This window comes from Arctopsyche grandis, chromosome 5, assembly GCF_051622035.1.
Source record: "Arctopsyche grandis isolate Sample6627 chromosome 5, ASM5162203v2, whole genome shotgun sequence".
NCBI classification, from domain to species: Eukaryota; Metazoa; Arthropoda; class Insecta; order Trichoptera; family Hydropsychidae; genus Arctopsyche; species Arctopsyche grandis.
In genome coordinates, this window is record NC_135359.1 from 9,744,697 (window position 1) to 9,888,875 (window position 144,179).

Consider the following 144,179-nt stretch of genomic DNA (forward strand, 5'->3'; position numbering starts at 1 on the left):
CTGAACTGATTCCAATATTTCTTATCTTATACAAACCTTATTTTGTCTGCAAATTTAGATTTAGAATTACAGTTAGTCTTCGACTAACGACGATTCCCACTTAAGACCGAAAAAAATCAACGATTTTCAGAAAATTATTTTTTGAACATTAAATCATGGGCTGCTGTTACGCCACTGCCCTTTGGAAGAAGTTAAATGGCGCATATTTTCGTGAAATTTTATGAAGTGAATAAAATTGATGAATTTTCTTAATATTTTGACGTTTTGTATGAAAAATTCAACTTGCGACCGAGGTTCAAGAACCCATCTCTATCGTAAATCGGGGAATACCTGTATAATTCATTAAATAAAATTGAAATGAATAAATAAAAAATAAAATAATATTTTTTACAATTAATTTTTTATTTCATATTATCAGTATCGAATACAGGACATTCCACACCTTAAAAGCTCTTTTATATAAAAATACAATTACTACGTGTTGTAGCGAATAAGGAAAATATTAACAAGCAAATAAAATATTTCAATAAAGTGGCAATATTTTTGATCAATAGGCGATGTAATAATAATAATATATATATATTTAATTTGTGCAGTAAATAAATCAACCTACATAATACTAGGTACATAAGTTGGGAAACAATAACAAATCAATTTCTGATTAGTTGCAATTTTAACATCATATAAAGAAAAAATATAACAAAATAGCATAGCAGGAAAAAAAAATGTTATATTTATAAAATCAAGGTAGTATAACATTTGTGTGACTAACACAAATTAGCACCATGTTTCGGACAAAAAATAATAATCATCAGAAATGATATTTAGGCACAAATGGAATTTCGCGAGGATCGGGAGAAATCCCCGCTCGAAATTCTTTTTATGTTGTGTATGTAAAACATAATTATTGTCAACCACATGGGAGAGGAAAACGTGGTTACAATGTTTGCATCGGCTGCTGTCACCTTCGACGGAGAGCTATCTACGGTCGACAGCAGTCCTACTGACGTCAGACCGAAACCATAAAAAGCAGATGTTCCACTCTCTGCTTTCCACGTCTCGATCCAAGAGCTGAATCCAAAGCTCGTCTCAGTTTTTTTTTCTTTCTCTTTTACATCTCTTATCGTAACTGCAATGAGATCTTTACAATCCATTCACTTCACAACTGATTGCTCCGAGTTATAAAATATATTGAGTATTTCAAATATATTACAACATAGTGTTGTCATTTACAAACTTTATCGCAAGCTTAATGCTAATTTTTAATCCTAAGTACAAATTCATGGTACAATTCATTGACATGTCAAATGTGTAATAACAATCTCATACATAGATCAAATGCATGCCATATTCGTTTGATATATATATTTTTTTTTTGCACAATGCTCTTTATAAATGCACAAACATAATATCACCATTTTAACATAACAATAACAATTTAAATACAACAATTAATAATATTATATTTCTTTTACACAATAATAACAAATATCTCAAACACGCCAAAAATACATTCACAAATATAATTGAGAAAAATATAATTTTTTTTTAAATACATATTGAACAATCACAGATGTGACATAGGAAACGAAATACTCTGTATTCTATTAAAAACAAAACTTACTAGTTAATAACTATAATATAAATGGCGATCGATTGATGTGTTGAAAATAACGAGAGCATTGTGCATGTTTTTTTTATTTATTATTATCATATATTATTTAAATTCAAAATGATTAATCACAGAGTAAAACTAGATTGGGGGTGGTCCGTTGGGGTAACGCAGCATGGGTTCGAGACTATGAGCGAAGTTGTTGGTCAACGCACACAAGTCTTCACGGTGCGTTGGAGCTAGAGCTGCTGCTCCCAACAGTAGAAGCAACAAAGCTTGGAATGGCAATGATGCACGCACCACTCGGCCGAGGAAACGATAACTACGCCGCAACACTCCCGTATCTACATCATCTTCTCTGTAAACGATTAAACAAACATTTTATTATTCTGCTTGTAATGTCCTACAATTTCATATTTATGATTTTAAAAAAAGTAAATATGTATTTTTTAAAGATTAAATTTCAAATTTCAAATTAAAAATAAAATCGAATTTTTTTATAAAGCACGGTGCATTTTTCAGTGCAAAATATTCATCAGAAATAGATGTCAAGTGATTGATACAAAGTAAAATAATCATAAAATACGTCACGTTTCATAAAATTAGGTACACACTAAGGATTCCAAAAATACCGACATTTGTCACTATCGGTATTCTCACGGTAGTACCGGTATTGATTTATTATCTTAATTAATTGTCAGTTAATCAGTAATTATTCTTTCAAGCGTGCTCCTTGTTTTGAAGAAGTTTTGTATAGACGGGATAGTTTATATGTGTATGTATGTATAAGTACGACATTTTCGGCATACTTTTATCTTTGATTTAAAATTTATGATACACTAAGTGGCTCCTTTGAATAGCAGGTCAAAAAGGATGTTGAGTGTTGACTTATTTTTCGAATAATCCATACAAACAACGATACGTTTTCTTCTAAACTTTAAAAAATTCAATTAACATAAAATTGAAATTGTAAAATTTCGGTACTACCGGTAGTACCGAAGTCAGAATTTTGGTATAACCGGTTTCAGTAGTATCGGTATTGGGATCCCTAGTATATACAATATTATAGTTCAATAAGTCACGACTACTCATTGTATGAGTACCGAACTTAATATTACTATATACTTTTTGTAATTCAATTCGCACTTTTTATGTAAAAGCAAACAATTACAAGCCACCATTGTATAAAAATTTACCATGAATCAAAAAAAATGAACTAAAATAAAATAAAATAAAAACAAATTATTTACGTTTGCTGTTCGGATTGACTTGGGAGAGTCGATGGTAAGCTGCTGGCTCCAGTTTGTTCCAGTAACTAAAGAAAATAAAATCACAAAAACGGTGCCATTAACTATAATAGTTCTAAATTTGCATTGTAAAATAATCTACAGGTCTACCTTCTACACCAATCTAATATAATGTGTTGATATGCCAAGATAATATAATAAATACAAAATTTACTCGCGAGGCTTGATAGAACTCTTTTTTTATATAATACTTTAATTGTATTGCACAGGATAAATTCTATCAAACCTCATACAAAATAAAACCATGTAAACCAAAAAATATATCATATATTATAAATATGTATAATACAAAAGCAGAAAAATTCATAATAAATCAATTTTGACTTTAAAACTTACGTCGCGCGAAAGGGCAGATAGGGTGCTGTCTTGATCTGGAGTGAAGTCTGGTGGTCCTCGACCAAGAACCGCTCCCAATTTGAGCACGTAGACTCCGGTGAGACGACGCAGCGACTGCAGCCTCAGTCGTAGTTCCGTCAGCCTACACACCAGGCTGCGTGTTAACGATTTAATGTACATGATGAATAATGAAAAGCAAGCCCCAATGAAACGCAATGAACCACACAAAATATAATAAAAATAAATAAATAATAAACCAGCAATAGTTCATCATCAGAGAAATACATTAAAATGTATTACATAGAAAAAACTATCACTGATAATATTATGGATAAATATATAATATAATATGTATATGAAATGACACTCGAATAGCAAATTAAATTAGCAAATTAAAATAATCAATGGTGTATGGCTTAACACCACACGCTTACTTTTTACAAATAGAAGATGAGCCTTCTGGAGCGTCTTCAACTTTCAACAGTTGATCGGCGGCTTCTTGCAGACTGACCACTCTTGGTTCACACCGCTCCAACTCGCCTCGCAAATCTGCAAATTTCCTGTACTTGGCCAGGATTACTGGTCTGTCCGCCGTCAGATCGACCGGCTCGGACGATCGGATGATGTTTTCGGTGGACTCCAGCCAAGCGCACAGCTCGTCAATCGTATTGTGAAATTCGCGATTGCTCATGAGCGCCGTTTGCAATTTAGTCTGCCATTTGGCCGCGTTCTTGCATACCGAGTCCCATCTCACGTTATCGTTCTCCAGGCGAGCTCTCAAGTTGTTGGCTCGCTCCACGTCCTCTGTGTGGTCGGCCAAGTGCACCCCGACTATGTTCAACGACACAATAATGCTCTTGTGACTGTCTAGATTCAACAAAAACTCTCTGTGATCTTGAATTACGTCTTCGAGTAGTTCTATATTGGCGGGGAGAGCGCCCTGTGCGCTCTGAGTTCCCTCGGCGAATTGCAACCATTGCTCGAGACGCCACAAGTCGTTGTCGAGCTGGTTCCAATTCCGTTGGGAACAAAGTGGACAGGTAAGTCTACCAGCCTCACTGAAAATGAAATTCACAATTGAAAATATAAATATATTTGATCACATTTTAAAATAATAACATTTAAAAAACAAGCATTAGTTTTTAGTATGAAAGATTCAAGTAGAAGATATAGACTTTGTTAGTAAACTTACTGTTCACAGCTAAAGGAATAAGCATCAATGTAGGCAGACCTAAATAAGAAAGTTAAAAGCACATAAATAAGTCATGCAGTATTATCACATAAACCACGTTATTTTTTTTTTAAGTGATCAATCAAAATGGAAAAGTATCAAATAAACGATAAGTAACAGTTTATTTAATCGAAAATTATTAAATGGATGATAAGTAGGGTAAAACTGTCAAAGATTAGAGAGCAAGTGTTGTTTGAATCGCTCTTGTGATTGCAATTATCTTGAAGTTTTGGATATAAAAATAATAAAATACAATTTTAAAAATGTTCTTCAGTTTAAAGTTTCACCTAAAATGTATAAAAGACATTATCAGGGAAGGAAATACAAAAGCTGTTAAAGTTGCCATTTAAATTGACCACTCATATATGTACATATGTACATATGTAGTAAAAAGAAGTTCATAGAAACATAAGAAAACAGTGCATACGTTCCAACACCACAATAGCATTTAAAACAAGAGTTATTTACAATTATTTCAAAGGGGTTAAAAAGGGGGTTGAAAATCTTACCTCAAATTTCTAATATGTTGTTCCCGCTTGCGTGCGAGCGCAAGCAGTCTTTCGTAACGTTCAACTAACGATTCGATCTCTATACATCTGGCTTCGTCTTCAGTGCATTCGCATTCGGTGATGAGCAAGTTGCTCAGATGTTTGATGAGTTCGACACTCGATTGGCAATTGGCAGTCAGCTTGGATATCGTGCTTGCCATGCTGGTGAGCTCGGGGGAGGCTTGTTTGGGCTCCTGCGACGAGACTGCGTTCTCCAGAGAGTCGAGGTGTTGGACGCACTCCGAGATCGCCATCGTCAATTCGAACATGTATGCGTCTTTCGATGTTATAGACGTCATCGTGGACAGAGGAGATAGTGTGTCCACTTGTACCGCAGAGTCTTGTTCGAATTTGAGCGTCTCGACTTGTATGCTCTCGTCCACCTCCTTCTTGCTTCCGCTCATCTGTTGCTGCAGCTCCGTCCTCAGCTGTGTTATTCTGAATTGTATGTCTTTCCACAGCAGTTGGTATTCGTCGATCATCTCTTGGATGTCCTTCTGCTCGTCTTTGGTGCAACGTTGCATCAAGACCAGCCCGAGCTCGTCGGCGTTTTGAAGAAGTTCATTGTAAGATTGAAGTTCATTCTCAACTTTCTGTAAATATGTAAGAAGAATTAGATGAATTCTAAAAATGAACTATGATACGGATGTACATATGTAATAAGTTAAAGGATCGTACCTGTAATTGTTGATTCTTGTGTTTCAAATTGTTAGATCGGCTAGGCAGGTGTTGTACTTGTGTAAGTTGAACATCCACTTGAGTCAGTCCTACAACTGCTTTTCCATGAGCATCAACAAATTGCCTGTGTAACGCCGTGTCCTGTTTCAACAGACCGAGAAGTTTCAGCGCACCAGGAGTCAAATTACGCCAACGCATAATCATCCTCCTAACTTCTGATACTATTTTTTGTAAATTTTCAGGTTCCAATCCGCTTGTTTTGACAATCTTCGAATAGCCCTGTTCTAAAATTTGAAGTGACGGTTCTCTAGCATTCACATGATCGATTAAATTTTGAATAGCTTCTATAGTTTGTGGTACTCGCTCGTTGGGAAGGTTTTCTATGGATTTTTCAATATTATCGATTGTATTCTCTTGGGTCTGTAACCATTTCTCTTCCTCTTTGCTATGTTTTAGAAGCTCTTGCAAAAGCGTCCACAGAGAAGTAATTCTCCTCTTCCTTTCGGTCGATTGTTCACAGACTGATTTCCATCTACGCTCCACGTTTTCAGCGGATAGTTTTAAGTTTTGAGTATCAAAATTAGCATTCCATGTATCAATGTCACTCAATAACAGTTCGCACAAATTCAATACATCGCCAATCTCTTCGCTCTCTTTTTCTATTTTCAATTGTAAATCATCGTGTTCTTTTAATTTCTTATTGAGGACTTTTTTAGTAAAATTGTCTATTTGCAATGGTTTCGAAAGATCGCACTCAGTTTCAGTGAGCCATTGTCGAATTTCAGATAATCTAGCTTCTAATTGCAAAATGGTCTGTAGTAGTTCTCTAATTTTCTTTGTTCTCACATTTCCGATTTGTTGAAGATGATTCCATTTATCGTTGACCGTTTTCACCTTTTGTTGCAATTGTATTTGTTGATCTTTCTCGTCACTGCCGTACGAACTGATGAGGTCATTGCCCGTTTTCGTGAGCCATTCGATCTCCGTTTTCTTCAAGATCAATTCAGATTTGAGATCACTTTCCAACTTATGTAATAAATCTTCAGGTCTCAATCCTCTACTCATGCCGACCTTACTATCTCTTTCCAAGCGAGTTTCTAAATCAGATATCCAGACTAAGAACCTCGTATGCCTAGAGTCAAACAGTAAATTCAATTCTAAGTTTTCTTCTAGTTGATGAATCAAAACAGATAGCTGGTGATCTAAATCAGCTTGTTGTTGTTTGAATATCCAAATCCTCTGACTGATAGATTTATTGTCTTGAGGACTAATGCAGTCTTTCAACTGTTCCTGGATTACACCCAAGTCGTCAAGTTCTTTCGTGAGACTAGCCATCGTCTTACGATTCTCCCTAAGTGTGTCTAGCAGAGATTTCGTTTCAGATCTAGACTTTAACGGCAGTTCTAAATATTGGGGAGTACTTTTCTGCGTATCAGATATAATCGATTGAACCTGTGTTGACAATTTTTCATAATCGGCTATCAACACAATGATCTTCTTGATGTAGTCCCTCCAAGTTTCAAGGCCAGCTTGTAAATTTTCGATCCGCTTCACGATGCCGTTGTATTCGATTCTGATGGAGGCAGCGAGCGCTTCGTCGCAAAAACCGAGAATATTATTCTGTTGTTGAAGGAGATCATTCGACTGAGCGTGTCCATTCGGAACCTTGTCCAACATGGATTGCAATTTGTGCAAAATCTTCGGCACTCGCCTGATGTGAATATATCTCAATTGAAGTTTCTCCTTCTCTCGTTCCATATCTTTGAGCCATTGCAAAATTTTAGATTGATCGCTCATATATTTCTCCCATGTTGTAATTCTATCGCTGATTTCATCGTGCCTGTCAATTATTTTAGATAACGTCTCGTTGTGGAGATTTGTCAATGAGCTGAATTGTTCCATTACAGCGTCGTCGAAAGCGTTACCGTCAAAGTTTGCATCTTTGAGATTGTCTTCGTTTCTAGATATGAGGATGGACTTCTGGGTAGCGAGCAGATTTTGATGAATTTGACACAATCGCTGGTGCTCCTTAAGATTCATGTAGTCTTCGGGTATCGAGCCTGATAAGAACGACTGTACGTGGTACAAGTACTCCTGCCAGAGCTTCAGAGCCGCCATTCCATCTTGACTCCTAACGAGTTGCGTCGACAGTTTATGGTACTGTTGGAACGTTTCCCGGAACACGGTCTGCCATAGCTCCAATATTTCTAGAATAGACGTTTCCGTCGTCTTTCCGACGGGTCGGAGGTCGAACGCCTTATCTTTGGCATCTTGGATTTGCCCTTCGGACTTGCCCAAAGCGAGCAAATGGTTCCGCAGCACAACCAACTGGGCCTCTGTGTTGTTGGCGTCCGCTTCGTCCACAATGGATAGGCTCTGAAAACGAAATTTCAGCAAATTAGTCGATTAACAATTCAATTTAATCTCGAAAGCTTTCTCGACACCGTCAAGGTCACGAGTGGGGCTAATCGCTCCACTCGCCCTAGGCTTCGGAAGCCTAATGGCACCAGGTCACGAACTCGCACCAATTCGACGTAACAAAACAATTAGACAGACCCACCCGGACCAAGCGACCCCCAAACAATCGAAGACAGCTAAACACTCTCAGGACCCTGTTATCTAACTTTTACAACAAAAATCTACCAATTTAAAGAATTCTTTAGAAGCACTTGGGATAATTACCTGTGTGAGGTCTGTAAGTGCCTTAGCAGCTCTTCGAAGGTCTGCTCTTCTGGCATGTCGTCCTTCAGCGGCGTGCGCTAGGGTGGTGAGAGTAGATCGAACGTCTTCAAGGCGACGGCCCAGGGCGTCCAGCTCCCCTCGAAGAGGTTCAGCTGCTTCTAGGCCTACATCAGCAGCGATGCGCGATACCAACGCTCTCAATTCACCAACGCGTTCTCGATGTGCCGCCAATGTTTCCTCGCACACCTAAAATAACAAAAAAAAATTAGCACATTGATATTCCGATACTTTTTCAGACAAGTCATTCTCGATTCGTCATCTTCGATTCGTTCGAATGAACCTCTCCTGCTAGAACGAATCGTTCGAAATATTTTATGCATAACTGAGTCGTTGATTTTCTATCAAATCATCGAATTCTGACCAATTTGACCAAATCCAATGAAGATAAAGTCAATGCGAGAAGACATATGAATCACCGTTTAAAATTGAAGTCGAACATACTGAATGTTTTATACATTAAAGGCGAAATAAAATTGAATTGAACAGCTGTTTTAATGATTCTGAAATGCTCGGTCACATCTCGTTGACTTGCTAATAATACGTTCGATGCTATAACGTTTGCTTACAAATTAACATTTTTGCTTAACCGACTAAATTATTCAAAAAAAAAGAATAACAACAATATACTGTTAATGGAAAATCGTTGATTTAATAAAATCAAATTAAAACACGACCGTAAAAATTTAAATACGTAGGCTTACGTAAAAATACTATAAATTCACATGTCATAGACACAAAATATTTACATTAAACATAATAACGACCGTTCGCATAAATAAATAAATACAAATATTCACGTGCCGGAACTGGTTAAAATTATCATTTTTTCACAAGAGAAAAAAATCATGTGTAATTTTAATTTTAGCGTATTGTCACAATCGCATTTGAAAACATATACATATTACATATGTAGATACATAGATCGAACACATGTGTGTACATATACACACTCAAAATTCATAAAATTGTAAACAATAGTTACTTTGAAACTATGAAACAAACATACTATGTATTACAGTATTACACAACATATCAAAAGTAATAGATAATGCATACCAAAGTATTAACACGCTATCATCGGGTTGAGGTCAGTTATTAGCACGAAAAAAAAAATTAATAAATAAAAAAATGAACAATAGCTCTTATCGTTCGTTCAAATATGTAAATATGTAAAACGCCAATTAGATTCAATAAAAAAATGACGAACATCACTAAGCGACAGCTACGCATAGAGGACGACTATAATTATCTTCGTATGCACAACGAGGACATCCTGAAACTGGGACGATCACATTCGAAAGCAGGATATGACTGGATTTTTAATAAATTTACACTTTCATACATAGTTTGCACAAGCGAACAGCACACGTGGTGTTTGAAGTGAACGTACGAACACTTTGCACAAGTATAGGCACAGTTTTTCAGCAACGAAAGACTGAAAGTTTCGGTAAGCGTTTCGTGTTGTATAGTTGCGTGTCGATTTCAATATAGCAGACGAGTCGAAAAGGACTGCGTACTACATAACCGTAGTACATACAACATAATATAAACATTTCGTAAAGTTTACTTCGCACGTTTTAACACCGTGTAAATTAAATCGGATTACAAAAAAAAACTGAACGATTCTCTCGTGGGGTGTGCGGGAGGGGTACCTGGGGGCCCCCATCTTCGTACGAGGACATTTGGGGGGGGCGGAGCGGCTGTTGCGGCGACTGACGAAGCGCCACTGGCCTGTTGGGGGCCCCTCTTGGCCCTCCCCCCCTCCTCGACCCACCCACTCCCCCCCCACCGTATCAACGCTTCTTATCAGCGGACGACCTCAGAGCCGTTGGCGCATTACCACACCGCACCCCCATGACGAGGAAACCGAAGAGGGATGAAAAACGAATATCACCACTCGAATCGGCGATGGAAAACGCGAACGAGTTCATTCATAATTCATGTGATTTTAAATTAAATATTAACTTCGAATTTATTATTTTAAATTAAATATTGCACTTGCCGTATCTGCGTATAATCGCATAATATATAAAAAAAAACTGTTGATGTAGTTGCATACATATATACATATATATGTACATATACATATCGTGAACATGTATTTGAATGTTATATTATATTTTTTTATCTCTGAAATAAATCATTTTCTTTGGAAAAATTGGACTATGATTGCGATTATCGCAAATATCGATAAAAATAATCACATATTTTTCATTTGAAATATATGTATATTATAAAAACCATATCAATTTACAATAATAATGTATATAAAAACAGACGCGATGTTTGTTTGTGGGTATGTGGCGGACGCGTCGACCAGTAAGTACAAAAAAACAAATTTTAAAATGCCAGGAGTATATGTCGTGCCTAGAGATTTTTAATAAAATAAATAAACGCGAACGAGGCGCAACTAATCACCGTGAAGTGGTCCACGTCCCCAAAAGTTTGACCAATTAGAGCAAAGACGATACATTCTGACCAATGGGTGCATTTTAAGCATCCGCTATAGGGATGTGGCGTGACGACCGATCGTGGAGCGTCTGACATCATGCTCCTGATATTGAGCGAATTGAAACGGGCGGCGTCAGGGTCAGATGCGCTGCGCGGGAGCGTACACACATACACACATCTACAAAGACAAACACGCACACACTTCATTCATCATTTCGAACGGGTGAACGGGTCGGATCGGCGAGCGTGTAATGCGCGCACTCAACATTTTAACTATTAATACGTGCGCGTGCCTATAAATTACCTTACATTTTATTTATGTATATATCACATATAACTTTATTTTAATTCGTGTATATTCCTTTCCGAAACCACCCGTTGAAATCAACGGGCACAACATACGATAGTGTATGTATATTATAAAAATCATATCATTTTACAAAATATGTATGTATAATAGTATAAGCGCGACTATTTTTTAATCTTATTCATATCCAAGGTTATGTTAAATATTGTTGATATTGAAATTGTTTATAACGCGTGCAAATCTCATTGAATAAAATATCGATAAAAATAAAAATATTCATAATATCACGTACATACATACATACATATATACACATGTAGACATTCAAAATACACAAATGCGCAATCGTCCACAATATAAATATATAAATCGGCAATTTCGAGATACGACTAAAAGATACGACTATCAACGCGTTTAAAAATGATTAAAAATAGCTATCGATAATTTGCAAGTGTGTATTAAGCTGAAAAATAAACTAATCAATAAACGGATTATCCAACAGCGGAAGCCGCGATAGCCGAAGGCAAATACTCATACATAAATAGGAATTAAATAACTTCGTAACAAAATATTATCAATGGTTATAAAATTATCGTGCAAAATTCCGCATTGACTAACGAAACCGACGCTGAAAACTTTCACGCTCACGAAACTTGTATAATTAAAATTGTACCCATTATGTATGTATATACAAACTGTAACACATTAAAAAAAAACTCACAAAACTGTATGCACAAACAAATTACACTAAATGCACTACACGAAGTAGCGGTAAAATTAATACACCTTTCCTGATTGAACAAACATTGTGAAACTATAGAAAATTTTTGCAAAGGTAGACAGTTTTATTTAAGGCACAGATAAGAGCGACTTCTCGACATTCACAGAAATCATTTCTGTTCAAACAATCAGGCCAAAAATAGATTAAATAAAAAGAAAGTATAGTAGACACATATATCGTGTAAAATTAGAGCGTTTCCTTAAAAGACAAGGCTAACTTTCCAATAGAATCGATACACAGTTTAACACTCCAATAATACCATACAAACAATTAGGTTAAAAGAATAACTGTACAATTTAACGTTTCACAATATGTGTATGACTTCAAATTGAATCATAGATAAAACACACGCACTCTGTTAAATTTGACGATGTTGTCACACATAATGGCGCTGGAAGATTAGGTTGCGGAATGAGGGTTGACGACGAACTTTTCCTTGACATGGTTGTTAGCGGAAATGTGAGAAGGGGCGATTCCTCGCGTTGAGAACTGCTGAACGAGCGACGTAAGGGCATAATCACGACGCGAACTAGAAATTTGTCTTTGAAAGTTATAACTATGTAAATAGAAGATAATTGCGAGAATGTCGAGCATTTTCAGCTACATGTGTGTATGCATTATTATACACGTGTGAGTATCCTGCCAGTCGTTCGATCGGTGATGTTCGGAAAACGTTCACCGGTCTGTGTATGTAAATTAATGATGTCATTGGGCGAACGAAAGGTCAACATATGAGACCAAACTTATGCCATATTTAAACGATAACGAGTTTTTTTCTATTTTATTTTTTTTTTGAAGAAAAGTTATTATAAATTTAAAATATGTATGTGTAAAAATCTTTTTTATATGATTAAAAAATCTTACATCAGTAGAAATGTTAGCACCTATGTAATTTAAGATATAAATTCAATTGAATTATTATTCCGATGTACATACATATGTAAGTGTATTCCATATAATATGTATATACATAATTCAGGAAAATGTCTGGAGGACACTGCAAGAGCAAATCTTGTATGTATGTATGTTAAAAACCTGTATATTATACAGGATATATGTACATAGTTTTAAATTCAAAGACGATTACGTCACTATCGATTGACTCAACGAGGCTAAGAAAGGCATGAAAAATACTTCAAATATATTTTATATATTATGTACACAGTTTTCATACATAACACATTCTAAATATTCTATTTATAAGAATAAAATGATGTAATATTAAGATTATTATATTATGATTAACATATATATACATATTAAAATTTGTTTCAATACCTATGTATGTATATATGAAGTGGAAACATTTTTTTTACACATTTATTTATTAAACTTTTAATAGCAATTGTTAAGTCCATTGCTATCAATAAGATTCTATATACCAATTGAGTAGTCTAAAATTTACTTGCCTTGACTTGGTGTACGGCTTCTTCAGGTGGAAGATCTACAACACTGCCGAGCTGTTGGTCGGCCCACGCTCTCACCGCCTCACTTGCTTCACGATATTGCCTCCATAGTCTTACAGCATCTTGATACCTAAAAAGTGCCAATTAAATTAAATTAAAACAACTCAATGAAAAAAAAAACAATTCATAACAAAGAAAACAGTGTGATAGAAAACTCACTTATCACACAATTGTTTCAGATTACTGCAGGTATCATTGTAGGCAGTGACAGCTTCAGATACAGCGAATTCAATACGCTGGGTGACTTCTGGGTCACACGATCCTACCAACGGTTCTGCTGCTAGTCTCAAATCTTCAATGAGTATTTCACGATCTCCCATGTCACCAGATAAACCCTAGAAAGTAAAAACCAATCAGTCATCGATTCCTTTACAGTGTGATGAAAAAATTTAAACACTGATATTTATCTTACTTCTAATCTTTCCGTTGCTTTCAATAGTCGGTCATAATCGACCTGTCCTTGAACTGTGAGAAGTTCGATCATGAAATCGGCTTCTTGTACGGACTGCTGTACCATTTCCAACTGTCTTTCGAATCTTCTCCAGATACCCAGTCGGTTTCTCAGCAGAGCTGATAAGTTTCCACACCTTGACTCCAGTTGGGAATGATTATCTTGAAGGTGGGATATTTCACGTTCTACTTTGACAGGTGATACCGAAGCTCTCAATCTGACCGGAAGTGTGTGCAAAAGTTGACGCAAAGCCATCAGATCTTGCCAGTAAGTCACGAGATCTTCAGCAGTGCACTGGCAAGTTATAAGAGCTTGTTCGACAACGTCGCTGCCCATTTTTTCGTTGGCCTCACATTCGTCCAAAGTCTGCTCCACTCTTTGATGGTTCTTTCTCATTTTGGATAAGCCGACTTGGATGGCGGCCAATTTCTCTTTGAGCAAAAGCCCACCTTCCAATTCTTCCGATATGAGTATTTCTAAACGATGAGCTTGCGACAGCAGACTTCCAACCCTTTCGGATTCCAACGCCGGTAACATTCCCAGGCGTCCAAGTTCATTTTGGATCGTGTCAATTCTACTGCCTAGAACTTGCAATCGTTCAATATAAATATTTAATTCATCATCATTTTTGATAACACCTTGCAACTCGCTCAGAGATAGTTTCAATTCCCTAAGTTCTTCTTCCAATATGATCAACTTCTCATCCACTGGAGCGTCCGGAGCAGATATGCTTTGAATGGCGACTGTGTGTATTTTATCGATTTTGGCTGACAAGTTCTTCCACTTTTCTTCGATCTTAGAGAAGAATTGCCTCTGCACCATCTCATCAGCAACAGGTATTATTTCCATAGCATGTTCAAACTGAATAGCAGCGTTGTTTCTGATACTATTGTGAACTTCGTGTTGAGCTTTCAATTCCCAAAATTGTCTCATGTTTCCAGGTGGACTGACATCAGGGAAAGTTGTGACAAGAGCTATATCCTTTTCGGCGACTTTCATCCAATTCTCCAAACGATCAGTCAACAAGTCATATTCGGTCCAATTTTCTTTGAAAGCAATCAATCTGCGCAAATGGCCGTTGACATCATCTTGCAGTTTCATCACAGCCTCTAACGGTTCATTATATTTTCCATGCAAGCTATTACAATTAACCAATTTTTGTAGACCATCAGCTATGCTCAATAGTTGTAGCAGTTTTGCATGATGATGATTTATGTCCAAGAGTAAGGATTGATACATGTTTATATATTGGTCATAATCGGCAGATGTTACATTGGACAAATCTGGAACGCGTTGATGAGCAACTTGTAGCCACTGTCGCTCTTCTCTCATTCCTTGTTCTAGAAGTGTCCAGCGAGATGCAGCTAAAGCCATTTGCTGGGCTCTTCCGGCTGCTTTATCCAAAATAACGGTCGCTTTGTCGTGCAACGACTGGTGCAAAGCAGAATGCAAAGCCCTCGTTTCGTTGTCCAAATTTCCTTCAAGAGATTCTAGAATTGCCCTGCAATGACTTAGATTGACGAAGAATTTCCTATGTTTTTGTATTTCATCCTGAAGATGTTCCAAACTTATGACGGTGAGTCGGCTGTCCACTAATGCATCTGCAACATCAGTTATTTGCTCGAACTCGCGCAGAGTCTGCTCATACTCATCGGCCAATGTCAACAATTGAAGTAATCTCTCTCTTTCTTGGGAAATAGTATTTTCCATTTGTTTGGAAGTATCGTGTGTTGTAAATATACAATAAGGTATTTCCTTGCTCGGAAAATCTCTAGCCAAACCTCTGGCAGTTTGAAGCAAGTGTGCTGATTTTAGCATGTGGCAGTTATTGCTGTTATCTATTTTGTCCAGCTCATCTAATTTTATTTTATTTGGAATATCTGACACAAGCAACTCATCGAGCTGATGTTTGACATCATAAATGAGACTCTGGATGTTTTTGGCCCCATTCAAGAATTCTTCCCAACGAGAATTGTCCGTGTTGGCCTGATTGCCAGTCTCCTGAGTGAAAATCTCCACAGCTTTGACTTGGTCCTTCAAGGAATCAAGACAGTCGTTTATTTTATCTCTATCCATGCCTGAATGTTTTAGGCTATGTAAAACGCTCTTCAAATTCTTGACATTGACATCTATGTTACCTAATTCGTCTTGGAGTCCCTCAATTTCTTGAACAACTTCTTTATTAGGACCTTCGTTCATCTGTTGACGCTTTTGATATATCTTATATTCAATTTTTTCAAGCCAAATGATGATAGTTTCGACTGTAGTTATGATAGTTGTTTCAATCACAAGCGTGTTATTACTTTGAACTGCCGTTTTCAAATCATCAAAATGATTTTTCATCATGCTACTGTATTGTTCGGCTGGGATGTCTACATTTCCATCATCGATCCTGGCTAAATTCAATGCGTTGGCAAAATTTTTAGCTTTTCTATTTTGATTCATGTTTTTAATTTTATCTTCAATTGTATTATGAGTCCTATTTAGCAATACTTTCATATCTGGAATGTTTTCGCCTTTCTCTTTCATAATAAACGCCTCACTTCTATCAAAAACATTTGGTTTTGGAGTAAACGACATCAAACCCTTTTCAGAATTCAGCCCGCTGTCAGCAAACTTCGGTAAATTTGGTTTTTGAACAAGCATCATATCTTCCCGCTGTGCAGATATCAATTCTGGAGTTAATTTCAGTTGCAAATCTCCCAAATGTATATACTTGTCCGGGTACTTGGCTTCTTCTGAAACTTTCTGAACAAAATCACCCATCTTTTCAGGTGTAGGCGATTTAGACCTCTTAGTAATTTCAGAATAAGTGAGTTTGCTAGGAATGTGAGATAAATCTTTACTTAATGGTATGATCGGGTCTTCAATTCTAGATTCAAATGGTGCAACAGGCGTTTGACTCCAATGTGGTGAAATTCCTTCATCAATTGAAACATCTCTATTAGTCGTTGAAACACCTCGATCGTTGCTGGATAAAGTTAATGACAATGATAAATCAGACGTCACGGGATCTGAAAGAGTTTCAGCATCATTTTTATCGTCCATTTCGGCAATAGGCTTTCGCTTATTACGTTTCCTTTTCTTAACTCTTTTATTTTTATCCATAATGATATCTTCTTCGAGTAACATACTGTCATCGTCATCAGGTTGAGTTTCAATCGGTCTGGGTCGTTCAAAGTCTTCAATTCTAGTAGATTCTTGCAGCAAAAATTCTTGTGTTATATTTACACTATCAAGTTTTTGATTAGGTATAGTGATTTGAGCATGGAAATGTACTTCGTACGGTTCATCTTTTGATATTGAGCTTGACGATATTGTATCATCAGATTTTTCAGATAATTCTGCAACTTTTCTAGGTGACGTTTGTGTTGAAAATTCAATGGTTTCGATTTGAACAGGCTCAAGGGCAGGTTGAACTTCGCTTTCTTTGGGAGAAGTTTGTACAGATATTTCGTTTGTTGGAATTATCGTTTCGAGTTTGATTTCAGTTTCTCCTTTGCATATTTCTGGAACCGGTTCAAACTCTTCAGACTGAATGGCCATGTCTATCATCTCGATAACAGCGTGAGGAGATGTCTGTTGTGTTTGCTCAAGCGTTTCAATGACAGGTGTTTGAATAGACATTTCCAATGTTTCAACAATTTCTTTCGAAACTGGAGTATCTAATGGAGATGTTTGCACTACTTGTTCTGCCACATCTGGAGATACCGTTTGCACATCGATGTGTGTTACTTCTGTTAAGATAGGTGATGAAGTCTGCGAAAACTTCTCTTCGGGTAAAACGATATCATATACAGACACCTGTGTGTCAATATCGCTTTGGGGATTTTCAGGTACGGGTGACGTCTGTTGACTATGCTCTAAAACTACAGCAGGCTCACACAAGGAAGTTTGTGCTGACGTGTCACTCACTTCTTCTTTCAATTCTGGTGAAGTTTGCATTGACATTTCAGCCTTTTCTACTTCGATGAAGCTTTGAGATACTTCGATTGGTGTTTCATCATGTGTTTGGACGTCTTGCTCTGTTGTATGGATACTTTCCAGAATATTCACAGGATAAACGACTTCCTTTGGAATTTCTGGTAAATCAGGCGAACTGGCTTCTGTTGGTACGGCTTCTTCTACAATTTTTACGGCAGGTTCATCAGATTTTTCACTAATGGTTTTATATGAGTCATCTTCTGGTAATTCTTCACATTTTTCTTCTAAGATTACAGGTTCCGAAACCTTTTCAATTTCAACAGTTGTTTCTACAGCGACATCGGGAACCGTATCGGGGACTACATCAGCATGTTTTTTGGATTTTTTCTTTCTTTTTTGTTGCTTTTCTGTAGGCTCGAGCGGTAATATTTTAATGCCATCATCATCGCTATAAACATTGTCATCTTCGGTAATAGATTTCGGAATTTCTGATGCTTCTTCTGGAGCATTTTTGATCTTCTGTCTGCGTTTAGACATGTGTTTAGATTTTACATTAGGTTTTTCTATTAATTCACTACCATCATCAGCAGTTGTGATTTCATCGGGTTCATAACCAGCTTCGTTAATATTTTCATCAACTCTAGGACTCAACGAATCTAAAGTTTCAATTACAGTCGACTCGCATACGACTAGAGGTTCTTTCAAAGACACTTCAGGCATGTCAATTTCCATAGATTCAACCAAAGAACTATGAATGGAAATAGAATCATTTGGTTCGTTCCCATCTCCATCCGGAGAAATAAGAGATGGCAATTTTTCCACCTCTTCTGGGACGATAATTTCTTCTTGAGGGGATGTTTCATCTTTCATTTTGTGTTTTTTCCTCTTTCGATTCCGTTTCCCACCAATTTCGATACCATTTCGGGGAGACATGTCGTCAAATTCAGATTTGGAGAGATCACTTTCTGGCGACACTTCGATGTGACTCTTTTGTGTCATTTCTGAAGTTGTCGTTTTGAGTATGTACGGTAATTCAGCATTTATTTCTTTAATTACAGGATGCTTGTCAACATCATTCTCATTCTTTTGTTCTACCGATAAGCTAAGTTTTGGGTTGTATTCAACGGTTTTGAGCCCTTTCATAGGTTTCTCCTGTATTGACAAGTCAAAATCAATAGTTTGAATCTTATCCTTCAAAACAACAGTTTTCTGGTAAGTATTTGGATCAACAGCTTTTTGTAATTCCTGGCAAGGTTCTACTTCGTCATCTTCAACACGAATATCCTTATTATCCGGATATGATTTATCCTTATTATCCGGAACATCTTGAGACTTCACATCTAAAACGATTTCCTTTATTTCAGGCTTAGTCTCTTCCACCGAAATTTGTTCATCTGTTATTTCTACGGGACACACTGCAATGTTGCTAACTTGCGATTCTATTTCAGTAACTATATCATTTGCCAATTGTAGAATAGTTGGATCTTCAATCTCCTCCGTAGGTTGTCTTTGCGCACCTTTATCTTCAGAATCGACAGTTTCATGAATTTCAAGAGATTCAATTGGTAATGGAATATCACGTTGAATATTTGAAATTTCAAATGTAACTTTTGGTGACAATTTAATTGATTCAGAGGGAATTTCTTCTTTTTCTAATTCAGAGTTTTGTTCCAGAATTTGTTCTTGGACATTGAGTGGTTCTACGGGACTTTGAATATTTGTTCGTATATCATCAGGAACTGGAGATACTTTTTGAGAGATACTAACTGGTGACTGTTCAACATCAGATTTGGGTTTCTGTTTTTCCAATTTTACTTCCATTGGTTTGAAAGTATTTGATCTTTCTGCTGCTAAAAATGCGTCCATACCTTCATGAATGGGCACACTACAAACAATATTTTCTTTTGGCAATACTTCCAAAATGTGTTGTCCTTTCATTTCTTCAGTTATGACATCAGCTTTCAATTCCAGTTTTGGTTCTTGAATATCAATAGATAAATCTTCAATCACTTCTTCAATGGGTGATGCAATTGTTGGTTCAACTCGTGATGGTTCTACATTCTTGTCATCTTCGTTCAATTTGTTAAATTCATCTACTCTATCTACGTGCTCAAAATTTAAAGTGTCATTTACATTTGATTTTACATCGTTCGCATTGGATGGTTTATTATTATCTACATATTCTAAAGCTTGCATCTCACCAGGGTCTGGAGGATGGAATTCTCCAGTATTTACAATTTGACCGTTGATGGTTCGAGTGACATTTATTGTAACCCGAGGTACCTCTGATTCAGTGATATCAATTTCTTCAGGCTCTTCAACAACTTCTTCGGTGACATGTTCTTTGCCATCGATTATAGTAATTCGTTTAATAATTCTTCGAGTTCTTCTTATAATCCTCCGTGTCACTTGTTGCACCACTGCTTTAACACTAGCTGAAGATGTGTGAATTTCTGGCTCATCTGCACTTGTTATTTTAACAGTTTCGATGTTTTCTAAAGGAGGATCAAAACCACTACATCTGAAACCTTGTTCCAGTAGCTCAGTGGGAGTTGCACCTTCAGCGAATGTTATGGCGCAATCAGGTCTAGATGTAAATTCTTGGATTATAACTTCTCCATCTGGCATTCCAGATGCTATTTGACCTCCATAGTTCTGAGTGTGAATGGTAGTCTGGGTTCCATCTGGTTCAATTGAGACCAACGAAGATTTCTCACCCTGGAGTGTGATTTTCGAAAATGCCTCTGTTGGAGGAAGACTTCTTCCAGCCGTCACAAGTGGCTCATTTTGAATTTGTTGATGTGTGATGGTTTGTTGACGAGAAATAAGAGTCTTGCGCACCTTCCTTACAATTATCCTCTTAGTTCCATCAGCGTCAACGATAACCTCGGTTGTAGTCTCATCGGGTTCGATAAGAACAGTTTCAAAACCTTGCGGATTTGTATGTCTAATGTTTAGAATGGTGTTCTTAGTATTATCCATTTCGTTGCCTTGATAATTTGCTTCTATTAACAAATTATCTTCATCATCGTCCGGTTCTTCGATAATAGGTTGACTAGCTATTTCTATAGTTTCGTGTCCTTCCGAAGTGACTTGAGTTATTTTAAGTTTTTCCGGAGCGTTGAAAACCTTCTGAACCTTTTCTTCGGTTTGAACTTCAACGTCGTTTGGAGGAACGCAAAGTATAGATGCGTCCTTCTTTTCCGGTTCCGGAGATCTTAAGCTCTTCCCTGTTTGCGTCTCTATCGAAGCGTAAGTTTGGGGCAATTTTTCAATTTTCTTTTCAATCAATTCTTCTTCTGGCATGGGACTCGAATCCAAAGTATTGTCAGTGAGCGAAGCATGTTCACTAACCGGCTGTTCATTAGCTTTATTCAACTGTTCATGAAGACTGATTAATTTTACACCCAACGCTTCATCAGTGTCTTTCAAAACTATAAATATATTTTGCAACTGGCCGAGCAGCGTTTTCGACAACGACTCAACGTCCGGATGCTGAGACAACACCTCACACGAATCTTTCAACTGCTTTAATTTATCAGTTTGCGAGTTTAATTCCCTTTTATAGTCGTCGAATTGATTAATAGTTTCGTTAATCTCGTCCGGACTCAAAGTTTGTACCTCCTGTTGGATGGAAGACTTAACTGTAATCAGCCAGTATTCAATATCCGACAATAACTTCTGGTAAATGGTTATTTGTTCAGCACGTTGCTTCTGCTCCTCTTGGGCGGCCTGAAAATATAAATCAAAAGCATATTATAAATCCAAACAAACTTTTAAATAAATATAATTTTTTGATTTTATTTTAATAAAAAATAAACATTACCTGCAATGCTGATATTGCCTTGTCAGCGTGTGCCGTCAAAGTGAGCAAACGTGCACTCAGAGCAGCGAGATGTGCAGCTAACGGCGCAGCATCAGGCGTAGATCCAAGAGCTGCAGCAGCTCGTTCCAATCGCTCAGCTTCAGCTTGTTGTGCCAATAACTCGGTGCGGGCACCCTATAATACCCATCGTTAAAAATATGAATCAATACCCAATTTTAGACCAACACTCCAAGTATGTATAAGAACAATATAGAAATGTGTAGGTATGAAATTTTTATCAGTTTTCAAAGTACATGGCTAAAAATATACGCATTTACTTTTTCCATATATTCCAGCAACAATATCAAACGATTTACTTTTACCGAATCAAATGCATATTAAACTTCCGCTTGAATTTATTTTTAGTGTACAGATTTAATACTCCATAAATGATGTTTGGCAAACACTGCAGAACGCAAGCGCGTAAAAATAATTCGATCTTTTCCGTGAATAAAATAAAAAAGTAAAAATAAGTAACATTAAAAAATAATCATAGGACTAATAAAAAGTCCACGGTTACTAGTAATCTCTCAAATATATCCTCAAAACACGAGTTTAAAGTTTTCACTTTATAATTTATATAAAAAGACGCAGTTCAAATCATCCTCGGACACGTTTCAAAAATATCTTCATTGTAATATAAATATATATATATATATATATATATATATATATATATATATATATACATATATATTACATAAACGAGACGAATCACCGCTGAAAAAACCGCTGAAAAACAAGGCCACCACTATTCACTTATTATAAATAATTATTATACGCCGGCAGAATTTTTGCCCTCGGTAGCAGACTCACTCGAATCCAACGGCCGTTGAGAGAGATTTAGAGAAGGGAGAAGAGATTCAGAGAAGAAGACCCGCTTCGACGGAGAGTCGAGCAGGTCTGGTGGCCTCAGAAGCCCCAGAGGTCTCGCCTGAAGGAAAGATGACCTCATACGGCAGACGGACCGAAAACTGGCCATCAGCTGCTCCCCATACACGCCACCTCTATAAATAAACGCCGATTCTGGTGGCCGACTCGGAAATATCGATGCATCGATTTTCCCGCGAATTTTCCACCCATTTTCCGAGCGGCGAGCTTGAATGGACGCTGCGATGCAATTCGGCGAGAGCGAGCATCAGATAACGCGTATCGATCCAAATTGTGCAATAATAAAACGGCAGGTTAAATATAGCCGCTCGCCTAAACGCGAAAGAATTCGAACGCAAAAACACGTATGCGTGTATATAACCGTAAATATTTTATTTTCTTTTTTTTTTTTTCTTTTTTTTTAAAATATACCAGGAAGGCCTTACAGGAAAATCCCAATGCGCCTTCCTGGCCAATTACAAATACAAATGCAGCATTTTTTATTATAATTCGTTGAATTGCGAGACACTGAAAAAACTCGCAAATTAACGAGACATCTATGAATTGTACATAAATTCTTATTGTACATCCATCAAATTTCAAATAGTGGTGACATAGTAGGTAGGAAGGATTTTTAGCCAATTTTTTTTTTCCGGGAACCGTTTCAACAATGAAATCAGAGAAAATTGGCAAACTCTGATAGGAAACGATCAACCTGGAGTCACAAATCCAGGTCTGACCAACAGCATACTCTGAAAAATTCATTTTCATTCAGGGATAGAACCCGGCACCTTCTTGACGGTAAGCAGAAGCTTAACGTCCGAGCTATGCTGCTGGCTAATATAAATAATATAAATATAAATATTACGCATTACGAAATTACGTCATTACAGAAACACGTAGCCGCTTGTCCTAGTTTAGTTTTGGTGAAAAAATCGATTTCACGGTCAAGGACGTTGCGTAATGGAGTCTAAGCGGGTCGCAATGATAACGCGAATTTATTTTGTATTTCGACGCACATACATAAAGCCGAATGAGAAAATTTGTCCAAATATTGTATATTTATCTTAATGCTTATATCTGTGAATGTAAAAATAAGAATAAACGTGATGTAATCGATGGCAGTCATCGTCCGTAATAGAGAAGTGACGTTATGTTTACGTTAGCTCAAACTACATACATAGTTAGCGCCACTCGAAAACATAATATATAATTATGTATTTAATTTAAAAAAATAAATAATAATATGCGTAATTTAATCATAATCATTTTTTGACGCTACGTAAAGTGAAACGTTATATTCTTAAGATATTTCTAGTTTTGTTGCATCCTCGGCTGTTTTATTACTATTGTTTTATGTACACTATGAAATGCGATGAATTGTTAATCACTATATAATTAAATTCAAACGTGATATTTACATTAGGGATATATTATCAAATATAAATTATTTAAAGTATGTATACCATTTATCAAATTTTAATCAAATATAATATTTCCCTTTAATTACAACGATGAAATGATTTTGTTTTAATTTATTTATTTTTATCAAAATTAATTATTCAACTATTCGAGTGCTGAATTTATTCTCGAAAAAAAAAAAACTGACGTAATTTTAAATGAAAGTTGCAAGTTGCAATTCGCCTTTGGCGAAAAGTATCGGCACTGTAATAGTTAAATTGAAAAAAAAAATGCATATTATATATGTATATTTTAAATATGTACAATTGTCGACTTGAGTCGTTTATACTCACAAGTATTCCGTTCAGCATGGCCTGAAGGCTCTCGTCTGGAAGATTGCCCAATCCTACTTCGCACTTTTCGATAGATCGCTGAAGATCGTCAATGTTGCAAGATAGCGAATCCTGAGAATGCCACCAACACACGCAACGATTAGTAAATGTTTTACGTGAACGGATTAAGAGAGTTAAAACACATTGAACACATGCAAAAACGAAAAGATATATTTTTTAATTGAGCCATTTTGTTTTTGACAGCATCTCCTTTCAGCGACGACAAATGCAACTATGTACATATGTATGTAAAAAAATGACAAAACTCTACAAACATAGAAGCTGTCTTGTTATTGCACGCACTGAGAAAAATCAAAAACGCATTCCATGCTAAACAGAAGACAGACTGTTGATTCCATTTTCCTAAAAATAAAGCATTATAAAAAATATTTACTTCACAACTGAAACTTACATATATAAAAAAATAATTCCGAAAATTTTACCGCATTAAATAAATACTCAAATTTTTGAGTAAATGAAAAAGCCATATCCAAAAACTTCAAAGTAATGAACAAATGAGTTATATATGATATATAAAATTGTTAAAATTTCCAACTACTACGATATTATTCGACTATAAACGAGTGATATTATTAAATACATACTAATGAAATCATACATGCAAATCTACATATGTATATAAAATTTTATATTGTATATTTATATAATCATTGCCAGATTGACGGTGGAGCAATGGTGCAGATGCTCTGCGGCCACGAAATCAAGGGGCCTTGAGTTCGAGAATAGAAAGAATGAAATAAATTTTTAGCACATAGCTACGAATATACTAAAAAAAAACTTGTTTCCGATTATTATTATTTTTTACTTATATTTAATTTACTCGAACATAATAATTGTCAATCCAACAACGAAAGATAAATAACTTGGCACATCTTAAAAACATACATACATATACATAAATACGTACGTGGAAGGAATGTGTGTGCATAATATATTTATTATACATTTTAAAAAATTATTCAAAAGCAATTAATCACACAGACACATTAAAACCATACAAACATACATACATATATGAATGGCATTGAATTTGGAAAATATTTTTTTTTAATTTTAAACCGTCAGTGTAAAACTTCTACATCACACAACTTTGTAAATAAACATTTGACTTCGCCAGTAGGTAAATTCTAAATTTTGGTCGGAGAATTTTATTTAAATCGTATATGAAAAATTCGACCATGATTTGTACATTTACATTCTACCGCCAGGCAAAATCAAATGAAATGATTAATTGTGTGACACACATGAGAAGCTTTTCAATGACAGGTGAAAAAAAAAGGAGCAGGCACTGGAAGTCGTCTCAATCTGAAAAAATGCGTCTAAATCCAAAAACTTTCATGCTTTGGTAGTTTGTTATGGAAAAAAACACTGAAAAAAAAAGCATTAAACTCATTATTTGCTGAGAATCACCTTGGAGTCGTCAGACTTGGGTTGTCCTCTGGGTCTGCGCTGGCCGCCGGCTGCTACTGGAGTGCCTGTTGCGGGTGCGGGGAGGGTTGGGCCTGTGGATTCGGGTACTTGTTCAGGTTCGGGTTCTGGTTCGGGTTTGGGTTCGGGTTTGACTACGGTATCCTCAATAGGCTCGCCGGCCAGGTAGGTGCTCTGGTCTCGCCAGCCGGCCACGCCACCTGGCAAGTCGACGTAAGAGAATTCGCTGCTGAAGCCCCTGAAGGAAGACCTCTTGGGATCGAGGTCTTCGGGGTCGAATGGGGGCGAACGGGGTGGGGTGGAGTCCCCGTCGTCGTCGGGACCACCGCCGGGTTCGTCTTTCGTCGCCGGCGAGTCCGAGGCGTTTTTAGCATTTTTCATCATGCGTGCCAAAACTATTTGCCAATCTCTCTCCGCGTCGTGGTACCGGCTTTTCTCCGGCCAAAAGCCGTCGTCCATTTTGTAACAATTGTGCAAGGTTTCGACGGGATCCTCGTGGGATTCGACAAGTTGGTTTTCTGTTAGTTCGGGAGTTAGTACTTGGACGGTGGTGTCTTTCGGAATTGGGATGACTGCGTTTTGAGTTGCGGTCAGTAGCGAATCGCTTTCGACATTAATCGATGATGGTTCCGATTTCGAAAGTGTTAACGAGGGACACAAAGTAGAATCTTCTACGATAGAAGATAATTCCACGTCCGAATAGCTTCCGAGTGAAACGTCTGGTTCTTCATTATTTGCTTCTGAATTTTGTTTGGTGATATTTTTAGTTACGATAACAGTTGATACAATTTCTTTTGAGATTATGACAAGAGTCATTTCTGAATTCGATTTTTCCATGTCGATGAACATTTTTGACGAGTCTTTGCTTTCAGCGACCGGAACCTTTCTCTTTGACTTTTTGGTTTTAACGAAACTGAAGTCGCCGAGTTCCGGTTGCGTAAAGTTTGTATCGAAATCGTCACTTTTTATGACATTGGAAGGAGTGTGATCATCTTTTTTGGGTGTGTCTTCCAAAACTGTCGTTATCTCCACGTGTTCTATATTTTCCGTTGGTAACTTTTCTTCGACCGAATCCATTTTCTTGGTTTTCTTCTTTTTGGACTTTTTCGAGGCCGTTTTAGTTTCTGGATGCTGTTCAACGCTCTCGTCTATTTTTGGTTCCATAACACTGATTTCAACATTCGCATCGCAGGGTTCACTTGAAATAATTGGTGGTTGCTGTATTTCTTCAGAAGTTTCTTTGACTTCTTCCGTAGATACAGGCGTTGTTGAAACAAACACGTTTTCGATCAATTCAGATTTTATGACCATATTATCATCTAATGGTGAAGTAATTAATGAAATTTCTTTGACTACATTTTCGATAACTGGTGTAGATTCAATTTTAATGGTATCGTCGAGTTCTACGCGTGAAATTTCTTCCATGGGTTCATTTGATTCCGATTGACGCTTTTCCTTACGATCAGCCTTGCCAGATCTCTTCTTCTTTGATTTTTTAGAAGTAATTTCCGTTGTTTCTATTACTTCGATGCCAGTTTTCAAATCAGTTTCTACTTCTGTTACGCTTTCAGATATCGATACTGAAACTTTCGGTTCTTCTGAAACCTCACTCGATACTAACTGTGACAATTCAGTTGGAATTTCACCTGAATGTTTGGGTTTCTTTTTAGATTTTTTAGACTTTTTAATTATTCCACCAATGATTTCATCCCCAATAACAGCGTCTTCAAACTTATTTTCGTGCGTTGGAGTTGCAACTTCCGCAGATTCCGAAATCGTTATCTCATCTACCTTCGGAGTATCGTGAACCTCAGATTGGGTCTCGGGAATATTTTCAAGAATTGGTTGCGCGTCAGAAATTTTAATCAAAGTTATTGGTTCGAAGATTTCGGTTTTTCTTGTAATTTCAGTCGAAGTTATTGGTTCGAAGATTTCGGTTTTCCTTGTAATTTCAAATGTAATTACAGAATCTGTAACAGGCGCGCTTTGGATTGAATCTTTAATAAGAAGTTCGGGCGAAATTTTGCTTTCTTCACGTATTAACGAAACGGTATCGATCACCTCTTGCGTAGTTACGAGTTCGTCTGGTTTTGATACAATAGTTTCCGGTTTTATCTGAACAGCATCAAGTTCTGTTTTGACGAGTGATTTTTGTGGAGTTTTGTCTCCAGTTGAAACGGATGCAATTTCTGTTTTATCAACTGGAACTACTTTGTCTTCTGAAACAGTTTCACCATCTTCGACGTCACCTTTAATAAATCCAATTAGTTTATCGACAAACGTTCGCTTTTTCGGTTTCTTTTTCTTCTGCTTACTTTCAGCGACGATGGGCTCTTCTTCTTTATCCGCTGGAATTTCGATAATTTCGGTTTTGATTTGTTCAATTGCAGGCAAAGCTTCTGTAGTAACAGTGTTTGCAGTTGATGGATGTTCTTTTATTTCGGATATTACATTAGTCTCGATAATTTGAACAGTAGACTCAGCCTCAATGAAACTTTCATTGATTGCTTTGCATGGAGACACATGAGCATCAGGCTTATCTTCAATATTACCAATATTCTTGAACTTTGGCTCGAAAACGTTGAAACTAGGTCTTTCTTGAAATTTGGTTTGTTTAATTGTTTCAGTAATGGGTTTGTCGCCTTTGGATTTCTTCTTTTGTTTTTTATTGGGAGTTTCTTCGGATTTGATTGGTTCTTCTTGCGAGCACAAATCTACTTTTTCTTTGATGATAGTATCGATCGGTTGAACAATTTTTTCGACAGTGACAGAATCTGTCAAAGATGTTAATTCGTCAGGAATATCTTTAACTGCTGGTTCTGTAACGAATTTATCATTCTTAGTCTTTTTCTTATGTTTTTTGATGGAAACTTCAGTTTCTTGTAAAATTTTATCAATAGATTGAGCTAGGTTTTCTTCGATAGTAGGATCTACTAGCGGTGCAAGTTCTTCGGTAATATATTTAGTAGTTATGAGTGAAATAGTTTCAGTAATATTTGTTGACTCATTTTGCTGATTGGAAATCGTTTCATCAATTCTTGATGGCTCTTCGACTACTTTTAAAATGGTATCAATTGATTGATCAGGTTTTTCGTCAACAATGGACTCTTTCAACAACGTAGGTTTTTCGGATATATCTTGCGGGTGAAGTGAAACCAATTCAGGCTCACATTTTTCATTTTTCGTTTTTATCTCGCCTACCGTGATTGATTCTGTATTCATACATGTGTCTACGAATTCTTTTTCGGTGGTGTCAACGGGTTGTTCAATCTTTTCATCGACAAAGGATCCTTCAACCAAAGATGTAGCTTGATCGGAAATATTTGCAGGAATAACATCGGTTGTTTCCGACACGGATTTTCCACTCTTACGTTTCTTGTGCTTTTTATGAGCCGTACCTTCGATTTGAATTACTTCTTCATTTGTTTGTACTTCTGCAAAATCTATAGGGTGCACATCATTACGTTCAGGTAATTTTTCATCATTAATGATATCTTTCAACGATTCAGTTTCTTCAGAAACATCTTTGGGAGATTTTTCCTGTGTTGGTTTGACACCTTTATTCTTTTTACTTTGCTTTTTAGGCAATACATCTGCAATTTTAGTCGGTTCCTCTATCACTTGTACGTCTACCGATTCTATTACCGAAGTATTGACAATAGTTTTAGATTCAATCTCTTGAGCAACATCGGAAGGAATCATTTTAGAGGAAATTTCCGGTAATAATTCTTCATCTTTGATCTTCTTTAGCATTTTATCGGCTTCTTCATTTTCAATAAGATCTTCTTTTACCTTCATTTCCACCAATTCTATCACAGAATTGTCAATTTGTTCAGATTGCTGTTTATTTGTAGGAGCGTCCAAAGTTAGTTTGTCACCTTTGGACTTCTTATGCTTTTTAGACACTATAGGTACATCATCGATTTTGTCCGGTTTCTCTATCGTTTCATGTGTCAGATGTTGTGCATCAATATTTTCAAGTGATGCGTTATCGATATTATAATTAACGGGGCTTGTTTTCTCTATAGTAATCACATCTTCAATTTTAACCGGATCAACTTGTATTTGTTGTATGTGGACAACGTCGTGTATTTCTCTTACAATCGTTTCCAAATTTTCAGGTATTTTTTCATCAATATCAACATCATTCAACTTCGTCTGTTGACAAATATCTGTAGGAATAACTTCTGTGACCATTTCCGGTATTGATTTATCACCTTTGGTTTTCTTTTGTTTTTTATGAACCACTTTTTCATCAATTTTCATAGGTTCTTCAGTCGGTTGAACTTCTATAGATTCCATTACAGAAGAATCGGAAATATTTTCAGGCAATTTTTCACACGTGGTAATATCTTTCGATAAATCTATTTCCAGAGAAACAACCGTCGGAATTTCATGAACAATATCTGACGATGTCTTGTGAGTTTTAGTCTTCTTTTTATGTTTTTTGTCTACTTTGATAGGTTTTTCTTCCACTTTTACTCCCGCAAATTTTAATGGTGAAGTATCAGCATGTTCTAATGGTTTTTCATCTACAGCAATATCGGGCAATAATTCGATCGGTGGAGAAATAATCTTTTCTAATGTTGGTTTGTCACCTTTGGTTTTCTTTTTTTGCTTCTTGGATAATGTGTCGTCTATTTTGACAGATTCCTCTTTCAGTTCTGGTTCTGGAGACGTTACAATTTCAAAACCGATTTTACTTTCTTTGGTAGTAAAACTATCCATAGGATTGATATCATTTTCTGGAATTTCTTTGCGACCTTTCGTTTTCTTCTTTTGCTTTTTGGTGATGGTTACATCTTCAACATGAGTCGGTATTTCTTCGATTTGTATATCTACCGATTCTGTTACAATGGTATCAATATTTTCAGAAGGCTTTACTTCAACGATAAAATCTGTCGATAATTCAGTGTCCCAAGAAACATCTTCAGGTGAAATTTCAGATGTTATTTTCGGTGTTGGTTTGTCACCTATAACCTTCTTAGTTTCATCTTTTATCGTAACATTATCTTCAATTTCTATCGGCTGTTCTTTTACTTGTATTTCTGATATTTCTGTTTCAGAAGTTTCAGGAAGTTTTTCATCAGTAGCAATATATTTCAATGGTACAATTTGTTGAGAAAGATCTGCAGTAGTCACTGTGGAAATAATGTCGGTAGTTGGTTTTTCAGCTTTCGTCTTCTTTTTTTGTTTTTTAGAAGGTGCTTTTTCCGTTGCAATTGGTTCCTTTTCCGAACATACTTCTAATTTTTCTTCAATTACAATTTCAGCCGGTTGATCGATAACGGAATCTTTGATTAATACAGGTTCGTCTATACTTTCAGAAATATGTTTATCACCTTTCGATTTCTTCTTATGTTTCTTGTTTATAGTCTGTTCCGCTTTAATTGATTCTTCCTCAATTTTAATCGGTTCTTCTACTGTGGAGGTTTCGATTTTTTGTTGTATTTCAATATCAGATTGTGGTACAGTTTCAGAAACAAAATCTTTCATAGTTGTATTCTCTTCGACGTTTAATACAGAAGACGTTTCTGTAATCGGCTTATCACCTTTCGATTTCTTCTTATGTTTCTTGATTATAGCTGGTTCCGCTTTAATTGATTCTTCCACAATTTTTGTCGGTTCTTCTACTGTGGAGATTTCGATTTTTTGTTGTATTTCAATTTCAGGTTGTGGTACAGTTTCAGAAACAAAATCTTTCATAGTTGTAATCTCTTCAACGTTTAATGCAGGAGACGTTTCTGTAATCGGCTTATCACCTTTCGATTTCTTCTTATGTTTTTTGGATACAGTCTTCTCAACTTGAATTGGTTTTTTTTCAATAATTTCTTGTTGTTCTATCGAAACGACGGTGGTAATTATAGTTTCATCACACTTTTGAGCCTCGGGTTCTTGTGGTAAAGAAGACTCTCTAACAATATCGATTTTATTTGATTTCTTTGATCGCTTCTTTTTACTTTTCTTAATATCATCAGAAGTGTTTTCAAGAGTCTCCTTATTTTCAATTTCAGGTTCTGTGTCAACGTGAGCTACTGTTATAACTTCCTCGGTAACATCAATTGTATCAACAGGTTTCTTTCCCTTCTTTTTCTTCTTCGATTTTGATTTCAATCCATCATCTACCAATTTTTCATCAACGTCACTGGTTGTTTTATCGTCGGGTTTTGTCACATCTTCTTTGATAACGTCTTCTGGTGATTGGTCTTTTGGAACTTCACTCAGTAAAATCTCCTTATCAACGGATTCACCATCGTGGTATTCTTTCGAAACGTCAATCTTAGTCGGCTTTTCTTTTTTCTGTTTCTTTCCTTTAGATTGCGGTTTCTTTTGAGTGACATCAATTATTTTTTCATCAATTACAGATGTATCCGTTGTTACGTCTGAAATTTGAGGAACTTCTTCTTGGTCACGTTTAGAAGACTTTGACCGAGATCGTGATCGTCTGCTTTTACTTGGTACTGCCATAAATCCTTCTTCGTCAAATTGAGGTATGTGTGGCTGGACGATTTCTTCAGCTGTATCTACCACTATCATTGGATGATACTCGTCAACCCTCGACTTTCTTTCAGAAACTTTAGTTTCTTCGATCGGTTCACCGCTGACAACTTTATGATGACTAACAACGCTAGCCCAAGATATCGTTTCTCTTTGAGGTTCACGTTCTACTTCCAATTGCGAAGTTACGCTAACGGAAGTCGATTCATCTTCTTCGGGAACATAAATTTGTTCGTCGTTCAGAATTTTTGGGATGGGTGGGCTATCTTCAATTACAATATGTTCTATAACAGGTGCGTCCACTACTTGTGTTACTGGCGGTGGAGATGGTGTGTTGTCAATTTCATCGTGTTGTTGTGACTCTATCGATTGTCTAAATTCTGATATTGGTTTTTCGTCCAAAAGTCCCTCGGCGACAACTTCTGCGTAAGTTTTACCTTCGGATAACATCTTCTGCCAAATGTTGACGTTCACCATTTCAGGATTGTTCGCTGTTGTTAGACTTGGGATCGGTGTTATGGATATAGATTGGGACACATTAATCGCGGAATCGTATTTACGATTTATTTCGTCAATGGGAATTACGTCATCGGTGGGATTAGTATTAATTTTGGTTTTTGTTTCGACCACTATTGTCGATTTTATGTCATCTTTGGGTTTCGATTTTTTTGGTTTTTCTTTACGGCTCTTAGTTTTTATATCACGTTCTTCTTTAACGACCGATTGCGCATTTGAATCAATTTCGCGCGGAATACTTTCGATATCTTTTGGAAGCTCTATCACTGTATCTACGACTTTAACGCTTTCAATCTGTTTAGCGGAAGTATGGGGCAAAACTATCGGACTATCTACCGTTTTAGCAGGTGTCATTGTTTTAATTGTGTCCGTTGGATCCTCCCGTACGTGTTCTAAAGTTTCAATTGTTTGTTCAATACCAAATGGCGTTTCCGCAAACTGATCTTCAATTTCCGGCAGAAAGACATATTTTTTAGACGGTTTAAACTCTGGAGCGTCGGCTGAGAGATTCGAAAAGAATTTAGTTTCAGCTGGAACGAATTCTGGTATGGATTCAATTTCAGGCAAAAGATCTCTCAAATCATGTATACCGGGTTTGTTTCGTTTAGAATCGTCGACTTTATAACTAGTTTGTTGTTCATTAGAAGGAATCGATACGTTATTTTTGTCATATTGGCCACTAACCCAAATGAGTGAATGATCTATGGTTTGTCCATCGGACTTCTTATTGTTTTGAGTATCTGGTGTGCCGAGCATGCCCGACCACTGAGTGTAATTAGAGAAATTATCTTTTGACGTCATATCACCGACCGTATCCGTTGGATAAATCACATTCTTCCAAACGTTCTCAGGGTTCCAAGGTTCGATATTACTTTGAGGTGACTTATCGTAATTCTCCATCGTTTTTTCGAGCACATCCATCCAAACGTTCGACGTATCGTGTCTCAAATGCGTAGTATTAAATGTAGAATCTATAACATCTTTCGGATCTTCCACTATTTGTACCGTTTCGGTTTTTTCTGGTACATCGTCGTCAGATATACTGAAGGGTTCGTCCAAGACCTCCATCCACGCATCTGTTGAAGAATCGACAGGTAAACCTGCGTATGATTTCGGCACTTCTTTTGCTGGTTCAACGACGTCTTTAATTTTAACTGTATCAACTGAATTATCGACAACTTCAGAAGGAACGACACTTTCGACTTCTGGTTGCTTTTGTGTTTTTTTTATTTGATCTTCATCGTCAGACATACTAAACGGTTCATCCATAACATCCATCCACGCGTCGGTAGATGAATCGATCGGTAAACCGGCATACGTTTTTGGTGTTTCTTTAACCGGTTCCGGAATAGGTGCTACGACAACTTGAGGTACAACTTCTTCTTCAGGTTGTTTTGGGGTTTCTTTAGTTTCTGTTTCTTCGTCAGACATACTAAACGGTTCATCCATAACATCCATCCACGCGTCGGTAGATGAATCGATCGGTAAACCGGCATACGTTTTAGGTGTTTCTTTAACCGGTTCCGGAATAGGTGCTACGACAACTTGAGGTACAACTTCTTCTTCAGGTTGTTTTGGGGTTTCTTTAGTGTCTGTTTCTTCGTCAGACATACTAAAAGGTTCATCCATGACATTCATCCACGCGTCTGTAGATGAATCGATCGGTAAACCGGCATACGTTTTAGGTGTTTCTTTAACCGGTTCCGGAATAGGTGCTACGAAAACTTGAGGTACAACTTCTTCTTCAGGTTGTTTTAGGGTTTCTTTAGTTTCTGTTTCTTCGTCAGACATACTAAAAGGTTCATCCATGACATTCATCCACGCGTCTGTAGATGAATCGATCGGTAAACCGGCATACGTTTTAGGTGTTTCTTTAACCGGTTCCGGAATAGGTGCTACGACTACTTGAGGTACAACTTCTTCTTCAGGTTGTTTTGGGGTTTCTTTAGTTTCTGTTTCTTCGTCGGACATACTGAATGGTTCATCCAAAACGTTCATCCACGCGTCTGTGGATGAATCGATCGGTAAACCGGCATACGTTTTAGGTGCTTCCTTTACCGGTTCCAAAATAGGTGCTACGATAACTTTGGGCACCACTTCTTCTTTAGGTTGTTTCGGAGTTTCTTTGGTTTCTGTTTCTTCGTCGGACATACTAAACGGTTCATCCATAACATCCATCCACGCGTCTGTAGATGAATCAATCGGTAAACCGGCATACGATTTCGGTGTTTCTTTAATCGGTTCTGGAATAAGTGGTACGGCGATTTGAGGTACAACTTCTTCTTCACGTTGTTTCGGAATTTCTTTAGTTTCTGCTTCGTCGTCGGACATACTGAACGGTTCATCCAAAACGTTCATCCACGCGTCTGTAGATGAATCAATCGGTAAACCGGCATACGTTTTAGGCGCCTCCTTTACAGGTTCCGGTTGAACGGAAGTTTGAGCTTCAGTTTTAACAACTTCTACGACGGTTTTAACACTCTCCGTCGGAGACTGTAACATGTTTTCGGAAACTACATTTTCAATAGGTGATTTTTCAATTGTTTTCGATGTTGTTGTTGTTGTTGTTGATACCACTGTTGAAATAACTGTCAAAGAATGAGTGTCTTCTAAAATTTTCGATTTAGTGGCAGTTGTAGTTTCATCGTTATCGGCAAGCGAAAAATTATCTTCCGTAACTTTCATCCAATCGTCCGTTGATGTATCAACCCGTAATCCAGCATATTGCTTGATAACAGTTTCAGATACTGGAACTGAAGGAATAACCTCGGTGACGATATTTGATTCGATAACAGTCGTGACAGCTGGTTCATTTTGAATCGTTTTTGATTTTTTATCTTCGTCATCTTCATCTGAAAGAACCATCTGTTCGTCGAGAACATTCATCCAGTCGTCCGTTGTCGAATCGATAGGTAATCCTGCATACGACGGTTGTACTGGTTTTTGAGGAAGTACATCGTTATCAGTTACTTTAATGTCAGTCTTATCTGTTGGTTTATTTATCTGCTCTTGCGATACGTGAACCCGTGGGTCGACTGAATTATTCGGTGGTATTTGAATTTGTTTATTTTCCACAGTTTCAACGCAAACGAGACCTTGACCTTTCTCAATGGGTTCTTCGTCATCAGATAAGACCATAGGTTCGTCGAGAGCACTCATCCAGTCAACTGCGTCACTGTCGACTGGCAATCCCGCGTAAACTTTTGTAACTGCTACGGGAATTTGTACTACAGGAACAATTTCCTCTACTGGAACAATTTTCTCTACTGGAGCAATTTTCTCTGCTGGAATAGTCTTCTCAATTGAAACAATTTTCTCTACTGGAACAATTTTTTCTTCAAGTTCTTCGACGTCTTTAATGATCGCAACGCTTTCGTCGGGTATTTTCTGATTAATTGTTTCGTAATATTTACATTCTAGTTCGTTTATTTTAACCATATCGTACTTGGGAATATCGTAAATAGGCATCGACAAATCGGGTTGCGGTGATGATTTAATTTCTTCGACTGTTTTTGTAGACATTGAATCGACGACTGGTTCTTCAACTGTGGGCATTAGAGTAAGTTCTTTTGCTATTGTCTCGTAATACCTCTTTTCAGCATCGACCAATTTATAATATTCATAATTACGATACCACTCATTTGAAATAAACTCCAATTCGTTATTCACGAGCGGAGTGGGAGCGATTGGTACTTCCGATACCTTTGTTTCTTCTTTTGGTGTTATTTCTACCGACGGTTTCGTTTCTTCATAAATTTCTTTGATATCCGTTTTAGGCTCGATCGGAACGGTATTGATTTCAGTTTGAATTATTGACGATGTTTCAATTGTTTGATTAATGACGTTAATGTTTTCGACATTTTTCGTTATAATGATTTCAGATATAACGGTTTCCTTGACATCTACAGGCTCACTTAATTTTTTATTAGAAGGTTCTTCCGTTGTATCAAGTTGTACTTTTTCAATAGGTTCCTTTAATAATTCTTCGACCGGTTCTTCTAACGATTTTTCGATCGTCTCCGTTACTATTTTGGTCACGTCTGAAATTTTTTCCGAAACAACGACTATCGGTTTAACTTCGTCTCTAGAAGCTTCGACAATTGTATCCGGTATTTTATCAAAAGTCAAATTTTCAATAACAAGTTCTTTATCGTTATTGTCAACATTTTGCGATAGTACAATATTTTCCCTTTTTATTTCTACTTCAGGTTCTGTAGGTGGTTGTGACAATTTTAATGCTTCGTTTTCCTGTTTCGCCTTATTTTTCTTCTTCTTTTTGGCTTCCTTCATTCGCAGATACAATTGCAGATCTTCGCCCGTTAATTCTGGCGGTGGTTTCTTGTGTTTCTTAGATTTTTTCGATTTATCTTGATCGTCTTTATGTCCTCGGTCTTGTACCGAACCGAAAATTGCCTGAGTAATATCGTCCCTTATGGACTCTTCGACAACTTCTGGTACGGGTTCTTTAACTGATTCTTCGCGAACATCAATCGTAACAGGTACAACTTCAGTTTCTGATGAAATTTCTTTAACAATTTCCTCCAATACATTTTCTTTCAAAACGATTACATTATCAACAACTTCAATTGGTAGAACAGATTCTTTAACTTCTATTACGTCTACGTGTTGTAACAGATCGTCGTTAGATTTTTTAGATTTTCCTTTCTTAGATTTTTTCGGAACAATTTCACTTTCAACTAAACCTGTTTCTACGCTTGGTATCGCACGCTCTAGCGGCTGTTCAACGATTGCTGGTTCCTCAATTATTTGTGTTTCTACGCTCAACATAGGCGTTTCAGGTTCATCCAAAATCGAAACAATTGTTTTAATTAATTCGGAAGATGTGTCTTCTATTGGTAAGTCAGTCTTTTCAATATTTTCAATATTTTCAATAATCGATTTTTCTACAGTCTGATCTTCATTAATCGGCGAAATCGGTTCTTCTGAAATTGTAATAGATGTTTGAATCGATTCTTCTTCTTTTGGCATATCGATTCTTTCAACTTCGATTCGCTGAGAAGTTTCGCTCGTGATTATTTCTGAGACTATATTTACGGAAGACGTTATTGTTACATCTGAACTGGATTCAACCGTTGTTTCGATTTCGGGAATCAATTTTTTTTCGGGTTCGGGTTCTTTATTTTCCTGTTTTTTAACTTCAGAAGATTTTTCAGGTTTTTGCTTTTTTGATTTTTTCGTGCCAGCGACGTCCTTTATATCAATAGATTTCGGAACTGGTTCTTGCGGTTCCTCGGTAATATTCGTTGGGGTAATTGTTTCACAAACAACCTCCGAAGAAAGATCTACGGGTATTATTTGATCTAAACTGGACTCAACCTTCGTTTTAACTTCGGGGATTATCGGTGTTTCAAGAATCGGTTCCTTATTTTCTACTTTTTGCACGTCAACAGGCTTTTTAGGTTTTCGCTTTTTTGACTTCTTAGTACCCGATTCTTCGTTAATACTGTCTTTTTCCTTTTCGATTATTTCAATCGATTTCTTAACTGGCTGTTCTAATTCCTCTATAATTTTGGTCGTAGTAATAGTTTCACAAGTAGTCGTCAATTGTTCCGAATAACGATCTACGGATGATGTTATCGTCTCATTTGAGATAGTTTCAACCTTTGTTTCGACTACAGGAATTACTTCTGCTTCGGGAATCGATTCCTTTTTTTCAATTTTTGATACATCCACGGGTTTTTTAGATTTCCGTTTCTTCGATTTCTTCGTGCCCGATTCTTCGCCAGTAACTTCTTTTTCCGATTCAATTACTTCAATCGATGTATGAATGGATTCTTGCGGTTGTTGAACAATTTTCGTTGTAGTAATTGTTTCAAAAATAGTAGTCAATCGTTCCGAATGATGATCTACGGGCAAAGTAATTGTTTCTTCAGATACACTCGAAATTGGGATATCTTGCGTTAATTTAATTTCTTCTACTTTGGGTGATACGCTTTCTGATATTTCAACAACTTGAACAGTGGAACTTAACTTATCGTCTGATATGACATCATTTTTGTTTTGATCTTCGAGCGGTATGCGCTTCTCGTCGTTTACTGTTTTCGGTACGGAAGTTTTAGACACGTGCATTTTGACTTGATAAACAGGTTTCATTTTCACTTCTTCGTGAGTGACTAATACTATTTTTTGCGTAGGTCGTGTAGTGGTTTGTAATTCCTTCATTTCAATTTTCGCATGAGGAGTAACGGATGTATTTTCTTCTATGCGTTCTTCTTTCGTTACGAGTTCTCGCGTTGCATTTTCGTCCGGTTTTTCCGGAGATTTTTCTTCGCTTCTTTCTACATTAATTTCAGTCTGCGTAGCATCGACGGATGCAACAATTTGAGTTGAAGTTTCGACATGTTCAATTGTGTGCGATTCGACCGCAGCTTTGGGATCTTTTTTACTTCGTTTCTTCTTGTGTTTTTTCTTGGAATCGCTAGAATTATCGTGCGGTTCGACATTCGAAGGAACCGCCGCTACTACTTTGGGTTCAATAATAACAGTCTTCTGTTCCGAATCTTCCGGGACGTGTTCTACGGTCGATTCTATTTTACTCTCCGTGATAATAATAGTCGTCTGTTGTTTCGATGAATCGTTAGTTTTGTGGTGTTTCTTCTTACTTTTACTACTGCTGGTCTTCGTTTGAATTTTTTCTTCGACGACTTCGACGACAGGTGTAATAATTTCTTCGACGATTTTTTTGTCGACGTCGTTTTCTTTCCTTTTGGTATGATGGGTCCTATCGAAGGTTTCGATTTCCTTCAAGGCTCTTTCAAGGTCGTCGACGGCGTCCTTTTTGTGTTTTTTCGGTTTGGTCTTCTTTTTGAGGGTCACGTCCTGCGAGAGTTCCTCTGTGGGCGGAGGCGAGGGCGCCGTCGGGGGCGCTGGAGCCTCCACCCTGAGGGGGCAGACAGTGGGGGTGGGGGTGAGGGTGGGGGTGGGGGTTGGGGGCGATGGGGAGGGAACGCGCGCCGGTCTGTCGACGGCGACCACGTGTTCGGTCGGCTCTCCCGATTCGACGACGGCCGATCCCTCCTCGTCGATAAATTCAGTTTCAGTTCTAATCGGTTTGTTTCGTTTTCTACCTATCTTTTTGGACGAATCTGCACCGACGGAATCCTTCGACTTCGTCGGCGGATTTTGCTGTCGTTCCTGATTCTTTCTACTAGCGTTTCTACTTTTGATAGGTTGCTTGTCGTCTTCACTTCCAGTGACTCTCTCGTCACGAGAATGAGACTTTTCGTTTATTTTTTCCGCGATTTCAACGTTCCTGGTCGCGCTCGGCGGCAGAATACTGGATGGCTGGACGGGTTTATTGGTCAATCCTTGCGTTAAGATCTGCGCGTACGAAAAGCCGTACGCGTTTTCCTGTTCGGGTTCTTTCGCTTCGACAGGGCATTCCTCCGCCGGATAGGAGATGACATTTTCCGTTCCGGTGATGATACCGGCCATGGAGGGCGGCATGGGCTGCGGCAGGTGAAAGCCCTGTGCGGCGAAATGTTCCGCGGTGTAAGTCAACGCAGGAATAACGTAGTCTTGGCACGTTTGCGTCTGGTAAGGATGTGTCGAATAAACCGCAGTTTCGCTGACAGTGTTGGGAACTTCGACGCCATTGTCGGCGATGTCGTCCGGTGAAAAATCGCGTAACACACCGTGGAACGATGGCGTATCACTCGACTCTCGACCGTATCGATTCTCGACGACATCGTCCTTCACGCACTCGTCTTTTACTAACTCATCACACTTTTCGATTTCACTCACTGGGAGGGCGCGCGACGGTTTAACTTTGGTCTGTAGTCTTTCACTCTGTAATCTTTCACTGGAGAGGAACTCGGACGCTTCCTGTCTCTTCTTGTCCTCGAGTCCTTTGAGTATGTCTGCATAGGTGGTGGATCCGGGGATCCAGAGAGGGCTCTTGGAGCGACTTCTGTCGACGCTGGGAGCGAGCAGCTGCGATTGTTGGTGTTGCTGTTGCAGTTGCAGTTGGGGTTGCGGTTGCGGTTGCGGTTGCTGTTGCTGAGGCTGCGTCTTCTGTTGATGCAGCGAATTGTGGTGGCGGTTTCGGCGCGACTGTCTGGCCGTCTCCGCCGAGCTGATCATGGCGGCCAGCTCCAGCTCCTGCTCCCGCTCCGGCTCCGGCTCCGGCTCCGGCTCCGGTGGCGGAGAGGCGTTCCGGTGTGGGCGACGGCTGGCGGGCGACTGCGGCCGCGGCTCGGGGCGCCCCCCTGGGCTGCGCCCCACACCCGCCCCCGCCCCCGCCCCCGTCCCCGTCCCCGACACCACACTGTAGTACGGATCGACGGAGTGGATGAGCTCCACCAGCACCTGGATACGCCGCTGCCACTCCTCCGTCGACAGATGGAGTGCCTGAACCCCAATTATAATATTTCGTCTCTCAATTATACATACTCATCAAATTTTATTTTATATTTTATTTTTCATTTTACATTTATAATTTAAAGAATTAAGGTTTCCGCTTTTTTTTTTTTGAAATTAATACTAGATATCGGCAAGTGGCTGCGATTTGTTCAAATGCGCTGTATATATTAGATCAGATTAGATTATACAAGTTAGTGTGGTGTGTGCACATCGAACGTGAATGTGCGCCCCCGGGACGCCGCCGCAGCGCCCGGGGGTGACTACGTGTCGAGCAGGGGCTCCGAGTCGGGGGTGCCCCGCTGCAGCAGCAGCTTTATGCGCTCGTTACGAGCTTGGATTTTACTTTGCAGTGATTTTATCTTTTCGCGACACGCCTTATTGAGGATAATGATGATTTCAAATCAAAATGTTAAACCAAAGAGGACGTAAAGGGAGCGGGCGGAAAAGGATGCAGCAAAAGAAAAGAAATGCAGTGTGAAAAAAAAGAATAAACAAAACATAAAACAAAACCAGGGACGTAAACAAAATATGATCGATAGTAAAAAGTAATCAAAACATAAATAAATAAATAAACAATGAACAAACAAATCACGTTTTGATCACACATCCCTTGTTTTTTTTTTTCATTTTACAGACAGATAAAGTACCTTTGTCGATCCATAAGAATGCAGACAGCCAACTGTGAAAAAGCAGTGAAACAAAGCGAATAACCTCCACCATGTCGTTTTTACTTTTTTTTTTTTTTTGAACAAGCAGACCAAAATGTGATAAGTGATGGATGCAATATATAAATAGACTAGCGCACCGGAACCAAGCATTGCTAATTAAATAATAAATTTGAGTGAAAAATGATAATTGCGAATCCCGCCCGGCTGCATGGGGAAGGTGTCGAGGTGTCAAAAGATCGAAAATCTTTATCGATCATTAATATAATTAATAATGTATGTACAATACAAAAATTACCGCTGTCGAAGGGTACAAAACTAGAATATCGACAAATTCATTGATTGTGTCTCGTTGCTGCTACTACATACTTCGCTAGCCACATGTCAAATATATATATATATATATACATATATATATACTGTTTTGCAAATTTTATCAAATTGAAAATCGGACTATCTACATACAATACTTTGTGTGCATGTATCGACACTATTGATAACAAATAAAAAGGGGAGGGGGGGGTGGTATCACGTGTGAGTGTATGTGAAAGGGGTGTTGTCGTGTTTACCTGTTGTTCGTGCGCCGCCGCTTCAGGATCTCTGGCGTGATGAGTCGGCGCCAGTGCCGTACGCAATCGCTGTTCAGCCTCCAGCACCAGGGCGCGCAGCCTTTGCAGTTCAGCGGCGTGCGCTTCCACCTGTGCGTTTGCGGCTTCCAATTGGGCGGCTTGCGTTTTGGCCTCGGTGCCGACAATGTCAAGCTCGGAACAGAGTGCTGCAGCTGCCACTTCCACGCATTCGTCTCCGCCGATTCCGGCCCGGAAGTGGATCTAAACAGAAATACGATACCGTTGAACCTTAGGGAAGTCGCAACCGATTCGAGCGCCCACTCGCCGGACCACTTACGTTCAATTTGTCGACAGACATTGAAATTTTGGTTTTCTGGATCGAAATGTCGCCGAGGATCTTTTCACGCAACGTCAATTGATCGCGCAGTGGCTTCTTCTTGTTTTGGGGCGAATCCAACGCCTGTTTCGTTTTATCGATCCAATGACGCACATCTTTCATCTTCTTCTCGCATTGTTCCCATTCCTCTGATGTCTCTTGCAAAAGAGCGTTCTATGCATATAAACAAATCATTAAAACAGAGTTACACAACTTTTTTTTTTTTTTGGTACAAATAAAATTTACCCTCTCGACCAACGTAGCTTCTACTTCAGCCTTGGAAGACTCGGTAGCTTCTAGTATTCTGGGAAGTTCTCCGACGCTCGCGACCTGTCCGATATTTTCAATTTCCTTGGACATTTCGCTCAAATTCTTCGTTTGTGTTTTACAACCCTTCAGAACTCCCTATATAAATAAAAAAATAAATAAAATAAAGGTAAGTTGATCTAAAATCGAACGCGATTACGACGACGTGTTGCCGATGTGTGAACGTACCGAGTACTCGTTGAGCTTCTGGCGCGTCTGTTGCAAAGTGGTCAGATGCAGTGATTGAGCCAAAAACTCCCTCTGCGTCTCCACCCACTGACGCACCGTTTCGTTGAGGGCTAAGAATCTCGCCCATGCGTCCAAACAGTCGGCTACTTTCTGTTTCTTATCTTCCAACAAGCTCTTGACTTGCGACATGTGATCGGTCAGGTTGTCGATGGTCGACTTGATCAAGTCCTTTTCGCTATCGTCTTGGCTGTTTTCGATCATGGTCCTGCCGTTCTTGGTCAACCTCTCCAGTTTGTCCCCGATGGGTCCGATTTCGGACTGCAGTTGCTGCAGCCGCTCCTTGAGCGCCACAGGTTCCAAAGTTCTGTCTTGTATTTGAAGTTCCGCCTTTTGCAACCAAGTTTGCACTTCGTCGACGTCCGCGCTGTAGTCGTACCTGACGGTCCTCGCCCGCTTGAACTCGCGATCCTTCTCCTCCATGGCGTTGTTCAGAGTCTCGGCGAGCAGTTCCAAAGCGGACAGCTCCTGCGAAAGATCAGACGGCACCGACTGTTGAGCACCCCCGTACTTCTTTTCGGTGTCGCCTATTAGCGCCTTGCAATCTTTCGTGGCCTTCGAGGTGCGCTTTTTGAGGTCCTCCAAAGCGTTGTCGAGGTCGGTCTGATTCTCACCGAACACTTTGAAAGTCCTCACGTCCTTCAGCGTCCGGTCGATTACTTCCTTGAGTGCTGCGATGCGCTTCTGCGCTTCAACAATGTCAGCGAGGTCCCTGTCGACCTTTTCGAGGCGATCCGACAGCAGTTTCAGGAGCCTGCAAAGAAAAACAAACCACGTGAAAATATAGGTACATATATAACACACGCACATACGTTCTATTTTAGATTCGATCTAAATAATGAACGCTGACGCGAATAGTCGAGCGGCCAATGTTGATGTCGGCCCAAAATAGCAACAGCTCGCCGAAACGAGACGAATGAGCGTTGAGAACACGCGGCATGGTGTTGATTTCGCTGTGCTGAAACTCGAAAGGGTTATGTCAGGAGGTCAGGGGGGCACCTGCTAGTTTCCGGCTTCCCGTGACGCCTCCAGCCATCCAGTGCCACCGCCCAGGGAGATCTGGCAGAGAAGGCGCCCCACCGGGCAGCCGCCCCGCATCGCCGCGCCCGATATAGCCCTCCCCGGACGGCACTGCCCACCCTGAACGTGCTCTCATGCACTCGAAATCCATACTAAAAACCCAACAATCCTCGATAAAACTCGTCATCCGACACCTAATCGACAGACTTCACACACATCTGCATTGCGGATTAGGAAAACCGCAAAACGTAACGACGCACCATTTACATAACATCCATATATAGGCTTTCGGGCGCGATTGATAATCAACATAAAATCCCAAAAAAAAAAAATACAAACGTTGAATAACATTTCTAAAAATAGACATCATATTCGAAACGGACAACCAGCTGTAAAATGAAAAAAAGTATAACCGCTTAAAATAATTACTGCACAAGACTTGCATAACATAAACAGTCGCAGTTTGCATAATATAAACAACGTGCAAAATCAACGAACACGTGGACACCGCTCCACGTGATTTCATACGTTCTCTTCAACAGAATCATCCATTTTCAATACGGCTCATTTTTTTTTTTCGTTGTTCCGAGGCACGCTTCGTCGATCTCACTCATATGGACAGCATAATCTGGTCATTGGACTCGTCAAAAATACACCAACATATGTATAGTATACATATATATATATATATATAGTATACAAATATGTCATCGCGAGTTTTCGCATGTCTAGCCGTTTTCCGACTTTCAGACTAAACATGTTATCGAAAGTTTGGGTATAAATACGCCATAAGACTATTCGCAAGTAAGTGGGACACCTTATATAAAATTAGACACGATACAAATTCCCCAACCTAACCGGTGGCAAACGTCATTGCTATATATATGCATATAATTTTTACGTTCCATAAACTTATTTTGCTAGCCGCATTTCATTTTTTTGCAGTTAGTTAACTATACGGCATGAAAATATAATCCAGCTTATCTTATCGCAATAAACCAGTAATAAGAATTTTAAAATTAATACACGGAGATAAGGCTGCGTCGAGTTATCGCAATATAAACTCAACAAAAAAATGCTAATCATAAATACCGTCGAAAAAATAACAACATGACGATGTATATACATATCTGCGTACATACATATATAAACAAATAATGATATGAAAAATATACATATAAATATGACACATCTTTCAGGATGCGTAAGTGGAGGTTGATTATGAAAATCATCATATGTATGTATGAGCCGCTTTACTAAGGACGACAGGTCATTCGCTGACGAATAAAATCGCCTTGGAAGAGCGCTAACGAGCCGTACGTTCAGAATACAAAATATAAACATTCTTCAGGTGCGACCGGATGATGTCACTACTTCAAAAATACGAATTCTAGCAGCGGAGAAAACTCGAGTGGACCGAACGTCAGCTAGATCGAAAAATAGAAGAGACGGGAACGGACCGAAAAAAAACCAACACAGCTACAGCTTCCAAGGATCTGCTGCGAGGCAAAAAAACAAAAGAAGAATCGGAACGTTAAACGATAACAGTGGACCCTTGCCAAACTTTACTTCAATCGCTTCTACGTCAAAAAAAATAAATAAATTTCTGAATGAGAGCAAACTAAAAACTGAAATCATCGCCACAAGTCAAATTCCATTCAAGCATACGTATGCATGTACATATGTATGTACGTGTACACGTATGTACATACAGCACGCGATAAAGCATGTATCATACATTCAATATAAATACACAGATTAACTACGGCCCTGACTAAATTCGACTGCACTGCAACAGGATGTGTCAAAAATAATGATGAATACAAAATCTCGAACGTTGTGTACCGAACGATCGACCAACCGTGAACTTTTCACTGAACGAAATCCGCAAAGGACATCGAAATTTGCAATCTAAATTGGGTGCGGAAGTCACGATTGGACTTTTTATTTATTCATACATGCATATATTATCAGTATTTGGAAAATAAATACTCGGAAAACATACATAGTTCAATTCCATGATAGTGAAGTGTAAATATAATCCACGCTCTAAATCAAATCGAAATTAATATAATTATATTGTTCTAACAATCACCTCTATGACAAAGTGCAGAAGAAGTACTATGTATGTATGTAAATTAATGAATAAATATGAAATTAAAATTCTTAAATAAAACGAAAAAAAGAACAACAAACATAAAAAAGACTCGTAAAAAAATGAATTCATAGTAGTGGAGTACCGTGAAAATCTCCCTATGTTTACCGCACACCCTTACTTACGTGTGCGCAAGCAGGATACAAGGGATCTTGATATGACGACAACTAGTGACCTAGGGCCAAATTTTTTCAGCATTGAAAGTATTAAAGGTTTCTGATTACCCGGACTTTATCGATTCCCGGGACATGGGACGGAGTTCAGGATAATTTCCGGGATTCCCGGAATTTTATTTTTAATACAATTTTTTAATTAATATTTTTTGTTATAAAATATTAAACAATGTATTTTGTTAACCGAGAAAAATATAATTATAAAAGTAAATTTATTTGAAATATGTACATATATAGCTTCTTATGAATGCTAAAACATTTAAATGAGAACCCGAAAGTATATTTTTAGATTTGGTACAAATATTTCCAGCAGTTTTGGTAAAAGTAAGTTTTCAAGTTTTAATAGGGACGAAAATAATTTTTTTAAATTATCTGTTTTTAAAAGCTTTTTGTCTCCTATCGGCACGTACATATATTTTAATTTATTTTTTACAGTCGAGGCTATTTATATTAACGCTATTTTATAGATTTTTCTTTGATAACTCCTTATTTAATTCTGCATTCATCATCAAACACCCAATCGTCTCATCTTCATCAGAATCTAAAAGAATTTCTTCCACCGTGAAATCGTCAATACAAATGACCAAACCGAGCAAAATGGCAAAGTTTGAAAACGATCGGATAAGAACCCAAACTTCGTCAGACGACAAAATCGATTCTGAACTAAGAAGAGGTTAGTAACAAATCATTTCTGAACTAAAAAGAAGTTTATTAAAAAGGATTCACTTGCTTCATAATAGTTTCATGGTGGATATGCATATATTCGCCTTCATTATAACACTAGTGATTTTACCCGACTTCGCTCGGTATTTGTAATATAAACAGCTAAAACATGGCTAATAGTAAATATTTAAACATTTATTTGAATCCAAAAAAAAATAACATTCAACGATCGTCGTCATAGAGACTTTGATTTGTTTTCGATGTTCCCAACCAAACATTACATACAAAGTCTCTTTCGAAATTATATATAAGATTTAAAGCACGTTTTGATTGAAATAATTTTCCCGGGATTCGAGATAAGGATTCCCAGGTCACGTGACATAAAAAATTCCGTGAATTCCCGGGCACAAACCTTAATTGGAATACACAACATTTTTACACTAGAAAAAAGAGGAAGTCTGATGAGTGGTAATAAATCATTATTAATAAACGGAGGGCAACAATTGTATTACACAAATGTCGCTTAGATTACAGATAAAGATTTGTATTTAAAAAAAATTTAAAGAACATCATTCCCAATACAAATTGTATGTATATGTATTACGAATATACATGTCATTAATACCCACTAGAACAAAAACGACATCAACCACTATTCAAACTATACCTTTCATAGCTTTTGTGACAAACAACCATTAAGGTTATTAAAAGCCATTATTTACCGGCTTCCATCCATGCGTAAGTATACACAGAGACCTACATATGCATATAACTGTGGAAAAATTGTTTCATTTGGAAAACGACGGTGTTCTGAAGGGTACAGAGTTGATGAATGAGATTGAAACATTTAGAAAAGGCGACACGCGATTCAAAAGCAAGTCGCTATTTATCACCGAGCCGAAAAGTTGCCAAAGTTTGCCCGAAGGCGAAGATTTTCGCCCGATGATGCAACACCCGTTTTCCGAAGCCGAACTCTGTCTAAATAGCGGACGGCGAATGCAAAAATCGACCTGAAACACGCCAACGTCACAAAACCCAAAAAAATCTTACAACCAGTTGCGAAAATTCGCACAACCGAAAGACTCGAAACGATGACGGTATGTACCTAACATACATACATACGTAATATAATTTGTAATAATGCGTACACATATTTTAAATTTATCACGCGTGGGCGACGACTCGTCGTCCACAACACAAATGTTTTCCTAAAGACGGTATTGTAAAGATTGATCCAACGTTCATATGAGTCAATAAATCTTCGGTGATAAAATGCGATGACATGTCAGTCCATCCGCATGCTATAAATTCAACTCCTACCACGCGACAATTCAATAACCTATCCGAGGTACGTATTTAACGATTTTTTATACGCCTTCATATTCCTAGGATGTGAGCAATCCGAACGTATTCAATGATACCCAATACTAATAGTAGTCGCAAAACCTCTTCAAATTTTTATACAGATAAAAATATCCACATTTCTCAGAAAATGTATAATACCACGGCCACGTACTGCTTAAATTATCTTCGAAGCAGCTGCATTATTCCAATTTCCTTAGAAGGATTCCTATACATACATTCGTACAAAACTAAAATATAAATCCCTTTCGTATTTTCAGTGTGCACCGACCACAACACTTGTATCATTCTACGTTGCATATATTATTTTTATTTACCCTCGCCTACACTCAAAATGCTCACAGTTCGTTAACACTCGTACGAAGTTTGCCAAGCAAAAATAATAAATTCACCAATCTATATTATGTAAATATAATATATGTCGAGAAGCTTAAGGTCGATGAATCACTACATATACGATTTTTTCATTATCTCTACGTCTGTGCATAGTACACGTGTGCTTAAACTCCAATATGTAGAATCTCCTGGCAACTTTGTACACGTGATAAACATTCGAAACATAGGAAACGCTCGTCGAGCACACATCCGCACAGTAGCGATATATTATAATAAGGATCATCCGAACGTTTCAATGACAAAATTAAAATCTACAAACTATATTTTCGGTTCGCCTTGTCCGAATGTTAAAATATGCGTTGCACGTGTTGTTGCGTGAACAGACAGATTTACTTCTACGACGATAATTTTAATTTTACCCATGCCATGGTATCCTAGATAGTTTCGCTAGCGAAAATTAATGGTCGCCGAATTTTTAGAATACATATTCAAAACTGATTCACAGTTTATAATAAAATTTAAAAACAAAAAAAAAACGCGCGTATCGAAATAATGCAAAGGATTGCCTTTTCGGCGCCTCTGAAAATCGCACAGACGACTTTCAAACGAGACGGAATAAGCAGACGCGTACGTACTCAATGCGCAATTTTCGTCCTTGTCTGAAAGTCAAAATGAAGGTTTTCACCCCGGTTTTGCGCGCATCTTATATAAGGCGACGCTAAATAAGTAAAGAATACCTATTTCAAAAAATAAATACACATGTATGTCTATATTGATTGATTGTTTTTATTATTATTATTATTTATTATTATCATTTATTATTATTATTTTTCACTAATGTTATTATCTATATATTATTTATATGGGCGTTGGGGATTGCACTATTCTCCCTATCGCCTGGAAAAAAAAGTTTTTATTATTATATGTAGATATTCCAAATTAAAATTTAGCAACATCATATACGTATGTACATATTTGTATCAATGGGATTACGGCAGTGGCGTAACTAGAAAAACTTGGCCTTTTGTATTTTTTTATTAAAATTAAAATTGATAATAAACTCGCATAATTTAAATGTTCTTTTTCCTCGCTTTCGAAGTCGCAAATTCTTTAATTACACCTTTCAAAGATATTTTTGGAGCTTCTTCATGTTCAATCGATAATATTGCCAATTCACTGAGCCTGAGTTGACTCATTTATGAATTTTAATTTACTAAAAGTTCGTTCGACACTAGCGACAGTAACCGGCAATGTGAAAATAATAAAATCTGACCAAACGAGAGGGTGGCGAAAGGTCAAACATATACATAAGGTTACTGACCGCTAAACGTAAAGATGTCCAAAATTTTTGAATTTTTAAACGTGTCGATTACGATTATTTTTCACCATCGCACAAAATGGCAAAGTTTCAAAACGATCGGAAGACTGTAGGAATAGAAAAATCTAGTAATAATTATAAAAAGGTTGTGTATACTTAATCAAATTCACTTCCCATAGAATTAAATTTTGAAATTAGCAAATCCGAAAACTGCCTAATAGACATTGTTGCATTAAGATCTCTTCTTAACAAAGTTATAACTTTATTTGAATAATTTAAAAAACCAATCGATCTGTGAACATTTCTGAGTATGCAAATAAAGACAAAATTGAATTTTGTTTTAATTTTCTTTCTTTTGGGCCCCAAAATCCTTTTAAAAGGCCCGCATGCACTGCATACACTTGCGACATAGTAGTTACGCGCCTGGACGTATTTATGACGTATCATAAATTGCAAAGCATTAAAAGGATAAGATAATGTCCAATAAGCACCACCAATTCACATAGTTTTATGGCGAAATTATTGTTTGGATTCAAAGGTGACATTCAAATAATATATGTATGTATGTATTTATGTCTGCGTGAAGTCACCGTCGTTAAATTTAGAACCTCCATTGATGGATGTCCAGTGTCGAAAACGTCGTGTTCCTGTAAACGGATTGCTGAAAGCGAATTGTATCGATTTCCGTTTCAACTCGACAACGAACGAAAACAACACGAACATAATTACAATACATACATATGTATGTACGTACATACATGTATGTATGTTCGTACTAGCACGTGTTTGGCCAAAAGCGAAAATTCTCCGGCTTTGCCAAATGCACGCATTATGGATACACGGACGACCTTGACATTTATAAAAAGAAATTGGACGTGTTGTGCTGAACGGCGAGACGAAGTCGCGAAAGCTTTTTGCCGTGCCAACTCGAGCCATCGATCGAAACCAGGGTTGCCTCTAATGTTCTAACGGCACATTCGACAGCAATATATCATTTAATAAACATACATACATAAATACTCGGCACAGTCATTGGCCGGACTATACATGGTAATTGACCGCACGGATTTTAAAAATAATTAACGAAACGTTAAAACTGAAAGTAACACCCTCTTTATCATTATCAGCATTTACAGCCATTCACCATCCACTACTGTATGAGGGCCTCTCCAAAACACTTATATTCGTCTCTGTATTGCGCAACTCACATCCACCTCACCCCACACATTTTTTAATTTTTTCCACCCACCTTCCTTGCGGCTTTCCTTTCACCCTTCTATATAAATTCTCTCGGGTGCCATTCCAGCACTTATTTTATCCTTTCTTCTAGCTACGTGACCCATCCATTGACATTTCAATCTCTTCGCTCTCTCCACTATATCGACTACCCTTGTCATACTTCTCACCCACGTATTCCGTTCCCTATCTCTCCTCGTAATGCCAATTATACAACATTCCATATATCTTTGAGTGCATTGGACTTTGTATAACATTTCGGTATCTCCAAGTTTTACATCCAAACGTCATTGGCAAAAGACATTGATCGAAAATCTTTTTCTTCGGATTAAGTGGAATTTTTTTATTTAAAAACGGCATACATTCGCTCAAATACAATCTATCCTAATTTCACGCGTCTCTTCTTTGCATTTAAAGAAATTTCCTACTCGAATTTAATTTACATATAATTTATTCCGTTTCCTATATATCTTATTTATGCCGAGCATACATCGTTTCGTGTTCCTTTGAGTGCATTGGACTTTGGGTAATATAACACGTATTACATTTAGGAAATAATATTAAAATAGCGTACATAAATACATATATGGAATAATAAAAAAGATGGGGTTTGCTACAAATGATTGCAAACCACCCGGCTGCATGCTCATTTCGATTGAATTTTAACTGTTTGAATTTCAGCATGTACGAAAGACAAGATATTCATGGGGTTGCGCAGATGACATTTCGATGTACATTGATGATTGGCAATTCTTAAAATTGAGTTGGATCTTTCTGGCAAGTTTAAAATGGCAAAAGCCGAGACAAAAGTATGAAATGAGCATGCGCCCGCTTGGTTTGCAATCGTTTGTAGCGCAGGGAAAAAGATGAATTAGTTTTGTAGTGATTGATCGTTCTATTCGTGATGGCCCACCCCCACTCCACGGATAAAATGCGCACGCAAAGATCGTGCACTGATCTTTACTATTGCGCACCTTTTCAGTAGATTGGGGTGGGCCCTCATAAATTAACAATCTCTACTAATCTATGTACTTTAATATGTAAAAGAATTGATGCAAACAAAAATGTTCGAATGTTTCTGTAGACTAATGTTGTACCCGATGAAATATCATCGCATGGGTGTTGGCATATTAAATTATTAAATAAAAAAAATTAAAATAAATGAGTCGGCCCTGTGTTCAAGCTGCACGCGGTTGAATTTTTTTCAAATACCTTTTAAATATATTTAATTTAATATTTATATACATACTAGCTGTATTACCCGGCTTCGCTCAGTGTTTATAATATAAACCGCTTAAACATGACTAAGCTAATAGTAAACATTTAATTAAAAAAAAAAAAAATTAAAAAAAATTTTAAAAATTTAAAAAAAAAATCAAAAAAAATAAAATAAAAAAAATAAAAAAAAATCAAAAAAAAATCAAAAAATTTTTTTTTGCCTTCTAGGGCTTCGCCCTCGGCGCCCCCCTGAACCTTTGCCTTCTAGGGCTTCGCCCCTCCACGCCCCCATGAGCAATTGCCGTTTAGGGCTTCGCCCCCATGATTTTAGGGCTTCACCCCTCCGCGCCCCCATGATTAAATGCCGTCTAGGGCTTCGCCCCCCCTTAGTTAATGCCTTTAAGGGCTTCGCCCCTCCACGTCCCCATGGTTAATTGCCGTCTAGGGCTTCGCCCCCCTTAGTAAATGCCTATTAGGGCTTCGCCCCTCCGCGCCCCCATGATTAAATGCCGTCTAGGGCTTCGCCCCCCTTAGTTAATGCCTTTTAGGGCTTCGCCCCTCCGCGCCCCCATGATTAAATGCCGTCTAGGGCTTCGCCCCCCTTAGTAAATGCCTATTAGGGCTTCGCCCCTCCGCGCCCCCATGATTAAATGCCGTCTAGGGCTTCGCCCCCCTTGGTTAATGCCTTTTAGGGCTTCGCCCCTCCACGCCCCCATGATTGAATGCCGTCTAGGGCTTCGCCCCCGTGATCAGTTGCCTTTTAGGGCTTCGCCCCTCCACGTCCCCATGGTTAATTGCCGTCTAGGGCTTCGCCCCTCCACGTCCCCATGGTTAATTAATTGCCGTCTAGGGCTTCGCCCCCATGATCAGTTGCCTTTTAGGGCTTCGCCCCCCGCGCCCCCAAGATTAATTGCCGTTTAGGGCTTCGCCCCCTTAGTTAATGCCTTTTAGGGCTTCGCCCCTCCGCACCCCCATGATTAAATGCCGTCTAGGGCTTCGCCCCCCTTAGTTAATGCCTTTTAGGGCTTCGCCCCTCCGCGCCCCCAAGATTAATTGATGTTTAGGGCTTCGCCCCCCTTAGTTAATGCCTCTTAGGGCTTCGCCCCTCCGCGCCCCCATGATTAAATGCCGTCAAGGGCTTCGCCCCCATGATCAGTTGCCGTTTAGGGCTTCGCCTCATAAGGCTGCGCCCCATGGGGCTTCGCCCCATGAGGCTGCGCCCCCCTGCACCCCCTTCGGGGCCCCATGGGGCTGTGCCCCAGGAGGCTGCGCCCCAGGAGGCTGCGCCCCCTTGCGCCCCCTTCGGGGCCCCATGCGGCTAAGCTCCATAAGGCGGCGCCCCATAAGGCGGCGCCCCATCAGGCAGCGCCCCATAAGGCTGCGCCCCATATGGCGGCGCCCCATAAGGCTGCGCCCCATAAGACAGCGCCCCATAAGGCTGCGCCCCATAAGGCGGCGCCCCATAAGGCAGCGCCCCATAAGGCGGCGCCCCATGAGGCTGCGCCCCCCTGCGCCCCCTTCGGGGCCCCATGGGGCTGTGCCCCATGAGGCTGCGCCCCCTTTGGGGCCCAATGAGGCTGCGCCCCCTTCGGGGCCCCATGAGGCTGCGCCCCGTTTGGGGCCCCATGGGGCTGCGCCCCATGAGGCTGCGCCCCCTTCGGGGCCCCATGCGGCTAAGCTCCATAAGGCGGCGCCCCATAAGACAGCGCCCCTAAGGCTGCGCCCCATAAGACAGCGCCCCATAAGGCTGCGCCCCATAAGACTGCGCCCCATAAGGTTGCGCCCCATAAGGTTGCGCCCCATAAGGCTGCGGCCGATAAGGCTGTGCCCCATAAAGCTGCGCCCCCTTTTGAGCCCCATGAGGCTGCGCCCTCCGGGCCCCCTTCGGGGCCCCACGGGGCTGCGCCCCTTGTGGCGCCCCTGGTGGGGCCCCATGAAGCTACTCGCGAAACGAATAAAACAAATCGGCGCCCATAGATCGAAAAAAAAAAATCGAATCACGTGTTCGATGACGTCACCGATCTACGGACGACGAAGAAGACGAAGAAGACGACGACGACGACGACCAAGGATACATACAAAGTCTCTTTCCAAATTATAGATTAGACTAGCTGTATTACCCGGCTTCGCTCAGTGTTTATAATATAAACCGCTTAAACATGACTAAGCTAATTTAATTAAAAAAAAAAAAAAAATTAAAAAATTAAAAAAAAAAATAAAAAAAAAAATAAAAAAAAAATCAAAAAAAAAATCAAAAAAAAAATAAAAAAAAAAATCAAAAAAAAAATTTAAAAAAATCAAAAAAAAAAATCATTTTTTTTTTTTTGCCTTCTAGGGCTTCGCCCTCGGCACCCCCCTGAGCCTTTGCCTTCTAGGGCTTCGCCCCTCCACGCCCCATGAGCAATTGCCGTTTAGGGCTTCGCCCCCCATGATCAGTTGCCTTTTAGGGCTTCGCCCCTCCGCGCCCCCATGATTCAAAGCCGTCTAGGGCTTCGCCCCCCTTAGTTAATGCCTTTTAGGGCTTCGCCCCCCGCGCCCCCAAGATTAATTGCCGTTTAGGGCTTCGCCCCCCTTAGTTAATGCCTTTTAGGGCTTCGCCCCTCCGCACCCCCATGATTAAATGCCGTCTAGGGCTTCGCCCCCCTTAGTTAATGCCTTTTAGGGCTTCGCCCCCCGCGCCCCCAAGATTAATTGCCGTTTAGGGCTTCGCCCCCCTTAGTTAATGCCTTTTAGGGCTTCGCCCCCCCGCCCCTAGGGCGGCGCCCCATAAGACTGCGCCCCTAAGGCTGCGCCCCATAAGACTGCGCCCCTAAGGCTGCGCCCCATAAGACAGCGCCCCATAAGGCTGCGGCCGATAAGGCTGTGCCCCATAAAGCTGCGCCCCCTTTTGAGCCCCATGGGGCTGCGCCCCATGAGGCTGCGCCCTCATGAAAAAAAATTAATTAAAAAAAATTAAAAAATTTTAAAATTTTAAAAAAAAATTTTAAAAAAAAATTAAAAAAAAAATAAAAAAAAATCAAAAAAAAAATCAAAAAAAAAATCAAAAAATTTTTTTTAAAAAATAAAAAAAAAAATCAATTTTTTTTTTTTGCCTTCTAGGGCTTCGCCCTCGGCACCCCCCTGAGCCTTTGCCTTCTAGGGCTTCGCCCCTCTACGCCCCATGAGCAATTGCCGTTTAGGGCTTCGCCCCCATGATCAGTTGCCTTTTAGGGCTTCGCCCCTCCGCGCCCCCATGATTCAAAGCCGTCTAGGGCTTCGCCCCCCTTAGTTAATGCCTTTTAGGGCTTCGCCCCCCGCGCCCCCAAGATTAATTGCCGTTTCGGGCTTCGCCCCCCTTAGTTAATGCCTTTTAGGGCTTCGCCCCTCCGCACCCCCATGATTAAATGCCGTCTAGGGCTTCGCCCCCCCTAGTTAATGCCTTTTAGGGCTTCGCCCCCCGCGCCCCCAAGATTAATTGCCGTTTAGGGCTTCGCCCCCCTTAGTTAATGCCTTTTAGGGCTTCGCCCCTCCGCGCCCCCATGATTAAATGCCGTCTAAGGCTTCGCCCCCATGATCAGTTGCCTTTTAGGGCTTCGCCCCTCCGCGCCCTCATGATTAATTGCCGTCTAGGGCTTCGCCCCCCTTAGTTAATGCCTATTAGGGCTTGCGCCCCATGAGGCTGGGCCCCCCGGGCCCCCTTCGGGGCCCCACGGGGCTGCGCCCCTTGTGGCGCCCCCTTTTGAGCCCCATGGGGCTGCGCCCCATGAGGCTGGGCCCCCCGCGCCCCCTTCGGGGCTTCACGGGGCTGCGCCCCTTGTGGCACCCCCTTTTGAGCCCCATGGGGCTGCGCCCCATGAGGCTGGGCCCCACGGGGCTGCGCCCCTTGTGGCGCCCCCTTTTGAGCCCCATGGGGCTGCGCCCCATGAGGCTGGGCCCCCCGGGCCCCCTTCGGGGCCCCACGGGGCTGCGCCCCTTGTGGCGCCCCCTTTTGAGCCTCATGGGGCTGCGCCCCATGAGGCTGGGCCCCCCGGGCCCCCTTCGGGGCCCCACGGGGCTGCGCCCCTTGTGGCGCCCCCTTTTGAGCCCCATGGGGCTGCGCCCCATGAGGCTGGGCCCCCCGCGCCCCCTTCGGGGCTTCACGGGGCTGCGCCCCTTGTGGCACCCCCTTTTGAGCCCCATGGGGCTGCGCCCCATGAGGCTGGGCCCCCCGGGCCCCCTTCGGGGCCCCACGGGGCTGCGCCCCTTGTGGCGCCCCTGGCGGGGCCCCATGAAACTACTCGCTTTGCGCCCCCGCGGGGGTGAATCCATTGAATCGAAAAAAACAAATCGGCGCCCATGGATCGAAAAAAAAAAAAATCGAATCACGTGTTCGATGACGTCACCGATCTACGGACGACGACGAAGACGACGAAGACGACGACGACGACGACCAAGGATATTTACATACATACAAAGTCTCTTTCCAAATTATAGATTAGATAATTGTTTAATACGAAAAATAAATGGCAAAAACTACCTATATACATATGTATAAACAATATAAAATACCAATTGATGAATAAAAAAAAAATCAATATATGGCGCTAAATGTTCAGACTAATTTTCCTAGAGGAAACGTTGATAGCAAACAGTGTATATAGAAGTTTTTTGTTGATCTGTTATTATATTCGTACGTTTTGTTGGTAGTGTTTTAACTGTGACGTACATATGTATGTCGTATCGAAACGACTATTATAGTACGGCGAGCGTTATCTTACACAGACATACACACAAACTCACACAAACTCACACACATACACAGACACAGAATAGCGATATTATAAATATATGATAGACTAAACTTAAAGATATATAACTAAAGTGTCTAGAACATAGTACATAGATGAAAGATATGCAGGAATTGAGGAAGTGTTAAAAGATCAGTAAATAAAACAAAGTCAATGATGATATTTTTATGAAAGAGAACGAGTTTGGTTAGAGCTCTAAGTAGGTACTCAAAACGACGATTGATATTTACAGCTAGCACCGACGATTGATATTTTGTGGGATTAAAAACCTGCTGACAGTTTTGAAAAATGCGCACTATTGACTAAATATCTGCCATGGCCGTCTGGTATTGAAATGCATATAACAAAAACCAAATATTTTTCTTGCTCTCATTTTGAAATAATGATAATCTGGAAAAATGAACGCACGTGTAACTTTTTAGTTGCGGCGATTAAAAAATGCCACCTAGCCTAAATATATTGTATGAATTATTTTCTATTAAAAATGAAGCTCAATCGTATACCGAATCACGAACGAAGTGGAGCAATTAAAATAAATATATTACTCCAACACTGTATAATATCTTCTCTGCTATCCAATAAATTTTGCTCAACTACAAACATATGTACATATATTTTTTTTATGTTTTACAGTTACACGATTATCGAGTATAAAAGTTACAATGTGAGTATAAAAGATCGTCTTCACCTTGGAAGCTGGCCAATGAAGCATGAGGCGACCTAGCATACGAGCATTGTTTTGATTATCCACTGGCAATAAAATCGTACCGAATAATTCAATTTCGCCAATGTGTGAGAACAGACTGCGAAACGTGATATCTAAATTTCATTTCCGTTTTGTCGTCTGCGCTCCAATCATTTGCATGTTGGAAACGTGATCGGCCCTGAAGATGGAACTCAGATGTATACCGATCGTACATTTCTAGCCTGAAAAATGTATGTAAACGCGACGATCGTAAAAGCCCGAAAACCTTGACTAAACTAGACACCAATTTGCATAAAACCTTGAAGGGCTCAATTTTCCAATGTCGAAATTCTTAAATTATGTAAAACCGACATTCTTTATTCCCTCTATGCGTCTGTTTTAAAAACAAAGTCAGTTTTGTCCTGTAACCAGTTGTATTTTCACAACAAATCAATTGTATTGTTGGCAAGAAAACTTTGGCTCGTCTCATATGTATAATATATATAAGCCATTGAATGCACTCAGGAGAGTAAATAAAAAATACGAATATAGTAAACACAGTGTCTCGTGTGTGAAGTAGTTAGTAAATATGTAGTCAAATATCGTTGCAATTTTCATTTTATTGATTAAATTAAATTAAATTGCGGTTTACCTCGCAAAGTCGGCAACAAGCCTGGTCACATAATATTCGCAATTACAGCATGCACATCCGACCGCAATTCAGTCAAAAAATATTCCGCCATTTAATCGTTCACAAAAAACGGCGATTTTGTCAATTGTTTTTCTAGCGTATGAAACATTTGAATATCAATTTATTATACGTATAAAATAAATGAACTTTAAAAATATTTATTTAAATAACGGATAGATGTCACTATAAAAATTTTCATGTGAACTGTGTGAAAAGTTCTGTAGATGGTAAGAATGTATGAAAACTCGTTCGCGAAATTGGCCGATTTAGCATTTTAAATATAAATCTAAAGTTACAATTGTCACATGGAGATAAATCAGTACCTAGAAATTAATTTCATTATTTGCATTATGACGCAAAAATTTTGGATGAATTCTAGGTTCATTTGCTTTTCTTATAAACTTTTCCTATCAGTCTACATTGAGGTGACCATTTTACATGTTTTTAGGTTATATGACAAAACCAGGACTATTCAAAAGAATGTTTTTAACACATACTTGAGTTATTGAAAAAATTAATGAACATTTAGAAATTCATGGCAAAAAATTGATTTCGATATTTATAAACAGGCCCATCCCAAGGATTCTGCCAGAACAGATATTCAAAAAACCGGTACTTTACTGGTAAAACCAGTACGAATGGTCACCTTAGTTTACATACATAGGTATATTTATGTAAATTACATACTGAAAAGCAACGAAGAAAAAGATTTTAAGGAAAATGTTCTGCACAAATTTGGTTTTGCTATATCGTACTAAATCTGAATAGCAAATGACTAAGTCACATATTATCTGCAACTTTGTAATCTCTTGACCTATTAATACAAATTTATTTTTACTTAACTCCATTTTATAAAATAAATGGTAAAAGTTTGACATCTTCAAAACACAAAAACCAGTAAGCGCTTGTAAAATTTAAAACAAGAGTCGATGAATGTACGTGATGATCTTAAGAATGTATTATTTTTTATTATTAGTGTTTTTGTCACTCAGTAATTGCTTTTTACTACTGATTTAACCATATATTAAGTAATTCATATCTACTGAAAAATTCATTCACGATTGAATGATTCTTCACAGTACTGTGATGATTGTATTTTGTAATATAATACGAAAAGGACAATTGAATTATATATAATATAATATAGAATTCATATGCAACGAGAACTTCACTTTAAATGCATATACCGATAACATTATTTAAAAAATTGGTTCGGTAATACATAATTACTGGTATTAAAAGTGAAACGCTAAACATCAGATTGGATCGATTTTAAGAATATGCAAAGAAACACTTACTTGTCATAATCATTGTAAAGTTCTTGTAAACCAGCCTTGGTCTCAGTGGCGGCTGGAGGGCTGCTGGCCTCCAAGAATTCCAGAACTGTGGGCGCCAATGACCGCACTTCCTCCAATAAAGGCGCCAGAGATTCGGCCTCACCGCGCACTTCCTACACATTACACAGACAATGGTAAATTAATTGACGAAATCTTCAAAAAGGAAGCGCTAGGTTTATGGCAGATGAACCGTGTACTTACAAGTATGACATTCCTGGTGTCGTTGATGTGTGCTAGGGAGCGTGGCGCCGGGTCGAGGTGACGGAGACGAGCGTGAAGAGCAGCGATAGGAGTTGCCAGCTTCTGCCTCAGAGCATCGAGGGCAGACCAGCGTTGGGAAAGGGCGGCTAGGGCGGCCTTACGCTTCTCCAAGTCTCCACTCACTTCAGCCCACTGAGCAGCGACGGCTGCTTCGCGGGATTCAATGTGTTGTCGGCTAGACGGGTCTGCCTGACGCACTAGCTCGCGAGCCCGCTCCTGCAGGATCTCCAGCAGAGCCTGCTGGCCCTATATAAGAATAAAATTCGTTTGTAGTTTAGATACATATGTATGAGCATTTTACCATTGACCTTGAATTTTATGTCGTAATAAAAATATACTGAGTCACCGTGACATCTGTAAAAAGCAATTAGAGGTCATGGGTGATTGCTTTTAATGAATATTTATATTGATGTTTGAAACGACGCATTATCATTAAAAAATACTTAAAACACAATATTAAATTAATTCATGAAAAAGATTTTTCAATTTTACGGCACAATTTTATTTTACATACATAATATCTTCAATTAATGTTTTACTTTTTTATAGATCTACCAAACAAAAAATTTAGAAATATCAATAATTCATACCGATTTTTTCATACAGGAAAACTTTCAAATATTATATATACTAGGAATTAAAAAAAAATCTTAAAGTAAGCAAATAGTCGTTGTGACGCAAAATTTAGTTGCGAAACGACCTTACAGACAACCTCGTCAGTGCTCACTGACAAATATGATGCCATCATCATCCATTGAGTACTTTCGATTGTAGCTAATGGTCGCATGACATCACCAGAATAAATACCCGACACCTAAAACGGCATCCCGTCATTTCAATTAAGCTTCTAAACACAAAAATAGCTCACCTGAATATCGTTCAAGGCGTGATCAATCTTTTGAATGTTGAACTGCAAGCCAGCGTAGCTAGTAACAGGTTCATCGACAAACTTGGTCCTCTCAAGAATAGCCAAAATCTTCTCAGCCAATTGACAATAGTCTTTCCAGATTTCAACGTCTTGTTCGAGTTGAACCTGTCGAGATTTTGCCGAATTTAAAGTATTTTTGAGTAGTTGATTGTACTCTTGCTGTTCTCTGGACAGTTCCTCTTGCTCGGAAGAGATCAATGATGGCCAAATCTTATCAGCAGCCTTCTGCATTTGCTGCGATACCAATTCACGCAACGATTGCTCCGAGCTGAAGAAAATTTTGTGCTCTTCCAAATCAGTAATGATGTTTTCGAAGTCAACACCATCTTTACCGATGTCGAGTCTTATTTTAGCTTCTTTGACCCACTCATTCAACTTTTCAACAAGAGCTGCATAATCTTGACGATAACGCTTATTGTCATCCAAGTATTTACCGCGCTCCTCCAATTCTCTAGGGAGTGTTGTCAAAAGTGAATTTGCCTCCGATAGCATTTCCAATAAAGAACTTGGCATTCCATCATCATGCTTAATGGATTCTTTCAATTTCCTAATGTTATCTAGATGTTTATTGACATCATCAGCCAATTTAGAATGCTCGGCGATTTGCTTATCTGTATTTTGAATGCTCCTCATAAGCAGTGGTCTCGAACGTACAGTACCCTCATTGGCGTGTAACCATTCCAATATTTTCATCAAATCGCTGCTTACCTTCTTATGTTCAGCTGCAGCCTTTTCATGTTCTTGCCGTTGACTTTCGACAGCTCTTCTGAGTGTCTGCAATTGTTGTTTCAATGATTGCAATTGCTCTGTTATGCTATTTCTGTCTGCGGCTGTTCCTTCACCAGCGATTTGTTGTCCTTTATCATTAGCTGCGGCAAGGGTAGCTTCACATTCTTGGATTTTAAGAATTACATCATCGTATCGTTTAATCTTCTCTTCAGAAGTTGTTCCTGATTTTTCAATATCAGTAACTATGGTTGTATACTTCATAATGAAAGTCATAATTTCATTAATCAAAGCAATAAATTGTTCTCTGAGAAGTAGTAAATATCTAAGTTTGGAAATTTGATCTTCAATTGCTCGAATTAGATCATCTTGCTGACTTAAAATATCTTGAAGATCACCCAAATTGCCACCTTGAAGATCGCCCAATTTCGCCTTATTTGCTTTCAAATCGTTCAATATAGTTTCATAGGCAACTAGCATACCTTGAACGTCCTCAATTTTACTTCCGATTGGTTTGTTCAAATTCTTAATTTCATTTTTGATGTGAGTCATATACTGCACAGCTTCGGATATTTTATTAGCAGCATCTTTATGATCTTTAATATGATCTTGAAGAACTTTAGTCTTATCTCTGATGATTGCTTTAATTCTTGCATACTTATCGTTAAGTGAATTAAGTTCTTCGTTCAATGTAAGTTTGTCGGCATCGGAGAGCGTTGGTAAAATGACTTTGCATTGCTCCGATAGATTGCTAATAGCTTCATCCATATTTGCAGCCTCGTCATTCAATTTATTATATTTTGCCAGTTGCTCTTCTAAAAGTCCCAAGTTAGAAGTTCTTAAGTCTGCTGAAATTGCAACTTCAGCTTCGTTCAACCAGTGCTGACATTTGTTAAGATCTTCTTCGAAACCTTTACGACCCTGCAACAGATCGTTTAGAGCAGCATACTTTTCATCGGACTCTTTCTTCAAAGCATCATATTCTCTGTTAACAGCGTCCAACAAAGCTTGCAATTTTTCACGATCAGCCGGTGAACATTCTTTCAAAATGTTGTTAGCTTGTTTTGAAATATCACTCAATTTGTTCTCGCCGAAGTCTTTAATACCACTCTTGTGGATCTTATGTTCTTCTAATTCTTTTTCGATCTTTGAAACTTTCAATGGAGCGTATCCGCCGAGTTTTCTTACTTCACTCTGCTTAGATTTGATCCATGCGTGAGCTTTTTCCAAGTCTGTTTCTAACTTCTTTCTGGCTTGCATGGAATTGCCCACTCTTTCAATTTCAGATTTGATCATAGTTGAAAGTTGTTTTTGTTCAGAGCCAAGATTCGACAAGGCTTGTTCGAGTTGGGCTTGTTCTGTCGGCTCTAGTTCATTTTGAATGTTACGAACCTTCTTTTCCAACGAGTCGACCAATGTTTTCTTACCGTCAGCCTCCTTCAGCAAAAATACTAAATCTTGCTGACGATCCTTTGCTGTTTTACTTTCGAATCCAAGAGGTTCTGGATCGGTAATTTCACTAATCTTTTGAGCCACCCAGTTTCTCGTATCTTCAATTTCTTGTCTAGTACCATCGATTTCTTTGTGAGTTATCTCCAATACTTGAGCCTTTCGCTGTAATCTGTTGTTTATATCATTGTAACGTCGCTCTACCGATTTTAACTAAAAAATAACACAAAACAAAAAATATTAATAAGCACATATTTCTAATAAAATGAATACTCTAATGTAAAGAAAAATCATACCTGTTCTTCAACTTGTTGAGAATCTAAATTGTTTACAACATTAATAACATCCAATACAATATTTTTCACTCCGTCAAGTTTCTTTGGCCCCAAACTATTGAACTCGTTTGTGAGTTCAATTATTGCTTTCAACTTTTCAGGACAAGACAAACCAGATCCTTTATCGAGCACTTCCATCCGCTTCAACACTGTATTGAACCAGTCGTGAATATCTTGAACATTTTTTCTGAACTGTTCAATAGTATTTTGATTTCCCTGTTCTTTGGTCAAAGCTTCAATTAAATCTACTTCAAGTTTGTCAAGTTGATCCTCAAGATCTGATTCGTCTTCAAATCCTAAAATCAATATTGCAATTTAAATACATACGTTTGTAATTTTATGAAAATAAAGTTAGTATTAAAATATGTACCTGAATTTGCAATGTCAGTTTTAATCTTGAGTTTTTTATCTCCAATTACAGACATTAAGTCGTTCATAGCAGCCATCTCTTGTTTGGCAGCTTCTGGGCGCAACTTAGAAGGATTACACTTCCAATCGCTTACTACGCCACTTTGAAGAAGTATCCACTCTTCCATCGCGGCTCGCTGCTTTCTAGCTTCTTCCATTTCCTTAACTGTATCTGTTAAGTTGCTCAAATGTCCTTGTACCTAAATAAATGTTAAAAGTCGTCAAGAACCATTCATATTAAAAACAAAGAAAATAGATAGCATGGAACAAATCTATGGAAATTAAAACTTTCACAAAACAATAGCACAAACATTTATCAAGCCATAGCACATAATTACCTTCGAAGTGAGTGTTTCGATTTTCCCGCTAAATTCAGGAGTTTGTAATGTTTCCAAAAGACGTATGACATTCTTTTTAGACGGAGTGGCGTCCATGCTATAAGCTTTCTTAGGCTAAGCAAAAAAAAAAAACAAAAACAATCACAATAACATGCAATAACATATCCATGCAATTAGACAAAAAAAATTAAAGAGCATTCACATATATTTTTAAACAACGAAATTTTTTATCAACGTCTAAAAATATGGAGTAAACAATACTTGTATTAGAACTTAATTCACAAAAAAATAAGATAACAATTTTTTTTCAAAATAACAACAAAAATATAAACCGGACATTTTAATATATGCATTTCTACGTAACATGCTTCTAACCACTTTATGAAAAATATACATATCAAATTTACACAAGTACATCACAACAAACATTACATGCTTAAATTTAATAGGAAATCTTACTTGGTCAATGAGATCTTCCAAACGAGCTCTAGTTTGTAGTTCTCGTAATGGAATCGGTGGTGGTGCACTATCCAATGGACTAGAAGGTCTACTTACTGAAGCAGCAGCAGCTTCACATGCTTGAACCGCAACTACCAAACGGGCTTTCTCAGTTTGGAGTTTGTTGTGCATTAACTGCAAATACATTTGAAATGAATAAAAATTTAACATAACACTTATCATCAATAAAAATATCAAACTTACTCTCGCATTTTCTAGTTGCTCTTTGCCATGCTGTAAGCTTTCAACAGGAACATCCAACTCTGTTATCATCGGTTCGTATGAATCCAAGTTAGACATGATACTTTCCAATGTATCTTCATACTCTTTGAACTTGGCCAAGCTTTCGAGAAGACGTTTCTCAATCTGTAGAGCTGTCGTCAATAGAGACTTGTGACTGTCTTGCACATTCAGCAATTGCTTATTGATAAGACCCTTGATGGTTGGTGTGCTAGAAATGTATCTATCTATCTGACCCTGTCCTTTAGCTTTCAAATCGTCCAGTGTCGTTTGATATTTTTGAATATCATCTAGAAGTACAGCGTGTTGGGCTAGCTGCTCTTCGGTCTGTTCTCGGTTGGTGATGAAAAGAGAGTTGTGCGCCATAAGTTGGAAAGATATTTGCAAAAGCCATTTTTCTGTATCTTGAAGCGATTGGTGATAAGAATTGTAGTCGTTTATTTCCGACTCCAGTTGATTCTTTAGAGCCAAGCAATGAGCGTTCAAAGCATCACACTTAGATTGAATAACTCTAGCGCTTTCTAAAACTGAAGGATTTTTCACCCAAGAACTCAATTCCGTAGCTTCTGTCTTCAGATGTTCAATTTCAGGCTTCTTTCCGACGATTTCGTCCTGAATGTGTTTGAATCTCTCCAACAGTGTTTTCATTTCACCTAATTCGCCTTTAGTGTCAGTCTTGTGCTTCAAGCTCTCCTCTGTCTCGACGATCCATTTCTCCAAACGTGCTTTTGAGTCGTTGAAATCTTCCCATCTGCTAAGAGAACCTTTAAGTTGAGCAGTGATAGAGTTCAAATCCATCTTCAACTGATCCCAACTTTCCCGCAGGGTTGTCATACTCTCTCTTAAGCTGTTCTGCTTATCAGCAGGAGTGTTGTTGATAGCTTTGGAAAACGCCTCTTGTAAAACGGACAGCAAATGATGACCTTCTGTCATACGGGTTGTTACGAGTTTAATAGTTTCAAGTTTGTCTTTGATTGAAGGAATGTCTCCAACACCAATACAATCTTGAACTGATCCGTGGGCTGTCTCCAACCAAGATTGTAATTCTTTCTTGGCCTTCTGGAATTCAGTGTGGTCTGACAGATTCTTTTCAACATTCGAAACCAATCCTTGTATGGCTGTTAAGAGATTGGAATACTTTGACTGAAGTTGAACAGTTTGATCTCGTACCCATGAACAAGCACTCAATTCCATCAAGTTTTCACATCTATCGTTCAACTCTTCCAGAACACTTTTTTTGGCAATAGCTTCATCAAGAAGACCCTTAATATTAACAAGATAAATTATAAAAAATAAATGACGATCATAATGAATATATAAAATAAAAAAAAAAACAAATAAATGTAACATACCCTGCATTTTTCTAGTAGTTCTGGAGTCATTTTCTTAATTTCAGTCTCTACATTTAACCTCTTCTCGAAGTCATCCTCCCATGTTTTCATCTTATGCGAAGTTTCCATGAAATCACTCCATGCATGTCCACATTTGTCGAGCAGTTTTTGTGTATCTTTCAACAACTGTTGGATATTATCCCATTCGATCTTCACATGCTTAATCTCTTGATTGATTGCATCTTGACCTTCTTTACCAGTTGTCTTATTGACAGTCTCGCTCAAATTTATAACTTTTTTAAGGAGATTTTCACCTTCGGGAATTGAACCAACTATTGATTTCATTTTAATCTCTTTTTCCTTCAATTTTTCACGTTCCCCGTGCAGATCAGAGCATTGTTGAATTTCTATCTTACAATTCCTTATCCAATCATTGAAATTGTCAGAGCATTCTTTCAATTCAACATGAACGTTCACTTGTTGTTCCAAGTCCTATAAATTTACATTTATTAATTTAATTTAAAATAAACAAATTTCAAATTATAATACAAAACATTTATCCACTTACATTGATAGTAGTATCTATGTTATTTTTCAAATCTTGATATTTTTTCATGCTTTCATTAATTTCTACACATTGGATGGTTGGATCTTCTTTTACTTTTATTTCAATTTTCTTGATAAGTTCATGGTGAGAGTGTACATCTCGTTGAATCGTTTTAAACTTCTCCAATTTAGCTTTCTTCTCCGATAACTCATTCAACAAGTTACCATCAGGTTGTGCCTTTTGCTCAATGTCATCTAACCATTCCACCAGGAGTTTATGCAACTGAAAATATATCAAAATAAAAATATGCCACAAATTTAAAACAATGCAAACATAAACAAAATCTTACCTTATATATTTCATCGATTTGAGCTGCTCTGTTAGTCAATTTATTTCGAATGTCTTGTACATCTACCAGCAATTTTTCAAACTCTTGTTTGAGATTTTCAGTATTTTCCTGAATTTTGGTAGCGCCATTTTGTTCTGTATTCATAATGACCTTTTCTTTAAGCTCCAAAACGTATCTCAACTTATTTTGTCCCTGTTCCAACGTTTGCCTGATAGCTTTAACCATATTGAGTTTGTTATTAACGTCTTGTGCAGTGCTTGGCATTTCTGTACATTCATTGAGTTTTTCTCTTGTACGATCGACCCAATCTTGACATTCTCCATATAATGTATTGTGTTGCTGATGCTCCTAAAATGAAAAAAAGACAAAACCGTGACTTACTATTCTTTTAAATAAACTTAAAATATAGTCTTTCGAGTTTGAATATCAATATTGACCTGATAGTGCAATTCCAGGCGCCGCATAATCTCCTTTGCAAGAGATAGCAGAGCATTATACTTCGTTGTGAGTTGGGTAATACCATTTGATACTCTTGTATCAGCGCAAGTTTCTAATAAGGTCTGTGCACGCATATTAAGTCTATCCAACTCACGTTGCCAATCGAAAAGCGTCTGCAAATGTACCTGTAAAAAAATTCAACTATAGAATTGAACGAATATAAACCAGTATACTTTACTGTTATCTACATACCTGGAATTCTTCCAAAACGGTCTTTTTTAGTTCTAAGGTTTCTTGAAGCTTGTTAAATGATTGAACTAAACCTTCTGTTTTGTTCAACCAATCAGCAGCTTCTTTATATTGATCTTCATACTCCGTCCATTTAACAATTCCTTCTTCCATCAATGTTTTGGTCTTGTTTAATTGCTCTCTATAGAAATAAACATCAGAAATTATGAAAATTGAGAAAATCAATAATTATCAAATATTTATATGTACATATAACTAGCATATAACTTACACATAAGTATCATAGTCCTCTTGCATAAGTGCACCTTCCTCTTCGATAACTTCTTTATCTTCAGCGTCGGCTATTTGAACAGATATTTCTGCTTTTTCTAAAGCCTTTTCCAATTTCTTTTGGCCTTCTGGTAATTCGCTCTGTAATATTTTCAACTGAGAGATTTTACCGCTCAGTGATTCTTTGTCACCTGTAGGTTCAGAACATTTACTTAAGCGTTCCTTAGCAGCACGAATCCATGTGACGAAATCGTTTCCAGCATCAATAAATGCTTGATGTTGCTCCACAGTCTCTTTCTGCTTGGCGTATAGATCTTTAGCTTGTTTGCTGAGGGATTCATATTTGTTTGTAATTTCAGATGCAGGAGCGGCTTGCATGAGTTCTGAAGCCTTCGATGTGACTGATTGAATCATTGGCTCAAATGAGACAATGTCTTGAACAATATTATTAGTTTGTCTTAAAGTTGCTTTTCTTTCACCTAAACTCAATCCAGAAGTAAGACCTGAAGGTCTCTCCTGTCCTCGTTTTGACTTGGCAACTTTTTGTTCGCAAACTTCTTGCAATTTCGCCTCGCGGTCTGTTATCCATTGCTGCAATTGAGAATAGCTGGAACTGTAATCGGCCCATTGAAGAAGGCTCGTCTCGAGATGAACTTTAGCAGTTGACATTTTCTTCACAAGCCGTTCCCATTCATTTTGTATGTCCTTAAGTTCAGCATTGATCTTATCTCGGCCATCGGATCGCGTGTTTCTAATAACCTTTTCTCCGTAATTAACAGTAGCGTGAATTAAGTTTTGACCTTCTTCGCGTTTCTTCAAAAGATCTTGAATGAGTTCGAGACGTTTTTGTAATACTTCTTTACTGCTCGTACTGGACGATTCACTGCTACCTCTGATGAGATCCCAGGCTTTTTCCATCCAATCTTTAGCTTTAGCCAACGTACTGTCGTATTCTTTGTGTTGTTCATAATTAGTTTCAACCTTTTTCAACACATCCTTTGCCAAATTTACTTGAACCTGATATCTTGAATTCAGATGTCTCAATTGATTGTTTACATAAGTATCTAAATGCGATGATAACAAACCAGATGCAGCTTTATTGAATTTTTCAATATCTTCTCTTCCTTTTTCTAACTTATCCAAAATCTGAGCTACATCTTTCACTTGGCTCTCCTTCTCTTTCGCTGTAGCCAGCATAGCCAACTTGTGATTTTTGATCAGAATATCAATCTGTTGAAGCCAATCTGAAAGACGTTCATACTCATCTTTATAATCTCGCCACTGGGCGACAGTAGCTTCCAATTGCTCTTTTTGATGTCTAATTTCATTGAAAAGCGCTTCAAAGCTTTCTTTCAAAGCCTTCATTTCGTTCCGTATTATCTTCTGACCTTCAGCAGATGTGCTCGCCAAAACAACTTCTCCTGTATGCTGCAAGTGTTCAACCAACAATTCTCCCTGAGCTTGTTTATTAAGCAGAGCATCCAATGGAGCGACAGAATTTTCAATTGCTATTTTATCACTCAAACTTTTGGATTTCAAAGACGGCACCTTTTCACGAGCTCTGTTTAACCATCCAATCAAATCATCGCTTGCTTCCTTGTACACTCTATGATCTCTGTATTGTGCTTCTCGTTCAGAAAGGATCTTTTTAATTTTGTCAAACAATGTATCGAATTTGTTTAGAATTTCTTGAGCTTGAGATGCGGCTTGAGTTTGTTGGCCACTTTCGATCATTTCTCCGGCTTTAGCTTTCAAGTTATCTACTTCAATTTTTTCACATCTTACCTTTTCTTCAATATTTTTAGCTTTCTCCAATTGAGAGCGCTTTTCGCTGAGACTCGATTGGAATGGACTGATTTCATCCAAGCTATTTTCCATCCATGAAATGGTCTTATTCAATGCTTGAATTTGTTCTAGGAATCCAGCCCACTTACTAATGGAGTCATCCAATAAAGACTTAACTTCGATCATCTTTGATGCCAAAGCTGACCATTCTTCTTGGAGTTTAGCGAGTGATTTGTTAATCGGTTCGTGGCCGACCGTTGAGGTATTTGCGAGAACGGATTGTGCCAATTCAACGACATTTTGCACCTTTGAAAACCCTTCATCTTTTAATAATAACAAGTCTTGAATGAGAACTAACTTATTCTCCAAATCTTTTTGAGAGGACGCACTGAAGTCTGAACAGTAAGACATTTTATTTCTTATATCACCAATCCATGCTAAACATTCCGACAGGTTACTTTCAAATTCTTGATGGGTCTTCACGTACTGCTGCCATCTGCTAGCCAAGTCTTTAACTTTTTGAGATATTTGTTGGTATTTCGATCCCAGTTCGGTTATTTGTAGACTCCTCGATCCCATTGTGCCCTTGTGTAACAGTTGAGCTTTTTCTGTGACACTATCTATTTCGAGCTCCTTGGCTCTCACTTCGCCTTGTAATTTCTTCAAAGTACCTAATTGGGTTTGTTTTTCTTCGCGCGTTGATTTCAAGTCTATCGCATGAAGTTTGGTATCAGTATCACGAATCCACGCAAGACACTGATCCTTCAAATTTTCATATTCATTCCATTGTTGAAGTTTATTTTCCAATGCTTCCATAGTAGACCTAATAAATGAAACCAGTCCTTCCCACTCTTGCTGTGAGGAATCGATTTGACTCTTAATATTTATGTGACCAGTTTCTATAGTGCCTGGAATTACCTTTTCTCCAAGAGATCGAATCAAATCGATCCTTGGCTGTTCTTCCGGCAGACGAAGTTGCAAATTTTTCAAACGTTCTAAATTACTATAAAGTGAAACACGTTCTAAATCGCAGTCACCCCACAAAGCAACAGTGTTGTGAGTAGCTTCGACCCATTCCTGCAAATCCATGACTGCTTTACTGTATTGTTGATGATCGCTCACAATAGCTTCATACCTCTCCACATGTGCTTGAGCTCTCTGTAAAATATTCTTATGCTGATCGATCATAGAATTCAATTGACCTAATATACCGTCATTTTTCTCTGGTAAGTTGTCAGTTTTATCTCTTAAGTCAATTATATCTTGCTGATGCATAAGTGCTTCTTGCAAAAAGTTTCTGTAGACTGTTAATTGGCCTCGTTTTTCATCTAATGTTGCTTTCAATTCCAATTCTTTAGGTAACATTTGTTCAGCAGACAACAACCACTTTTTCATATTCTCCAAACACTCTTCAAATCCAGACCATTTGATGAGTTTGGCTTGAAGGTCTCTTTCGACGCTTCCAATCTCATCAAACAGTGAATCAAGAGAGTGTTGTAACTCTTGCAATTGATGTCTGATAATCTCTTTGCCCTCGTCAGAAGTCGAAAGATTTGCTTTCTCTCCGAGTTCGACTGCATTATTTAATAATAAAGTGGCACTCGATTTTTGAGACACAAGATCCTTCAAACCTTCACTCTTTTCTAAAATGTCCTCTCTTGCGCTAATGTTGGCAACATCTTTGCATTCGTTGAATTTCAGCTGAGCTGCAGTAATCCATTCAGAGCACTGCTTGTATTTTTCTTGATAAATGGTATGATCTGCAACTGCCTGTTCACACTTTTTGATAATTTCTTTAGCAGTAGCGTGAACAGATTGGAATCTGGAAGTAATCTGTTGTACATTAACGGCAACACGAGTTTCATTACTACTTTCAATTAAATCACTGAGATCATCAGTTAACTTATCGAATTCAGCTTCAGTTTTCTTGAGATTGACAACAAGCAGCTGAAAGAGAAATCAAATTTTAGCAAATTAAACATTTGCTTTGCCTAAAATTTAACCAATATACCATTTAAATAAAACAGTTACTTAATAAAACTACCAATATTATTTTTACCTGATAATAATAACATTAATATTAAATTATACCGACCACATTTTTATTATTATAAAAGTCATATTTTTTATATATAAAACTATCGCAGAATTATTATAAAATAATATTGATTACTTATATTAAACCTCCACATTCACCTACCTACTACCTTCACCAAAATTATTTTTTTATCTTTATCCAATTAAGTAAAATTATTGAAATGTGAGTGTGAATCTTAAGTGTATTATACATTTATTGTGCGTTATTTATATGTGCTTTTAAGTTGTGTTTTTATTGTTTTGAGCAAATCTTACTTGATCCAATGTATCTGCCAATATTTCAAGTTCTGTCAAATCTCTTTGATGTAATTCAATAAAGTTAAAGACGTCCTGTTCAATAAAATAATTATTGATGCATGTAGGAAAACAATGAAATAAAACTAGCATTAAAATTTTACTCTCATAAAATTTTGATTTAGAATCTCTCTCACAACTCTTAATGGGTATTATTAATTTGTACAAAGTATTGATTCTCACCTGGTATTTTTCTAATTGATCAGACTTCTCCGGAAGGGTGGATTTTGGAGTGTAATTCTTCAATGTCAATTCAGCGTCAGCTAACCAGCTCAAAAGTTTTTCATGAGTTGTCTCATATTCAGACCAATGTTGAAGCCTTTCTTCCAATCCTCTCTTGACATCGCCCAGTGATGAAATGTATTTGCCAAAGTCTACAGTCAGGTTTGATACGTCTCTAGCCATGGCTTCTTTAGCTCTCGGCGGTAAAATGGTACCTTTCTTTTCCACATGATCTGACAGAATCTTAATTCTGCTGTGACCATCTGGAATATTGTCTTGAAGCTCTTGAACCTTCTTCAACTTCGATTGTAGAGATGATTTGCTACCTGAATAATCGGATAGTAACTGTAACTTTTCCCACAGTTGTTTTTGATAATCTTGATGTGATTTTTGTAAATCGTTGAACTGCTGGTAGATATCCAAACAGTTCTCCAATTGAGAAATCAAAGTTTTCAGATCCGATGTGAGCTTATTATAGCGTTCCCATATTGACTTAACGGTATCTTGTACAGTTTTAGTTTTTTGTTCATCTGAAGTCACAGTTTCAGTGACGGATTGTGCTTTTTCAGTCACGGCTTCTATAACCCTTTTGTGGGATAGAATTTCTTGCAACAAAGTTTTGTTCTTCAAAATCTTAGATCTAATCTCTTGGGTAGAAACTGAAGCAGATGAAGCATTTTCGGATTGTACCACTTTCTCTTTCTCATCAAGCCAAGCTAACGTTTGTTGCAGAGTCTCTTGATAGCTGGACCATTGCAAAGTTTGGGCATCGTGATACTTTTGCTGTTGTTTTATGCCGTCATTCAAACTGTCCCACCTTTCACGTATATCTCTCAATTGCTGTCGTATTTTTTCTCTTCCTTGTGCTGACGTATCAGGGAGCAATGCTTCTCCGGCAGACGTCAAAATTGCAATTTTATGATCACCCTTTTCACGTTCTAGGAGAAGTATCTGCAATTTGCTGGTCTTCTTATCCAAAGGACAAACGTTCATCTGGTCATTCAAAAACGAAACGTTTTCTTCCAAGGGTTTGAGCCAATTGCTAGTTTCCTGGTAAGAGTCATTGAACTTTTTGTGCTCGTCAACCAACTTGGACCAATGATTTATAACTTCTTTAGTTGTCAGATGCAACTGTTGGTACCTGTTGCTTATTTGGGAAATAAGTGGTTTCAATCTATCTACTCCACTTATTTGAAGCAAAGTGTGAGACTGATCCACAAATTCATCAATTTCCTTCTCTTTAGATGTCACTTCGTCTCTCTTCTTTATGTAACTTTCTAATTGTGCTTCCTTTTCAGGCAAGTCTGACAATAGTATTTGTTCTCGAAGAGCAGATTCAGCGCTTCGCAACCAATTTATTATAGAATCTGAACGATTTTCAAAGCTCTCCCATTGTTTTAATGCATGTTGTTGCTTCACTTCAGCATCACCCAAATTCTTCAAAAATCCTCTGAGCTCATTTTGAAGTTGAGCAATTTCAGCCTGAATGATTTCATTTCCAGCCTGAGAGGTACTTTTACCCACACCTACACTCAATTCTCTTATAGCGTCCAACATTTTAGAGCCTTCAGTTTCATTATTCTTCAAATTGTTCAACACTGAAATTTTCCTCAATATTTCAGGCTTCTCACCGCTCACATCTTCGCACTCATGCAACTTCTCCTTTTCTATATTCAACCAATCTCTAAATTTCTTGCATTCGTTGATGAAATGGCTATGCTTCTTGACGCACTCTTCCAAATTCGATTGCAAATGTTGTGATTTTGATACGATATTCTGGAATAGCTGTTTGATCGATTGAAGGTAGACGTTGAGTGATAAATCTTGAGTTTGGTCCACCAATTGTTGTGCTTTGTCGCACACAGATTCGACAAGTTGTTGGTGCGACATGATTTCTTGATGCATAATTTTGTGATTTTGTAACTGTGCACGTTTTTCTTGAATAGAAGCTTTCAGTTCGGTGTGTTGTTGCATGGCACGTTCGACGTCCTTCAACCATTTTGTAAGTTGTTCTTGAGCCAGTGAAAAATCTGAGAATTGCAACAAGCACTGATCCAAATTATTGCTACTGTCTTGTAAACAGTCGCCAAAGTTCTCCCACAATGTGCGTATGTTCCTTAGCTGTTGTCTTATAAGCTCTCTTCCATCAGGACTCGTGTGATTGTAGAGCTTTTCACCGCGATCTAATAAGGACTCAAGTTTTGGTGTTTCCTTATTCTTCAAATCGGACAGTTCTCTAGATTTGTTTTGCTTTTCTTGAAGCATTGCATAGTCACCTACGATTTCGTTCAATTCTTTAACTTCGTTCATGTTGTGCTTCAACCACTCTTCCAAGTGCTTATAGTCCTTATCAAACTGCTCGTGTTCTGATACGAACAATTCATATTTGGAAATAATCTCTTTGATGGTATTTTTCAAAGTTTGATAGCGAGTAAACAATCGAGAAACGCGAACGGATATATCAGAATCGCCCTCCATTGCACTCGTCTTTTCGACAGCTTTGGAGACATCATCAGATTTTCCCAAAACTTCGGCTTCTAATTCTTTGAGTTTAGCCAAATATGCTTGCTTCGTTTGAAGCGTGCTCTTCAAACTCTGATCGCGCACTTGATTCTCTTTCTGCTTGATCCAGGTGTCCAAATTCTCTAATGTGTGCTCGTTCTCGGCCCAAGTATTCAGTAATTGTTTCAACTTATTTTGGTTTGAAGTGCAATGAGTTAGGAAAGCGTTCCAAGCAGTATTTTGCTCTTCGAATTCTTGTAATAATGCTGGATGTCCAGCTTCAGCTGTTTCACTTAATACGACTTGGAGTTGAGCTTTGCAAGCTGCTATTATCTTATCGCCTTCTGACTTCTGCTGAAGCAAATTTTCCACTGTGACTAATTTATTTTCAACATCTTCTCTATCTGTAGGTGTTATGTCGTCGATCAAAGACGACTCAGTAGTTAAAGCAGTCAACCAATCTCTACAATTTTCTAAAATTTGCAAATAGTTTTCATGATTTACAATGTGATTCTCGCATATGTTAATTCGTTCAGCTACATCTGTTGATATCTCATTGTATTTGGTCAGGGTTTCCTGAAGTCTCTTATTGCTCTCATCATCTGATATGCCCGAGAGTTTATCATTGAGCTGTTCAACAATTCCCTTGTGTAAATTGATGTCTTGCAATAGATTTTTATACAAATGTAAAGCAACTTTCTTTTCGGGAAGAGTTGCACTCAAGGTCATACTGCCAATCTCTTGCTTTTTCTCGTTAATCCAATTGGCAACTTGTCCAAACGTATCTTCGAACGACAGTCTCTTCATCATGATGCTTTCAACTTGTTTGCATACACTATTAACTTGATCGACGGATTCTTCTAAACCATCTCGCAAAGTTCTCAAGTCGTTCCTGATTTGGTCTCTGTTATCAGGAGTAATTCCAGCGAAAAGTGACTCTCCTGTCTCGACAGCTTCGTTCAATAATGCCTGACCACGATCTCTCTCCTCTGCGAATTTTTTCAATTCATCCAATTCGGCCTGTTGTGGTTTAGCCGATGATGAACATAACACTTGATATTCCTTTATTTTCAAAGAAGCCTCTTTTAGCCAACGTTTGAAAGCTTCGATGTTCCTCAAATATTTGAACTTATTATTTTGAAGTTCCTTCAACCTGTCTATGTAGGACGATATGAATTTACCGACAGTTTCGTACCTCGTTACTAAATGATTGACATATTGAACAACCCTGGACTCGGGGTTAGCCTCTACAATACTACCTCCCAATTGAGACAAATCTGTGATTTCGGTAGAATAGTCATTGATGTGTTTTTGGAACGCCTCCATCTCTTCAATCTTCTTATCAATCAAATTCAAATCTAATAAATTGACTGTCTCAGATCTAACCTTGCCTTCTACTTCCTTCAACCATGATGATATATTTTCAGACATGAGTTCATATTTCAACCACAAATCAATATTGGCTTGAAGTTTGTCTTTAATACCATCACAAGATTTATTTAACTGTCCTAATTTAGATATAGCTTGTTGCTTTTCGCTATCCAGAATTTTCAATGTCTCCGGACTTTCAACACTGCTTAAGAGATCAAATGATTGATTCAAATTTTCAATCCTTGAATCGCATTCTTGTATTCCTTTCTTCACTTCCTCTAAAGCTGCCATCTTTACTTCTAAATTATATTTGTCACTACCAGGTTCAGGAGAACACCACATTGCTTTTTCTTCGAGTGATTTTAGCACTCTCTGAACCATTGAAAACTTATCGGTGTACATTTTCTTCAAGAATGTCAATAAAGTTCCTTCTATTTTGTTAGCGTGTAACAAAACACTTTCATATCGCTTTTGCATGCTCGCAAGTTCTTTTGGAACTATAGTATCTGAAAAACCTGGATAGTTTGAACATAATTCACTAACTCGCATAGTTATATTATCGATATCGTCACACGACTTTTCTAATTGTGCTTTGCTTGACTGACATTTTCTCAACCTTTCCAATATTTTCGTACTCTCGCCGGTCATGTCATCACATTTGATAATTTCCTCTCTTAATCTACTTATATTCTCTCCAATTGTTTTGATATCGTGTCTTATATCCTTTTCTTGTGTGTCTAATGTCGATGCAGCTGATGCCAAATTATCTGCCATTTCTTTCAAGGCAGCGAACTGATCATCCAAAAGAGTACTCAATGCTACAAGTTGTGATATGGGAGTACCCTTGTTCATATTTGTCAACTGTTCAATTTTGATTTGAATGTTATTTTTCATATTTGTATAAATTGGTAACTCTTCTTTATATTTATTCAGTGTCGATTGACCGAATTGCACTTCTAAATTTTCAGTCGCGTTTGATAGCCCTTGACTGGTGTCACTGAGCCATGTTAATAATTGATCTTTATTGTCGTCGATCTGCTTCCAAATTATGGATTGTGATTCGAGATCTTGTATTCTTTTAATAGCTGCATCTTGTACTTTCTCCCAACGTGTTTGAGAGTTCAAATATTCAGTTTCGACTGATGACGAGTCAAAACCACCCAGCGGGGCGGCCTGTTTAAGAATTGATTGTTTAATCAATTCCATTTGATCCAAGGTTGTTTTCGATCTCTTTAGCATATCGGCAGCCTTTTTACACTTTTCTAATGCTTGGTTCGCCTGTATGTAACTGCTAGGAGTTTCCATGCATGACTGTAACAATTGATTAGCTCGGTCAATGTCTCTTTCAAAGTTGTCTCTGAAGGTTGTCAACTCGTTCAAAGTTGATGTTAGTACTGAATATTTATTCCTCGTGTCTCTCAAGACTCCAGTAGTCTGTTCCCAGTTATTGTCACACGCGGATAGCAAATTTTGAATGTCTGCCATCTTATTTTGATCTTCTCTCATGAGATGCAAAGCTTCTTCTCTCAAATCAGTTCTGATTCCTTGCTTCTGTTCCAAATCACTATCCAATATATCCAATTGATTGACAATATTTGCAATAGACTCTTTGTTTGTTGCTACAGGGTGTTTCGCAATATCGTTCAAAGCTGCTTTAGATGCTTGCAGAGTGTTTCCGACAGTCTTTTGCAGTTCGCTAAATGTAGACCAACGGGCATTTACTTTGTCCAGTTGATCTTTTTTGCTTATAATTTGTGATTTTAGCTTTTCAGCTGTTTGTTCAAGTTCTCTCAGAAGATTTGATGCTGTCAAAGAGCGTCCTGTCTGCTTATCCTTTATGGGCATATGAGGAACGTTATCAATAGATGCTGATTGGGCAGTCCACGATGATATTTTTTCTGATATGGTAATTAATTCTTGTTTGATCTTTTCACACTCTTCTGGAGCTTGCTTTTGACCATCCACTTTATACTTAATGTGGGACAACTGCTGCTTTGCTTCATCATACCAATTAAGGAAATCAGTCCACTTCTCGAGATAAGCTCTGTTTTTCTGCAAATTATCTTCCAAGTTCTGATAATTTTCAACTAAAGTGGTATAAGTTTCGTTCAATACACGAGATTCTTCGGGTGTAGAATTTTGAGACATATTCTTGACTTCGCTATAAATAGCATTAAACGCTGGTTGCTTTTCAGCATGCTCTTGCAGCAAAACGTGCATAGACTGCAACACTGGATCTACACGGTCTGAAGGAATTTGATCGTGCTGTTCAATCTTCTTTTTGAACGAATCCATCCAGTGTTCAAAGTCAGTAAGCTTGCCTTGGAACTCTTGCCTTTCGATTATCTTATCAGACAAGTCATTTGCCTTCTGTCTCACAATATCTGCCAAAGAATTGACTCTATCTTTCAAATCAGATACTCTCGACCTAATATAGTTGGCACCTTCAGGCGACAACGCATGACTAATACTATCTGAACTTTGCGTCAAAGTGATAACTTTAGCTTGCTGCTGGGATATTTCGTTGTTGAACGACTTCAATTTGGTGAGCTCTCGTTCAAGCTTATCGACCTGTGGGGTGTTTATATTCACAGTACGTTTCGCCATTATTTTTTCACCGTTTGTTACCCAAGTTTCAAGTTTATTGGCATCAGTATCAATCGACTGCCAGGTGCTAACAAGTTTATCCAATTTCATAGTCCATTGTTGAGCTACATCGTGAACGACGGCCCATCTCGAATGCACAGCGTCAACTTCATCTGGTGCATTTGTTTTGTTAGTCATTTGGTGACTCAGAGCTGATAAACTTTGCAATTTAATCAAATGCTGTTCACATTCCTTTTCGAATACCTTGGCTTGCTGCTGCAGTTGAACTGCTTCTTGTAATGTACCAGGCTTGGACATTCCAATGGACACCTTCGATTCAGATTCTTCAAGCCAAGGACGTATTTCAGATAATTCAGCTTTGTATTTTTGCCACTTAACTAAATCTTGTTGAGTGGCTCTTGATTGATTCTCAGTAGAGTTCTGTAAATTTATTATCATTTTCTCCAGTTCTAATATTTCAGCTTTCAATTTTGTAGCATCGGCCGAATGCGTTTCACTTTCAATATAAGCAGCATCATTTGCAAGACCGTTTATCATGACAATCCTCTCTTGTACTAATTTTTGTAGCTCGGAAGATTTTAGCACTCGTTCTTCAGGTGTAATAGTATCAGACTGAATTTGAGATATCAGTAAAGGAGCAGATTTTTGAGCCCATAGTCTCATATTTTCAACATTAGAGTTTATTTCTTTCCATTGCTTTGTATGCTTTTCTAAATTCTTTACCTTCTCACCTACATTTTCTAAAGTAGAGCAAAGTCGTTTCTCCAAATCTTGAATTTCCTTTTCCAGTACCGGCTTTTGCTCATGGTGTGTAATTGTGCACAATTCAGCACAAACAGCTTTAAGCTTATTGATCTTATCTTCTTTAGCATGTTGCAAAGATTCATCAATTGAATATTTGCATTGTAGCCGCTTATCCAAATTTGGCACTTCTTGCCTAGCAACAGCCAACTCTTTCTCAACACCCATAAGTTGAGACAATAGTTCTTCTTTTTGCTCTTCGTAATTGGACCATACTTTTTGAGCGCCCCTTAATTTCTGCAATTTTTCGGTAGTAGTACCATATGCATCATTCCAACCAGTTTCCAATGTACGCACTTCGTGTTGAATAAACGACGGGGTATTCGTGTCCTTCATGAGATCCTTTCCTCTTTGAAGCATAGACATAATCATAGGTCTCTGTTGATCCAGTTGAGAAACAGCCGTTTGTTGTTGCAAAATCATTTTTTCTACGTTCTGCAAAGACTTGGGATGTTCTTCCTTGATGGCCTGATCTTTTACGCGCTCAAGCACGCATATGACTTCATGTACCTCTCGTCGATAAGTGTAACACCTCGAATATGTTTCCGTCTTCACCATTGTAATTTCAATGGTTGGAATCAAATTTTTGTATCTTGATATCAAATTTTCCAATTTGCTTTGCTCTTGTAGAGCTTCTTGTTCGGTACAATGAGAAGATAGCATATCAAGAGTTTGTACGAGCCACTTCATATCTTCTCGCTTCACGTCAGCTTCTCGGCATATTTGCTGCAAAAAAAATTACGTTCACTTTTGTTCACACTACTAAAAACAAATATTAACAAAACAATCTGATTTATTATTTTAAATTACCATCAAAAGTTTCAACTATGATTCCAGCATGAAAAATTGTCAAACATTTGAATTTCACGAAAAGTACAAATATATACAAACAAATAAAAATAAGTAAAAAAATCTTATACCTGGAATACTGCTTTTTCTTTTTCGAATTCTTCAGAAGAGTTGACTTCTCTTACGATGTTTGACATGGTGAAGTCGACGTGATCCATCCATTGTTCCATTTCACGGAACTTGCTGTGATAACTTTCCCATTTAGCTGGAATTTGTTGCAATTGGTGTCTTATACTTTCGACTCGGCGAGCTGTCATTTCCCATTGATCTTCACACTTCCGAAGTTCATCTTCAAGTGAACGGTCTGACTGATTTTGTTGGGTGTATCCGATTGTCACCTTTCTCAAATTTTGCAAACAACTCTCGATTTGCAAAATCCTTCCTTGATCTTTGAAATACATATTATTTCTTGAAAGAATCGAATCAACGTCATCGTTTTGGTTATATGCCTAAAACATTTAATAGAATTATATTATAACGAATATGTATAGGTACATTGAATAAAAATAATAAAATACATACCTGTTGCTCAAGGTTAATTTCCTTTTCAATTTCTTTAAGATATTGCTGGAAAACAGTTTCATCCAGGCGGAATTCCAACTTCATCAAATGAAGAGGAGCGAACGAAAGTATCTCATGCCATTTTGTTTGTAATCTATCAACGTTCTCCCTTATTTCCGTTTGTTCATTAGGAGGAACACATTTCATCAAATCGTTTCCACTTTGAATCAAATCATGCAACAAACGCTCGTTCACTTTGGTGAAATAAGCCTTATGATATTCAACAGACTGTTTGCTTTCAATGTTATGCTTGTCAGATATTAATGATTCTGCTTGATTCAACCATTCCATCACACACCTACAGCATTCCGAGAAGTTGTTCCAGCATCTCGATAATTCCTGCAGCTTCAATTCGTACTGATGAGCTTGTAGGGTGACGCGTGCGAATCTATCATTCAATTCTTTCATGGTGTGTACACTCTCAGTGGTATCAATACTTTTATCTTGATCGACAGACTTTATAATGTTTAGGAAAACCTTGTTCTTACTTTCCAACATAGATTTGTAATACATCGTTCTTGAAAAGAATGATTTGTGTATATCTACTTGCTGCTGAATAGAATCCTTACCTCCAGCAAAAGTTATCTGCGTTAACAGCTCTTCAGCTTTTTCCAACCAAGAGTTAATTTCCTTTTGTCCACTCTCTAACGATTCCTGCTGTACTAATAATTGATGATACAAGTGCAGTTTAACAGGTATCAATGCTCTCACTTTAACCAAGGCCTCCTTTTCTTTCTTTAAAGTATTCATTATCTTATCAACTTCGTCCCGAGGCAAATCTGTGATCATATTTTGGAACGTCTTACTAATGCTTTTGAATAATTCTTCAATGCTTTCAACTTCATTTTGTAATTTCAGCAATTGATCACCGTATTGTTTAATTTTTTCGGTGGAAGCCAATGGCGGAGAATTCAAAATTGATTCAGCATTTCTCAACCACTGGCTAAGAGATTCGATTCCAGACTTATAGTCCTTTCTATTCCTTAAAATGTCTCCAGCGTGCATATACTGCTTTACTTCCGTGAAAAGATGTTCCCATCTATTGCTCATGTTTGCAAATCGATTTTTCAGTTCTATTGCCACTGAATCTTCACAAGTGGCGACCAAAAAACTAACAGTATCACTCAAAAGTTGATGTTTATCTTTCCATAAGCTAATGTCTTGGAAAAATTCCATCTTTTTCTCTTCATCCGCATTCATCATCGATTCAGCCCTGTTTAACCAATGTTCAAATTCATCAGATAGCGGTATCCAACGTTGCCAGTAAGCGATGACTTCTTCCAGCATACTTTGTACACACCGCAATTCCATAGATATGTTTTTCCATTTCTCAGCTACTTCTCTCATAAATCTATCAATTTCCACGTTTTCCTTTCCATCTAGATTGCAAATCTGTCTATACTCACTTATTACTTGTTGAATATCTAAATAGGCTTTGTTAAATTCTTGGAAAATTTTATTTCTAGATACGAAATTTTGATAATCTTGTAATTGATTCTCAACTTCCGGCAGTCGACCATATTTAACAGTCCAACCTTTAAGTTTAGTCTCAGTCAATTGTAAAAAGGCTACTAGGCAACATTTATGTTCCAAAAATTTCAGTCTAGCTCTTCTTTCTTCGGCTTTGCTCGGCATCACCTGTAATCTACGTTCCATGTTGACTAATTGATCGCCTGATACCTGAAGAGCAGTCGGTGACATTTTGGCATTTTCAAACCGATTAATGATGGCTGGAAGATCAGCAAAGAAAGCGCCATGCTCTTCGAGTTTTTTGCTGATGACAGCCGCACTTTTTTCGTCGAGCGTAGTTGGAAGCTCATCAAAGTATAGTAAGAACTCAGCTCTAGCCATCCATTCTCCGATAGGACCAAAGTCTGGGGGCAAGGCGGAATCCAACATCCATAACCATCGTCTCATTAAAAACTCTAGTTTTGTCCACAATTGTTGGATCTCTTTCCAAGAGTCTAGTGTAATTGAAATCATACTTTGAGAATTAACTAAGTTTCTAAGCTTATTATATACAACTTCTTTCTCATCTATCTCATGCCGCGCATTGAGATAATCTGAAAATGTTCTCGAAAACGAATTTGTCTCTTCTTGGTGCTCAAGATATTGAATTTTCTTGCATAACCAGTCTATTAAATCATTGTATTCAGCTTGTATCGCTGCAACTGCATCTGGCCCAGTAGTCTACAAAAATATTACACAATTTGTAATTGAACAAGTACATCAAATAAATATTCAGAATAATATGAATTACCTTAGGCTCTGGATATTTGTGTAAGAACTGAGCTACATATGTCATAATTGATCTTTCATCGGGTCTGTCTACATCCACATCTTCAGCGTCTAACAAACGGGCAATACCGAGTTCATTTTCAGCAACACTGAACGCGGTTTCTAATCTCTGTTTATTGGAAGCCCTTTTCATAGCAGCAAGATTGATCAGATTCGCTTTTATAGCATCTATAATAGCAAGGAATGCAATACCGTCTCGCCAACTTGATCCAAAATCATTCACTTCAATGCCGGAATCCCTACATAGAAGAAAAATCAATTTATGTAAAATAATTTATCATAAATTGAATGAGTTCAAATGAATAAAAAAAAAATACACACTTTGGCAGAGCATTCGCAACCCATTGAAGAAGAGTTTTCCTTGCACCCATTTTCCAACGTTCCTGTCGTGCTTCTCCCGTTGGCGAACTTGTATCCAAGGAACTGTGTGATCCTCCCAAATCACCCAAATATTCCAAAGCACGACTATTCTCTTCAATCTAATTATAAAATAGTAAAAACAAAATGAATTACACTAACGCCCACAAAGTGCTACAAATTATAATTTTAACAAACTTAACAAAAAACCTTTTCAATTTAATCGATACATTATATAATACGAAGTTCTACATATTATATAAGTGTTGGTATTGTATTTAAAATTTTACATCAAAGCAACGAATATAAAGGTGACAAATCTTCAAAAGCTAATAAAGAAAGGAAGACACAAAACTAACCTCCATTTGTTTCTGAAGTAATTATTTCCATCTTATCAAATGAAGCTTGCGTAAAAAAGCAACAACTTATACATACAATAATGTGCAAAAAATGTGCGTTTATACAACAAATTATGATTGCAAAAATTTAACAATATATATCTCAATTAAATATAATATATTTTACACGGACAGACAAAAGAGCAAGGAGTCAAAAAATGCTGTAATAAAAAAGCTTATGTATGATGCTTTTTTAAAATAAAACTCTCTTGTAAATCCGTGTATTTACTGGATTTTGAATTGGTTTATTCAGTACAATCTAACAACAGCACCTACTGTTAATATTACACTTACATTCAAATTGATCAAAATTTATTTTATTTTAAAGTGAGCCTACTGAACATCTTAACCACATAAATGTGCATCTGAATCGAATTCCAAATTAGTCAAATTATGCAAAGATTATGCATTGTAAAAATAAATTTAAAATGCTACTATCATACAATATGTACAAATATAATACGTTTATAAAAAAAATGTATTCTACACAGTTTGATCGTAATACAAAATAGGTTAATGTAATTCGTATGGGGTACGTGTAAAGAATGATATTACCTGAAAGTAAAGTATAATTGTCCAAATAAGGCCAAGGACGACTGGTGGTCTCCCGTCCACCAAGTCTGCAGGGTTGATATTCACTAACTTAATTCGTTTGCTGGCCAAAAACCTCAAAGCAGTGTTTGCATTGCTGAGGAAATGTGGTCGTCGAAGAACTCTGCCCCTCTCCATGGGCTATTACACACATACACAATTAATTTGAACCAATTACGACATTGTATTTATAAAATTGAGATAAAGTTTCATCTACACTTACCAGTTTCTCTCCGGACAAAATTTCCAACAGAGCAAGAAGTCGCGTGCCATCTCGCAAATCGTGAATTAAATCATCTACTCTCAGCGGTGGAACTCGCTAAAATGTATGTATGTAGCATTAGTAGATATATGTAAATTTAACATAAAAAATTACTGCAACCAAATAAAAAGCAATTCACCTTCGATAAATGAGAATTAATCCAGTTCACGAATGTTTTCTTTTGAACACGCTCTTGCTCATCTGTAACAATAGAAAAATACACATAAATTAACAGGTATAAATTTTTACATTCAATACATATGTATAGACTTAGAGAGATGTAATAAGAATAGAGGGGGCCTTACGAATAAATAATTGTTGTCAATTTTACGCGGTACGTCTCTATAAATACGCTACATCGCACGGAATAAAATCGGATCAATTTACTTATAAAAATATATCCCATGTTGTTTATTGTGTGTTTTTGAATGTATTGTGCAATTTTTACCGATGCTTGCCCATCTTGCGAGTAATATAAACAAACGGAGAAGTTTTTATCGGACATACGTAGAGCACCAAGCGTCAAATACGACTGATACTAAAATTATTTAGATCTGTCCGTGGACAGAATGTCACTTGACAACAAAAGAACACCTAAAGCCATTTCTATTAATATTACATTTCTCTGTATATACTACTAAAAATATCGATTATTCTTAATACTAGCAAGTGCTTGAACAGTCGTATTTATGGTTTCAATGTTGTCTTCAAATAAAATGTTTCAAAAACGTGTATAATTGTATTCAAAGAGACGTTTACAAATTAAATCAACGATTTTCCATTCATGACAGTACATGAGATGCGGTTGAAACTTATTAAATATATTTTAAACGGCTCAATTCAAAGCTATCAAAAGTCGAACGCCGGCAAAGGGTTAGAGCGAATGCGGTCGGAACGATGTCAAATTTGACTGGTTTGCAAAGTTGTCGAGCAATTAAAGTGAAACAGGGGGATATTCACCTGGTTGGAAAATCCCATTCACGTGCCACACAATTTACCGTTTACGAGGGCGAGTTCGTCAAAAGGGCATTAGCTTTCCCACCACCACCCCGTTTCCGGGAAAATTGCATCGCTCACGGGACGGGGAGAGAAAACCCCGCATTCCATAAAACGGAATTACAAACGAATTCACGCAAATTATCGTTCAAATTAACCGAAATAATCCAGAGAACATAAATAATGATCAAAGGAAATTATGAAAATTGCCGAAATGCAAGCATTCATATGTAGGTTGGAAATTAACGACTGAAATAATATTTTAGCTTGATATATTATACTTATTATATGGCGAGTATTATTTTTAAAGAACAAGGCCAGTAACTTATGTAGTTGGATCTTGCGACACCATAATAGACATAATAGACATGTGATTTAAATTATATTACTCAATTGTCTGTATTACGAGAAAAGAAAGCGATATTATGATTGAACTAAATTATCCTATTTATAATATTTCGCGTCATTGGAATAATTGTTCCACATGAATCGTCAACAATGATTGTTCCACAATTTTACTAAATTGAGTTATTTATAGAGTTTTGTTCCTATTTTTTCATATTATTTCAGATGTTAAGTTCCATTTTTTTACAATATAATGTACCAAGGTTATAAATTTTGAATTTAATTTCAAATCACATATCCTTTCCAAAACCACTCATGGAAAAGCTTAAGGGCCAAACACTAAAATAAAATAAAATCTATAGAAACTTGAAATTAAAAGCCTAATAAATTTATTTATTTTTATTTGCATTTAATTACGTACATGCTTTAAAGTAATAATATATGTACATATGAGCCGTTATAATTGAAATTAAAAGTCCACTTTTCTTAATTTCGAGAATTTTCTCGCAAAACATTAAATATAATGTTTTGCGTTTTACAATATTTAAAAATACTGGTGGCCTGTAATACATTTATTCTGCTTTTCCGAGATTCTGGACATATCGAATGAATAGTGTGATAACAATTTGTGAATGAAGTCTAACAGAAATAGTGTTTTTGGAACTGAACATTGGACTTCCACCACTTTCAAATATAACGGCTCATATGTATGATAAAATGATTTATACATATGTACCTATACGTAAAATCATCAATTTATATGTATGTACATACATATTAATTTTAATTTCAATTTTATTTTAATTTCAATATGTATGTACATATTGAAATTAAAACTAGCACAGATTTACGTATGTACATATGTACATATAATATACATATATGTAGATATACATACATACATGTATTAAAAATAAAATGAAATGTGCCTTTTAAAGTTTTCCAATGTTTTCCATTTCAGCTTACTACAAAAGCCAAAAATAAATAAATAATCACCCACGCAAAAATGGCATTTTATTTATAGAACCAAACAAAAGACGGTATTTTCAATGGAGAGGAATCGCCAGATATAATTTTATCAATGCGGAAAATGGGAAAACTTACGTAATAATCTCGGATGAGATATGTCGTAAAATATTTCAGAGCACGGAATGTCCCGCTTACCTCCGTACGTACCGGCGATAAATATCATAAGGAAAAAAGCGCACTCACGAGGGTCTGTCGTGCGTTTGCCGGAAAAGCCTTTTCCCGTTCCGTGGGAGGCTTTCGTCCGGGAGAGCCTCGGGAGGACACGCGAGCATAAGCTGCGGCCGATGATGGTGGTGTGTCGGCGATCGGAAAATGCGAGGATCGCCTGCGGGGAAAATTCGTGACGTCACGAGGCTGGCACGCGCCAGCACGTGCGAACTTTTCCTCCCTCTCCCACCCATTTTCCACTCCATCCCCCCATCGAGACACGTGGCACTCAAAACCACCACATAATTCGCGAGAAGCAAACCGAAAATATTTTCAACCACATACATAGAAGTGATCGAAAGAGAAATATATGAGTGAGAAGCACAAGCTTCTAGAACAGAATCGAGAGTATATTAAAAATGAAAATCTTCAAAGTTATGAAGCCAAACCTATAGTTTTCATATTTAAGACTATTCTCCATGGATTCAATAAACTATTATAAATTCAATTAGATTGTGTTACGGAACATATAAAATGACTGACGGAGTAATATGACTACGTAGGCAAATATATTTTAGGGCAGTCCCTAAAAAAGTTCCGAAACACCTGCTCTAGAGGAACCGATCAAAGATTTTATTATTTGATTAAAAAGCCCCCAGCTTGTAACGTTCTGTAAAATTTTAGTTATTAATTTAGACACAATTTGTTTTTTTACAAGCTATTTATTCGTTTCAATGACAAAATTTGTGAGCTGATTTCGAACCACTTCCAATCCTTCGATCGTTTTATTATTTTAAATACATACGGGGATTAGCTCTCATTTAACTCAGAAAATGTCTCCGACATAACGCTAGAGGAATTTTATAAATTTAATCACTAACGAAATCATCAGAATCGTCTGGCGTGATTACAGCTAGCTATTCAAACGCACCTTTCTACCGCCCCTGCGCAACTCAAAGGTCAAAAAAATAGAACAGTTATAACAGTTACTTTTGTCACACTATCTAATATAAACTTTATGTTACAAGTATTCACACTTTCTCATATTCATTTTTAATTTACTAAAAGATTATTGCCACGATTTTTTAAAAACATATACATACAATATGTATGTATATTTCATTTGAAGTGTATTTGCAGATAAGATAAAAAATACATGATTCCTATTAGTCAGCTATGATCTGCCAAAGAGGAATTGTACATTTTGAGGTACATATGTACATATGTATGTTAAAAGCTAACAATAAAACTTTTCGAGCAATAGTAAACAAAATTTATAGTTTGTTTATTGCAAATACTACTAAAATGAAAGTAAAACTAAGCCGGTTTTAACAAACTAAGATTTAAAAAATAACAATCAGTTCTCCATCAATAAAACAATACAAACATTTATAGTCATTCAAGCAAACGATTCCTTTCAAATAATTTGACATAGACAATATCACGAGTCAAATGATATCAATTAAAATTAATAAAAATTGCAGTCGAATAACATTAATAAGATTCAAATATGCAGAGAAATGATTGATGGTGATTCAATTACGAATCATAAACTTTGTCATTGTTGTTTTTAAAACACCGAAATAAATTCAATTAAAAAGAAAAACACATTCTCCCTCCGACGAAAAATTTCAGGAAAATTTACATTCTGTATAAACGACATAATGAGACACAAAAGAAAAGAAGACAAAAAGACGCCAAACTTCCACGTGCTTTTATGATTTTTGACACGCAAACCAAACATAGCGTCCAAAATACTTTTTGAGTTATTTTTACACCGAAATTTTAATACAGTCTATGTATTTATAGAAGCGTCGAGTTAAACGTTCATAATAAGCGAATAATAAAAATAATAGAAGTCAGCATCCAACATCTATCGTATTAAAATTTAAAATCTCACATAAGATTTTAACTACCCACACATTTGTCATGAAAAGCTATACAGGCAAATACATACATACATACAGAATATATTATATTTAAATTTCTTCGATCAAGTCTACAGATTTATAATCGACTACCCATAAAAATGATTAAATTTGCCCTACATAATTTCGTTTATAGCCAAATTTGATGTTTTTTTAGACCCAATATACATAATATCTCGGAATACTAATTTATTGCATAATAACATTCGATATGGACCCGCAAAATTGCGTAGAATCAAAGCTATCAACTTAAACTACTACCCGAAGCAGAAAGTTTACGTGAAAGCTCGCTGAACGAATGGCAATATTCAAATGTAATATTTTATTATCCCAAAAAACAAATTTTCGTAATATATTACGCACGCGACGTTCGTTAAATCGTAAAAAATTACAATAACATCCTATCGATGAAAAAAAACTACCTTATCGACTCAACAAATCTAGACAAATTTGTGCACTTAAGTATACCTATATTCAAATAATTTATACGTTGTTTAAAGTACATGATCCAGACGCTCGTTTATGGCATCTTAACCTTTGATTTTTACATGTGGATATAATGATGATACATCTCAGATGTAACCTTGCATTTTTATGCTTGATCACTTCAACCTGAGATTCCACCTGTTTTTTTAAACGTCGCAAATTAAATTCAAACGAAAAGCTCCACAGGTAAGTGCGTCAGCTATTCAAGATGTATTTGTATAGAATTCACGGTGCACCGTTGCGAACGGAATTCAACTCATGCATTATGCAAAACCGGGTTTGAAGCAGTGCATTCCGAAGAGTTTTCGATATATAAAAATAAACTAAATATACCTATAGGTATTGAGTTTTGAAAATCTAGGCGAATTGGTTCATAGAAGATGAGAAATCGAAACTTTACAGAACGTCGAACTCGGGTACGTTATCAGCTTTGATAAATTAGCTTTGCCATAAATTTATTGCTTGGTTCTGGTACGTTTCCTTATAAGAATCGAACTGATACGAATAATCTAAGCACTCGATTTATACATTTGGTATATGTACCTACACATATACTGTATAATATATAAAACTTTATATACTGTATAATATAAAAAATTAACTGTACAATTTTCATGTTCTTCCATCAAAAATTGAGGAAATTACTAAAAATTTCCTTTCATATATTAACTGTCACTTAGCAATTGCCTTGACATTTAGACATTTTCCTTTTTTTTAATATTATATTATAATGAAAAATTACTAACCTTCGACTCAAATTCCAATACAATGCTAAACCAATTTCATAAATTAATTCAATCAAATTTTAATCGCTTTCCATGTCATATTTAATTATCGAAATAATTAAATTAATCAAACAGAATGGTTTGTAGAATATTTTGCTATAAAATATGATGAAATTTTGCTATGGCGTTAAAATGTTCTTTACGTTTCGTTGTCACGCAAATCTACATTGTGTTTAAAATCCGCATAGGTATATTTTTAAAAGCTAGCTCATTCAATACAAAATACATGCATAATTCAGCAATAAAAATTAGCATATTTAAGTAAATGCATACATATATTAACCGTATCGTTAACTTTTAAGCTCATTTAAACATACTTAGATATATAACTGATTAACTTTCTATACAACAATACCGGATAGAATAATGGGGTTCCGCGACAAAACGCTCAAAGACACAACGCAAACGACAAAACACTCACGCGACACACACTCACGGACATTATACTCATACAGACATACAGATAAAATGCTCACACGACATAGCACTCACGTTCGTTCACAGGATAAAACGTAAAACGTTCACAGGATAAAACGCTCACGCGAGAAAACGCTCGCGGAATTATTCTTACGTATAAAACGTTATTTTTTACATCAAAATTAATCCAAAATTCAATAAAACATGTCGTGACGAATTTACACATTATCCTATCACAAATTAATAAATGAAATATATAGTAGATAAACCAGTTTAATCTCAATTTATTCACGAAGTACCATCTTAATTATAAGAATTTTTTATTCGTATTAAATAAGGATTTTTGCGGTTGCCGTCACTGCAACGAAAGTGACTTGATCGAAAGTCGAAAAAGCAAGATTTTTATGACAATATGTGAAATAGGAAAATCTTTTCGATCTTTGCTTTTCGATCTTTCGGCTTTCGACTTTCGATGCAGTGACCCAGACCCGTATTTTTGGACATTTACAATTATTTTTAATTATTTATAATTATAAATGCTTTAATAAAATAATCATAATTTTATGTTTGTGTGACGAATATAAAAATAATTATTATTTTGTAAGAAATAAGGTTTTCGTTTTATCGGTGAATATAATGTTCGTGAGCGTTATGGCATGTGAGCATTTTATCTATGAATATAATATTAGTGAGCGTGAGCGTTATATCGTGCGCGTTGTGTCGTTAAGTGTTACGTCCGTGAGCGTTTTGTCGTGATACCGTATAATAGATGTGTTCTAAAAATATAAACGACACCCACTGTTAACCCTTTTAAGTTCAAATCATATCACAAATCGAACCGTTGGACTTCAAAAGGTTAAACATAATCTTAAAATGTTCGATAAGAGTACAAAACAATTACATACTGTACTATTAATAAACGTCATTTATCGAATGTGAGTTATTTTCCAATTTTTTCCTTCGCTAAAGACGAAGTTTAATCCGAGAAACATTGAACCATAGAATATCTTAAAGTAACGTCATTTTTTTTATTCGCGGAAAAAAATTATTTCATAACCGCCCAATTATGCTAACGATAATAAATTTAAACATAAATAATATACAAAATTCAAAACGAACATTAACGACATCGCATCGATGGGATAAAAACCCGATTCGAGACCACCATAATTAAACGCGGCCCACATAGACAACCTCATGATATACATACATAGCCTTGATATTGCTACTTCTAAAATTTGTTCAGGAAGGTTATCAACACTGGGCAATAAACATTACGTATTAAACGAGTTGTACGCTTCTCAAACTACCAAAAAAAAAAAATCATTCGAAATAATAAAATCAGCTGATTCATAACAACGAAAAACGAGTTGAATCGATCACATTGTACGACACATTAAAAAGAATACTCATGACAGCACCACAGGAGTCAACGATTTCAAAGCAGACGTTTAAAATCGGAGCAGTGAATATCAAATCAAATACCAGATTAAATTCCAATGTAATGCAAATGAAACAGGTTTTTTTTTCACGAACTAAACTTGCGTGGCGCCAAACTCTTCAGTCGAACAGTTATTTTATCGATTACTATAATCAATTCACATCGAAACATTGCCTTGAAATTATATACTGCATAAATGTAATACAAAAACAAACTGTCAAAATACTCCCTATCAATCCAATTGGAGGGATCAATTAAATGTACTCTTTTGGCTCATTGAACACAATTCAAAATTAGTGCCAAATGTACCGATGCTCGATCGATTCAATATTATTGTCAAACAAGCGTGTTTGGGTCAACATTCTGCATATGGAACTATACTCATCGTTCGATTGATGAAACGGCGCGTTTACACTATGAGTATTATGATAATTATTCATAAGGCAAACAGGTAATGCAATTAGCACAAATATAGCAATGATGTAACGCAGGTGTTTTTTCTCCGAAACGGCGGCTACCATTTCAGCTAAATTATGCCCCCTACTTCTCCGGATGTGATTAAAAATTCCTATGGCTTTTGATTTTTTTATTTTAAATCTGCTGCCTTTCGCACCAGAAGTTAAAAGCGAAATCGTACCGAAACAATTGCTCGAATGTACAAAAGGTATTATCAAACCAAGCAATCGCAAAGACTATACATATTTTAGAGCATTTTGCGGTGACTTGTTTCCGGTAGATTCAAATTCACAGATTACGAATTAAATTCGAAGGTATGAAACCGCGAAGTAAGCCACGTTACATTCGATGATTGAATAATGTGTATTACGCTTATTGTGTACTGCGTTTTATCAGTCATGATTCATTAATTCATCCATGTTCAAATATTTAATATGTGAAACATTATATGTATACTATAGATGATTTATATAAAATAAAATTGGATTCGAAATTAACTCTGTACCAAAAATAGCGATCCTGTGTATTGAATATCTTTTTACAAAATTGGACAAAATAAAAATTCACAATTAAATGTACAGCAATAACCATTACGGCATTTTTATCGGTGTTTTTTTTTTTTGTCTAATTTTATCGTATTAATGTTTTTTTCTCCATTCAACATTAAACATTACCTTATAGGTAAAGTGAGCCGGAAATAACGTTCTAAATTTTGGAAAAACTTTTTCATACTTAATGATATCTACATAATCATATATCTAAATATCGTCATCATTTATCTGTAATTCAAAATCCACTGCTGTGTGAAGGTCTCGCCAATGCGCTTCCATTCATCTGTATTTTGCGCAACTCTCATCCATCTCACTCCACACACTGTTCTAATTTTACCTTGCACCCTTTAACATTCTCTCGTGTACCTTTCCAGCACTACTTTTGTCCATACTAGTTAATGTTTATCTCGTAAAATAAATATTCCATTTTCGTAAATGTGTTTTTTTTTGTATATATACAAACTCGACGACGAAATACACCGAAACAGTAGGGAAGACGAGTAGTGAGATATTGAAAATTGGTGGAACAAGGTAGACCCCTCACCCCACACACTGTTATAATCTTCCCTTGCACTCTTTAACATTCTCTCGTGTACCTTCCAGCACTTTGTCCACACTTCTAGATACGAAACCCACCTGTTGCCATTTTAATCCCTTCACCTCTCTCCATTATATCGGCTACACTTGTCATACTTCTCACCCACGTACTCCACGTAATGCCGAGCATACAACGTTCCATAAATCTTTGATTGCATTGGACTCTATGTAAAATTTCGACATTCAATGTCCAAATTTCACATCCATAAGTCATCATTGGCAAAACACATTGATCCGAGATCTTTTTCTTCGGATAAAGTGGCATTTTTTATTTAAAAACGGCATTCATTCCCCCAAATGCACTCTATCCTCTTCTTTGAATTGAAATAAATTTCCTTATCGAATTTAATTTTTCTAATTTATTAGATTTATCAAATGAAACGATCCTACGTTGTTTCACTACATATTTCAGCATACATAATACAAATAGACAATAATTTCAACACAGAATTAAACGCAATCCCAACAACCTGAACTAACGGCCTCATTTTTATTTAAACAACGAATTCTAATCCAGCAAGTGCGATAGATCTTATCGTACTAAATTAATCACTCAGTACACAGAAGTACGTACTCTTAGCTCTCGAACAATAAATATAGGTCAAGAGTGGAAAAACATTAAACGACCATGTCAAGGACAACCTGTTAATTTTTTAACGCTTAATCTTCGACCGCGCCTATAAAACAGATCCTAATAAATTTCACAAGACCCGTCCTGCGAAAAGCAATCGTAAAAAGGTAATTTAGAAAGATCGGTCCAAAATATAACCTTGAGAAGACCTGCGACGACAGACGACCCGACATTCGTAAACAACAAAAAAAATTGGACACAATTGTATTACAATATGACATCACAAGCCCACAGCAACAATATCAATGAGATTCGAGTCCTTGATTTCGAAAAGTGCAGACCTCGTCACAACGTTGGGTTCGCACGGACAGAGGGGAAGCGGCCCAACATAAAACATGCATACGTACACGAAAAAAAACGAACCAACCGGTAACTTTTTGCATAATTATGCTAAGTAGGAACACGTTCGCTACTAATAGTTCGAGGTGACTCGATAGTGTTTATTATTTCCTCAAATAGGCACGTTTTATTTTCCTCTGACACTCGCCAAATTTAACGGCTATCTCGTGGGCGATTGTACATATGTATGTTTACAAACATGTATTTTATGATATTTGCCCGGCTTTGGTTCGCTGTTTCTTTGGTGAATTTTTGACCTTGCATAAATGTTGCCATCGGAACTCCAGCACCCGACCGGCGCATTTTGAATCGGCATTGCTAGCATTCTCAAACTGTGCGCTAAGCGGTAAATTAATCCTATGGTGGTTTTTGAGTGGTTCCTTTTCACTTGAAATGGCAAGTCAGAATTATAATGTTCAAATAAAACTTAAAATAAAACTCTAACCCAAAGAGATAAAAAACAGACACATATGCAGATATAACCAGCGGTGTGCTGCCAAAATTGTATCAACCGGTTTTCTATTAACCTTTAAATGGCACCCCCCCATGACAAAATATTTTTATTCTCAATAGATTTCAAATTTATATAAGCTATCTTTTTTCTCATTTTTTATTATATATTTATTTTTATATAATTAAATAATAAAAAGAAAACACACCTCTAGAATAAATAACACATATTGAGTTCTTAAAAATTGACTTCATTTAAAATGATTATATAATTTAATGCATTTTAAATAATTTTATAATTTTTTCGGAACTTAGGGTATCTCTAAAAACTATACATCATTGAAAATAATTTACTATACATATGTCAAAATATACATACTCAAAACGTCAAAATGTACTCGTAACGAAAACCCCATTTGTAAAACTGAAAAATTTTAACAGAAGGTTTCTAAGGACTTCCATTTTTAACAACCGTCTCTCGGGAACCGAGAGATATAGCTCGTGAGCTACATATGTACATATATCCATCACTCCCACGAGAAACACTCTAAAAGAGTGTTTCTTGTTAGATTTAATTTTAATATAAGTACTTACTACACATTGAGATCAAATATACATAAAATTAAGCAATTTAGAAAAATTGCACAACAGTATTTTCAATTGTGCAATAATAACCCAAAAGCCATTAATAAAAGAGACCACTAATACAGTTATAAAGGGCCATGAAATATGTTATTTATAATACAATACTTAATTTTTACTTATTTGCGTACATACTTTCATCGACACGCTATATGGTTGCTTTCTTTAAAAATTAAAAACTGCCGATAATTTCCTATAGATAATTGTCGATATTTGAAAATTTCCAACCGCTAATTACCGAAAGCTAAAATTTCAATTTGAAATTCTTTAAATATAAAAGTCGGAAACTGGAGATTTATAAAAGTGGGAATCTGGAGAATTTCGTGATGATTTTTTTTTTCACTAGCTATTCAATACATGAGCTTTATAAAAACGGAAGAACCTTTGAAATACTCATATTTATATAATTGCGTATGCATAATTTTCATCAAAAAATTTACTACTTTTTTTAATGAATAATAATATGTGCAATATATGTACATACGGCTAAAATAAAAATTAAATTGTGCAAAACATGTTTATGAAAAATCAATAAAAAATATTGCACAAAAAAATTATGATTTATATATGAAAAGAAAAATCAATTTTTTAATAAAATATTTCACAAAAAGTTTTAAGAGCTTCGAATGTAGCTGAACGAGTACCAAAAAGTGTCACTTTCATTTTCATACGCCAACCGTCACGGTGACATAATCCCCGTAATCTAAAAATAAAAACAATACTCATTATGCAAAACCATATCAGATCGTCGCCGACAAAGCTTGGGAAACGCTGGCACGTACATATTACAAAAGTTAATGAATGAATTCAAGTGGAGTACTCGGCGTTGTTTATGCGTACCCGGCTCTTTTGTAAACATTTGGAAGAGGGAAATTGCTATCGATAGAAAACACACGTATGAGCGATAGCGTCCGCAACAACAAACCTCTTATTTCGGCAATATGGGAGTCGTATTCGGATTTGCTTCGTACGAACTCCATCCTGGCCGCCATGTTCTGGAACGTGTGCTGCTTCTGATCAGCCTGACTCCTGGAGCCGGAGATGCACTCGTCGGACGGGAATCTTCCCGTGACGGAAGACGCCTTAGAAGACGACGCCTGGGCCATGCCCTGACTCTGATAAGCGGAATCATCATAAATGGTCCTCTCGTCTGAAGGAGTCCTGCTCAGTGTCTCGACTCGGACGCTCGTCGTGAACGAGGGTTTGACTGTGGTCACTTCCCTGATCGACTTTTTCACCGTGATCTTTTCAAACTTGACCAGTTTAGCTCCTGCGGTGATGTCTGCGTCTTCTGGCGATCTCCTAACAGGCGATTGGGGGGTCGGTTTTAGTTTGACTTCTATCTTCTGGGTCGCCGTTGCTTTTCTCCTGTGCTCTTCCCTGAGGCGCCTTTCTATGTCCGCGACGTCTACCAGAGCGGCGCCATCGGGGGCGTCGGCGCCGCTCGTTGGGGGAGGTCCGGACCCGGTCCAGATCCTCTCGAAGAAGGTGACTCTGTCTTTGAGGCGAGTCGCGGAGGCTGGGGAGGCGGGGGATGAAGGCTCGTCGGGGTTCGGAAGACCGCCTGGGTCGTGTCTGCGCGCCATGGCGATTGCGGTTGTGGCGCGCCGCGTGCCGGCTCAATACTGACTCTTCGAGAGGCGGAGGCTCCGCGGCCCCCCTAGACCCCCCCAACACCCTCCCCCCTCCCCCACTTCGCCCCATTGCCTCTCCCTCGAACGCGCAGGCGCCCCTCTCTCTCTCTCTCTCCCTGTCATCAGCCGGCATTCTTCGCACGTGACACGCGTCTTGCGTCGCACTGCTTGTCAAATTGCTGTCACATTGCGGAAACCCTCACTATCTCAAGTGTGGGTACAGATTTACACCACTTGAGTTTTTCTCGCAGCGACAGTTTCATCGGCAGTAAAAAACGCCTATAAGCCCCGGGGAAATTCATACATTTCTGGCAATTATTTCTGCTTTCGAAATTTGGCCGTTTCTAAATCGGCCATCTTTTATTAGAATATTCTTTTATTATATGATTCCATACGAAACATCTTAAAATATAAATTAAAACTATTGCTCATCTCTAGATGGTATTGTGCAAACGTTTCACATGATAATAAAACAACCCTCGGAATTGAGTAGACTTGGGTAGTCAAATTCGTGTATAATTATTATTTAAGAGGTCAGCCGTTTATTTTACTGCTCTGTCCTTTAGATTTATTTATTTTCTAAAATTGCCATTTTGTCATTTATTTTGTAATATCGACTGTCGCTAAAATTATTAACACCGAAATATTTAATGATGCAATTCATAAATTTTGTCAAACGTGTGTCTATTGATCATTTAAATAAATCGGAAAATGTTTTCAGTAGTGAATAATACGTGGACCAATGAAAAAACCCAATTAACAATTAATAAAAAGAGAAGCTAATATAAACGTTGTAAAAATGGAAACATTAGAAGCATGCATTTATACCAAATGCAAAATTGATCGAAATGAGCTGTCTACAATTTTTATATTTTTAAAGCACAAACCTGCTTAATTAGGAAAAGGTCATTGGTGTGAAAAATATAAAAATTAATGTAATTTAAATTTCAATAATGTCGAATAAAAATGATTGTTTAAAATTCTAAATTTATAAAGCATTTTCGTAGATATAAAACAATTCTTTATATGTCCTTTATTTTCTCCAAAATATTATTTATTTTAATAAATTATTTATTCTTTATTTTTCCAATCTTTCGTCCACCTCCTCCTCTTCAATCAACATAACTTTGTTCAAGTATTGTTTAATTTAATAACAGATAATGATACACTTTCATATAAAACATACACGTGTGATTCATTTATTTGTATAAAGAGACTATCCGCTTTTATCCATTGAAATTTTCAATCCGACACCCAGATTTGATTGAGCAAGTCAATTACAATTACAATCACGCCTACCATCAAATTTCTGTAATTTGAACTAAGGTAATTTTTTATGAAACCATTCTTTGTAACGTGATAGTTCGAATGAAAAATTAATTTATGAATTTTAAGAGCTTTGTCCCACGGGAATATTTGAAATCATCCCTGCTTTATGAAAGTTATTCCGTAATCGGATAGTAACAGCTTTAAACAGATTACAAATCGAAAAGGCGACAACCAAAATGGATCACATTTCACTTTTTAATGAGCATAGAAAAACTTTTAAACAAGTTTCAATTTTATAATGTGAATCTACATTTTATTTTTTTTTGTTTTTCAATCGTTATAAACGCATTGAAAAACAAAAAAAAATAAAAATACCAATGCGCAGTATTTTTCCTCACTTCTCACATTTGTGCATTCCAATGTATGAATGTGAGAACATTTTAACGACAGAACGTGCCCATTTTGCATAGATACACATAATACAAATATAGGATGCATTAGAATCAATTCAATATAGGAGATAATTGAATCAAGGAAGCATTAGCGGTGCAGCATCCGAACTTCACACCGAGCATCATACGAGGACTGCTCATTCCGAAGAGGTCACCGAATTTTCAACTCGAACGAACCCATCAACATCGAGTCCCCTTACTTGAGGAACGTGACCGAGTGCACAGCCAATGTGCATCGGTCGAAGCGCATAAGACATTGTATGTAGAATGTGTTTGTATTGCTTCGATGGAGTTAAGAAAGTCAAACCGTCTGGCTCTTAACCTCTCTTACGAGAAACGATAAAACCCAGTCGAGTTACCGACCACCATTTAATAAATTAGTGTACATACATACAATACGTATCAACAATTCGAAGCGAAGAAGGAATTGTTAGCATTGCTTATCGCGTTACAGATTAAACTAATCCATCTAATAGACTAAGTGCAATACAAGCATAAGAAAAAATGCACTATTAAATTGTACAATAACGTATAAAACAAATAAGCATTGTAGTCACCGGATTTAGTACTGGCATGTCGTATAGTGTCATATATATAAATAAATGACACTACATACAATACGTTTCCGGAATTGATAGCAGATTTTAGCAACTGAAAATTTTATTTTACAGGGCAATGAAATTTACACTTCAATCGTTTCAAATAGAAGATCGTCAATTTAATAATAAATAAGCTGGGTTATAATTCTAAAGATTGCTTTTCACAATTCACTTTGCACAAGATTCTCCCTATAGTATGGGAAAGTAAACGAATTGCAGGATTACAATAAGAAGTTGCCGAGACATATGATATGAAATTGTGAACTCCAGTAGAATCAGGTTTCAAAAGTGGCACGAGACATACATGGAAGAACTTGGTTAAGGCATTGAAACATGATCCAATTTGGACAAGGGGACCTGATATAATAAAGCTGACTATATCTGTTCTTCCAGCGGCTTCAGGATAAATCAAGTCATGCATCAGGATCTCTTTTATAACAAGCAGAGACGTTGCACTAGCAATCTGACGGGGTTGTCTTTCAGGACGTTACCTTCCTGACTCCTGAATTACATCATGTCAAGAAACAATGGTGATCAAACTAATCGCAACCACCCAAAATTGACATCTTCCATCTTAATACTTTTATGCCAATGCATTTCATACCCACGACCTTTTCACACATGAAAAATCTAATCATCATCGAATCAACTGGGTCAACTTTCTTTTGAATTCTTTTACGAATTTACCAACAAAGGTGTGGTTGATGTGATCGATAAACAGCACGCGATTATATTTCTTCAATTTCCAAGAGCCTAACAACCTCGGCCAAACAACGCCCAGCTTGGACTTGGGCTATAAAATTCGACCAAGGTCACACCTAATCCAAGCAAAGCACGCTCAAAAAAATATTCTCAAATAAATCACAAGATCCAAAAAGGTCACTACATATGTATCTATCAATGCAATTGCATTGGCGCAAGTTCGCATTTTACTTTTATTTGAATGAAAACCATGTTCGCCCCATTTCGGGACACCCGAACACCCTTGAACGAGTGCGGACAATGGATGCAGTTTTAAATCGTGACCGGATTGCAAATGTCCAAGGGTATAAAATGTAAAATTCACATATATGTAAGTTGAATCGACCACATTTTTAATTTATATTTCAACTGCGTTGTAGACGCGAAGACATTTAGCCACTTACGAATGTGTACTATTGACCGGTCGGTCCACCCCAATGACCGGTACATTTGTATCGATTGGTCAAAGTGAACCAACCCCCTCGTTGGCAACACGCAACTCGGACGATACCACGATTCTATTCTGACCTTCGTTTCTTAATTAATTAATATGATCGTTTGATCGAAACCCGCCCGACGGATGTCCAATCGTGTCAAATTCTCATCTCCTCAAGCTATTGACCTGCATACGTATAACATATTATAATAGATTCTTGCACACCAACTTGCTAACGTCTGCATAAATTAGTATGAATATGTATGTAGAATATTTTTCATGGTCATTCAGATTCCCATGAATGTCAATATTCACGTCCCAAGTATTGAATTGACAGTATGGCAACGACAATGATGTCATCTAAAAAAATGTGTGATCGCATGAAATCCTGTTCTTGAATACTTATCAACGTCGTTTGCGTAGTATAGTAAACAATGTTTTATTTTATTTTTTTAACAGATTATCTACTATGAGTGCTTTCGTATTTTCAGCAATGTCTGCACTTGATGGAAATATTTAAGCACGCACTCTAGTAACCGGTAAAAGGGGCGTATTTTCATCAATTTATAAGATTTTTATTAATTACACCGAGCAACAAAAACTCATGTTTTCTATTTACCGGAGCGGAAACTAATCAATCATTAATAAGTTTGACCCATTAAATTCAAATATGAAACTAATTTTTGATGACTTGCTCTCGTTTAAGAGATATGAGCATTTTAAAAAATGTGCAATTTTTACAGATTTTTGGCTTTTTACAGAAAATTGCCCTTTTTTTAAACGCTCATAACTCTAAAACGAGAGCATGCTAACAAAAATCATTGTTATATTCGAATTCAATGGACTAAACTTTAGCAAATATTGATTAGTTTCCGCTCCATTCATATTTTTTTGTTGCTCAGTTTTATTATACACTAGAGTTGTGCCCGTTGAAATTTCAACGGGTGGTTTCGGAAACAAATTGGTACATGATTTAAAATAAAGTTTAAATACGTGTACTAATAATCAATCGGAATTGGAACTGAAACAGAAATCGGGAATCGGAACTGAAAAAGGAATCTGGAACCGGAACTGAAACACGAATCCGGATCTGGAATTGAACCAGGAATCCGGAACTGGAAATTAAAAAGGAATTCAGACCTGGAACTGAAAAATTATACATTCATAAAATTTCAATGCATACGTATTTTCTTCGCCTACATTTAAAGTTTGCTCAGTATAATTGTTAAGAAAACGGCTAATCGTATTTAAAACCGTTTTAATATATAATACTTAGATACAATGACATATTTCTATCATAAGGCTACCCGGTTCCTTAATGTGATTGATGAGCATTTGGACCTGTTCAATTGTCATGTTGGTGAGCTGGTTAGGTTCTTGAGATTCAATACGAGACTATTTGAATGAGATGAATGATTGGAATTTTTATTTTGTTATTTTCTTTCTTTTGTTTTGTAAAGCTAGTGTAACGCTTTGGGACAACCTGTCAGGTCACACTTGTCATTTTATTGCTATTATTATTATAAATAATAAATTAAATAAATAAATTTCTGATTCTAGTACGACTTATTAAGATGAAAACAGTATATGCAATGTTGACGGTGAAACTGCCGTAAAACAAACAGTTCAATTGCAAACTCTCGCCTTATTCCAATGACCAAAACCAAAACTCAATTTCACAGATTCAAATCTTCATAATCACACGTGTTATGTACCCGTATATAAAAAGTGAAAGACATTTCGACCGATCCGGTCTACAATTTCGCTTTTTACCGATTAGAAATTCACTGGAGGAAAGGTAAATGACCCCGACGGGCACGTCAATAATAACCGCCTGGAAAAAAAAACCGGTATTCGTTATTTCCCTCCACGTAATGCTTATCATCCGTGAAAATGTTGTGTTATTCAATACGTGATTTATGTGCGACACAATCGGCTTAGCTTAGCGGCCAGATCGTGCACAATAACGTAAATAAATATATTGTACCTGTTCATGTTGCATTCACCCGTGTACAATTGTCATGCATGTGAGCCGATTATAGGCTTTGAACGGTTGACCTCAGGCAAGTGTCAATGCCGCATCACATACTGATGATTACTCTAAGAAAATGTATGATCTATTATAAACATATGTTGCGTCTTAACTAGACAGGCGCCACAGGTGTTCAAGCACGAGGCCAAGAATGAAAGGGAAGGGGGCCAAATGAAACTGATTTAAATCAAATATAAAACAGGAATTGATTTTTCATTAATGTATAGGTAAATTGAAAGAGTGCTCGTATGCATGTAAATATGGGAATAATTATTTTATTTATTTAAATTTATGTTTGGAGCATTGTAGCATTACAGGAGTCCCTAATACGTCACAATCGTCGAAAAAATAAAGAGAGATGAGAAAAATAAATATATACTTATATAGACAGACAAAAAATACATTTATACATAAACATTATAATAATAGCAGATAAATTAAAAATATCAAATAATACAATACAAAGTAGGGAATGTCTTGCATCTACAGCCACCACCAATATATTGTTACGTACGCCGTGGATTGAGCGAATTGTACTTAGACCAACGGATATCTGTTATCGGTTAACTAAATGCATGCACTTACTTCCAAAGATTATATCTGGACTCTAAGTGCATTTAGGCTAAACAATGACCGTTATTAGTTAGTTCTCAGAATCGGTACGGGAAGACCCAATGTTATGGAAATACATATCCGAATACGTGACTATACAACAGGTACACAGATTAGGCGTCCTGAGAGATCTACCCTTTATAAGGCGGTACGTAGCCGATATAATTCATTCTGGACTTAGCCGTGACACTGCGTGTATCTCCTGAATCATCAATAAATGCTGTGAAACGACTGTTGGCCTTTTTACTTGGATCCTCCACCCACCCCTACGCAACAATATCATATAAGAACCAGCCACAAATACAATACATCACTGAGAGGCCCAAATGGAATAGAGAAGATCAGAGTTCCACTCATAAATCACTTACAATTATGAAAATAATCATGAGCGCAGGCTACCAGGTAAATAGATTAAAATAATCTCCGATAACCTACGCTCACTGAGGTGGAAAATATCACATTCAGACTCAATAGCAAAGATTTCATTGAGAAGTCGGATAGTTCTTGGAATAGGAGTCATTCGATAAAGACCTGTGTGAGCAGGAGGTACAACCATCAAATGATGATGTCTACCACGCACATAATTATTAGGGACATAAAAGTCCCTACATAATGTCTCACCTGTATCCATCACTGTTAATACGGTCGTAAACTACCACGTAAATATGGAGAGAAACGCAGCGAAAGCCATTAATGCTCTTCGACGTCTAACGATTTCAATTTAAAAATATTAACTATTTTTTTTAACTATGTTACATCGTTTTGTTAAAAAAAATGTTTGTCCTCATAACTCATTGACTTTCATATTCAAAACGTTCGTGTATGTCTACACATGATGGTGCCGAACACCGATGAAAAAGCAATAATTTCGAAGTTGAAATTCAAAAATCTTAAATGAATAGTCTTAAGAGGTCTTAACTATTTTTTATAGAAGTTGGCTACTATAAAAATAATTAATCAAAAAAATAAACAAATAAAACCATGCCACGGTGGATATCCATAGCATATTAAAAAATAATTTATCTAGTGCCATAATTGAGGAAGGGAGAAGTCTAATACGTTTGTATGGACAAGGAAAGCGCTGGGGTCCAGCCCTCTTAAGAGGGCTGGACCGTTAATTGAAATATTAATTAAAGAAAACCTTAAAAAGCCGGTTGATCGAGCCAAAAAGCCGGTTTTCGGTTTTTTGAAATATCTTCAAAAAGTCGGCTCTTCGGTTTCGGTTTAAACCGGCTTGGAAGCCCTAGGTCCGACCCAATGCTTCATCCAGGAGAAAAAATATACAATAATGAAAATAATAGTAGAAATTATAAAACGGATTTACGAGGAAGCTATAGTAAATCTATCAGTTTCAGATTTCGATGATGATACGGCATTGGTTTCATCTACGACTAAATGTGTGCTATCAATAAAGAAAGGCTTCAGTTAGCTATTAGAAATAAAACTGAAGTCAGTTTGGGAAAGAGAAATAAGTGGTGGGACTCAACTAATAAACTGTAAGAAATAACGGTGTTCAAAAAATCCCTAAAATACACATACACACACACAGCCACACACATTTTTTCTAGATCATGAAAACGTGATCAGCAATAGATTCTGAATTCGAATCAGTCAAAATCTCAAGTTCGAATTTTCGCATGATCACAAAACTTCATCTATTGTTACTACGTACATATGTACATAAAGTAAAAAAATATATATATATAAAAGTGTTTTTTAAAAACTAACCTCTTCTATATTTTGTTTATAAAATATATAAAAAAACTAATCAAGAAATCACTTCTCATTCTCTCCGTAAATTTTGATTATGAGTATGACAAAGTGCTCAATCTGCCATAGCGAGAGGGGGGGTGAAAAGGGAAAAAACGATCAGAACAGTGTGGACGATAGACGTCGCCGTCAACGAAATACGTCACCGTGAAGAAAGATGCAGTATTTTCAAATGTGTCTATTACGATTATTTTTCACCATGGCAATGGCGGACGTCATTTCCACTTACATATATTGATGACCAAACCGAGCAAAATGGCAAAGTTTGAAAACGATTGGATAAGAACCCAAACTTCGTCAGACGACAAAATCGATTCTGAACTAAGAAGAGGTTAATAATAATTATTACTTTTTTGATGAAATTAAATAAAAGTGAAAAAAATAGATCACAACTATTTGACAATAGTGTGAATATATTATGTTATTTTTTAGTCCTTTAAAAAATATTAATTTATAAATAACTCATTACCACTCATGCCCTTTCATTGGCAATATATCTTAGTTTATAATAAATAATGTTTATAAGCGTTTGCTTAATTAAACATATTCAGTATAAACTACGTACATACATAAAGTAATAAGTGAAACGTAAAGGAGGTTTGTAAAAATTAGTTTATTTTTGACATTGAAAATCCGGTAATTTATTGGTAAACCATCAGATTACCGGTAAATGGAAATTACGGTAAATTGGACTCCTTGGTACATATCTATATATGTATGTTTCATCAAAATTTATATTAATTAAAAGAAGAATTCTTCAAATTCCGATATAAAAAATCAATACTTTTCTGTACAAAATATAAGAGCGAATATTCCCGTAAAAATACTATTCAACGAATTTCAATTTTTTTCTTCAAAATTCAACTTTTTCTTTAAGTACCAATTAATGCATCTTATACATCTCCAAGAACGATAAAATGTAGTATCAAAATACATTTATGGACGTGCGACTAGAATCATAATCGTTGCATTTTATAATGGCGTCAATTTATTGCATAAATTTACATATATGCATATGTACATACATACATACTAGATAGTAAGGAGACTTGCAATCCGGTGGCTTTGAAGTTTCAAGTACATAATTATATACAGTTGCATGTAAAAATTCATTAGTGTTCACACTCGAGTCGAAAAACAAACCGACACATCAGAAGTATTCAATCTATGTCCGACTCAATGTCCAACAAATCAATCAACTTTTTTATTCAAATTGTGTCTCGTTAATTAGTACAAAACGAAACGGTCAAACTTTGTATCTGGATAGCGATTTAAGACGCACAAAGAAATCATATGGGGAAGGGTCTAAGAGCGCATGCTCATCATCTGTTCCAGTTTGGATCGATACGAGCCGATGCCACGTGGTCGTGTTGTGTCTACAGACTCCTGCTGCTGTCAAAGTGACAGATGACAGCTGACAGATGCAAAAGAAGAGCGCATGCGTCCAGAGGGACCCCCACAAGACGTGACTGAAGGTCAAAGGTCGATAGGTTCTCTCGAAAAAAGAAATAAGAGATAATGGCCTAGAAAACTCCATGGAACAAGTCCCCCAGTTTGCTCAATTTCGGGGTGACTTTCATGCTGTGGCGCATCCTTGTGACCTGTTTATCTACAACACCGTGGCACATTAAAATTATCCTTTGTTATAAAAACTCGTTATCCTTTTCATAAAACCCAACTTGCATATTCACATACCGTGAAAAATGAGTTGTGCAGAATGCAGATCTAAATGCAGAATTTAAAAACGAATCCAAATCCGATACGAATCAAATACGAAAGTGCGATAACAAAGCAATCGGCATTTGTTTAGAAAGTAGTACCTTAAGTGGAGTACTTGGGACGTTTTCATTTTGAAATTTCACTAAAAGAGTGACGACATCACATGTGAACACGTGAAGTTATCTAACTTCAAATTTCCGACATGTGACGACCTTTGACATAAAGTCACGATTGATCCGATCTAATTTGTCGACCGAAATTTTATTTATAAAAGTGAGATCATCTATGTTGCAGGTCAATTAAGATAGTGTTGGAGCCAAACATTATCATCGAAAACGTATAAAACAGCGAGACCCCAATAAATATATGTAATACGTTCTATTTGTATTTATTTATTTTTATATATAAAAATGCTATAACGCGTCTTTAAAACTGTGCTTCTTCAGATGTAAATATATATTTATATTTTCAAAAAATTTATCGTATTAAATATATCACTACAAAGATATTTAAGAAAATAATACTGATGAAAACAACCTATTACATACATGAATTGAGTGAAGCAGCAGCAATATTGAAGAGAATCAACCCCTAACTTTTGCTCTTTGAAGAGGAACATATATGTGCATATGATAGAGCAGCTATAGCGGCTTCCGCAGCGGAATAGTTGAGTTGGGGGAGATTTTCGACTCGTATAATAATCATTATGTGTAGTGATGATATTTGGTATTTAAGTACAAAAGTTTCATCATAGGTGTCGCCTTGAACAACCTGCAGTGGCACCTATGATCGGGGCTAATATATAATAATAATAATAATCTTATATATAAAACCGAAACGGCGCCTGTAATTTGTTTCTGATTGGCAGTCGTCAAAGTCGTTTCTGATTGACTGAATTGATCAAAGACGTTTGTGATTGGTCAGTCGTTAAATAATATTATTTTTTTTCGATTCTAATAAATTTAATAATAAAACAAGATTTTTTTCATGGTTTTCATTTCATTACCATTTACCGAGCGAAGCTGGGTAGCACCAATAGTAGATAAATAAATAAAGAAATAAAAATATACAATTTTTTTTTGTCAATGTTTTGAAAAAATATTGTAATATTGTATGTTTCGGTTTTTAATAAATACATATATATACATATGTATGTATGTTTATATGTAGCTATGTATGATGTGTAAGAAACAGAAAAATTTAATGAAGGAATAGAGTCTGTCTTTTTGAAGCATTTGCTTCAGTTTTATCCAATTATTTTATCGTGGCCGATAACTTATACCAATTGAACCAAACAATTTCTTTATTTGTATTCAAGTTTATGAGAATTATGTAATTCATCGAAATTCTCTTTGAAGTCTTAGTTTCATTAATTTTAATTTTACTCATTTTTGAATCAATCTTAAATATTATTTCCATATTTCTTTAAAATTTTACAATAGCATTCAGTTTTTGTACAATTTACAAAATATTGTGAGCCTCATTTTAAATACAAAATCAAAGTGGTGAAAGATCCTGAAAAGTTTTAAGAGCTGTGAGAACGATTTAAATTAACATTTTTAGGTATGGTGTGTAATATGCGACAGAAAAATACTTAATTATCGAGATAAGTTTGTCGAAAGAAAATCTAATACATATATGTATGTAACACATTCACCTTCACGGTATTCGTGTATACGAGACGTAAATTAATAAAAAATATATATTTTATGTTTCGAAGTTCCAACTACCAACTAACTGTGCTTCATGAAAAATCCTATTATGAAACTCGCAACTGCTATTGAAAACCGGATTTCGACGCGACAAAGATGTTCCAACTTCTGAATTCAACTTCTCACATTTCACACAAATAATAATATAAACCTTTTCTTAATTCGGGAACTCATCTTACACTGCAACAATAAATTTTCAAGTCACCCCATAAAAGTTTCAATAACAACACTATCTTGTAGAACAATTCCCTTTATTACAATAGTTAATACCTTTCGATAAGCCAACTACATGCAATACTAACTATTTACGCCAATTTAACATCTGAAAATAAAATACTCTCAAACTATAAAAAACTCAAACATATTTTTCAGAGGTGTTCTTTGAAAACCTTTCGAAAGAGCAGCGGTCACCTTGTCTCACTACACACGGCGAGAAGTTCAATCTGCAGACTCCAAGGTACCCAACATATCTCGATATTGTTCTACCCACGCAGAATAAATATCTTCACGAGACAGACGAGCTAGCAAAAGCGAACAGTTGAGCTCATTAGTGCAACCAACACAATCCAAAAAGAAAATGGGCTTCACCGATCCACTTATGCCGAACCCGGAAAAGCCGCCATAATCCTCAACAAAAACACAAAATCGCGGCTGACAAATGGTTTTGCACGCAGATTATTAATTATACAGCGGGTTTGATGGCTTCGCCAATTTGGACGGACACATAAAAAAATACGATCGTGGCCTTGATCAAACTTGGATTTGATTACGGACGTCTAAAACGCGAAAACGAACCGAGATTATTAACCTAGTTTGTGGGTGTGTAAAAGTCGAAAAGTCGAAACCCCTAATAGGATTACGAACACCCGCCGAAAATAGGCACGCAATGATACTGAGACACTTAAGTGCAAAGGTCACGGTTTACTTCCGTTTTCCTGAGTTGTTCCTTAGCTTATATGTAATTTGCGATACAATCTGCCGAAATAGACTTTGTACGCGTGCTCCTCGATGAAGTTCAACAACATAAAATACAGTGATTATGCTTTGAAATGTAGAGAGAATTCAGTCCATGTATGTGCATTGTGCTGTAAAAAGTCAGAGCAGGTCGTTCAAAGTTATTAAAGGTCACACACGGTCGAATATAGATTTGACTTTCATTATTTGCAATGGGATAAATATGTACACTTATTAAAAATAGCATTAGAAGCGTAATGCGAAAGCCTATTCGCTCCTAAATAAGTGCCTCATCCTTCGAATGCGAAAAAAATCCTTACAAAAGATGACGAATTGAATAACAGTATAAATTATAACAACATGTTTTTTATGGCGTAATTATTATAAACAAACAACTTTTGTTTGTGCATATGTACATACAATAAACAACTTTATACAATAATAAGCATACGAGAATTTTCTAGTACATAATTTCAAAAAGAACCGAATTTCGCCTGATTTTACTAGAAAAATAAAATAATAATAACACAAAATCAATACTAAATATACATTCCTGATGGTGATAAAAAAAAAATATATATATTTTGTTGAAATATAAACAGAAAAAATTTATATATTTACAATTTTCGGCTTATTTATTTTATCGAATGAAATTTTCATAATAATATAATTACAGAAATGTTTAAGTTTTGATAACTTAAATTGTATTTTTATATTTATAATTTTAACTTTTTCGATAGGAAAAATATCAACCTGTAAAAGGTTTGCACGTTAATGGGAGCAAGTTCCGAAATAAGCCAAAGATACTTCTGGAGAACCTAATGAGTACCCGACCTATTCTTTAATAAGAGATAAATAAGAAGAAAAAATGTCTTTTATCACCAGGCGAAATATATATATATATATGTAGAATTCAAATTCAAATAAATAACATCATAATAAATTGTCAAAACTTATAAAATCGTAAATAAACTTGTCGAATGATTTAAAGTTTACAAGGCAACCCTTCAACATGCATATATAAAACTGGGTGATAAAACTTCACAGCAAAATGCGAACTTGCAGTATACATATATATGTATGTACATATATGTACATATGTATGTCCATATATAACCAGAGAAATGTGTTACGTTTCCCTGTTCATACATATGTAGCTTCAAAAGATTTTTAATGATTGTACCCAGGATAAATAATAATCCATACGCGCAATATTTTTCGACCATAAAATGTAGTCTACAAAATATATTTTGTAGAAGCTTTCAGAAAAGGAATGATTTCACACATAAAAAAAAGCATGTCAACTTTATGACATCATAACTTTTTATTCAAAAGTATGTATGTGGCACGGTTCATTGCAATGTGTGAATAATAATTAATGTCGGCGTCACTGCAGCGAACGATCCATTTCCCAGAATCGATCTATTTGTGGACGAGATGCAATCGCATAGATACATACTATTACTAACCAATACTTTCGAACTTGGAATGCATATTCAAACGTGCCAATTCATTACAAATTTCCAGTCAAAACAAATAACGATGAAAGCCCAAGAAGAAGCCATCACATTTTTTCCACGAATCAAAAAGAATTTTCCAAGTAATTCATCAACCATATTATGTATTTACTTTTGCATTTATTGGTTTGTTTCTCATAATTCCTTTTCGAGAAATGAACATAGCGTCGTTTTTCATCTGCCTGCGATAACAACATTTATGCAAGGTCAGGTGACATCACCGCTTTTATTTGTTTCCACATTGGAAAAAAAAACAAGCAAATGCTAACCGTTATAAATACGCGAATCGAATATGGTCGGTATACACAATTAACGTTGTCGAGAACGAGGTGACTGAAGAATAGAATAATCGAAGATTACTATCGTGTCACCAGGCATATGTCAGCTGTAAAAAGCACTTTACTTTTTACACGTGTCGCGTATTGAAGGCTCAAGGTTAATCATATTAAAGTTCGTTGATTTTAGAACGCCATACTGGAAGAAATTGAACGTCAAATGCCGACGACTTCCATAGCAGGCCAAAAAACAAAAACAAAGCGGATCTAAACCAGACGAAAGCCCAGCCGATACAAGGCAACCCAGAAAATATGACTGAACGATGAATTTATTTTCACAGTTTCACGAATATCTACAAATTTGACTGCAGTGAAACATGTTCAGCTTAAAAACTTTTAATTATTTTGCAAAATCTTTAAATAAAATACGCATCGTCAAAATTATTAGATTTTGAACAGATACTTCATTGAAATATTTTTGGCACATACATTTGTTTGGCCTCCTATGTCGTATGATACGTTTTATAATACAAGGTAAATATTGTGACTATCATTTTTTTTTCAAAATCTGATAAAAAACCATACATAATTAAATATCTTATTTTTTTTAACACTCAGATGCATAATTTTTCCACGGCTAAAATTAGAATTATAATAATAATGACAGCCTTAAGAAAATATGTAACACTAAACACTATATACATATGTACATATATACAGGGTTTAGTTTTACATATTTTCTTAAGACTTTCATTATACAGTTTATTATACAGTAAATATAAATACTAGTCAAAAATAATTATCACCATATCCAACAGTAAACGAATCAAGAATATCATTACCCTATATATATGCACATATTTAATGTTATGTAATAGCATAAAAAAGACAGAAATTGGAACACGTGGATAAGAATAACTAATGCAGTGGAGCAAGTGAATAGATTTAAATGGCGAAAAGAGAAAAATACTGGAATGGTACTCAATAATAATGTTAAATAGAAGCAGAGTATATTTCATTGCAGTAGAGAATAGACAAATTCTAGAGCTTTAAAATGAGCCTACATATGTGCAAACCTCAAAATATACAATTTCTATTAGTCAGAAGATCTTAGCTGACCAATAATAATCTATTATTTTTTTTATCCTTACTGCAAGCAATCATGAAATAAAATATAGGTTAAAGTACGTTGAGCTAACAACCGAATTTGAACCGTGGAATAAATACAGAATATAAAAGAATAAAAACTAGTTGAAGAAGTTTTCCAATAACAATAGCCTTATATAACTAGGATTTTTTTAAATTTTTATTGATTTTTCAAACAATTAATTAAACAAGAATGGAAATTGCCTCAACATTTGTCATACGCGATTTCGAATACCAACAAATCTGCAAATTGAAGTTGTTTTAATTCAAATTATATACGTACATTATTGCATGAGTTGCAAAATATTTCTCAATTGACACAAAATCCATCAAGCTTGAAAATATTAAACGACTATGACATTAATTATGCATGTAAAATCTAATAAGCAATAACGTCACCAATCAAACGTCGCGTGATTAATTTTTATGGCCGATTCAACCACACTCGAAAATCATACGCGCATCGACGCCAGTGAATGACGATATTTTTTGGCCACACACTAGCTCACCGCGAGCATGACCCAATGAAACCAGCCGTGACGTCATCGCCGGCGCGTGGATATGTGTCAAGGTGTCTACGTGAGACACCAATCAATGACATCTAGCGGTCCTTAAGCAAACTTGTCCAACTCATATTTTATTTCTACTATACATTGTACGTACTTATGTACCAGCATTATTAATGTCTGCAAAAAAGCAGGGCTGCTAAGTAGGAGTCAAAGTGGTCGAAATTCGATCGACTCCGAATCCGATTTTGCGTAAATATGCAAATTTCATTACATAATTGGACGCAATTTACGAGTATTTTACATACATATGTTAGACAAGACCACTTTATTGATACATATTTATTAAATCGCTATATGCTTCGAGCCTGACCAGCTCATCCTGCAGGTCTAAACCTTCATTACATATCTATTATTTCAAATAACAAGATCTTAATAACAAATAACAAATAACAATATTCAATTTCAAAGATAAAATTATTAAGTAATAAAGGTCCCAAAAGGGAACCTTGCGGAACATCGAAGTGGTTTTCCATCCAACCACATATATGTGAATCCGTTTAGCACTACTGCCAGTGACCACTTCTAACATATTACGTATCACATTCTAACATATTACGGATCACCATGTAGGTATACCAATCAGAAAAAGTTTCTCTAGAAGAATATCGTGACCAATTCTGTCAAACGCGTTAATTACCTTACTCAGTATAGATAGTAACAACCTGATAGCGATAGTTTACGTTATTAGTGATGAAATAATTAAATAATAGTAAATTAAGGTAGTTGAAACTAAACGCCCTTTATGAAAAAAATGTTAGTACAGACTAGATTACTGCTTGAATGCTGCAAACTATATTTTCATATACTATATTTTCAAATATTTGATATATAGTATATGAAAATATCAAATATTTATACATAATTTCGAAATATAGAGCTAGAGAGTTCGTCCTTTTGGCCTATCATAAACACACACATATTTAATTTCATATACATATACATATGTACATACTTTTTCTTTGATTTTTCAGATTTAAACACATTATTCACAATAGGTTTTGATTTGTATAAATATGTTTTAGTTCTTTCTATTTTAATTTTACATAATTGCACGATTATTTCTATTGCGACTCTTTCAGGTAGATGGAATAAATTAAATTCAAGACGACAGTGACCTTTCGCGCTATTATCAATGCAAAAAAGAAGTCCTTACAATTTATGGCATTAACAATATCTTTTAATATATTGTTTTTTTTATTTGAATTCGCACCCCCCTCCCCCACCTTAACCATTTTATGGATCTGTATAAAGGGGATATAAAGGCTGACTTCCAAATACATACATACATATGTATAATGGGTCTATGTGACGAGTCAGAATGTTAAATTACAGAAAACACAAATATCGGAAGGCAAAGATCGAAAATCGAAATATCTTAAGTCGAAAGATAAAAAAAAGGGTGCATGGTAAACGGTACATACTCACGTACACAGACTTTTCCTCCCGTATTCTGCGCGCGCACATTAATACGGGAGGAAAAGCCTGTTCCTCTTTTTCCTGTTGTATCCTGCTCGCGCAAATTAAGTGAGTATGTACGTATGTACCGTTTACCATGCACCCTTTTTTTTTGATCTTTTGATTTTCGATCTTTGCCTTCCGATATTTGTGTTTATTGTAATTTAACATTCTGGCTCGTCACGGAGACCGATGTGTAATATATGGTATAATACTCTCATTGATGATCTTTATAAATAATTGTAACAGGTAAGGCAAGGCTTACTGCAAATTTCAATATAAAAAATTGGAGAAATCATATCCAGGCCTGCAATATCGAAAGTGTAAAAAAAGTTAATTAAAATTAAATAATTGATATAAACTCAAGATATATAATTCAATGCACCACTCTGTATTAGTTCTTGTAAGATATTAAAAAATTAGCCCAATGTTAAAAATTGGAAAAAAAAAAAATTTTTAGAAACGTGAGATTTGGAGTCTTGTTTTTTTTACGACTTCGCAGCCCTGAACAAAGGCAAACCTATGCGTTAAGATTTATTATATTTACAATGTTATTAACGGCAATTATAGCCGTCATCGTTCATACAAAATATATATGTACATAGTTGCGAAAAAATTTCACTCTCGAATTTTAATAGCGTTAAGAAATTTAATGGATTCCGATCAAAAAGACCGAACGTCCGCAGTGATTGATTGACTTTCAATTTCGAGACGGTTTTTCACGACACGTGTTGTGTTGGAAAAGTTTCCGCGTACAATCAATGAAAATTCTCAGACGGGACGATGCGTTCTAATTTTTTTCCGTTCTTCAGCTGAAAAAAAAACCGACTCGAATGTATATAATCAAGACGACGAGTGGTATTCGCTTGTATTACAAATGTTTTCTAGTGTGAAAATTAATTGAAAACGGTAGTCGAGCACTGCCTACGTCTATGAAGCGGTCGACGAACTGCCGTACTCCATCTGCCTACGACATTTTCTGAAAATATATTCAGCTCGAAATTATTTTTTCGGATGATCGAAAGCTAGAACCGTTCGACTTCATTCTCACCGAGAACCTAAATAGCTCAAAACAACAACAAAAATTTAAAAAAGAAAATTCTACTGCATGCAACCGATCGTTAGCCCATCCCAAACCGATCGTGACGTATTACGAAGAAAAAGAAAACAAATTCTTTAAATAATAATAAAAAAAATGTTACGTTCTAATTTAATCAGATTCAAAAATGACAAATGACGGATATTACTCAAACGCAAAGAACACGCTTTAAGTAAAAATTTGACAACTTATCAATGACACTCTTGTTGTATTGAAGCTCATTTGTACATACAACGAGCGAAACAATTTTTCATTTTAATTATTGAAAAAAAATCTTAATACATATAGTATATATCATATCGATTACAGTATAAAAACCATTATAAGATCAGAACACACACACACACTTAGCCACAGATTGAAGATATAAGGAAGCGGTTACGCCGAAGATTGACCGCATTTTGATTGCTGAAAACCCACGCCAAAAAAATAAATACCTACGTGAAAATTCAAAATTAAAAGAGTGGTAGACGTGCGCGTGTGCATTTAATTTTAACACTTTTCCCGCCGTCACGAGATTTAGTTAATCACCGCTTTTAGATGGACGGGACGGAGCGCTCGCTATCGAACCGTATGATTTATGCGAATGTGTCAAAAATCAGCCGCCATTATTTCAGAAGAAATAACGCGATATATTTCATGTTCGCGCCTCGTTCGCGAATGCCAAATTAGACGTGTAGTGGATATTCGGCGATGACAAATATGATGGCGTTTTCATGTTCGCAACGTGAGACAACATTTGACGTCGATTACATTTGTCAAATCGAAGCATTTACCATTTGGAAATATTATATGTACGGGTAATTTTCACGGGGCAAGTGGGTGTGGTTCGATTGCACAATACGTAGATGAAGTGTAAAGTTCATTCGAAAACACGATCGATAAGTTTTTATATTTAATCGACTAGACCAGTTTGAAAGTTAACAAACACACACACACACATATGGAGACAAAAATAATATGAAATTTCATAATATAAAACCACTAATGGTTTTTGATTGGAAATTCATCTTATAAATTTTTATATTTAAGTTATTTATTAGCTTCACTCGGTTAGTTTCATGAAATTCTTGCCCGTCAAATATTTGTGAACTCATTTTGAACCACTTCCACTGTTTAGATCGCTTTGATATCTTACCGATATAGCATGAGACATAAGACATAAGACATGAGATAAAATGTACATGCTATCACATTCAACCCCCACTCGGCCCGCGATGGACAGTCACATTTCGTTTCAGTTTCACATTGCATTGCGTATAGCGGTCGGTAGAATTTTACTTTTATTTTTTGCTAGTTTTGAGTTCGTATTTTGAAATATATACATTAATAAAATTTTAATAAAAAAAAGAAAGTTGTTGATATTATTATTTTTTTTTTTTGGAAAACGTATGTATGTATGTATGCATATATTTTATATGAATGGAAATCCATATTTTTTAGACGATAAAATTAATTGTCAACGTCATTTTATGGAAAGCAAAACTTACAGTAATATTATTAAAGCCCATTAAATAATATGGTAATAATATGATATAGTTAAACTAGCTGAACCCGGCATGCGTTGCAATGCCACAATAACGCATGAAATTCCCGTTCCTGTTTCCGTTCCCGTTCCCGTTCCCGTTCTCGTTCCCGTTCCCATTTGTCGGTAAAACGCAGGCAGCGAACACCATAGTCGCGACGCGAAAACATTTGAAATTATAACGTTGAAATGAGACTCATTCCTGTTTTTCCCGTTTCCGTTTCCGTTCCCGTTTTTTTTTCACAGTAATCTTCCCGGACATGCATACAACAATTCTTGAAAGTTCCATCGTAATCGGTTTAGTAGTTTAGGAGCCTTTTCGAGACACACACGGGGAACGGAGAAAACGGGGAACGGAAACAGGCAAAACGGGAATGAGTGTCATTGCAACGCAATAATTTCAAAAGTGTCCGCTGCCTGCATTTTTCCGACAAATGGGAACGGGAACGGGAAAGAGAACGGGAACTGCATGCGTTATTATGGCATTGCAACGCATGCCGGGTTCAGCTAGTTAAATATAAATATTAAATTAAATATATTTAAAAATGATGTGAAAAAATTTGACCGCGTGCGGATCGAACACAGGACTGACACATTTCTTTTATTTTTTTTTTAATTATTTAATAACATAATATCCCAACACCCATTTGATGATATACGAGTTCGATCCCTTGAGCTGACCTCGATTGAAAAGAATTTTTCTGAGTATATCTGTAATGCTGCTGGTCAGACCAGGATTTGTGACTCCTGGTTGATCGTTTCCTATCAGAGTTTGCCAATTTTCTCTGATTTCATTGTTGAAACGATTCCCGATTAAAAATTGGCTAAAAATCCTTCCTACCCACTATATCACCACTATTTGAGTATGATTAATGTAAATATTACAATAAAAAAATGTATGTACAATTCATAGATGTCTCGTTAATTGTCGAGTTTAAGTCAGTGTCTCGTAATTTAGCGACTTATGTATATAATAAAAAATGCTGTATTGTTTGTAATTTGGCCAGGAAGGCGCATTGGGGTTTACCTGTAATGCCTTCCTGGTATGAAATAAAATAAATAAATAAATAAATATGTATCATCGGATACAACACTAGTAATATATGTACATACATACGTATAATACATACAATACTTGACCATAGGTGTATAATGTTTGACCATAGATATAAAAATAAAAATATGTATAATAATTTATTATAAGCTACTTCACATGTACATACATACATACATATGTATCCAAATAACAATACATACTTTACAAGTGAAATTATGACCACATGTGACATTTTTCGCATTCAAATGGTTGAATAGCACACGACACACCAAGTTGAGGTCTTCGGCCCTTCAGGTCTCGTTGGACACCTACATATGTATGTAGATACGTACATACATACAACAGTATATTTTAGTACATACATACTTCGAGTAGTATGTAGTCGGTGAAAGTTTGCAGACACGCTACATTGTTGTCCAACCGGGTCCCGTATTTATTGTTCTTTGAAATCCGCAGAGAAGCCTCCACTCGAGGCTTTTGTTCGACTTTAATTGCATGCCGGAAATAGCACGGGGAAAATCTTCCTCGAAAGCCGCGCCGTTTTAATTTTTTTGATTCGCTTTTGACGACCAAAATATGTTTGAACTTTCTGCTGCGAAACGCGATAACATTGTTTGCCCGGCTAATCACGAACGTTCCTAAAGCTCCCTCTGTTGACTCTTTTATTTCAATTAGACCGTGTTGAAAAATAATAACCGAGTACACGGCACACTATACCGGATGGAATATTCACAGTTAAACTAATTAATCAATGCTCAAACGTGACAGTTCAATCAATCTCAATTAAATGCAAGAATAAGTCAATTCAGAGGCCAAATCAAATGGTGAACTCGGGACTAAAAATATTAAGCGAATTAGTCGAAAGCGAAACGTTGCTCAGAGGTCATACATTTTCATTAATCACGAAACGACTGAAAAAAATATGTTTCTTGGGAAATATTCAAGATTTGATAATTAAATTACTGACCTTTTTTTCAGTCACATGAGATAAATCAAGTTACTCTCATAACCAATTATTTGAGACGAGGGTAGGTAAACTTACACATATCAGGTCAATATATGTACGTACAAATATACATATTTTTATTTTTGAATATAATTTTCCACTTTTGTGCTAACAAAAATATGCTAAGTAGCCTACCTTTCTTAATAACATATTTTTTGTCATCAAAACATAATCTTATGAATGATTTGTCGAAATATCGATCGATAATAAAACTTTCCAAGGTGTCGTTATTTGTTTCCACCCGCTCTGCACTGCTTTAATTTGAGGGAATCATTTCGTCAGCTTATTACCTTGCTATACTCGTATTTTTACTCAAGAAGCTGTGTATAAATGTGTTGTTTTAAAAAAAGTAAAATAGTTCAGAATCAAAATATTCTTATCGAAAGTTCCATAAAAGAGCACCTATACATAACAATTCGCCAGTATTGCGAAGGGAACAGGATTGAGACGGCGAGTCCGTGCAAGCGAACGACGCGGCAGACCATACCATAACAATCCACTACCTCAGGTAGGACCGATTCCAGTTTCTGGACTTCGCTAATCCGAGTGAACAACATCAACTTTGAACGATTTGAATTTATTGTAATTGAATTGCTGATATTTTTAAATTTTAGGTAAAAGATTTTGGAGGACTAGCCTACTCCCTCTAGTCCAATGATAGCACACCACCGGTACATATATATGTATAAATTCCAGATTGAAATGTTTCAAGTATGACTTCAATGAATCCCTCCCCGTACAAAAAATTGATATTATCGAATAAAAAATAAATTATATCTCTCAATGATTGAATGATGGTATATAAAACAATGGAGTAATTTATTATAAAATTTATTGATTTATTACAACTCGTGTCATAAATTGTATGCAATAATAGAAAGTAAGTAAATTTAATTATTGGAAATGATCAATATATAATATCAGCGATTATTATCACCGGTGCACCATTGTTAAAATGTAAACTCCTCACACGACAGAAGATCAAAGAACATTCTTCGAATATAATCCGGTTTTCAAAAAATAAATAAATTTAATTACCCTATGAAATAACACTGATGTAGTAAACGTGTTGCGAAATCGAGGTTTATTATTAATCCATCGGTTTTACGGCGATCGTCAAGCTATTTCTGTGTCCTTATCTCTATTTTGCGCGATGCTGAAATGATGCCATGAAAATTATTTGTGTACCAAAATGACATTTCATCCACATGCACACATGTCGCGTCACATTGCGAAACCGAACGTCGCGAAAATCGCATCCGCAACCTCCAGCAGAATCTTCTGCGAAATTTCTTATTAAACTTACATATACATATTTATATTTACATATACATAGCAAACAGGTAAGAGCAGTTTTTCAGCGACGAGATGATATCTAGAACAAAAGTATTTTTGTCTGCGAGAAAAAAATAGACTCATCCGTCTGAGATAAAAGTGGAAGCATTTGCAAAACATTTCGCACTATTTTAGATTGTGCAAATCGGTGCCAAACAATGATTTCCGTGGCGCTACAGTCTCGAATATAGGTCGAATCTAATAAAAAAAACTCATTTGTCTCGGTGTTAATTTGATTATCGATGTCGAAGTGATAACAAATCGAAGCAAGTTGGATTTAATTTAGTTTGAGATTCCGAAAATGTGTGACTGATTTTGAACAGAAAATGCATTCAGACTGCAGTCAGTCCAAACAAATTTCTGAAGTCCATCGAGACGACTATTGTTTGCTTATTTAAATTCGATTCCACTGGCACGTTGCCAAGAGTGTATTGAACTTGCCATGAACAAGAAGTTGCCACTGCAATCAGCTAAATTATAGAACATGCATATATGTACATATGTACATATGTGTACGTACGAGTCCTGAAATTGACTGGAAACGATTCTGAATTCTGCGACATGCGGATTTATTTCTGCGGTAAATTTTCTGAATAGTCATAAAAATAAATTCACAACTGTGAAAATTAATAAAACGACCAAGGGGTTGTAACACCGATTAATCATGTTATAAGCGTGGTCATGGATAGTTTGACGCAGTGACGTTATACGAGCTGTCGCAATATCTCGGCTCGTTTAGTCTCCAGCAGGGGTTTAATTCTATTGTGACAGCACGAACGCTACTTGGAAGTGGGCTGGTTTGACTTTTCCGCCCATTAATTCCACATCACAAGTTTAAATCTTCACAGCTTCAACCGTCTTCAAAAGAAGATGAGGAGGAGGACCCGCGACAGACAATCTTTTTTTCGAAATATTACATCAAACAAACGCCGAAATATGAAACGAATTTAATATATGGTAATTATGCATTTGAATTGACATTGCACCACGGTAAAGTTTTACACCACGAAATTCAAGATTCACAAAGTTAAACATTAATTGGCAAATAAAAGGAATTAAAACATACCTTACAGTTGAAGTGTATCTTCCAGTTGTAATATATTTTGACTAGTTGGAATATATTCCATCTAACCTGATACCAACTACCGCTATAGTTGAAGTGTATAACATATTTTATAAGTTGTAATATTTGTATTTTGACAAATTGGAATATATTCCGTCTAACCAACGTAAGTTTATTCACATACATGGTCAAAATATATAACAACTGAAAATACAGTTATATTGTAAGTGGGTACCAGGTAAGATGAAGAGGTTAGGTTTTTGTAAAAGCATCACTCACCTTGTAAATTGAGTTGCAAAGTCACATTTTTTGTTTTGAACACATTCTTAGAGCTATTTTAATACGGTACTCATTACCTTTATTCATAAAACCTAGCAAATATTAACGCATTATTGAATTCTAAAGCATTGTTAAGAACATCAGAGCTGTCAAAACTCAACTGTCATATTACAACTGGCGCACATTATTGAAAGTGTATTTGCGCTTGTAGAGATATAATTTACTAGTTGAATTGTATTCGAATATGAATGACCTAAAACGCCATTTGGAATATTTTACAACTGAAAATATACTTCTACTGTAACATATACCTGTACATAGATAAGAACAAACGCCAGAAGAAAATTTACTGCAACGCTGTCCCTGAAGTCTCTTAAGGCGCATCTTAATTCCTTCAAAGGACACGCTCATATTTCATTTGTACATATGTAAGTTCGAATCGCTTTCCCGTTGATGCTTTTTAATCAACTGCATGCAAAACAACAGCAGTATCATTAACTGTCTAAGCATCTTATATTAGTATCGTAAAACTTTAATGCGTTTCTACATAAACCCGTTTTCCAGAATTCTAAGACAATTTAATGATCACCAATATCCATTTCTAAGGCAAATACCTACGTGAAAAATGTTGATGTCCAACAAAACCTATAAAGGTTTATAAATATAAAACTAATTCTTAATTACAATAGGTTTATTGTTTTTGTTTTTGGACTTTTCAATTTTCTCCCCTTATTCCCGTTAAAAAAAAACTTATTTACATACGTCACAGTAAACTACTTTGTTGATCACATCACTGAAAAATTACATGAAACTAAAATGGGACGATAAGGAAAGTGACCTCACAAATCTAACCTATTCCTCACCATGTGTGTAACAGATTTCACCTTAAAAACTACATACATATATAGAGTGTACTGTGAAACTTCTTCATTCTTTCCTCATCGTGACTTTTCTGTCTTCTGACTTCCAAAATGCAGCCCGTCGTAGTCCTCCAACCCTCTCGATACCCCACAGCTCGCAGTGACTCAACTAGTTTTCCCAGCGACAGCCCTAACTTGGTTACTCCGTCTTGTGGAAAAGGGATTTTCCCTTCAGCTTCCCTCAACAATTCTTAGAACGTCAAATGTTTCCAGTACGTCTTGGTCTCTCCTCGCTCAAATAACTAAATGATACGCCTGAGACAGATTGATGACAGTCTGTTGCCAAACCTCAGCTTTTGCAAGATGGCGGCTTTGTTTATTCTCACTGTCCAGAGAATTTTAAGCATCCATCTCCAACACAACATCTCAAAAGCGTTTATTATCTGCCTTTTTTTGATCTCACACCTTTGATATCTCCACTCCGTACTACATATGTAAATACGGGGGAAACCAAAGCTCGAACCAGACAAATTTTCGTAGAAACGGTGGTGTCCTGGCCTTTCTAAAACTTTGCTTAATTTTTACATTGAGCTTATTGCCATGCCGATCAGCCTACATACATATGTATGTATATATTCCAGTTCCACACCATTCGTGAGATGAACTCGTATACAACTTTAAATTAGCCAACTGTATAGCTCGGTAGTTGCGCTAATGCAGAGGTTCCTGGGTTCAAACTCTGTGTTGACCTCGATTAAAGAGAATTTATTCGGAGTATTTCTGCAGTACTGCTGGTCAGACTTGCATATTTCTAATGTTTCCTATAAGAGTTTGCCAATTTATCTGATTTCATTGTTGAAACGATTCCTCATCAAATTGGCAAAACCATCAATTTCGAATAACTATGTAGATATATATACAAGTTTGATACCATAAGTGTCATTCAGGGGTAAAACTCGTAATTGCATCATGGTAAAATTATATAAATTAAAAAAAACAGTTAGAGAAACGACACGATCGATTTTGTTGTGAGTCATTTTTCCAATGAAATAAATATACCGAATGAAACGAATGATTTGATCATTTCTTATCTACATATATTATATGTACATACATATAAATGCTTAGTAACGACAATCACCGTATTATTTAATCACACCTCGCATACATGCAAATCCATACGGGTCATGTATGTATGTGTAATTAATATGGCATGATCCAGTGATACAGATAATTTATATATCTATAATAAATCTCGATTTTATTGCTATTAAGTGCTTTTTCAACGGTAGGAGGCCATCCGTTTCATAAAAATAATATCAGGCTGTCCTTGTCATTTAAAATTTACTAGCTCGTTTTCCATATCAAATCAACTTCGAATTCGCGTATTTTACATAAACACGTTCTATAAATTGATCTTAGGACAAATTTGATTACAAATCTTCTGTAAACCTCTTACGACCGAATAGAACGAACAGTCGCAACATACATACAAACATACATATGTGCATACGATATAATATTTCCTTAGCGTTATCGATCTCGGGGCTTTCGCGTGCCACTCGATCGTTACAGCGGGATTTGCGGTTAATTTTAGACACAGACGTAATTTAAAATTACACTCTAAAATCCACATTTAGTTCAGCCTTGTCACTGTGCAACTTTCGTCCGTGTGAAAGTAATGGAACGAAAATAATGGCCACCGATCGAAACGGCGTGCGCTTAATAAACACAGAGTGCAACATCGAATTGGGATGCTTGCTTCTCAATGAACCCACATGTGCCAAAATTGTCGTTGATGCAGTTGTGCAAACTCCACGTAATTACACGACTGGTCAGATCGTCCATTTGGCATGGCTCTCACGGTCGAAATCAATGGAGCGGGACAATTAAAATAATAATAGATGTAAATTGTTTGGCGCCACCGAAATTGCGAAAAAAATCGGTAAACCAATTTGCCGCAGGATAAAAACATTTAATTGCCGAGATGCAAACACCGTACAGCATCCTACATTAATAAAATAATACTTATTTATATTATAACAAAGACAAGGTGACTTAACGTCCCACACAAATGCATCATCAATTCTTTTCAATTTTATTCTATCTCAACTTCATATTCACAACAACAAACCGATACATCTGATAAAAAGAATTAAAACCCGATACTCAAAAGCTAAATTTTTAACACAATGTTGTATTTTTTTACATCATATTTAATTAATCAGCCTATCTCAGAAATCCTTTTATTTCTGTTTGCTTTACGTGTGAATCCATTAAAAATGATTCAAACGTGTGTGTAAATTTTTTCCACGTACACTTTTGGGTGCGGTTAAATCAATAAGATGCATTTTGTCATTGTATTTTAAAAAGAGTGACGAAAGAACTCTCCGACTATTAAATTATAATACATAATTGTTTGAAACTCGTATAAATTTCATTTTTAAGCGTAAATTTCAATCTGGATATCGTTTGAACTTTCAGCTAAATTACCTTAATTAGTCTGAAACTGAAGTTACATATAACAGAAAAAAAATAACGATACATCGTTATCTGTACGCCATATGGTCACGGTCATTAACTGATGAATGGAAGAGTATGTATATTTTATTATGGGTTATTAAAAGTCTATACCTATATATATACATATATGTAGTATGCCTTGTATGTACTGTACAACCAATTTCCTCTATTAATCATTTTTTCTTAAATCAACTATTCAAATTCCTTGAATTCGCCCACAGCCGTTTAAATTTTATAACAAAACTTTCATATTACATTCGTTTGTATATCATGAAATCCAACGATTTGTTTGTAACATCTTCACTCGCAGATGATTATAAAATACTCAATTTGAATTGTTTTAGTGTTCAATGTAAATACGCACAAAGTCAAATTACCATTTTATATACATATTTGTACATATGTACATTTTGTATGTACATATGTACAAATGCATCACCACATTCATCACTCTTCTTACTTCTTTTAACCCATCCTCATAATTCTTTTTGACCAGTAATTTTTATGCTCTGCACTGCAGAGCATAAAAATGATGTAAAGAGAACACCAAAATACTATCATAAATCATAAATCATAATCGGCGAAACTCATATACAAATAGTATTAAAAAAAAATATTCTTCAAACATAATATAACACGCCACCACCCTATTACATTATTTTTCCCTCTTCGCAACAAATCGAACTCACAATCTAACCTGTATACTTAAATAAATAAGTCCTATACGAGCTTATCTCGTATATATTGTATTTTAAATTGTTTCGCGAAAACTAGACAAATGATTTTCCAAAAAATTTCATTCTCCCAATTTTTGTCCTAAAATTTCTTACGAGTCCTAGACTTTGTAAAACTCATTTGGGAGATTAAATAACCTTTGTAACCGATGACATTTCGACATCTTGTGTTTTGAATCGCGCACACGCAAGACTAGGTGCGAGCAGGATGCAAGCTATGTGCCTTACTGGCACGTGTGCGAACACGATGCAGGACATAACGCCCACGTTAAAACAAAAGTCCACAGCTTTACAGCTACGAATTTTGGAGATAGGACACATATTGCAAATATGTAAATCATATAAGCACGGCCTTCCTGAATTCAAATAATACTTTCCCAAACACAGACTTCAAATACCCATCTTCAAAATCTTTTTTACACAACTTAAAAAAAATTTCAACAACACAAGCGATAAAGATCCACTTATGACCGATTGAAAAATTCTCTCATCGCCTTTGAAAAAAAAACCTCTAGAGTTTTCTAGCACATATTTAACAGAAATTGACAATTTGCGCGATGGACACTTCTTGTTAAATATTTCACTTACTAATCATTGGTGTTTTTTTTTACTTAAATTTATGAGACCAACCTAAGGACGGTTTACTCCTACGTAAACAAACTACGTTCGATTTAAACCGAAATTTTTAACACAACCTACAATGACAACGCGTGACCGGCCGTCGAGATGACAACAAGGCCTCGCTCACGCATCAAGCAAACGACACGACACGTCGGTTGTGTCAAACGGTTCACCGCAGACAAGGTAAATAAATAACGGGCACGGAAATAACCATGACCCAACTACTAGTGTGAATTTTTATTTTAGCAGACGGGTGTGTGTGCATGAAGATAACACGACGACGAGCACACCGACCGACCCGACGTAGGAATGCCATTAAGACGCCCCCGGGTCGCGATGTACCTATAGATACAGTTTCGAGAGAAAAGCTGCAGCTTCAACCAGTCGGTCACGAGTTCAAAGGACGTACGTAAGTATGTAATGAGACTATAAGGGCTAATTAAATTTAGCATGGTCGAAAACTGTAAATCATATCTGGCCGAGCCAACCGGCAACACTCCGATGTTTAATTTCGCGTCACGCTCGAGATGTGCACACAAGATTTAGTGATGCTTTGAAATCAGCACTTGAGTCGTTTTCACATTAGAATGAAACACTGCACATTCAATAAAGAACAACGTCTATGTACATATAATTTATACAATTATTATTAATATAATAAAATCCTCCGTATTATAGTTCCTATAGGATAGTTTTCAGGTGGTAAATTTCGTATATAAATTAATGTAAGTGGATTGTATAAAAAAATCTGTGACCTTTGAAAGTGACCGAAAAGAATATATAGACTGGCAGTTTGGTCTCGCTGAATGTCAGACATAATATTCAAAATAGTTTCGCTGAAATGATTATCCAATATCACTTACAAAAATGAAAACAAACGTACGTTTTGACTTTGTGCATAATTTCTGTCATAAATACTTATATCACTGACGGTGAAAAAAAATAATGTTTGGCGTTTTTCCCGCAAATTTTCGCTATTAGAAAATCACTATGCCGATTTCGAAGCCAGCTGACGTCGAACGTAAATTCGATTTTTTATATATGAAATTACAGGCGTGTTTATTTAATTGAACGAAGTGGAAAAATAAAAATACAAAGTTGTAAAAATATTCGAAAGAACTGGTCCAACTACATATATACATAGATCAATACCACCACAAATGCACACGAAATTAATATAATAAATACCATAAATATTCCTTTTCCTTCTTTGTTATTATAGCGACATCTATGTACACATAATAAAATATTTCGTACCATTTAAAATTAAGTAAGTGGTTTTGGAAACATTTTATTATTACTACATTGGTTAACTTTATGAAAATTAAGGAAAAATATTATATTTACAACACGAAAAAATTCCTCCATTCCAATTCTTCCGAAAAAAATACACACAAAGTAATAAGAAGTATTACCGCAGTTCTTACTATTCGCGAAGAAACTTTTAAATTTTATTCCCTTTTAACTTCTCCAGCTAGCTCACAGGAGGTCCGTTTTTGAGATTATGAAAGACATGCTCGTTAAAATGAGATGAGTCTCTTTCATATTACTAGTTACTAGTCTCACTGTATTCTTTTACTGTTGGTCCGCTGTAGGAAGACAAGGAAAAATATACATGCTCTACATACATATGTATATCTTTCACCGCCTCTCGACAAACAGCATTTGGTGTAAACAATAGAACAATATACGTACGAAATGCTATTGGTCGAGATGGGGTGAAAGGGACAGCAAGTGCGTTTTACCTAAGTCTCATCCTAAAGCGGATGTTTTTTTTAATAATAAGAAATAATAAGAGATTTGTATCTATCCCGAACCTTGAAAATATATTAAAATAATCCGAGCCCTGTGCCCTCCACTCAATTTTCTTGCATTTTGGCATTTTTAAATATAAAACGATGCACTTCATTAAAAAAAAAACAACAACAACAGAAACGGAAACGACGCAACCAATACTTTCAAAACATTGATTTGCGGAATAAGAAGTTTCGTATTTTTTTTAAATAATAAGCAACCCAAGGAAGAGAACGTAGGGCTAAACAAGAGGAATTTCTGGTAAGATGCGATGCAGGGTGTTTACGGTTAAAAACATTTATTACAAATGGCCTAATACATTTGTCCACGACTGTATATGTACATATACATATTTCCATACATATAAGCCCTTGAAGAATATATTTTTTTTTGCAGAATAACCTTATTTTAACAACTTTGTGACGATCCCATTAATTAAAACCTAGATATTCGCTAGAAAAAAATAAGTCGTTAATAATAAATGGCCGAAAGCGAGATCGAGACGATTTCCGTATTGCGGATATCTAAATTTATTATGAGAATAAACGTGGGTTTCGAAAAACCAACAAATATAAACAACATCACATCTGAGGTGATGGATGCCTTATACATATTTAAGAAAAATACGGATTTCACTATTAATTTCAAAATGATTCACTTCCGACTAACCTACACTAAAAAAAAAAATATCCATCAATAATGAACGATATTTTTACGACAAAGGCTCACCTTTTGATGAAACGATTATGATCATTTTATTTCAATATCCAAGAATATGTTTAGTTTTGTGATGTGATCTATGTATATGTATATGCATGTATGTATGTATGTATTTCCAATAATTTTGATACGTACACACAGGTTCAGACATGAAATAGAAGTTACGAGTACGTTTAGGTGTCCCACGAGAGCCAGAATTAGAAGTTGCGAATCATTTTTGAAAATACACCGTTACTGCATGCTATAATTTTCAGCCGTTGTGCTTCTGATGAAACATGTGACTTTTACTTACGCAATGCTTATTATAAGTACAAGAATGAAATGCAAATGAATGAATTTTTATACAACAGAAATGATTCACTACAAAAAACAACACTCCAATTTGTCACATTATACATAATAATAAAGTTTTATTGTTCTAATCTTGTCCTCACAACATTTCATTGCTTTTTTTAGCACAAAAATAAACATAGAATTTCATAACATACGAAATTGACTCCTTTGTGATATATGAATACTATAAAAACGATTACTTTAGCATTCTTTATGACTTACTTTTTCAATAATTTACGATAAAATACCGATTCGTTTCAGAGACGAGACAGCGTTGCGTTAAAACAAAACAGTTAAAATAAACTGCACCACATTTTAAACCTAACATTTTAATGGAATGTTCGTTTTAGTGGGTCAAAGGGTTATCTGCGGAAGAACACCAGACCAATGAAGTACACACAAAATGTATACGTATCTAAAAAAAAACTTCCCTTCCTCGTGGCACAGTATCAAAGAGCACAATTCAGTTTCAAAATTATGAACACCGTCAATAAGAGAACATTTCGTAGTACAGTAATTTTAGAAATCGGCATGTCGAGAAGTGATGCACAGCTAACGCTATGCGTAAACAGCGATCCAATAAGACAAGTCACAGCCAAAGTGATCAGAAATTCGCAGAGGAGGAACATTTTGGCATTGAACAGTGAAAAACGAGCCATCGCATCGATCCTATTGCGAAACGTCAAGTGAAATCATCGATGCAAAAAGCGAGAACGACAAGTGCTAAAAATGCATCAAATATTGCACGTTGATAAACGTAGTGTTTGTGGAAAAATAAAACGTTTCATATTCTTAATTAACAATTAATTGACGTGGAGCATGGTAACGCGCAGCATCCTGTACGAGGTGGATATTTTCGATGGTGAAACGAAACCGGAGAGTATTTCCGGTCCATCGGTGCAAGTATACTTGAAGTTCGACCGAAAATAAACGTAGAATCTCGAGTGGGTTCGCTCGGACACACCTCTTGTTCTCTTCGGCTCGTTACGGTAGTGTAGTGTTGCGACTCGTGAAGTTATCTTCTGAACTTGGCCGAGTTAGTGTCGTTTCAGGGCCGAGAATCAGACGTACTCGAATTTAGTGCGTTTTCCCAGATGCAATTCTACCATGGCCCGTCGTAACCGTAAATCCAACGTGAAAAATTACGAAATGCGAAACCACAAGCTACACAATTCCATCGATTCTGGGAAATTGTGTATTTCTAATCCTCCTTCACGCTAGTTCAGACCAACATCCTGCGCAATGTACCAATATAACACATCTCCTTGAACATCATTCCAGCGCTTCTTCTTCCTAGTCATCTTCGTCTTTCATTCGTCTGAAAGTCATTAAGCCTCAGCTAAGCACTTAAATGCTCGTTTTAAGATCCTTCTCCCAATTCCAATCATACTATTTTGACTACAATCAAATCCTACACACCAGCCGTTATATTTTCTATTGTTCTATAAGTCCAATTTCCAGTTCCAAAAACACTATTTCTGTTTGACTCAACTCACAAATTATTATCACTTATTTTAATTTGATATGTCCAGAATCTTAGAAAAGCAGAATAAAAATATTACAGGCCACCAGTATTTTTAAATATTGTTAAACGCAAAACATTATATTTAGTATTTTGCGAGATATTTCTCGAAATGAAGAAAAGTGGACTTATGCCACTCTCGATTATAACGGCTCATATATTGTATGTATTATTATTTTAGGAAATATTTTTCTTGAAATGAAGAAAGTAGACTTATGCCACTTTCAAATATAACTGCTCATATGTACATAACATATTACATAAATAATACATACGTACCAGTGGAGCGCCGTGAAAAAATCCCTGTATTTGTCGCACATTTGTACTTACTTGTGCGCGAATAGGATACAATGGACCAGGTGTCGTCAAACCGAGTACCCTTGTATCGCGCACACGCTAGTAAGGCTGTGCGAAAAAAACAGGTAGATTTTCACGGCACGCCACTGATACATACATATATATGTACATTGAAAATCCACTCTTCTCGTCTACATACATACAGTTAGTACTTCATCATGTTCACGTTTCCACCGAAGGTTTTTAAATAGGTTATTGTGATTTTTTTCCTAATTTGGCTTAAACTAATATTAAAATAAACTGACACGAAAAACATGTAAAGAGTGGAAAATTACCACAGTATCACAAGTTATTAAAAAAAAATTATTATATGAACGGTTCCTAAAAATAAAAATCGATTCATACTCATATCCTGTCCTTAAAGGTATATCATTTTTCACCGTATGGGCCAGACTAGCAATTCCATTCCTAAATCTTCACAAAATCATCTCATCTGACTGCTCTATTCCTAATCTTACAAATTGTCTTAATTTAATTGTAATTTTTTTTTACCTATACATATATTTTTCCATGATAACATTGCGGGTTGCCTCTGTGACATCGATGGTATTAAACTTGTACACATATAAATTTAAAGATTACAAATTTGAAATCAGATCATTTATAGTGGTGACATAGGGGGTAGGTTGGTTTTGCCAATTTTGACGAGGAACCGTTTCAAAAATGAAATCAAATAAATTGGCAAACTCTGATAGGAGACGGTAGACTTGGAGTCACAAATATTTCAAGTCTGGCCAGCGGCACTACAGAAATACTTGGGAATAAATTATTTTCAATCGAGGTCTATCCAGGGCTCAAGCCCGGGAACCTCTCAGTGGTTATCATTAACGAAACCACCGAGCTATGCTGCTGGCTTAATAGCATCTACCTATCAATTCCATAATTGCACACATGTCATGTATACGGACGAATGTACATATATACATATGTAGATCTTTTCCGATTATCGTGACCTCGTTAGATACGCGATTTTCCATGGAAAAGTGGATTGCATGAGAACGAAATCGAATGATTCCATTGCAATGAGACCACATTTGGAGAGTGTTCGAAGTGCGGATTCCACGAGTGGTGGTCGCGTGGTGGGGCGATTGCCCATCCTAATTCCGGACCCGCGGGTCGTGCTATTTGCGGCCATTTTCGATGGACTTAATGTAAACTCTCACAATGATGCACATGTGCGCCGAAGCTGCAGGCGGGCCTGCCGGAAAATCCCGCCGGAAAAGTCAAATTTACGAACTGTAGAAATTTGTGAAAAATTAAAAAAGTAAAAACAACACGACTTGTGCAGCGGCAACCGCCACCGCCGTTGCAGTAAAAATATTTTGGCAACGATGTCGTTATACCTAAATTATATTTTTATCACGCGTAAACGCATTTTGGCAACAAAACACGTCCGAGCAGACACTTAACGGTGTCGTTAAATCTGTAAGTATTGAGAGTTAGATTTTGCACAGTACCTAAATATTACTAGTCGTGCGATACATCTGTACATATTTCTACAATTTATGTAGCCCGAAACAAATTCGATTAGGTTAGTTCGAAACGATTTGACTGTATGTTATTGCAGCGCAAATTACTATCGTTGGTGAGGTCCGAGAACATCGGCTTATCGTTTCAAAGGTAATATAATAGCACTATCAATTACAATATATGGATCGTTCTTGGCAAATCTTCCGTTGGCAAATGCTCTGAAACTACATATATCTATAAATCTTTCACATTTTGAGCAAACATATAAAATAATCAAATTTGACAGTAGTAAACTGCTACTTCCGGTATAAGAAAATTTCAGATACATTTTGAAACGAGTGAGATTGCTTAAAACATTCAATGTTTTAAAATAATTAAAAAAATGAATGCTGGAATATCTCATAATAGTAATGTAAATAATGCTTTTTATTACTATTATGAGCCATGTATGTACATACATACATACATATTTATATATATATATATATATATATATATATATATATATATATATATATATATATATATATATATATATATATATATATATATATATATATATATATATATATGTTACACCGAATCCATGAAATTGTCTATTACCCGCATTCGGCAACAGAATTGCCGAATGCGTGAAAATTGCAAGCACGTTGCCCAGTTCACGGATTCGGCTCATTCTTTGGCGAATGCGTGTATTTGGCAAGAATTTGTCTGCTCAAAGCGTGGAGTCGGCAAATAGACAGCAGCGCTCCGGTGTTGTTTTTTAGAACTGGACAGCGTGGACAAGTGTCAAAGTGACAGCTGAATGAGGATGTTTAATTTACATATTATTATGTATAATATGACTATATACATGTTTCGATCATCTCATATGACTTGTACATGTGAAACATGTACAAGTCATATGAGATGATCGAAATCATATCTCATATGACTTGTACATGTGATAATAGTGAAACATTCAACAGAAACCGCTATCCAATTGGTGGTTTCTGATTGGATGGAGACGATGGATGAATCTAGCATGGTTGTTGGAGCAGTTTTTCTAGATTTTAAGCGAGCGTTCGAGACAGTAGATAGGAATATTTTATTACAAAAATTATATAAGTTAGGAATAAATGGTATAGTATTAAAGTGGCTTCAATCATACTTAAATAATAGAAGGCAAAGAGTAAAAATTGATAAGGTGTTATCCTCTGAATTTGTAACACCTCATGGAGTGCCGCAAGGGTCCAAATTGGGACCCTTATTATTTATATTATATATAAACGATATTGTTAAGGTAATTAAGATGTGTAAAATACATTTGTTTGCAGATGATACATTGATATATATAATTGGAAAGAATGTTGATGTAATGTCTGAGATTTTAAATATAGAATTAAATTATGTGAATGACTGGTTGTGTGAAAATAAATTAAAGTTGAATGTGAATAAAACAAAAATGATGTGGTTGATAGCTAAAATATATATAAATAAATAAATAAATAAATTAATGCTATTTTTATACATTTTGATCAATATTTTAACAGTCGGAATTTTATACCTTTTGAAGAATCAGTATTATATTATAAATATTTTATTTCATTACACATGTCCCAGAACATAGCTCTCGGCTTCACCGACCAGACCAAATGTATAAAAATGTGAACGACTAAAAAATCACCGGGTGTGAAACGCTTAATCTAACTACATATATGTATCTCTCCGGAGTCCAGAGATACATTTGTCCGAAGGACCAAAACAGCCCTGCGTGACCTGAGCCATAGAACACTTTGTATTTTAACAAGCTCGTAGTCACCTCTCACTCATTGGTTTAACTTAAAAACATTTTTTGGACAGGGGACCATTACAGACAAACACTCTTTGAAGTCTTTGAGAATGGGCTAAAAATGTACCTTAAATTTAAACAATAAGTCACTATTAATAGTTTTTTGGGCTTTTATTATTTCTTTTACACAAAAATACATTATTTATATACGTATGTAGGAAAGATTTTTGAACGTGCGAGTGTGTGGTTAGAAGAACAGCATGGTGCGAAGCGTGTATGGCTTGTCCGACATTAAGAGGGCTGTACATCCGAAACCTTAATTTTGTTGAAGTTCCTTTATTCGATATATACATATATTGAGTGAATGTATATATTGAGTGAATGTGACAATATATATCAATATATATATACATATATATATATATATATATATATATATATATATATATATATATATATATATATATATATATATATATATATATATATATATATATATATATATATATATATATATATTGAGTGAATGTTGCGCTTCGGCCAGATAATACGTATTTTAAATCGACAAAATCGAGGTTTCGTATTCTCCTATTTTCTCCTCCAAAACTGGACCAATTTTAAAAAAAAATTCATCATCGGTATGAAAAAGATATTTTCTGTGTAACTATGTGCGTATTTTTTTTTAAATCGACCGTTAAATAAGCACGCTGGACTCTTTTCTTGGGTGTAAAAAAGAGGCGATTTTAAAGATGTTTGGCGGCTCCTAGCTCCTATAAAAAATAACTAATCAAAAAAATAAAACCACAAAAACATGCCTATGGTAGATATCCATATTTCTCTAGTGCCATAATTGAGGAAGGGAGAAGTGTAATACGTTTGTATGGACAAGGCGCTGGTGTCCAGCCCTCTTAAGATGCATAAATAAACACTGTCTAAGCTACTCCATTTGTATCATTTGGAACCCCCTGCATCCAGGATCCTACATGTATTTACAAGTTTAAAACCATAGGTGTAATGACACCATGGAAAAATATAAATTATAAATACACATATTTAATAATTATTCTGAAAACAAAATTAAATAATAAAAAAATAGATTCTCGATCTTAGTTGATCGTGTCGTGTCACATCGTGCTTTTTCGCACCAAGATGCACGTATGTACGTACATTGTATAAGTATGTACATACATACATACATAATACAATAGTAATACGCGATAAGCCATTCTTTCAAAAAATTAAGTGTACATCAATACGTCAATTGAAAGTATACGATACGTCGATAAAAAATATCATCATCGAAAAATGGACGTGATAACTCTTGCTAAAAATCACAACTACGATTTAAATAAAACTTCGAGGATAATAAACATAGCAATAAAGATATAACTTTTGATGAAGATTTTCATGTGACATGTTAGTCGAGTATAAATTGTCGACAACGACTCGATTTAATAAGCTACGCGACATTTCTGCACGACAACAGTACATATTTATGGTGAGCATTAAAAACTCGTGTTACGTATACTGTCCTCATAGGATAAAAATTGTGGTAAAAAAATGCCGATTCCGAAGCAAAGGAAACGATCGTATCATTTAACCTTAGTTCCCACTTCGAAAGTAATTTACGATTCGGTCCAATCGAAAGCTATAAAAACTCACAGAAAACCGTTACTGGAAATGAACTTTCGTTCTCGGCTAATCAAACCCAAGTTTCCCAATTAACGTATGATAATTTTACGTAAACGCTAAATATACATACATACGTAAATACGATAAACGTATCATCGCATAGATATCACCGAAAAACTATCGTTACATTTTTTTTTTGTTTAATTTAAAAAATATATTAGTTTGTTGAACGTTTGAAGTCAATCCGGAGAAAAGGTTACTCCAAAACATTGTTGTTTGTTTTCTCAGCTAAACTGAACTATATTAAAGGTCCGATAAACAAATATCGCGGTCGAATCTGTGTGGGTCGCTATCGGCACGGACTTAGTCCAACTCCACTGGCACCAATCCAACGCATTAAATTTATTCCGGCTGTGTGTGAGAAAAATCAGGCCCGCCAACTTTCGGTCATCATTCTACATTCGGGAGTAAAAAAAAACTAGATTTTCCCGACAATTTTTCTTGAAAATGTACTAATTTTCCCATAACCCACTTAGAGCCATCACACTCAAATCTCTACAAGTGGTCGTCAACATTTTACATATCAAACATTTGACAATACGATACTCGTGAACTGTGAACTTTGATAGATTGTCGGTGCAAAACTTGGTACATTTCCATCGATATAATTAGAAGTGCTTCCAGCAGTAGACACAGTAGAGACTAGACAGACATAATGGATGACTGATTTAATTGACGCTTAAGCTACTTTTTTACAGGAATTCTTTTGAGAATCCCAATGACGATAAATCAAAACACACAACAGTTGTTCTTGAGAAAAATATCAAAATAAACTATTTTAACCCTTTTGAAATGGTGTTACATTCAAAATAAATAGTATCTAATATAATATGCAGAGGTCCATTATTCATTTCATATACATAGATACATCATCAAAACTGTTTCAAGATTACTTGAGAATTGATTTAATGAAAAGGCACGGGATTTTAAACACACTTCACATTTGAACGCAACTCATTAAGACTTTGTAGACAATTTTTCATTTCGCACAAAATCACAACTTGTGATTTTAATTTAATTTAATTTAATGAAAATAATCTGTGGCGTCTGGTGAGTGATTACGGTCCACTATTTCAATCATAGCCTATTTATTGTTTGTAATGCTGAGTCGATCAAAGAATCAAAATTGACTCAAATCTATATGAGTTAAATGAATTGAGTAGTTATTCAACAAGTGAAACAAATAATTATTTCATGAAATCGTACTAGATACATAGATTTTAGAAACTAAGTTGAGATACGTACTAAAATCTTCGTGATTGGAAGATTGTGTCTAATCTAATATCGATATTAATTAATTAAGTCGGCGAAAAATACAATCATATTTAGAAATATTAAGACGACAAGAAACCAAATGTCCGATCGATTGTTGTACATATTCAGAGACTTTACTAAAATTAATCTAAAAGTGGACAGCTAGAAGTTTCTTATGGATAATATTAAACTGCTGGAAAGATGTGAATTCTTTGAAAAACTATCATCGTCAACTTTTCCCATAAATTAAAATCCAAGTCGAACAAACGGAAATTTAATAAATATATTTTGAAAAATTTAATATTTCTACGCGAGAAAAATCTTAAAGGGTCTACAAACTCTAAAAAAGACCACAGACGAGGAAATTTATCGCCGTATTGGATTGTCGTAGACACTTTTCAACGTAGTCTCACAGCTGACAAGGCTTTTGATCCGAGCGCAAAACATAATCCGTAGCAAAATTTTTTTTAACGCTTTTACTTAGTTTGGCATCCAAATTTCGTTCTTCGTATTTTTTGCCTAAGATTATATTTGACATTGATATTTTTGTTTAATTGTACATACATACATAGTATATACAATTAAATATGTACTTATCTTTGGTTTAGTGGCAGAAAGCTTTCAGTTAAAAATCCTTGTTCTGAGAAAATCGGCATTTTCGAAAATCAAGAAGTTTGAAGCTCTCTATTATGTGACTCTATAGAGTGATAACACTCTATTCAATAAACCAACCACTATATGAAATGCGTTAATCATTTATGTATTCGAAAAGCATTAAAAAGTAATTTTCCATTAACAAGCGAGGACATAGCTAAACTTAATTCGTATTGAAATCTTTACGTTACGTCAAAAATATATGTAGATCTAATATGAATCAGCTCGTTTTTTTTGAAACGACAGAGCGCGTTGAAATCTACCGACTTGCATTATTAAGTTAAAACAATCGATCATTGACTAAGACCTTTCTGCCACTAAACTGACGACATGTATTGTGTGAAACGAAGAAGCATCTTTGTTTATTTGTCAACGTGATGCCAAAATCGCATTAGAAAAAAAGAGTATTTTCTTCTCACGAACGAAGCCGGACTATCAGTAGCTCGGTAAACCGCTCGTAAGATTACCTGCTACGATAATTAGCGTAGCATGCATTCTATCGAGCGACTCATCCCTCGATAAATTGGCTCGTTTGTGTCCTCCTCGACGGCCAAGAAGCGAGAAACCGCTTCACGGAAAGCTTGCCGTACGACGCGCAGACCCGGGAAAAGTGAAAATTTTCCGACGGGGTCGTTTCATATATGTACGTATGTATTGTGCGTATCGTAATATGTGAAATGTTCGGTAAAATGAAATCGCATCCTACCTTGCAGCAAGTGTATGGTGGCTTGGTATTCGGCCAGCTTCTCGTCCACATAGTCCTGGGACTGGTTGGCGATGATTTCGGCCGTGGAGGGTCCACGGGGTTCGTCGTCCTCGTAGAGCATCGGCCGCGGGGGCTCGAGGGGCACCCCCGCCACCTCGGAGTCGTAGGGCGACGAGTAGAAGTACTCCGGCGACTGGCACAAGATCGGCGAGGCGGCGTACGGCGAGATCGACACGGAGGGCGAGGGCGAGTGCAGGCGGCGGAAGGGCGAAGGGCCGTGGGGCGCGTGGGGCCACGTGGGGCGCGGCGCGGGCAGCGGCGAGTTGGGGGTGCGCGCTCGGCCCGCGCCCCCAACGGAGCCCGGGCCCGAGCCCGAGCCCGAGCCCGAGCCCGCTCCCACCAGAGCCGCCGAGTGGCGCTGGCCCGAGATGAGAGGCGGCGGGCTGGGGGCCCATGGGGACGCCGCCCCCCGGAACATCGGTGACGGCGGACCGCGGCTGCGGCGACCCTGCTGTCCCGACATCTCCGGTTGCTCCTGTCAACCTGAGCGTCACGACAATACGATCACCATACCTGAAACGAACAAATACATAGATTGAAAAAAGAAAAAGTTATAGGCGTTTAAACAATTAAAATCTGACATAGAGAGGAGGAGGGGGGGCGGGGCGAAAAGGGAAAAAACGATCGGAACCAGAGAAATGTTAGGCGTCATATTAGGGACATTATTCTCTTTAATTTACATTAATGACATTTCCAAAATAATTAAGTATTCAGACTATATTTTATTCGCTGATGACCTTAAACTTTTTAAGTCTCATAGTGACGCAGCCCTTCTCCAGTTGGACTTCGATGCGCTGTCAAGTTGGTCTGTCGAAAATAAATTATCTTTTAGCATTCAAAAATGCTGTGCCCTCAATGTGACAAGTCGCTTGATTTGTCCCTATCGCCTTAGTGGTGTTGAATTAAAGTGTGTGGATGAATTTTGTGATTTGGGGGTCTTGTTCTCAAATAATTTTCAATTTAAACGACACATAGACACATCACCTATACAGTCTATGCTCCGGCCTATAGGTAAAATAAAACAGTATATATATGTCCATACAGTATATATGTTATAGTACAAAAGAATTTACTCTGATAAACCTATAAAGAAATCAAATGTACCAATAATTTATTATTTTAGGAAATTGGCGACCCGGCATTTTGCTTTTTGCGACCCGGTACCGGGTCGCGACCCATCGTTTGGGAAACGCTGCATTACACATACTCCAGGATGTTACTATACATAGCTAGGCTCCATTCTTTCTCTTCCTCCATCATCTTGAGAATTATCTCATAAATAGCCCGTTTCTCACTCGTTGTGTATGCAGATTTTACGTAAGAAGTTTTGCTTCAGTAGTATGTTGTGTTCAAGACACTGTCGTTTTTTTTTTTTAATTTTGATATTTTTGTTTTTCTAACGTGTACATTAATTTACTTAAATAACTAAGTCAATTTCGATTTAAAAATCATTTCATAATTGAACGGTTCGTAGAAATAATGCCTTCTACATAATATTAGCGTAAGTATTATAGTAAGTAATTCATATGTACATATGTATGGCGTTTGTAGAATTTTCTATCGTTTATTATGTGTTAAATATTTAATCTAGACGTTCGGAAGAAATGTCATATTTCGTTTGAATTATTCGCTTATTATTGAATTATTGAATTAATACATGAATTTTTAAATCAAAAATGCCACTCTGTCTGAAGAAAAAGATCTTCGCTCAATGCATTCTTCCAGTGATGATGCGAAACTTGGACATTGAACGCCAAGATGCTACACAAAGTCAAATGCACTCAAAGAAGTGTGAGATGCTGTATCCTCGGCATAACGAGGAAAGACAGGAAGCAGAACACGTGGGTGAGAAGTATGACAAGGGTAGTGGATATAGTGGATAGAGTACAGAGATTGGAATGGCAATAGGTGGGCCAGGTGGTTAAAATAATGGACAAAAGAAGTGCTGGAATGGTATCCGAGAGAATTCAAAAGGGTAAAATACTGCAGGGAAGATAGGTATATAGGTATAATTCATCGAACCATCCTCCTTGCGGTTTTCCTTTCACCCTTTTACATTATATCTATGTAGTACTATTCTAGCACTTCCTTTGTCCACCTTTCGTCCATTATTCAAGCTATGAAACCTGCTCATTGCCATTTCAATCTTTTCGCCCTCCCTACTATATCCATTACCCTTGTGATAATTCTCAACCAAGTATTCCGCTTCCTATATTTTCTCGTTACGGCGAGCGTGCAGCGTTCCATACTTCTTTGAGTGCATTGGACTTTGTGTAGCTTCTTGTCGTTTAACGTCCAAGTTTCACATCCATCCATACGTCATCACTAAAGGCTGGATAACCAAGGTGCCGTCTTAAAAAAACGGACCCAGAGGGTGCTGTGTATTGTTCATTGCATTGTTAAAGGTTCGCCGAACGTTTTTTTTTTTGGAATCTAGCTTTGTAAATAGAGCTAAACCACCCCGATTCCTGGAAAAAGCTCGCTGTCTATCCGGTGTCTAGTCATCACTCTCAAAACACATTGATCGAAGATCTTTTTTTTCAGCAAAGTGGCATTTTTGATTTAAAAACGGCGATCATTTGTCCAAATGCACTCCATCCGAGTGCATTTAGTCTCCTTATTTCTCCATATTTACTACCGGACATATTATTATTATTTGTCATGTATTCAATCAATATAAATCAAAAATACTGTACAGAATATTTATAGAAAAAAGTGTAATCAAAAGTTAATAAGCTACATAGTGAGTAATATAATATATACATATGTACATATTAGTACTGCAGATACACTAAAAAATTTACCTCATGGGAATATATCATAAAAAATTCAATTCGACATTTTATCTACGTCAGTGTCGGATCATTGAATCACAATCGAAGTCAGAGTCGTGTTTTTTTTTAACAAATCCATAGCCCTGATTTTATACCTACATACATATATTACACATTATATTGTCCGATAGCAAATAAAAGGAAATTAAGAGACGCAAAAGAGCATATGGGCGAATTAAAAGATCAATGTATTTGCCAGTGATGACGTATGGTTGTGAAAATTAAATGTGATGATGTGTCATAAAAACCAATCGTACATAAAATCAGGAATCGTAATACGTGGTTGAGAAGACTTTACACACAAATGACAAGGGTAGTTGATATATTGAAGCGAGTGAAATGGTAATGGGAGCAAGAAGAATGAACTAAAGAAGTACTCGAAAAGTACCCGAGAAAATATATGAAAAATGGTGCAAGAAAAATCCACAAGGGAAATTGGTGGATAAAATTAGAATACTATATGAAGTGAGATATAAGAATTGAGATATGACAGTTGCTCAAAACAGAGACAAATGGGATTCGTATTGGAGAGGTCTTCCTCCAACAGTGAATGGTGAAGGAATGATTATGATGATGATATTATGCGTACAATAGTTTCGAATTAACTAATAATTATTTCAATTAAATGATATTTTACTGACAATTTGCTAATCTTTTGCACTAATTGTTTAAAATAAATCAATACTGGTGAAAGTAAAAAAAAAAATTCGGGTGTGACCAACCCATGACTTTATCTATGTATTTGAGGAATATAAGAAGGTTACAAAACAAAATTCGATATTGAACTAATAACTATGTTAGCGATACAAATTGAGCGCAAATATATGCAAATTTTTATTTTTCATTTATTTGGCAAATTTTTTATTTCACCACGTTTATAAGGATTGGTTTTCTATCTCAATATTTTTTTTTTATCTAAACGTACTAACTAAAGCGGTAATTGCAATTTAAATGCTTTCGTTGTATATGTATATGGTTGTATCGCGTAATATGTTAGGTGCAAGCGAGATGGCATATAATCCACCTCACAGAGTACAGCGGTCGGACTACAAAATATACTGTTAAAATTTTTTTTATTATTCAAAAT

At 36.5% G+C, this 144,179-nt stretch overlaps 1 protein-coding gene across 1 annotated transcript; it reads right to left on the reverse strand.

Annotated features, from left to right (window-relative positions):
• Nucleotides 1-537: 537 nt before the first annotated feature.
• LOC143912311 (uncharacterized) lies at nucleotides 538-99,620 on the reverse strand. Its single transcript, XM_077431594.1, has 44 exons — nucleotides 97,857-99,620; nucleotides 85,831-85,892; nucleotides 85,653-85,748; nucleotides 85,394-85,570; nucleotides 84,405-84,562; nucleotides 84,046-84,322; nucleotides 81,747-83,975; nucleotides 81,296-81,673; nucleotides 73,056-81,101; nucleotides 72,834-72,908; nucleotides 68,698-72,428; nucleotides 68,430-68,607; nucleotides 68,177-68,362; nucleotides 67,740-68,087; nucleotides 67,412-67,672; nucleotides 66,865-67,335; nucleotides 65,477-66,775; nucleotides 65,234-65,407; nucleotides 64,775-64,888; nucleotides 64,399-64,636; nucleotides 63,990-64,324; nucleotides 61,459-63,906; nucleotides 60,531-60,836; nucleotides 60,291-60,442; nucleotides 43,309-44,123; nucleotides 43,064-43,218; nucleotides 42,779-42,991; nucleotides 42,442-42,702; nucleotides 41,472-41,581; nucleotides 41,329-41,365; nucleotides 25,794-41,195; nucleotides 24,324-24,434; nucleotides 21,661-21,834; nucleotides 13,872-21,566; nucleotides 13,619-13,794; nucleotides 13,403-13,529; nucleotides 8,395-8,640; nucleotides 5,713-8,088; nucleotides 4,996-5,627; nucleotides 4,448-4,486; nucleotides 3,690-4,313; nucleotides 3,256-3,409; nucleotides 2,863-2,927; nucleotides 538-1,970 (listed from the first exon to the last, which is right to left on the reverse strand). The coding sequence occupies exons 1-44, from the start codon at nucleotides 98,515-98,517 to the stop codon at nucleotides 1,754-1,756; spliced, it is 52,029 nt and encodes a 17,342-aa protein (XP_077287720.1). The 5' UTR covers nucleotides 98,518-99,620; the 3' UTR covers nucleotides 538-1,753.
• Nucleotides 99,621-144,179: the final 44,559 nt, after the last annotated feature.

Bases quoted from the DNA above. Each gene is read 5' to 3' on its own strand.
- LOC143912311 (XM_077431594.1), bottom strand. From the start codon at position 98,517: ATGGCGCGCAGACACGACCCAGGCGGTCTTCCGAACCCCGACGAGCCT. The intron at 72,429-72,833 runs GTAAGATTTGCT...TTTCTCTTTCAG, and splicing joins TGGCAGATACATTGGATCAA to CTGCTTGTTGTCAATCTCAA. The intron at 60,837-61,458 runs GTGAGCTATTTT...ATTCTTATATAG, and splicing joins ACGCCTTGAACGATATTCAG to GGCCAGCAGGCTCTGCTGGA.